The sequence below is a fragment of the Neofelis nebulosa genome, chromosome 13 (assembly GCF_028018385.1).
Source record: "Neofelis nebulosa isolate mNeoNeb1 chromosome 13, mNeoNeb1.pri, whole genome shotgun sequence".
In the NCBI taxonomy this organism is placed as follows: Eukaryota; Metazoa; Chordata; class Mammalia; order Carnivora; family Felidae; genus Neofelis; species Neofelis nebulosa.
The window spans coordinates 78,543,079-78,687,257 of NC_080794.1; the positions used below are offsets into that span (position 1 = coordinate 78,543,079).

The 144,179-nt window shown below is 44.4% G+C and overlaps 2 protein-coding genes across 2 annotated transcripts; one reads left to right on the top strand and one right to left on the bottom strand.

The window, feature by feature from the left end:
- The first annotated feature begins 496 nt into the window (after window positions 1–496).
- On the top strand, window positions 497–39,849 carry SLC18A2 (solute carrier family 18 member A2). The gene is made up of 16 exons (XM_058697901.1): window positions 497–618; window positions 1,047–1,182; window positions 2,831–3,182; window positions 12,225–12,283; window positions 12,563–12,646; window positions 12,978–13,070; window positions 13,879–13,968; window positions 14,086–14,129; window positions 14,202–14,262; window positions 16,862–16,957; window positions 27,772–27,850; window positions 28,082–28,133; window positions 29,034–29,097; window positions 31,050–31,169; window positions 31,312–31,445; window positions 37,566–39,849. The coding sequence occupies exons 2-16, from the start codon at window positions 1,062–1,064 to the stop codon at window positions 37,668–37,670; spliced, it is 1,554 nt and encodes a 517-aa protein (XP_058553884.1). The 5' UTR covers window positions 497–618; window positions 1,047–1,061; the 3' UTR covers window positions 37,671–39,849.
- Window positions 39,850–41,695: 1,846 nt separating this feature from the next.
- Window positions 41,696–114,150, bottom strand: PDZD8 (PDZ domain containing 8). The gene is made up of 5 exons (XM_058697902.1): window positions 113,028–114,150; window positions 88,868–88,993; window positions 74,221–74,323; window positions 48,834–48,996; window positions 41,696–44,993 (listed from the first exon to the last, which is right to left on the bottom strand). The coding sequence occupies exons 1-5, from the start codon at window positions 113,894–113,896 to the stop codon at window positions 42,793–42,795; spliced, it is 3,462 nt and encodes a 1,153-aa protein (XP_058553885.1). The 5' UTR covers window positions 113,897–114,150; the 3' UTR covers window positions 41,696–42,792.
- Between the last annotated feature and the right edge of the window lie 30,029 nt (window positions 114,151–144,179).

Below are 144,179 nucleotides of genomic sequence, written 5' to 3' on the forward strand. Positions count from 1 at the left end.
CTTCAGGGTACCCAAAGACTCACAGTGACACCCTGCATCCTGCTCCAGGGGTGGGCGAGCGCGGGAGCCGCGGGGTGCTGAGTGGCCTCCCTCCCAAAGAGATCTGTCCCTGGCTCCCAACACCCTCTGACCCCCTTCCCTGGCACTCTCATCCATCAGCCTTCAGGTCCTCACGGCCAAGCTCAGGGGCACGAGGCTCAAAGAGCAGCTGCAGCCAGCCCCTACCTGGGACCAGGTGAAAGCACTCATCCCGACTCCTCATCTTGGCCCCTGACCTTAACCCCAGGACTCTTGACGTCCCGCTGTGGGGGCCCTGACTTCTTCCCTTGGCGCCCCCCCTTCCCCCCCCCCCCCCACCGGCGGCTCCGGATGGGGCGCCGTCGGTGGAGCCGGATGGGGCGCCGTCGTCGGGGGCGGAGAGCCGGGTAGGCCAGCGCTGGTCCGGGCGGGGGGCTGAGGCCGGGGCTGGAAGGTGACGCCCTCCCGCCCCCGTCGGCCGTGACGTCAGAGCCGGACCGGCTAAAGCGAGCGGCGGCGGCGCGGGGCGCTGGGGTGGAGACCGCTATCCGGAGCCGCGCGGACGGACGGAGCCCACGGCGCAGGGCAGGCGACCCCGAGGTAACGCGGGACCCGGCGCGGGGACAGCGGGGCCCGGCGGAGGGCGGGGAAGAACCCCAGGGGCGGGAGGGTCTCCGTCTCCGGGGCGGCGGGGGGGGGGGGGGCGCCGGGGCGCAGGACGCACGGGGCGCGGGGGCCCGCGGCGCCTTCCGAGCGCTCGGTGGCAGGAGTGGGACCTCGAGGGCGGCGGAGAGCGGGACCGCCCCCCGCCGGCCCCGGGTTGGGGGGGCCCCGACGCCGCTCGCGGGCGGCAAGGATCCGGAGCGCAGGTGCCCCGGAGAACGCGCCCGCCGCAGGTGAACCGAGGCTGGGACGCCCGTGCGCGCGGCCCCGGGACCGTTCCTTCCGCCCCGGTGAGGTCGGGGCGTTGCGGGCGCCGGGAGCCCCCGGCACCCGCCGCGGTCCCTCACCGCGCGCCGCGCCCGCAGCCCGGCCTCGGAGCCATGGCCCTGAGCGAGCTGGCGCTGCTCCGCCGGCTGCTGGAGAGCCGCCACTCACGGAAGCTCATCCTGTTCATCGTGTTCCTCGCGCTGCTGCTGGACAACATGCTGCTCACGGTCGTGGGTACGTTCGCACCGGCCGGCCCCGCTCCCCGGGTGCCCCTTCCCTGGGGGCTCCACCTACCCGAGCGCGCCCCCCGCGAAAGTTGCAGAACACGCTTTGCAAAAAAAAAAAAAAAAAAAAAATGCACCCCCTTCCACCCCCGAGTCTGCCGCGCTGGGCGACTCGCAGCCGCGTTTTGTGGCTTCGTTTTCTTGGTGGTCAGGTCAAAAAATGTGACATCTGTTAAGACCCAGAACTTGTGTTTCCTCCTGATAATTTCCTCCTTCCCGCCCCCCCGCCTGCTTTGACCGCGATGAAAAAGATTTCTACTACGAACTGGCAATTCCCAGGGTTCCAGATCACGTTACAACAGTTACTATGCTAACCAGCAAGGTGGGCTAACTGACAGTTTGGCTTAACATTTAAAGGAGCAAGTCACCCTCTCTCCCCGGAAAAAAGGAAGTGACATTTAAATATATTGTATCGGTGCATGGCTCGGGATGGAAACATTGTAGGACCTTTTCCAGAACAGTTTGAAGGGTGTTGGTTTAGTCTTTTTCCTGTAATGGATTTTTGAAAGGCGAATTAAAATCCAGGTCTCTTAATTAGCCCTCTTAACAGCAAAGCATTTGGTATGCTTTTCCTTAAAAATGCCCACAGTTTTAGGGGTGCCTGGGTGGCTCAGTCGGTTAAACATCTGACTTCAGCTCAGGTCATGATCTTATGGTTTATGAGTTCAAGCCCCCACATCAGGCTCTGTGCTGACAGCTCGAGCCTGGAGCCTGCTTGGGATTCTGTGTCTCCCTCTCTCTCTGCCCCTACCCTGCTTGTGCTCCCTGTCTCTCATAAATGAATAAATGTTAAAAAAATTAAATGCCCGCAGTTTTAATGAGTAATTCTTTTTTTAGTTTGTATTCTCCGGGTGGGTTATTTCCCTTCTCTCCTTTCATGGATTCCCACCTGCGGGATTATCGGGATTATCAGAATGATAGGGCTCATCTGACTTCAGAACAGCCTTGCTTCTCCTTTGTGTTGAGTGCTCTGTCAGCAGGTGCCCACAGGTGCTTTTACATCTGTTTTTCTTTTCCTGGGTGGAAGTCTCCGGAATTTCTACATCTTCCGGGTTGGCCGAAAAATCGCAGACTCCCACTCAGGTAACAGAAAGATGAAGTGGGCCTGTCGCAGAATCTCCAAATCGTTCCTTCTCCTGTGGGTTTATTTTTCCCTAAGACACATAATGAAATTTAGGTTTCTGTTTCCTCGATTCATTCGTTTGAAGGTCTGAGTCCCTCCCTGAGGAGCTCTCGTTGATCCCAGGTCGGCCCTGAGCAGAATTCAGACCACATTTTCCTTTCCTAAAATATTCCTGTAAGGGAGCCCTGTAATGAGAAACCCCACAAAGGACAAGAATCCGGGGCAGGTCACTTCTGCACAGTCACCGGCCCTGAGGGCAGACGCGGCGCTCCCAGCCTCCCCGGGACTCTGCTCTCTCTGGCCAGAGCTCAGCTCTGTGAGATTATCCCGGGGTCCAGGCAGGGGTGGCGTCGCAGGGGCAGACCTCTCTGGGCCTCGTTTGGCATTTGATGCGACTGTAGTTTTGCTGTCGTTTGTCCTGATGACAGGTGGTTTCCGTGCAGCTGTGACCTTCTTGTTCTGCTTTTGTTCCCAGTCCCTATCATCCCGAGTTACTTGTACAGCATTAATCACGAGAAAAATGCCTCGGAAGTCCAGACCGCCAAGCCAGTGCTCACGGCGTCTACCTCAGGCCGCTTCCAGAGCATCTTCTCTTATTACGACAACACCACCATGGTCACCGGGAATAGCACTGAAGAGCTACAGCGGGGGCCACCGCCTGCGGCCAGCACCCAGCACACGGTGACGAACACGTCCGCCGCGCCTCCTGACTGTCCCAGCGAAAACAAAGACCTCCTGAATGAAAACGTTCAAGTTGGCCTGCTGTTTGCCTCTAAAGCCACCATCCAGCTCCTCACCAACCCCTTCATAGGACTGTTGACCAACAGGTAGGTTCCGTTATTTTGGCCAAGGTGGCTTCTATTTATGTCCTTCCCAGGTCGTTGCTCTTTGGGATTCTGTTTCTCCTTCATTTATCAGAGTGCGGAAAACCAGTGGTGGGTGAGCTGGGGAAACCCGATCTCCTTCTTTGGGGTTTCTTTCCTTCATCGTGATTTCCCACGTGTTCAGCCTTTTTTGTTGCCCCCTCCCTTGCTTAGAAAGTAAGGAAGTACTAAAACAGAATAAAGAGGCCCTCCCCAGGTGGGAGCACGTTGATTCCGTCCAAATGCTGTGTCGCGTTAGTATATTTGTCAGACTTGCCCTTGGGCGGCAGGAGCTGACTCTGCAGCCACCGTGGCATCATCGTTGGCTCCGTGTGTCACCCGCCTTTGTGTTTTCTTCTTCCTCTGGCCGTCCGCTTCCTTCTAGAAAGCCAAGGTGGTTTGCTTTAGTGCTGGTGTGGTGAAGGGTCAAGACGGCCAGGGAGAGAGTGGGGAAGACCAGTAATCCTGCTGCAAAGACGGACCCCTTAGCTCACGCCGAGGCCACGGCATGTAATGAGCCCCCTTGCCGGTTACTCAGCTGTGTCCACACGCACAAAGAGGAACGTATTGAGCCTGTCTTCTGGATCAGTCAAACCAGCCGCTAATGCCCCCAGATAACGCCCAAACTAGCTTTATTTTAATCTGGATGCTCTGGATGTTTTGGGGGGGACCCGCCTCCTCTTGAATAATTGTTCCCGTCTCCACCGTCGGTGGCCGTCCGGCAAGTATCCTTCCGCAGCCCAGCTGGCCTAGCTCTGCCTCGTACGGCAGGGGCTGGAAAGCACAGGGCAGGGCACTTGCAGAGAAAGGGAAAGGGGATTGCCTGAAGGTGTCAGCTGCGAAGAGCTGGTACTATATGAGTGGTGGGGGCGGACTGCCATATAAACGTTGTAGCCTGAAAGGCAGAAATGCAAACAAACCAAAACACAGTGGAGAGGGGAGTGCCTGGAATCCTGCTTGTGAACCAGGCTCAGACGCATGAGCGGAGACCAAGATTACAGCCGGAAAAGAGAACGTAGAAGGGTGGGCTGAATAAGGAAGGCAGGGCAAGTGGGGATGGGGCAGGGCAAGGCTATAAGAGGCCCTGAGTGCCAGGCAGAGAGAGGAGGGGGTTTTGTTGGTGTGTGTGGGGGGTGGGGGTACACTTGAGAGCCACTAGAGGTTCCAAAGCCACGTTGGAGTCCGTGAACCAAGCACAGTTTTCAGTAGGTCAACCTGTGCAAGCTGGGATCAGGGCCATCCTTACGTTTCTTTGGCCTGGATTAGGGGGTGCGGGCCCAGCTCTGCAATCTGCGGGGCTCTTTGTTCAGATATAAAGCGTTTCGAGATTGTAACAACAGAGCATTAAAGCAAGCACGGGGCCCTTGGGAGAGCAGGGGCCAGCTCTGGGGCGGGGCAGAGGAGGTCAGCGGTGGTGCAGAGGCTTAGACGGCTCTGACCTCCCCCGCTCCCACCTGCCGCCCCCCGGCACAGGCCGCCCTCGGACACACACACAGGGTGCTGGTCACATACCCACGGCCATTTGGAGGGAAGCACGTTTTAAGCTTCCGCAGTTTGTTTCTCTGGACTGGGTAGTGCCATTGAATAAATTTGAACAGTCCCAAGCAGAATCTGTCCAGCCCTCCTGTGTCCAGCAATAGTATGAATTTGCCACATAAAATACGCTAGGCAAATCGCCTCGCAAGGACAGGTGCTCTGCGAGCCCACCCAGAAACACTGTTTGCAAGGTGCCGTTTCCCTCTGTTCTTCGGCAGGAAAACCAAACAGACCTCGGTAGTCGTGGGGTTGTTTTTCTTTCTTTCTCAGCCCTTAAGAGTGCTTCTTTAACCTGCATCTGGTGTAATTACAGAAAATGTCTCCGGGTTTTGTATTCCGAGAGAGCAAACAGCTCAAATCCTATATGAGGAAAATTGAGGACACGACTGTCATAATGTCTTGCCAATCACTTGGGCATGAATATTCTTAGCTGTACGGTGTAATGCAGTACTTAGAAACTCAGCTGAAATGGTGTGTTCCAGTCTTCCAAATGCAAATGTGAAAAGCTTTTTTAAAAACCCTATTCTTGTTCTTAATGCTTTGCTTATGCCATGGGGAAGAAGCTTGTTTAAAGCCGGTGAGACTGTTTGCTTATTAAATATTCCAAATGCTTTGATGTTGCAGCTACCCAAGACTCCTGTTTCGGGCTTAAAAAAAAAAAAAAAAAAAAAAAAAAGAATTCCAAGAGAAACCTAATTTTGTTTTGTGATCTGTGAAATTCAGTCTATTCTTGTTTTTTATTTTATTTTATTTTTTTAATCTTTTAAAAAATTTTTTTTACATTTATTTATTTTTGAGAAACAGCGAGACAAAGTGTGAGCGGGGGAGGGGCAGAGGGAGCAGGAGACACAGAATCAGAAGCAGGCTCCAGGCTCCGAGCTGTCAGCACAGAGCCCGACGCCGGGCTCGAACCCAGGAATCGTGAGATCATGACCCAAGCCGAAGTTGGACGCTCAACCGACTTAGCCACCCAGTTGCCCCATATTTTATTTTAGAGAGCAGGGGGGAGAGAGAATGTGCATGTTGTGAGCAGGGGAGGGCAGATGGAGAGACAGAATCTGAAGCAGGCTCCAGACCCAGTGTGGAGCCCGATGTGGAGCTTGATCACACGACTGTGAGATCCCGACCTGAGAGGAAAGCCAGAGTTGGACACTCAACTGACTGAGCCTCCCAGGTGCCCCAGAGCATGAGATGGGGAGAGGAGCAGAGGGAGACGGAGAGAGAGAGAGAAATTTAAGCAGGTTCCACGCTCAGTGCGGAGCCCAAGTGTGGGGCTCTATCTCATGACCCTGGGATCATGACCCGAGCCAAAATCAGGAGTCAGACCGTCAACTGACTGAGCCACCCAGGCGCCCCAGTTCTATTCTTATGATGGGTAATCCACTTTGCAATTGAGCTAGAGCAAAATTTTAATCTCTACCTGGTTCCCCGCCGCTACCCGGCAGATTTAAAATCCCTCCTGTAGCACTGCCTTGTAGTGTGGAAATGCAGACGGATTGTCACATTGGTGTTGTAGCATGAACTCTGTTGTTCCTCCACAACGGTCACGATTTGTGTATTTTCCAAGCCCAGTAGAGTTGGATTTAGGGGACTTGCAGCAGTCTGGGCTCTCGGCAGCTCTGCTCAAGGGAGCGATACATCCCACTTTCCTTTACAGAACTTGCCTTTACGAGCCGCCGCAAATAGTCTTTTGATGTAATTTGTGCCAATCGCATCTTCAATGGCGAACAAGATGTGTGTGACTCACATTTTCGGCGTTGCAAACGAGTGTTTTCAAAACAGCACTCTACAGTTGGTTGATGTGTTTCTGATTAAAGAAGGAGGAGTTAAAAAGACGGGGCATCAGAGCCTGAAGAGGAGGCTGAGTGAGGGCTTTGGGGCCAGTCCTGCCACCTTCTAGGCGGAGGAGTTTGCCGCATGGGAAGAGAAAGGGACTGCCCCTGGCGACAGACAGCAGGACTAAAGCCAGTGTCCAGACTCTCTCTGTCTGGGTGACTTCCTTCCTTCCTATTCTTTCCACCTACTTAAGTGTTGTAGTTTTGACATGGAGCTACTCAGAATCAACAGTGCAAGTCAAAAATCTGTTCTTGTATCCGTTTGGGCTCTCTCTGATTGTACCAGGCTGAGCTAGTGAAAGCCCAAATAGTTGTTGATTGCTACTTTGAATCAGCAGGCAGGGAGTTTAGAAACAGACCAGCCTGGTTTTTTGGACATGGACCCTCCCTCATGTCTCCAGCCCCAGAAAAATATCTTTTTCCAGCCCCTGGTATGATCTGGCCCAGCTTGCCACCCTCTGCAGCGCTTCTGACAGAGGGGAAAAGACATCCCCAAAGACTGGGGGAGCTACCGAGAGGCTCGGCTGAAGGCCCCTCCTCTCTAGAGCCTCGTGCTGCAAGCGGGACCCCCTCATCACATGCGTCCCAGCCCGGACCCTCCTATTCGTGGTCAAGAGGCTGTTGCATGAGTGGCTTTTATGGGTGGGTGATGCGAGAAGCAAGCTGCCAGTCTGTTGTTTTACATACTGCGTAAGAGCTCTCGTTCCAAACCCTGCAAGTAAGAAAATGACAATTCGTGAGAAATGTTTTGAGTGTTCATTGGGCTGCCCATATGGACACAGGCAATTCTTGATTTCACTTGGTCTCAGGTACCGTGGTTTTACTCTAAAACACGTGACCAGAGAGGGAGCCAACTTGATTTTGGCAAGTGGATGGCGATCCCATATCCAACAACACACTTTGCAAAGCCTGCAGGTGCCTTGGTTGACTTGATTTTTATTTAATGAATTAATTTATTTAGAGGCTCGTGTGACTTATTTTATAATTCCGGTCTACTCATTTCACGATTGCCGCTGTGTGTAAGAGATCTCTTACCGTCTGCCCCGCGAGTGGATTTCAGGGGTATGCAGACCTAGGCGGGGATTCAGGCAGCTAAACGATATTAAAAGCACCTTTACGTATCTCTCCATAAACCTGCCTAAGAATGTGGCCCTGTGGTCTTCACTTGTTTAACATGGGGCTTCTACAGTAGTTGCATTTTGAGAACCAAAAGCTATTCCGGACGCACTGGCCCCAGGGCTGGGGAAAGAGTTAACCGCGGGTGCTGGGGGACAGCTCCCTCGGCTTCCTCCTTAGCCTGTCATTGTCCCAGTGGTCTGCTTTTTATCAAGCCAGCATCAGTGGCTTAATTTATTTCCATAGTTACCTAGTATATTTGAGAGCCCGTTATTTCTCGTCACAAATCTTAGCTAACATCTGAATGACAAGAAGGAAGCCACAGGGCATGAAGTCTCTACAGAACGTTCGGTATAATGGTTTGTTTTTTTTTTTTTTTTCTTTAGCCTCAGCCAGTTGGTCTGAAGTGAGCTTTGTGGGAATGAGCAGTGACCTTTTCAGTTTCTCCGTGGACGGGGAAACCAGCCCTTCTGGAAAAGGCTCTCCCATCCTAGATGTTGTTAGGATGGTGTTGTTAGGATATCTTGGCTTCTCCAGCTCAGAGAAGCTGCCAGTGGAATCAGGTGTTTCTAACGGGAGCAGAGCCGCCCCCCCCCCCCAACTTGTTCCCTGTGCAGGGAACAGGGGTCCTACCCACGAAAGTAAGAAGTCCGTGGCGCACGTAACTCCCTGCCTGCATCTAATAGCTGAAAAAGACAGACCTAAGGACTAAACCTAAGAATGTTGTTTTACTTATGAACGACAGTCAGCTTCCTGGTACGTCTTAGCACGTGAATCATTCCATGTACTAACGTTCACCTGCTGTACCGCCTTTTAGAAGGTAATCAAGAAGGGAGATGCCTCCTCTCGTCCCTTCTGGATCCCCCACTTTGTGTCCTTGCTGTTGTCCTTTCCCAGGGCAGAGGGAGCCTGGGTTTTAACAGGCCTGAGAATGGAGCTTTGCAGTAGGCTCTATGGCAAAGATAAACTAATTATTAGAGACAAAAGTATTGATTTTCAGTGACGATTTAGGGAATATGGAGTTTCTCCACTGGTGTGTAGGTATATATAATGATCATAACTTTTATCGCTTGGCACTTTTGTCTAGGGATTCGATACCTGACTTTCTGTCTTATTCCAATTAGATTAACTGCTCCCTGATGCTCTATAGAGCATGACCGTGGGCTGGGATGACGCATAAGGGGATAGTAACGGGATATTTCGTTAAAGGTTTGCTGCCTCAGATCTAGCTCTGCTTAGCACGGGGACGAGAGGCTGACTCAGATGTTTATGACTAATGTCAGCTGAGTCTCTGTCCATTTAGGAGACATCGTGGGAAAGAGAAAGGGCGCTGGTGATCTGCCCATCTCTCAGGGACCCTGGGGCATTAGACAATTTTCCTTCAGAGGTGGGTGTTCAGGGAGCCAGAAGAATTTGAGGGTGGGGGAGTCCGGGATCTGCACGTTGCACCCTTTTGCCTTGAGGCTGAGCCCCGGGGAAAGGTGCTTCCGGCGGTATGCACAGCGGTCAGCTTGCGCTGCGACCGTGGCTGAACCACTGGATCTCTGAACCTCTGCTTTCTCATCCAGCATGAGGGTTTGGACTGGCCAGCCTTTGAGTTTGCCATTTGGTTATTCCATACATGCTTTATTAAACCCCCCCACCCCCTGCCACAACAGTAGCTGCGATGTTTTTATTTATTTATTTTTATTTTCATTTTATTAAAAAAATTTTTTTTAACGTTTATTTTTGAGACAGAGACAAAGCATGAGCAGGGGAGGGTCAGAGAGAGAGGGAGACACAGAATCGGAAACAGGCTCCAGGCTCTGAGCGGTCAGCACAGAGCCTGACGTGGGGCTTGAACTCCTGAACCACGAGATCATGACCTGAGCCGAAGTCGGACGCTTCACCGACTGAGCCACCCAGGCGCCCCAGCTGCGGTGTTTTTAAAGAAAACACAGCACCTAGGCTTGGTAGAAAGAATCCAACATAAGCACATGTCTCTGTGGGTACAGAGCCAGCTGGTGTTAAATGAAACGTGGACCATCCATTCTCACTGGGTGGGGAGCCTGTGCTCCTGTAACGGGCATCCCCCGGAAGCTGTGCTCCTGTAACGGGCATCCCCACCAAAGCGTGTGCTGGCAGGAGCCGGCACACCCTAGGCACTCAAGATATGCCCATTACCCTGAATTGGGGGCACGTTACATAAGTTTCCTAGCCCTCGTTGTAGCCATCCAAAAAATGGGGATAATGCCACGACCTCACGGAGCTGCGGTGGGAATCACAAGTGACCCGCTCGCTAGCCCCCTACTTACGGTCTTGGGGAATGCCAGAGTCTCCTGGTAAGAGGAAGCTACTCCAGATGTGTCCTGCCAGGTGACCTTGGCCAGTTGATCAGGCTGCAGACTGAGCATAGTTTCACTGGTATTCCCATGGCTTTGACAAAATACTGTTTTCCAAGTAGTATGTTGAAAGGGGGTGAGAAGGCTTTTATTCCAGAGCCGCTACAAATATTGCCATATTCCAGTCCCCCACCCGCACCCCCAAGATGTGCAGGAGCTGTGGAGAAGAATGAACTGCTCGTGGGTTCTCCTCGCTGAGTTGCCTGGAAGTTTCTTTGTTCAGCCTGTGGTAGTGCTGTGGAGAACGTGGTGTTGTGAATGGGGTTCTTTTGCCCGACTGAATAAAGAGCACCGACCAGTCCGCTGCAGGTTAGTCCAGATTAGAGAAGCTATGTTTGAAGGAGATCTGAACTGCAGTTCAACCCTGGTATCTTTCCTGGTTTGCCTGATGGGCTCTGAGCCCCGACTGGTGAATTACAAGTTCACCTCAGGTCATTGTGGGGGAATTTATGCATGGGATTGTGAAGGGAGAGCTGTCTGGGAATCTGGCATGATTTCCATTTGCTACTTGTATTTTTGCTACTTAGTTTCTGAAGTGCAAGAAGCAGTTTAAAAAAGGGGTGGGGAGTAGGACTAGGATCTTTTAGAAAGGTTCTATTTAAAGCCGTATTTGTCCTTCTGGGGAGGGGTGGTGAAGTGTGTAGGAAAGAGCCCTGGACTGTACAGGATGACCGCAAGTGAAATTAGCCCTAGGACATTTGACAAATCACTTTTTTGTGCCTCAGTTTTCTCATCTGTAAAGTGGGGAGGTGGTCATCTGCCCTTACCAAAATCCTTGAGCCTGAAGGGTGTAAGTACTTGGAAAATTGAATGTAACTTTATTTTTTGAAAAACATTTTTAAAGTTTATTTTATGAGAGAGAGCCTGTGAGCGCCTGAGCAGGGGAAGGGAAGAGAGAGAATCCCAAGCAGGCTCCATGCTGTCAGTGTAGAGCCTGATGTGGGGCTTGATCTCACGAACCTTGAGATCACGACCTGAGCTGAAACCAAGAGTCAGACGCTTAACCAACTGAGCTGCCCGGGCGCCCCCAGTGTGATTTTAAAAGAAGGGATTGTCTCCGTGATTTTTCAGCTGAGCCTGGAATACAAGAGCCCTTCCAGGCTGTGAGTGACTGGGACTCAAGACTTCCTTGGTCCTCGTTTGGTTCCTTCCGTGACCCACAGGGTCTAGGGCTGGAGGAAAACGAAGCCTGGAGAGGCTCTGGGCTGCTCTGGGTTGACACGCCAGCCCCCTCCCTCCCAGGGTCCTAGGGGCCAGGAGGCTGCCTTCACTCTCCTGTCCCATCTGTACGTCAGGAGCCAAGCAGCCCGCTTATTGTGTGGGAACAGAGAGGAAAGAAGGAAGAGCAGAGGGAAGGGAGGAAACAGGTTCTGAAGCACCTTCTGTGTCCCAGGTGCCTGGTAGCAGTTTATCATCCACATCTCCTTGTTCCCTCACTCCGGTGCTGGGAGGTGGCCAGTGGTCTCTCCATGGGGCTGAGGGAGGCTTGCTTGGCTTATGTGTCCGGCCCAGGGGTATGACGCCCAGAAGGCCAGGGTCTCCCCACCAACCCCGCCCACCTGATGGCAGAGCCCTGTACGCACAGTGGTCCTTTCAGAGCGGTTGCGACGTTGAATTTTTGCGCTGGCCACAAGGCCCCTTTTTCTAGGCTGGCCTCGTTGGGGTCAGAGTGAAGACAGACTTGAAGACTTCCTTGCACCCGGATGCTCTCCGACAGTGTCATCATCTCTGCTGCCATTTGAATCATTTGATGACCTTTTACTAGAATCATTTGATTGCCTTCGTCCCTTTGGAGAAGCGCTAGCAAAGACCGTAATGAAAGATTTTAAAAAAAGAAAAAATGATGGAAACGGGGACTGTGTATTTTAGACGTGTTCTGGATTACTTGCCAATACTGTGTTAACATTTATCCCAGAGAAACCTCTGTGCAGGGTGGCAGTGCTTGAATGGATTCACGTTGCTCCAAGACAGTCAAACACAAAAAGGTCACACAGGAAGCGCCGAGTCCATGAATTTTTAGAAAAGTCTACCAAACCCTTATCCGCCTGACCCCAAAGGGTAGGCAGGAGAGGCTCCGCCTAAAGCCTTAAAAAAATACAAAGCCGTCACCAAATGCCCCCCGTGGTTCTCTTTTGCAGAATTGGCTACCCAATTCCAATGTTTGCGGGATTCTGCATCATGTTCGTGTCCACCATTAGTAAGTGTCTGATGTTTGCCTTCGGCCTGGGGGTCATGGGATGGGCTCTGAGGACCACACACGGGGAATTGAGGACACAGCCCCGGGGTGGGGGGGTTTGTGCGTTGGTAACGGTTGCAGAAGGGGGGGGGCGATAGAGCTGTTGGTGGTACCGAAGCACAGTGTGGTTAGCGTGGAGATGCCCGTCGGGGTAAGGGATGGCTTCCAAGGGCCCATGTGAGCAGGGCGGCCACGGCACCAGGCTGGCACTGATGCGTGGCCGGGCCCCTCCCTCGGCAGTGTTCGCCTTCTCCAGCAGCTACGCCTTCCTGCTGATCGCCAGGTCGCTGCAGGGCATCGGGTCCTCCTGCTCGTCTGTAGCTGGTAGGTGTGCAAATACCTGAGGCAGCCGTTCCCTGGGGGGGGGGTGTCAGTCCATTGAGGAGGCCGCCAACCTTGCCCTGGCTGGCCAGCCCCTTGTAGAATTAGCTGGAATAATGTGGGGAATCGAGGTGTCAGTCGTGGTGCCTGGGGAGGGGTTCTTAGGAAGGGCACTGCTTTTTTCCTTTGGGTTCTGCTTGGTCTTACCTTTCTGTGAATCTGACGGGTTTGGGAGATCACAAGTCTGGGCCAGAGAGGGCAGGCGAGTCACAGGTTATTCTTTTTTTGTGCTCCCTTGAGGGCTTCGCTATTGAACGTTTCTTTTCCTGTTTAGGGATGGGCATGCTGGCCAGCGTGTACACGGATGACGAAGAGAGAGGCAATGCCATGGGCATCGCCCTGGGAGGCCTGGCCATGGGGGTCCTAGGTGGGCAGGGGGCACCTGGAGGCAGCCTGTGGGGAGGGGCTGGCGGGCATGGGAGGGCGACAGTGATCCCTGAGTCCACTCTGGGTCTGCTCGTGCTGACAGACTCCCCCCGCTGTCCCCTTTTTCATTCCCTACTTTCATGGAGCCTTGGAAAACTGGTGGGACCTTCCTGACCCAGGAGGACGTGGGCTTCCCTGCCTCTGCATCTGCCTCTCAACCTGCCGGGGTGACCCTGGGTCCAGATGTAAAACGAAGGAATGGGATGGTCTGCCAAGATCCTTCCTCTCTCACATCCTCTGAGTTACCATCCCACCTGAGGACTTCCCACCTTCCAAGTCTGCTTTCCTCACCTGCCCTGGCTGACTCCCCCCGGCCAGGGGACACCTATCCTCCCTGAGAGGAGCTTTGGGTCCTCTCCCTTCTCGGTCACATTTCTGGCCTTCATTTGGGAGCCCAAAGTTCCGCTCTGCTGGTTTATAAGGAGCCAAGTCCCCGCGGACCCATGTTCCTGTGCTCCGTAAGCAGCACAGCCGTGTGTGGCCTGGGTCTGGCTTCTCTCTGGTCTTTACTTTGGGGTGACCCTTCTACACTCTTGCCCGTGTCTTGGGTGTAAACCAGCTTGGAGGAAGTGCCCAGGACAACTTGAAACTACTGAAAAGAATGTAGGGCAGTCACCCCAAGTAGGTGTTGGAACAAAGTACAAACTCGAGAAACAAACGGATGGTTACGGTGGAGTGGGGGGGGGGGGCGTGGAGGGGGGACATTAGTCGCGGGGCTTGGCACCAGCCCCTCTTTCTCTTCCTTGCAGTGGGCCCCCCCTTCGGGAGCGTGCTCTACGAGTTTGTGGGGAAGACGGCTCCGTTCCTGGTGCTGGCCGCCTTGGTGCTCTTGGATGGAGGTGAGTCCATGCGGGCACCTCTGCCGTGATCTCGCTGGTCGTGACCCGTGTCGGGTGACCCATGTCAGTAGGTGCTTGGAGCCTCACGTTTTTATCCTTTTTCTCCCTCTGTCGTAGCTATTCAGCTTTTTGTGCTCCAGCCATCCCGGGTGCAGCCAGAGGTAAGCCCCCCGGGGAAGGAGGGCGCTGCGATGGTCACATCAACTTCGTTAACCCCTGATTTTTGTTCACAGAGCCAGAAGGGGACGCCGCTGACCACCCTGCTGAAGGACCCCTACATCCTCATTGCCGCAGGTGGGGCTCCCCCCCCAGTCTCCCTGGTTCTTCTCAGCCAAAGGGTGGTGGGGAGGGGTGGATGGCGAGAACCAGGGTTCACTTGGCTGCTGGAAACGTCGTGACGTGAAACGTGAAGGGCAAAGAGGTTACATCCACGTCACAAGGAATAGCTTTCTTCCATCGTTAATTTCTGACCCTCAGCCAAGTTCCTTTGCTGGTTTTCATTTGGGGCAAAGATGTCTGGGTCACGGAGATGCCCCGTCACAGAGGTTTGTTTGTATCAGCGGCCATCACTGTTTGGCCTTGAACCTCCGGAAGGAGACTCTGGCCTCACTGTGGGCATTGTCGGTGGGCAGTCTGATTCACCAAGTGGGTATGAATAGAGGCTGACAGCGGAGCCCCCAGAGGGCCCAGGGGACAAGTCCCTTCTTGCGGAGAGGGCACACTGTGCAGCAGGGAAGCCAGTCGGGAAACCCCCTTTGGCTACAGAAGTTCCCGTGTTTGGGTTCTTGGCCTCGATGGGCTCAAAGGAAGCCCTGGGGTCCTGTGACTGGTCGGGAGGATAGTGGGCCTCATTGATGCAAGAGACTGTTCACCCAGGACCGTCTGTCTCAGGGGCACAGGCCTTGGGCTGCCTCACAGGGGACCAACCTTACATTGCCTGGGCCCGGACAGTGGTCAGCAGAGGCCCCTGGGGACAGGCCAGGAGACGGCAGCCCTGAAGTGTGGCATCAGACCCAGTTAGGGTTTATTTGTCTAAGCGGTGGTCATGGACACTGGTAGGGCTGGGGGAGTCTGGGTGAACAGGATGAATGCCCTATCTAAGAGCATTCCAGGTTAGCCTTTTTCAACACCAGGCTGGCTTTGTTTAAACCTTCTGCTGCTGGATTGGGGTGGGGGGGTGCCTGTATAACCCTGGTCTAGACCCCCATCATCATGCCTGCTGGCCAAAGGGTGGTTAACCTCGTGGCTCTGCACCCCTCCTAATGCAGGGCACCTCTCTGTGCCCCCATCAAGATGCAGGGATGGTTCCAGAGCCCAGATGCCCATGGAGCCCGGGCTGTCCGGGGCGGGGTGAGGAGGTGTGTGGGGAGAGCGGGGCTCTCTGCCGCCCACCGCCCCCTGCCTCAGGCTTTCTTTGACCCTCACTGTCTCACCCCGACTCAGGGAGGAAAGATACCCAGCATTGAATGACAGGCTACCACACTTCCAGCAGCCTCTACTCGGGGAGCCGGGGGCCGGGCACCGGGCGGTGTCTTATTTGTTCTGGCAGGATTTTAACCTATGAGGATGACTGAGTGGTGACAGAGGTCTGGGATGTTGAAAGAAGATTACGTTCTCCTGAGGAAAGGAGGCATACCGTGCCAATCAGGGCCATGTAGGGAAGCGCCAGGTTTTGTGGGGGGTGTGGGGGAGAAAAGGGCCAGGGGAAGGCCTAGGCCAGAGCCTTTAGTGGGGTTTGCATGGGAAAGTGAAGGGCAGGGCTGGGGAAACAGCTTAGGGTCGGTGGGCTTTGAAGCCTGGAGGCTGTCCCTGCTTGCTGGGATTTAGAGCAGGGGTATCAGTTTGCTGTGTGAGAGGTAGACAAGGAGGGGTTCAGAGTTATGGGCCCTGGGTTGTAGGGGAGACAGAACGACCACGCCAATTTGGCCCTAATTAATAGATGGGAAAGAGAGAAACAGCGAATCCAGGAAAACAGCGGGAGGGTGAGGGGACCATTTCAGTATCCTCTCTCTGTTCCACCTGTCACGTCCCAAAGCATGGAAAAAAAACCTTTCTGCATTATGTGAGCACCTTAATTACACTACACGGTGTTCTTTGAATCAGGATTCTAGCAAATTAGAGGTTCATGGGGACACAGCACAGGAAGCTCCCAGCACGGTGGGGAACGGCTCTGTGCATCTTTTCCCCCATGGTTCTACATCTACAAAGGGTTCTGGTTAACAGATAGTGGGTATCTGCAAAGATAGCATATGTGTATAGTTGATTAAAAAAATCCCTCAACGGCACATCTGTGCCGAACGCACCAGATTTGGGGGCATCCCAGGGCATCTTTAGAAATGTCTGTATTCCTCGCATGGTAAAACTTAGGTGCAGAAACCTCCAGTTGCTGGAGTCTGTGTGTGGTCTGGAAGTGGCCCACGTGGCTGGGTGGCCTCAAGCAAGTTCCTTCGTTAATAAATTAGAAGTCCTTCTTCATTAATAAGTTGGGATGGTTAACCTAATGACCTCCGAGTCTCCCTCCAATTCCTTTATGACTCCGGGGTGCTATTTTGAAAAGAAAAATTAATACTTTGTTTAAACTTAATGTTTAATTTTAATTAGTATTTAATCTATTTAATGTTCTTTCATAATAAAAATAACGATGATGACAGTAGTAATGAATTAGTAATGAATCCAACCTCTTTACTCTTCCTTTTTTTTTTTTATCTTTTCCTTATTTATCTTTTATTTATTTTTAATTATTTATCTTTTCCTTACAGAAGTAGATGTTCTGGGTATCTCAGTGGATTGTTCTGGCTGTGGGCATGTGGCGTTTAACTGTGTTTGGAAATAGTAGGTAGGGGACACTCAAGACCCAAAACAGAAGCCCACTAACCCTCTTCCTCCCTTAAAGGGTCCATCTGCTTTGCAAACATGGGGATTGCCATGCTGGAGCCAGCCCTGCCCATCTGGATGATGGAGACCATGTGTTCCCGCAAGTGGCAGCTGGGTGAGGACTGGTGTGGGTGCTTCTGATTCTAGAACTCTTGTCCTCGGGGTGGGTCCTGTCACTGTAGCCCTGACAGGCTGCAGGTGCCAGGATGATAAAGTGATTGTTTCTGTTTGATACTTAATGGGGTCCGTGCTTAGGGTAGCAGTGAGCTTTGGGGCCTTTTTCAGCTCCAGGTTTTTAAATCAGAATTAGCAAAGAGGCATGAGACCTGGGCAGAAACAAGACGCAAAATACATTCAGTGTCTGCCCGTGTTTCTGAACTAGACGTTAGTAGTTATATTAAACGTACGTGGGTAGCAGTAAGATTTATGTGAAACAGGCTGACAACAAACAGTACGTAAGAGGATTACTCTTTTAAAAATATTTTTGACTTAGAAAGCAATACATACTTGATTATTTAAAAAAAAAAAAGTACACAGATCAAAGAAGTAAATTTTAAAATCTCATGTTCATCTTTTTCCTTCCAGGCCAGTCCCTCATAATAGTCATTGTTAACAGTTTTGTGTCTCTTTCCAGATGGTTCTGCATTTATCACCATGTGTGCGATGCTTAAAAACCCAACCCGAATGGAACATTGCCGTTTATATCATTGTGTGAACTCTTGTTGGGCCATGTTTCCATGTCAGAATGGGTAGATTTGATTTTCAAAATTAATTAGATTTTTTCAGAGTTAAACATGTACTTAATGTTTAAGTTAAATAGCATTATTAGAATTATAATGAAAAAGCCAGAAGTCTTTGCCCCATGCCTCCCCATCTCTAACCCCCTTTCTCAGATTTAATCACTTCAACTCTTTTAGTTGTTTCTTCTGCTAATTTATGTCTCTAAATAATATGTGTAACTCCTGTTTTTTAAATTCCCCCATTTCTGATACTACCAGCTCCCTAACGTAGTAGATGAAGATTTAATGCTGTTATTACACCTGAAAATATCAAACAACCAACTTATCCGTTTTCTCAATTTCTGTTTTTCTAGAACAGTTTTATTTGTTGGTCAGTTTGGCACTCAGTGTTGGCTTTATTGTGACTGTGTAAAAATTGTTCAAAGATGAACTATATAGGGCTGTATGATTATTTCTTCTTACAAACTTTTGTTTTTCCTGGAGTTAATCATTGCCATCTCTTTCCATTTTCTTAGCTTTCCATGTAGCATTTCTGAATGTATTCTCAAACTCTCTGGCAAAAGTCAGAGGCCCTGTAAATACGGCCAAGTACATCAGCAAACCTAACCTATTTGTGTTTTTGCTTGTTTATGGGTATTTGTCCTACATTACTCTGTCTTGCTCTAGTCTAGATTTGTTCACTAGGTCATCCTAGGACTTTCCTCTTCCAATATCTGGGCGTCTTTGCTTCTCTACTGTTTCTTGTATCCTTCCCTTCTATATTCCTTTCTCTTAGTTTACTCTATCATTATGATGGAACACATCCTCTAGCTTCTTTCTGAGAGTTGATGCATGGCAGATAAAGTTCTCTGAGATCCTACATATCTGCAGACATCTTTATTCTCATGTTTGGTTGACTTAGTCTACTTGGGTATGTAATTCTTGGTCGGAAATTATTTTCCTTCAGTTTTTGTGCTTATTTTAGAGAGAGCATGAGTGGGGGAGGAGCAGAGAGAGGGAGACACAGAATCCGAAGCAGGCTCCACGCTCCAAGCTGTCAGCACAGAGGACAGTGTGGGGCTCGAACCCATGAACCCTGAACCAAAGTTGGACACTTAACTGACTGGGCCACCTAGGTGCCCCTTTTCTTCAGTTTTGAGACAACTGTCCCATTGTGCTCTAGCCTCCAGGGTTGCTATTGAGGAGGCCAGTGTCCTTCTCATTCCCCGTCCTCTGTAGGAGCTAGAAGGATCTCTTCCTCTCTGGTTATGAGTGTCCGTGACGTTTTTTGCAGTGGGGTCTGTTTTCTTCTGTACTGGGAACTTTCTTGGTTAGTCTGTTCATCTGGGAAGCTGTTTCTTTTAGTTCTGGGAAACCATTTTGTATTATTTCTTTTATTAATCCTCTCCCCTACTCCATTTTATCTCTTTTGCTGTTACTTTTATTGGTTCAGTATTGGACCCTTGGTGTTTCATGCTTGTAATTTCTTACTTTGCCTTTTCTTATTCCCATTGATTTCTTCATCTTCATTGTCTAAACTGTCTATTGGATTGTTATAATCGGTGTCATCATATTTTAAATTTCAAGAGCCCTTTCATATTCACTCTGAGCGGTTTTGTGTGTGTGTGGAAAGGTTGTTGAAATTACAACCTCTTGCCACTTAGTAGGAAGACTTCCACTCACTCCCCATTTCATCGTCTTATGTAATCCCTGATCTCCATGTTGCCTGGGGTTCCTGGGCCATTTTCGTCTTCTTTCTCTAAAGAAACTGTTTCCTGAGAGGGTGAGTGTGTGAGAGAGAGGGCTGGGGGTCCAACTGGTCTTTTTTTTTTTTTTTTTTTTTTTTTTAATGTTTATTTATTTTTGAAAGAGCACAAGCAGGCGAGGGGCAGAGAGAGGCGGGGGCAGAGGATCTGAAGTTGGCTCTGCACTGACAGCAGAGAACCTGATGTGGGACTCGAATTCACAAACTGTGAGATGTCAGGAACCTTGAGATCGAGGCCTGAGCCGATGACGCTTAACCGACTGAGCTACCCAGGTGCCCTGGGGGGGTGGGGGGTCGGTCCAACTGCTCTAGAAACAACCTTTCAACCCTCTTTCCAGTTGACTGCCTCAGCCTTACATTCACTGTACCCGGAGCCTTCAGTCCCGGAGTGTCCTGTGTTTTGAGGCACAAAAGGTGTTGCTTCTTTTTGGCTGCTCCGTGTGCAGATGGAAGATTCCAGTGTTCTCTGTCGTGTCCATCACTGCTGTCCCTCTGCTGCTGCTTCCCTCTCTGACTGCATTTTCTCCTATCTCATTTTGTCTGGCCTTGGGCATAGAGGAGAGAGCATGGGGCTTCCTTTACTAAAATTTGAACGGACTTTGGGATGGGAACGGCAAATGGGATAGAAGATGGGACAAGAAAACCTATCGATTTACTCTGCCCTGTTAACTGGAAGCCCATTGTTCATTTTAATGGTTGGATTTTTCTATTGTAAAGTTAGGCCATAAGTTTTCAACCGGATCCTTTGGTTGGGCATTTGGGTTAGTTCCAGTTTTTGCCAATTAGAAACCATAGTGCAGCAGAGTATTCTTACCTGTATTCCTGTTCATGTTCGGAAATGTATCTGTAGGGAAAATTCCTGAAAGTCCAGTGGGTGTTTGATGTTTGGTAACCTTGCCCTAATATCAGTATTCTCAGTCTTTCCCCAGCTGCATATGTGAGAAAGGGGTGGGCGGGGGACTCTCATTTTGATGTATTTTTACAAGTTTTTTGAACGCAATTGAGTATCTTTTCATATATTAGCCATGTCTATTTCCTTTACTGTGGATTTCTTATGAAGTCAATGAATAACATACTTTGCCCATTTTTTATGTGGAGATGTTTGTCTTCTAATTGATTTTAATTATTCTTTGTATATTGACATTATTCCTTTATCAGATGTTTCACAAACATTGCCTTTGTTGTATTGTCTTTTGACTGTTATAGGTGGACTTTTGTTTTTCTTTTCTTTCTCTTTTTCTCTTCTTTCTTTCTTTTTCTTTCTTTTTCTTTCTTTTTCTTTCTCTTTCTCTTTCCTTCCTTCCTTCCTTTCTTCCTTCTTCTCTTCTCTTCTCTTCTCTTTTTTCTCTTTTCTCTTTTCTCTTTTCTCTTCTCTCTTTTCTCCTCTCTCCTCTCCCCTCTCCCCTCTCCCCTCTCCCCTCTCCCCTCTCCCCTCTCCCCTCTCCCCTCTCCCCTCCTCCCCTCCTCCCCTCCTCCCCTCCTCCCCTCCTCCCCTCCTCCCCTCTCCCCTCTCCCCTCTCCCCTCTCCCCTCTCCCCTCCCCCCTCCCCTCTCCCCCTCTCTTCTCTTCGCCACTCAGATCATTTAAGATGCCACTAGTCTAGCCCCTTGACCCTTCATGTCCTTGTCATTTCATCTGAAGCTCAGATGAGACCTTTCCCATGCTATTATTTTTTCATGCATGTTTTCCCCTAACTTATGATTTGTTTTTCACATGAAACTTGGATTTACACAGACTTAGTTTAGGTATACGGTGTGTGATACAGGTCTGGTGTTACTGTTTGCCGTATGACCGGCCAGTTGCCCCTAGGAGTCCGCCTGAATTTTCCCACCTTTGTCATACTTGAAACAGCTGTGTGTTCTTGAGTCTGTTTCTGGATTCTTCCTTCTGTTCCACTTGTCGGCACGAATTCCCGCGCCGATACGCTCCTATTTGATCACTGGAGCTTTAGAACATTTTTAATATCTGCAAGGCTAGTCCCTGCACGCACACCTCTTAAAGAAAGAGTTTATTGATTCTCCTTCCTGGGGATTTATTTTCTTTGCAGAGTTCTTTCAGCTTACAAATTGCCACTTTGGGTGGAGACTCTCCCTTCTGAATGAAGCTGCCATTTTTAGTGCCTAAAACCTTCCCTTAGGCAACCTTCTCTTCCCTCTGCAGCGGGGGTCCTGTCACCTGCTGCTTCCTGGTTCAGACTTGTCCCTACCCCAGTCCTTATGGGCTCTGCGCGCATTCGCCACTGATCCGTGTTCTTTCATCAAATGATCCTTCAGTAAAAAGTCCCAAATTGCTTGGGGCGGGGCAGGATGGGGAGAGACTAATAATGGGTGTGGGGTTTCCTCTCTGGGGTGAAGAAAGTGTTTTGGAATCCGATAATGCCCACGGTTATACCACCCTGGGACTCTAGTATAAGCCACTGAACTGTGTGCTTCAAAAGGGGGGGACGTTATGGTACATAAATGACGTCACCAAACCAAAACCAAGCCCCAAGCAACAAGAGTCCTTCGGTGAAGGAGGAAAAAGCGTGGGCGCAAAACTGAAAGGCTAGTCGTTAAGCAGAAACTCGGCTCTGAACCTCCTGGCAGTGGAGACAATGCAAGGACTCCAAACTCCCCGAGCGGGCACCCCACTTCGCAGAGCGAAGGCCCTCTCCCGACCCCGAGTTAATCGCAGTTTTGCAAAAGATGGGGAGACGCTCCTCAGGTCTTGCTGCTGCTGTTAGCATCATGATGCCTTCCTCTGCGGTGCTTTGGGCCTCCCGTGTGTCTTCGGGAGGCGCCCGTGGCCCTGGGGCACCGAGTCCGTGGGGCTCCCGCGTCCCTTTACAAGTGCTCTTTCCCGCCCGACTGACTTATCTTCCCGACTGAATGCGTCCTTGGCCGTGTGCAGGGCACCTCCGCTCACCTGCCCCTCCCTCTCCAGACACAGCCTGAGGCTTTCTTTATAAAGTCCTGAAAGGCCCTCAGCAGCCTGGGCCTTCCGGGTTAGATAGCAGGCTGCGGGCCTTCTAGATTTCGTCAGCATCCTCTGTGCGGCTTATCTCCCAGGCCAGATGGTCACCAGCCCCTCGGCTCGCTGCACCTGTCCACCGTGAGGTCATTTCCTTCCGGTCTCAGAGATGGGCTCGTGTCTCGTCAAGAGAGTCCCGTATCTGTACCTGCTTTGCCGTATCGCCCCCAGTGTGAGGGGAGCACAGCACGTGTGAAGGGAGCACCGCTCCCGTATGAGCTCTGCAGCTTGGGGCCCACCTCCCCGGAGCCCCGCAGGCCCCCCTGAGCCTCGTGAGGAGGGCGCCGTGGGCGACGGGGTGCGAGGACCAAGGGTGGAAGTGAGGACCCAGCGCCAGGACGGGGCACGGCCGTCCTCCGGAGGAGGCCCCGGGGCAGCTCGGGCCCCTGCTGTGCTGCAGGGTCCTGTGTGGGCTCCCTCCTGCCCTTCTGCTTCCCTCGTCATTTCTGGAGAAAGACCGTAAGATTTGAAGCCAAGGCAAAACAGTCTTAAGCAGCCGCGTGGGTGGCCCATGATTGCTCTTGTTGAACGCTGCGTGAATGGCCGTGATTGTTAGAGGAGGTAGATGGGAGCCCACCCGTGTTCCAGAGGGTGGCCGTGTGAGCCCATCCCCCCGGCCCCTTGTGCTGCCATTTGGGGGTGGCCCTGAGTTTGGGTCGGTGGAAAGAGAATCATTTCGTGGCGTCTCCCTTTATGTCAAGTCTGGGTCAAATGACACCCCCCGCACCCTGCCCCAGCACCCGGAGGCTTAGTGACCCTGTTCCTGGTGAGGCCTACTGACCTCAAGGGGAAACTTAAGCACTAAGGAATGGGCCCCAGAGAAGAGTGGAGCCAAACTCTTTCTTCTGGCTCTTTAAGGAGACGTGGTGGTGCAGTGTGGGATGGAGGCTAGGATACTCTCGTGCTCGGCCGGGGACCCGCTCTGCTCCCAGGCAGCCATGACCTTGGGGCACGTCCTGTGCCAGCCTGGCTGGGTACTCAAGGACAGGATGATTGCCAGCATGCTGTGGCTCCAGGATGTGAGGACTTCAGCCTCCTGAGCCTCCCTGGGCATAGGGCAAACTGGGACTATTGCCCCATCCTGGTTCCAGACTGAGCCCTTGGGGACATCGGGAAGGGCTCGGGAGAAGTCCAAGGACTCCTTCCTACAGTCACTTCTGGGGCTGCAGGTCCAGCATTGGCTCCTTGTAGGCTCCGTTGTGGTTTGAGCCTCTCCCTCCCGAGCCCGTCGAGCCCGTGGTCAAAGCCAGGCTTAGCATGAAAGCCCGGGGGTGCGCAGACGATCCCCGTGGGTGAGCTTTGTGGTACGTGCAGAGGTGACTGAGGGGGGTGCAGGCACCCCGCAGGGAGAGCAGCGGCCCAGCAGAAGGACAGGCTCACTCACACGTGTGGCCCCAAGCACTGTGTGCGGGCCGGCCCGTCCACACTTCTCTCTTTGAGTCAGGAAAGGGCCGACACAGACTTCTTGTTGCCTTTGCAGGTGATACAGGCTTTGGAGGGACAAAGTTGCCCAGTTGATGACAGTTCAAAAAGATCCCCCCACAGGTACCAACGAAGTTCTGAAGGGACATGAAGGAATCCCTCCGGTGAGAATGTGGGGTCGGGCCGTAGGGTTGAAGACGCCCGTGGAGACGAGGCAGGGCCCTGGTGGGGGCGCAGGTCGGTGCACTACGAGCCCTGTGAGGGCTGTGTGAGCTGGGGCTCTCGGGGTGCAGAGCAGGGGCCGGCCCCGTGATGCACTCGGTCCCTCTTCCCTTCCTGGAGCCGCGAGTGCTCAGGTGCTGTGCACCGGCACGGAGCTGGGCCGGGGCGATTCTGCGCACCGTGTTTCAAGGTGGAGAAGCGGCTTGAACTTGGACGGAGGAGTGGCAGGAGATGGCCAGTCCCTGGGAGCCACCGGAGCCCCGGTGGGGTTTCACTGGGGAAGCCAAGGAGTGGGTCGGCTGCATTTTCTTGCTGTGGTGGCCGGCCAGGGGCGGAGGTCGAAGGCAGTTTCTCTTGGCTCCAGGATGCACCCCAGGACCAGTGGGTGGAAGTGATGGGAAGCTCAGGGCCTGGCGTTAGGATACCCGCCTCTAGTTGGAGTCATCTTTAAAGAGCTGTCTGGGAGGGCACTGGGCTCCCAGCCCTGGTCCCTGAGCACAGCTAGACGGTCTCCTGTTGAGTCGCCAGGCGGGGTGCCGTGAGGGGCGCACGGAGGGCCGAGTTCCCAGAGCTGCTTCTGTGGGTTGTGTGATGCAGCGGGGGGCCCCGGCAGCGCGGGGGATGCTGAAGCCGTGTCGCAACGGCAATCGGGGGCTTAGAGCTGGAGGTCCAAAGAGCACGTGGCCCTGCCCCCAGTTTGGAAGCTCCAGAAAGCAGGACTCCAGCTCCAGACCGCAGTGCAGGCTTTTACCCCCAGGAGGCCGGCGGCTGGACACACGGTGCCTGCCTTCAAGGGATGGCAGCCTCCCTCGAGACTGTCGGTCGTGGGAAGCGAATGTCCTCGCACGGGACCCTCTCCTCTAAGCGGTCGGCCGTGTTCTGAGCGCCTCCCCTGGGCCGCCACGGAGCTGGGCTATGGAAACAGATGAAGGGGTCCCTGCCCACCAGGAGCTCACCGATGTGGGGAAGGCCGGCCGGCCAGGGTCAGGTACAAGGAAGGTGGAGCTCGTGCGGAGGACAGGGCCGAGGGATCGGACAGGGAGGGCCATTTGCCGTCTGCTCCTCAGAGCCTTCCTGTGAGATGCGCTGCCTTTTGGGCCCCGTGAGGTCACGGGGACCCCCTGGAGCCTCAGCCGGTGTGTTTCGAGCTGAAACGAACCTCTTGTTTCATGGCTTACCCCCAGTGCTTTTTGCCTGAGGATCTTGAAACTGGAGTTTGCGGCCTGAGGCTGTTTTGCCATCTATGGAAAACGGGGGTGGGGGGTGCACCCACTCCCAGGTCTCACGCGTGAGCTCAGCAACCCCCCTTGTGGGTCAGGAAGATGGAGCTCATCTGTGGCTTCCCCCCCCCCCCCCCCCCGAGCATGTTGGCGACCCTGCTTTGAAGCTGTGCCTTCAGAGATGCATCATCCCGTGCCTTGCTCCCGGCGTCAGGATTTACCCGAAATGGGGTCCCTGGCTGGGTTGTTCACAGTCCACTTCCTTGGGCCCCGGTTTACAGCAGGTGGCCCTCAGTCTGTGGACTGACTGAGTTCCGCGCGTAGGTAGGTTTTGGTTTATGCGAGCGCTTTATGTTCGTAAAAATTAGTTGCCAGCATTTGAAAAGCTCAAGAGACTTCCTGTAAGAATCTAGAGTTCAATCTCTCCTGGAAAAATTGGATCTTCCAGTCTGGGACCTCAATCTTCCAGAGCAGCAGTCGCCTCTTTAGATGGGGTCTGGGCCCTCCCCCGCCACTTCCCTTCTGTTTCCCCGACACGGAGGCCCGATGTTGGTGTCTCTTCATCATGGTGCCCGTGCTGTTATTTACCTTTTCCTTTGCTTTCTTCGTTCGTTTACCCGTCCCTGAACCCCATACATACTCATCCTGACACGACGGCCCTCGTGGCTTCTTAACGTCTCCACACTAAGCCTACTACGTGGCGTGCAAGGTTAGGCTTAATCGCCAGCTGCTTTGGGGAGCTTCTGGGTCCCCAGAACACGGCATATGTACTTTTGTTCCGTCCCCGGCGTAGCCGCGTTCCAGCTCAGACATCGTCTGGCTCCTTCCTTTGAAGCTCTCGTGGTGGCCAGAGCCACACTGTGGTCACTGTCTTCGCCCTGAGCCAGACCCACGCTATCAGTGACGTTCGCTGAATCCAATTACATCCCGCGATTATTTGGCTGCCGATATTGCCAAGCGTGACAGAAATGGTTTCCTGGAACATGAAATGAGATTGCTCTTTGTTACTGTTTCCCAGATCACCAAGCCTGGAGTGGCTTGGTTTTGGATTTAGCTCCTGGACCTAATCATTTTGAAGTCGCTACTGTGCTGGAAGGCTCAGCCTCTCTGGAGAGTTTGGTGGCTTGCGTTAGTGCGTATGGAGGTGCAGGGAAGGGCCAATGCATCCCTGAAGAGGCAAGGTCACGCGTGTGCGTGCGTGCGTGCACGTGTGCGTGCTGCTGAGCCGTGGGGCCGAGAAAGGCCCTGGGCCCCGTGCATTTTCAGCACAGTGCATCCCAGCTGGCGCGTTTAACCTTCCGTGCACGTCTAGCTCGTGTGTGGCTGTGTGACTGAGAACGAAGCGGCGTTCGCCATTTGTGGGCGAGGCTTAGAATCAAATCTGGTGTAACTGAGTTCAGGAAAAACGCCATCTTTGGGAGGAGACCATCCCATTGTCCTGATAACAGATGGGGACCACACGGAGCTGGTATGGACAGATCCCTAGCGGCCAGGCTGGTCTGACTCGCGTCGGGCTTTCTGTTCAACACAGAGACTACTTCCAAAGCAACCACTGCCACCAGCAGCCGGATATTGGCACAGGCTTGGCCGGGGCCGCCAAGTCCCTGGGAGAGCATTGAACCTTAGACATGAAAACGTCAGTCGCGTGACTTGGCCGCACACAAAAAATGACCGCGTAGACGTTCATTTTTTTTTTTTTTAGGCCTGGCAAGATGTTCATAAAGCTAATTGAAAGAAGCAGGATGGAGGGGCGCCTGGGTAGCTCGATCGGTTAAGCATCCGACTCTTGGTTTCTGTTCAGGTCACGATCTCTTAGGTTTGTGAGTTCGAGCCCCACCTTGGGCTCTGTGCTGACAGTGCAGAGCCTGCTACGGATTCTTTCTCTCTGCCCCTCCTCTGCTCGTGCTCGCGCTCTCTCAAAATGCATAAATAAACATTAAAAAAAATTAAAATAAAAAGGATGTAGCTGCAGCACAAGAGTATAATCCCACGTCTTGTTTTGTTCTTAAAAAACCCAAATCCTGCACGCACCCGTGTATCTGTGTGCATGTAAACTCGTGTGTGTAAGACTACAGAGCGGGAATCACCGTGCTCAGTACCTGAGCGATGGACTTTGGGGTGACTTTAACTTTTTCTTTGTCCTTCTCTTCACGTTCCCTGGTCTTTCTCAATGCCCGTGTCTCCTGTGGCAAAGTGACGAAGGGGTGAGGACGGGGGCGGTGCCACCGCCGCTCACCGCACGTGTGGCAGCACAGTGGCCGGGCTCCCGCGGCGGAAGCTGCCCGTGTGCGTCCGTGGGTGAGGCCGCCACCAGGCAGACACGGAGGCAAGATGAAGCCGTTGATAGAGGGACGCATCTCGTTTCTGGAGCGTCTGGCAGCTTTGTGGGGACGGGGGAGCCGCGTGGGGTCCCGTCTGGCTCCGTCAGCCGCCGGATATTAGCTGCCTGGGTGCAGGCCTCAGGCCTCCTTTCATCCGCTCTGATCGCCATTGTGATGTCTGACAGTTATTACTTTTTCCAACACTTGACTGATATCAGTGCTGATAAGGTGTCCTTTCCATAAATTTACAGGCATTGCTTTCTTGCCGGCTAGTGTCTCTTATCTCCTTGGAACCAATATTTTTGGGATGCTCGCACACAAAATGGGGAGGTAAGACGAGTACCGCTTGCTCTCACTCTGTCGGAATAATGTCGTTCTGTTAAGCCAGTTCTGGGTGTTGCGACCTGAGTTTTCATAAGTATAATGTCGTTCTGTTAAGCCAATTCTGGCTGTTTCTATCCGAGTTTTCATAAGTAATTGTCCTGATTTCTGTTGAAAATTTGGCAGGGGTGGGAATGGGAGCGGTCGTTTATGGAAGGTGCTTTTTTGTTCTTTTGGTAGGTGGCTTTGTGCTCTTCTGGGAATGATAATTGTCGGAATCAGCATTTTATGTGTGAGTAAAAGACCTTCCTTGACAAGTGGTCTCGAAAGAAAACTTTCGCTTTGGGCAAGAATCACCAGGAAGCATTTCAGAGCAGAGTGAAGTTTGTTGTCTGTTTATTTTTATTTTTATTTTTATGTTTTCGATGTTTTTTGTTTTGAGAGAGAAAGTGCACCTAAGCAGGGGGAGGGGTGGAGAGAGAGAGAGAGAGGAAGAGAGAGAGAGAGAATCCCAAGCAGGCTCCACACTGCCAGCGCAGAGCCTGACGTGGAGCTCGAACCCCCGGGGAGATCATGACCTGAGCCGAAATGCAGAGCCGGACGCGTAACTGACTGAGCCACCCGGGCGCCCCGATATTTGGTTTTATTACATTTTCAATTTTCCTCCAATTTTTTATCCTCTTAAACATATTGGACAAGGTTCTCCAAGGGATACATTTACATTCTAGGTCAGCTGCAGGTTATTTAGGACGGTTGGTTGCATAGTTATATTTCACTTCCCCAACCCCCCCCCATCGTCAATATTACAGTGTCTTTAAACACTTTGAGCCGACTAGCCTGAAACAGTAGCAAGATTTTTTTTTTCTAGAACAACACATCTTTTACCAACAGCCAGTATCTACCCCCAAGTGAGGCCTTCAGGCCCTTGTCAGAAATGGAGCGTGGTCCGGGCTGGTGTTAACTACAGCAGTTGACGAGGCTGTTCTTGGTGGTCACAAAACCCATTTCAGGTTCAACTTCTGAGATCTTGGAGGACCCAGTTCTCCTCAGACCCCATCCTCCTCCTTCCCCCTAGTTCCCACTTGAGAAGGGAACACGCAAACCAGGCCAGAGAAGACCCATCTTTAGGCTTTTCCCAGAAGCTTTACATTGGATGTCATGATTTTAGTATGACAGGTATTTCCTCTTACAGATTCCTTTCGCAAAAAACATTTACGGGCTCATAGCTCCTAACTTTGGAGTCGGTTTTGCAATTGGTAAGTCACCTGTAGAGCTTTCTTTTCCCCATTAGTCAGAAAGATTTCCTCTTATTGGCGCAGACTATCTATCGTTCCTCAACCTAAAATTTCTTTTTTTTTTTTTTAAACGTTTATTTATTTTTGAGACAGAGAGAGACAGAGCATGAACGGGGGAGGGTCAGAGAGAGAGGGAGACACAGAATCTGAAACAGGCTCCAGGCTCTGAGCTGTCAGCACAGAGCCCGACACGGGGCTTGAACTCACGAACTGCGAGATCATGACCTGAGCTGAAGTCGGATGCTCAACCGACTGAGCCACCCAGGCGCCCCATCAACCTAAAATTTCTAGAGCTCGGGAGGAGGCTGTGGGCTGCCAAACTCAAGTACCGCCTGTCAGTTGTCTACAGATAGATACCTGCTTTCACATACTAGTCATTTATTTTCCGAAAGCCAGTATTTGTAGAAACCCTGCTATTTACAGAAGCAAACAGATACTCTGTTGCTGCCCTTGGGCAAACAAGAGAACCCCCTCACTCAGAGCACCTTTGTTTGGGCTCAGATCTGTGCACAGAAGAGAACCCGGGAGACAGAGACTTCACGTGTATTTTTTATAAGGTCTGGTACAGAAAAGGTGGCCTGGTGTATCGACGGCCACCCGTGCTGCGGGAATTTTCACCGGCAAAGGGGACGGGGTCTTTGGATGTGAAGAACCATGTATGCTGGAAACAATCTTGTTAATGTTTTGCATGAATAGGATACCTTTGTTTCTCATTTATAATATACAGATTGGTCGTCATAAAAGTAAGGGCTAAATCTGTCACAGTTGCTAAAGGCAAGAACTGAAGCTTTGAGTGGTGCAGTGGAAAAGACAGAAGGGAGCCTTTGGGGGCTCCCCGGGTGGGTTAGGTTTGCCCTCCCACAGCACCTCATGGCTTCAGTGACAACTGGAATTCATTTTTGAGCTCTCGGGGGCCCGTCCACCTCTTCTGTCCAGTTTGTTCACCCCGTCCCCGTCCCCAGCACGCGGCACATATTCGGTGATCAACAAATACCGATTGAATGAAGGAACGTCCCTCCTCTTCCAGCCTCTAGTAGTAGGTGGAGGTGAGGGAATGGACGTTTGACTGGTCTGCTGGTGGTGTCCACAGATGGGGTCTCATTTTAGCTGATTGTTATCAGCCCCATTTTATGGACGGGGAAACCAGTGTTCAGCTAGATGAGGAATGGCCGTGCCCATCCCGCCAGGGACGTGAGCCCAGGACTCTGAACACACATGCTTTTCCTTTGCTCTTTGTTTATTCTGCCTGTCCCTGACTGTTCACGAGCCAGGAGATTCTGATCCCGGCCTTAGTGGTGGTGATTGATTGTTTAAGCCCCCGGGGTTGGCAGACCTCTTTCAGTCTGTTCTCTGAGCAGGGCACGGTGACCCCTCAGACGCCCTCGTGTTCTGATTCCTTCCCATCTTCCCTGATACTTTCCAACTTATTCTCATAGTCCGAGTGTGAGGCTGAGGTGTAGATGGGGAGGGGAGTGTGTGAGGCTTGTAGGTGTGCCCCCTGGGGGAACGTGAGGGCCTGCAGAACCCGGAGAGAGTTAATCTGGAAAGCACCGGCTGGAGGAAGGCGAGGGGCCACACAGCCAATAGCCAGCACCCCACTGGATGTGAAGCCTGGTCTGTGAGTCACCAGAGGACGGGGTGCCCTCTGCTGGAAGGTGGGGCCCTTCAGACGGTGGGGGCCAGGCGGGGCCAGCGGGAGAACGGGCACAGGTGGCCTGGGTTCCAGTCCCAGCCCCAGCGGCCTGCAGCCTGTCTTCAGTGAAGGGTGTGCCTTGGGGAGCCTGCCTTGAGACTCACAGGGGGCGATGACAGAAGGGGAGCCGCTGGCGGGGTGGGGGGTCGGGACACTGACGCTCGCCGCGTTTTCGGGCTGCGTCGGTTTTCTATAGACCGTGTTCCCTGCCCGTCCACAGGAATGGTGGACTCCTCAATGATGCCCATCATGGGCTACCTGGTAGACCTGCGGCACGTGTCTGTCTACGGGAGCGTCTATGCCATTGCGGACGTGGCCTTCTGTATGGGATATGCTATAGGTAAGGAAGGACACTGACCTTTCAAAACAAGCTTTCATCTTGATGCATGATAATGCCGACCGGAAACTGTTTAAACTTTGGTGTCTTTCTGTCTGTGAGGCATTTGGAGAGAGCTTTATCTTCCTTCTCTGTTTCCTGAAAGGTCCCTCGGCTGGTGGGGCTATCGCAAAGGCGATCGGATTTCCGTGGCTCATGACGATTATTGGAATAATTGATATTCTTTTTGCTCCTCTCTGCTTTTTCCTTCGAAGTCCACCTGCCAAGGAAGAAAAAATGGTAAGAGAATTTTAGGACGCAACTCTAGTGTTTCTTGATCGTGTTGGCATGGTCTTCTGGATGGTTCCTTCATGGCTCAGTTAGAAAGTATATTTCTGCTCCTTTGGGGCAGAACTCCCCAAACATAAAGGGTCAGAGTTCCTTTGGCGTTTATACCGTATAGGCCATGCTTCTTTTACTGTATCAAACATTATGTTTATAAATGTGAAGAGTGAGGTGATGTTTTGGTACATAGATTAGCAGTCTGTATAGCTCTTTTGTCAACCAGACATGGAGTAGTTAAATGTAATTGCCTTTAGTTCTCGAAAATCTTGAATATAACTTTTTTTGCTTCCTGCACCGAGTCCTGAGATGAGCCATTTTGGGTGCCGTTTGCTTTTCTCCTAAGCCTTACGGCTTTCAGTAATAGTGTTTTCGTTCTTACTGCGTAGGATTCTGGAGATGGTTTTGGTGTAGATAACAGAGCATTTTGGGAAACTATCGTATAGGTACCTTTGGGCACACGTGAGCATGTGCAACCTTTAAATTCACAGCTTCATAACCAGAATCATCACTAAATGATACGGTATCGAGGATAAAGTGTTTAGAACTTACTGCTTCTAAACTTGGATTTCAGAATGCATTAGTCGTTTTAACCTGATGAGCGTTCATCCCTGGTGACGGCGTTGCTGGGTTTTAAAACCTCCCGTGGTGGCAGACCCTCGTCTAGCAGGATAAGAGTGGAGGCTTAAGTTAAGAATGAAGGAGATAACGGAGGCGAGGGGAGATGGTGTTTTTGTGATGAGGAGTGGATATGAGGTTCACTTGTGATGCTCTCTTGGGGGCACATCAGAAGTTCTTTCTGACGGGTGAACGGAAATGGGTCTGACGCTTTGGCATTTCTTGAACTTCCCTGGTTACGATTTTCCCCAAAGAGTGGGTCTAAAAACAGACACAGACTCTGAAGTTAGGTTACGTGCAGCCTTTATTTGTCTGGGGTGTTCTTTGTATTCATTAATTCGTCCAATATATTTTGAAAATATTTTCAGAAAAAGAGTATATTCAGCACTGATCACTCTATCGTGTGCCCTTTATCATATAGGATTTAACTGGATAATTTGGTATCACTCATGACCCGTTTGAAAGAAGAGGAGGGGAAGGTGTGGAAATATTCCAACGGAAATCACCTCTTCTTTCCTTCCTCTTGCTTACATGGCCCCACTTCTGAGCAACCGTAGCACTTTACTGTTCATCCTACCCGTCTCCTCGCCTGAGCCCCGCATGGTAGCTTGCCCAAATCGGGGTCGGAAAAGGGGGTTACTCCCAACCCTTTTTGGACCAAAAAACACAAAGACAAAATCGCCTACAAGTTCTTTCACCCAGGAGACTGTTTAATAAGATTCTTGGGAAGTAATGAAGGGCTAGTGGTGGCCTTGGAGCCACATTGTCATGTGGGGACAGGATAGCATCTCCCTTACTGGGTTGTTGTAAGGATTCAGCCAAGAATCCCAGAGTGCTTAGCCCTGTGCTTAGTACAGTGGATGCTCGATAAGTGTGTTACTATTTCCAGCACTACCTCATGCTGCTTTCCTGCTTCTACCTAACGCCCTGATTTACTGTCAGTCCAGAGGCCCCCTGGTGTCCTCCCTTTCTCCCTCCTGTGAGGCGAGAGCTTCCTTTTGGTCCTGAGACCTCCGAACTGCTGAATGGGCTTCCTTAGGCAAGCAGCAGACGTTAGTGGCCGCTGTGCCGTGTGTCGGCGTCAGCGTGGTGGCTTACCTGAGGTGTTGGAAGAAATAAGTGAGGTCAGGGGATGGGGGGTACAGGGGGACAACCCCCCGGGCCAGCTGCTGCCCTGGAGTCCACGTGATGACTGGCAGAAGGCCGACCTCTGCACCCCTTCTCTTCCCTCGTGTTAAATCGGCACTTTTGTTCATTTAAAAAGCGAAATGCCGAAGGGAGCGGAAGAGACAATCTTGAAAGGCAAGGCAGCAAAAATTGTAGGCTTCCCGAAAGGCACTTTCGCTGCAAAATGTCAAAAGTCCGTAATAAGTGCCTAGCAAGATGAATCATTAAAAACCTGAGAAAATGTGCATCTCGCTGCCCGTCACTGATGCCCATAATTGAAGGCATCACATTGGATTCCATTTGACTCGCGTAATGGTAACATTTGAGGGTGGCCAACAGCAGCTGCCTATTCCCTGAGCAAGCGGGGCAGGAGGACACCTAATGATAAGGGGGAGTGAGGCCGGGACAGCAGTGTGCCAGGGAGGAGACAGAATTGATTACTGCCCACTTGAGAGAATCCAATACCGACAAGTGCGGGCGTTCAGGATCAGCAGTTACCAAAGGCAGGCGGGCAGCCAGAATAAGGCATGTAAGCCTGAGCAAATCATTCTTTCATTAGGCGGCCTTCTGAATAGCCTTCGGCTATTTTATATTGAAAGATCTAAAGCTGTTTTCATGGGTCCCAAATCACACAATCATGAACTAGCGTGAGAGCGCTTGAGTTTTTTTTCTGTTTGGTATCCTCGACCTCTGGCTTTTTTTGTTTTGTTTTTTGTTTGTTGTTGTTTCTCTGCAAGCGTAAGAAATTCCACTCTGCCATCTGAGGACAACTGTGTTCTACGACAGTGACGTGCAGCCCGTGATTCTCAGAATACCCAGTTGAGGATGGCTGTGTGCTGGAATGGATATTTTTTCCAGGTTAAAGAATTATTTAAAAAAAAATTTTTTTTTTTTGAAACGTTTATTTATTTTTGAGACAGAGACAGAGCATGAACGGGGGAGGGGCAGAGGGACAGAGAAACGCAGACTCGGAAGCAGGCTCCAGGCTCTGAGTTGTCAGCACAGAGCCCGACGCGGGGCTCGAACTCACGGACCGCGAGATCGTGACCTGAGCCGAAGTCGGACGCTCAACCGACTGAGCCACCCAGGCGCCCCAAGAATTATTTTTAAAGATAGGGCACATTTCTTACAACTTACTCTTGAAGTTTCTAGTGGTGGCCCAGACAGGAAAGTAGGGGTTTGGGATTCCAGCTTGCTTTTCCTGGGTGGCTCCGGCCTTTCTCCTCATTGTTCCAGGGTCCTTCCAGCCACCCTGTTTTCTGAATGCAGGGGCCAGGCAAGGACCTGAATATTATCATCTATTTATAGAGATGGGTCCCTCTGTGGGGCATTCATGTAGTTGATGTGCAAAACCCTCACCATTTTTTTTTTTTTTTTTAAGATACAGTAAATAAAACTTTCTAGCATTCAGGCCTGGTAGCTCTCAAAATCTCGAAGCCTGGAGGGTTTACTGTTCAGTTTTTATTGTCTCAATGTTCCAGCTGTGTATTTGCTGCATTTGGTCCAACGAGGCTTTTACTGCTTTGGAGATCCTCACTCTGTGTCTGATAAGAAACCAGGCATCTGGCAGGGGCTGGGGTTCAGCTCTCAGTGACTGGGCTCTGCTCTGAGTTCAAAGAACTTCCTCCTTTCTCTTTTCAGTCCGGAGGCAGACACGCCTCTGTTGCCCCGCAGTGGTGCGGAGAGCCGGCTTAAGTTACCTGGCGGCCCTCGTGGCCCCCCATACACTTCATTTACCAGCTGCATCCTGTTCACGCCTCTCTCTTCCTGGCCCTTTGGGAATACTACGTATGCTGCCTGGCTTCTTTGGTCCCGTAGACGTTACTATAAAAATAGAACTGCCATACAGTCGTGCCCAGCGTTAGGTTTCGGGGGTCCTTAAGTCTGCATATATGCAGAGTCAGGCCTAATGATGGTTGAACCAAGAGAGAGAAGGTGGTTATGAAGAGGGTCGAACGATGGCCATCCGTCCCAAGGCTGTCTTACTGCCTGTGGGCCAGAGGTCAAGGTCCCTTGCCTGGCATTCAAGGCCCTGCAGTCTGGTGCCGGGTGGGCTTTCTAATTACCATCTCGCTGTGTGTACCTCATCATCAGACCCCTGTGGTGGCCAGGCCGGCTTACTTAGTGTCCCTGTTTTACATAGTGTCTCATTTAGTAGATGATCTATGCCGTGCTCACGTCCAGCTCCTTCGCTGTGCACACCCTTTCCGCCCTTCGAGGTTCAGCTGGTATCCCGTCTCTTGTACAGCTTTCCCTGAGCACTTCATCCACAGCAAGCGTTTCCCCTGTGAGCGCTGTGGGACTTGCCCTTCCTATGCAGTAAGGTCACTGACCTGCTGGTATAGGACCTTGGGGGCATGCAAGCAGGTGCCCAGCGAGCTGTCGTCAGCCGTAGGGCCCTCTGTAGTTCTAGATGATGCCTCATCGCTGAGACGGTGCTTCTTCTAGCGTGTGGACACCATTGTCATGAAGGGTTAGGGAGCCGACTGGAATTTCATGTTTAACTCTCCCTTCCCCTCGCCCCCTGGTGATTCGCGAGATTTCTTTGAGGATCACTAACCTGGGGAGATGAGATGTGCTCTTTGGGGGTTAAACGCTGGGAGAATGGTCCTGGGGTACCATGTCTGTTGCCTCAGTTACTTAGTTTTAGACATCGAGCTCCTTATTAAGTGCACGTATCGATTCACTTGGCAAAAAGTATAAAAACAGTGTTAAATTTTGTAGCTGACAGTTGGAGCTGGCGGCCTGACTTACAGGGTCACGGAAGTCCTTTATCTTAACGTGTCACCCAGGCAGATCACTGTAGATTCTCTCAGGAAATGATACGTGGGTTAGCACTGAGGGGAGTTACAGAAGGTCTCAAATGTGTAGAGCGGGACCTGGGGGAGGGGGGGTGGTGGGGAGTAGTGGACAAACACAAAGATAGGTTTCAGTGGGCTCGTATCAACAGAAATGTTTCCATGTAGATTTTCACACCTCACAACAAGGTCTTGGGGGAATTATTTACTTGGAAGAAAAGTCCAGAAAACACACCTGATGGGAGCATCTCCTTCAGTTGCACGCAGCGTCCCCTTGCCGTGCTCTGGCCCTTTTCTGCCTCCGCCCCGGAGCCCTGTGAGAGTAGACCTCGGCAGAAGGCTGCCTGGCACGCATCTGTCCCCTCCCAGCGGTGCATCCCTGGTCACGTTCTTTGATCTCTGTGCCCGCACAGGGTTACCCGCCTACCGGGTGGGGCTCTCGTGAAGCTGCGGTGTTGTGGCAGGAATGCTCAGCATGGTCCCGGTCCGATAAGGGACGGCTGTCTTCTCAGACTACATGCTTGGTCTGCACACTTTCAAGAGAATAATGACTGCATGGGTTTATCGATTGAGGATCAATGGGCTGTTTTTACATTTTTAGTGACAGTGAGAAGGCATAGCATTTTTATGGGCATCAGAGGAATTTTTTTTTTTTTTTAAATCCTACATTTATTTGGACAAGAGGAAGACCTCTAGGATTTGGAGGAGAGGTGCTCTGGAAATGCCATTTATGAAAACGTACGGGCCCTGTGATGTCTAGTGCAGGGAAATCTAAGGGACCGTGGCTGTGGTCTGAAAATACCGGAAGGGCAGCCTGCAAAGATGGCTGCGATCAGAACCAGATCCACATACATACACAGTGGAGGTACATTTCCAGCATGGGAGTTTGCCTCGTTAGGGACAGAGCGTGCCGATTAAGGGTGTTGCCACAGTGAACAGTTGGCGCCGTGTGACTCCAGCATCCCCCCAATTCCGAGATTCCAAACAGAATTCCTAAAGGGGGCGCCCGGGTGGCTCCGTCGGTTAAGCGTAGAGCTTCGGCTCAGGTCATGATCTTGCGGTCTAGGAGTTCGAGCCCCGCCTCGGGCTCTGTGCTGACAGCTGAGGGCCTGGAACCTGCTTTGGATTCCGTGTCTCCCTCTCTCTCAGCCCCTCCCCCACTCATGCTGTCTCTTTCTCTGAAAAAGAAACAAACAAACAAAAAAAAGAACTCTTCCTAAACGTAACCCGCATAAGCCCTTGCTGCATGGCTTTAGGGTGCCCGTGGCCCAGGCAGAAACCACTTCTGCAGTCTCTCCTGTTGCCTGGGATCCTCCTGGAGCGTCCAACCCCGCAGCTTCCGGGCCAGGCAACCTGGCAGTTGCCCCTAAGGACTGGTTCCCACGGGGTGGTGCCATCTACAGCCTTCAAACTAGTGATGGTCAAAAATGGTAGGTTAAAACCGTCTTATCTTTGTGAAACAAGATCACCGTATGTGCACTCTGCTGTCTTTCAGGCTATTCTCATGGATCACAACTGCCCCATTAAGACAAAGATGTACACCCAGAATAACATCCAGTCGTATCCGATAGGTGAGGATGAAGAATCCGAAAGTGACTGAGATCCTTAAAGTCGTCAAAGTATTTATTTGTACAAAACAGTGTTACCAGTGAAATGACTCCTCCAGAACTTAGTCGCACCATCGCCCCTGGCGAAAGCCAAACAACCAAAGGTTATTCATTCTTCTCCGTGGTTGTGATCAATTGCCAACAGCCTTATAAAGAAAAAGCAGCTTTTCTAGGGGTTTGTATAAATAGTGTTGAAAACTTTATTTTATGTATTTGATTTTATTCAATATTATACAATATATTTTGACGAAATATAGTGTAAATCTATAAATATTTGAATCCAAATCAAATATAATTTTTAAAAAACTTACATTCATAAACCCTTGGGCAAAAGAATCGTATATTTTTTCTGAATATTGGTAATGGGTGTTTAAAATTAAAGCACACATCATCTCCGAGACACTTCCAACACTGAGAAACCAGAAGGAAGTCTGAAAAACAGAATCAAATAAGACAGCATATTACGTAGTGACGCTGCGTGTGGTTAACTTGTAATTACTATCAACATATTTATGAGTTAAAAGCTAGTTATCTCAAATGCAGAGGACAGGAACTTGAGTCCGTCATTTTATGGACTTACCCATAAATCGTAGCTGGCGTTAGTTTTCTGTGTAACCATCTACCTGGAAACAGATGGTTTCAAATTACATGTTTACAAGTCACGTGGCTGGCAGCAGGCACTAGAGCCAGGGGGAGAAAACTAGAAAATAGTCCAAAAGCAGAGAAAAGCACCCAAAGTATAGTTGTAGAACTAGCTTTCCCTTTAAGATACATACTGGATTGTCTTACTGGATGAAAGAAGAGTGAGGGTAGAGATCCCTTATACAGACAAGATTAAGCAGGATAGCTATATTAACGTCTCGCTCAAGTTTTAGACATTTAAGAGGCTAATCGCTGCTATGATGTGAAAAAATCAGACCATGTACCTTTGACCTGCTAAGAGGCCATCCAAGTGTTTTCTAGGTATCTGTTAAATTTTCAACTGCAACTATTATTTCTTAGACTTCTGAAAGTTGTTCAAATCGACAAATTTTAAAGGAAGATGGAGGAAAGAAATCTTGAATCACATTAGGGAAAACAGGTTAAAAAAAAAAAAAAAAGTGGTCAGGACACATCCCCTTTCAAAGACAGAAAAACCCCAAACATCTAGAAAGGCGTATGTATTCTCGTATCTAGTGTTGTGCAACGTGGTTTTTCTAAGCATGACAACATTGATGTGCCTTTTCAACAGCAAATACTGTGTTAATAGTATCGTCAGTTGACATCAGGTTTTGTAGATGTGATTGGAGTGCACGGATAGTGTAGAATGTCGCAAATACTTGTGAACTCTGTAGCTCTGTAACCAGAAATTACCTAATGTCTGTTCTTTGTTAAGCTAATACTGTGTTTCTGTTAACTTGGACAAGGAGCCAAGAACTTGAGAACGAGGACTCCTCGACCTCAACCTTGTAATTCTCTAGAAGTAGCTAATCCGGTTTCCATTTGCTTTAAGAAGCTTTTCTGTGGGGTTTTGAATGATTTGAAATCTGGTTTTCAAGGGCAGCGATGGAAGCAAATGAACTTCACATACTTGCCTTGGGCAACTTAAAACAAATCTGTGACTCTGTAAAGATGGATGGGGAAGCGCTCTCCTACGGCTAACCTAAAACCGCAGGATTGTTTTCTCCCACAGGGGAGACCCCCTTGGGGAACGTGCTACGGGTTGATTCTCTTAGAGGGTTTGTGGCTCTCCCTGACCACAATGCTTTATTCCAATTTTATTCTTGCCTCTAAGGCTTCAGTCTCTTCAAGAATGACTGGCAGAGGCATGCCCACTGTTGATCTCCGGAGAGAAGACAAAAGATACGGGAGTTTTTCAAAACCGTTTTAGCAGCAAAGGTATCCATTATATCTGAGGGGGTAAAATTGCAAGGTCTTTTATAGGCCTGATATCCTGGGGTTAGCAAGACTATGAAGTGACGCTTTTTTTTTTCTTCTTTTAATGTGTGTATCAGAACAAAGAACATACAGCTCCCTGAACGTTTTATTTTTTTGAGCAGAGGTGGGTTATGTTTGTACCTGGCAAACAGATACAAAACCACTAATGAGGTAGCAAAGAATACTCAGTTCTTTCGACTGCTAAGTGTATGTGCCTGTTTTAGCTCGTTTCCTTAATAAATCTTCTGAACACTACTGTGCCTGTGTGTATTTCTTTATAAACCAGACATTATCGCTGGAATAAAATACATTTTAAGGTATTGTCTTGACTGTGAATACCTAATTAAGAACTATTCTTCTCTGCTTACAGGCATCAGGTAAAATTCATTCCAGGTTAGTCTGAAACCCTACTTTTTGGCTTTGGAAACAAAATTTGCTTTCAACTGAAATCTGTAACCAGTCACATAATATCATTGTGGAAAAGCCCAGTAAGTTATCCCTGCATTTCTAAGGTTAGATTGTTTTCCTGACTGCTGTGAACAAGTACATCTGATGAAAGTAACTATATCACGCAGCTCTTTTGCATAGTGATAATTCACAGCATAATTCTGATTCCCAAATAATGCTAACACATTGTTCAGCTTGTCTAACCTAATCCTCCATCTAAATATGTCTAATTCCTAATAGGGTTAAGAAAAAAAAAAAAAAAAACACCACCGGAATTTAATGCTTTTAGGCTGATTTCAAACTAGCAATTTTGTTCAGCAAGAGAGGACTTTGTGAAGACCTTGTTTGCGTGGCCGAATTCTACCCGGCGATGATTCCAGAGATGTAGCCAATCCCCTCGTTCAGAGGTTAGCAAATGAAGATATTCTTGTTTTCTGTGGTAGTTCTTTTTATTATTTTTTAGCTATTGATAACATAGCATGGCAGCAAGATTACATCAGGAATGTAATAGAATACAATTATTTCAGAAGCCTTACCCCTCACTACCCCTAGGCTGCTTGTAGTGACCCCCCCTCCCCTGCACTCAAGTACAGCCGTGATGCCACTACCTCAGTAGATATAAAAATATTGCACTACATTAAAGGTAGATTTTACAAATATAATCAGCAGCATTACCGAGCTTTTCGTAATTGTGGTTCTACAGAGTTAAATACTTTTGAAACAGGAGATTTTTAGGAAACCAAGATTTTGCGTTATTCCTGCAGCTCTTTTCAAACGCACCCGCTTCAGCAGCATGCCTGGCTGTCACTAAAGCTTCTGTGGTGTCATCTGTCCATCAACACCAGCCACTTACAGACACTGACCTTCCAGGTTATCACCGGTAAGTTATTTCTTTATAAAAGTTGGTTATTACGTTGGGCACACTGTTTCAAGCATATGTTACAGAACCATTTTTAGCTTTCAGAGAAGTTGGTGTATAAAGACTTCTACAGCAGCGTTCATTTAAAATGCAAGCATGCTTAACTAAACAAAACGGGATACACAGACTTTTGTTCTATAAACTTGGCCAATAAATGTATTTCCTAATATTTCACTTCATAAAAAACAGCAAGAATGAGAACTGGCCATTGATTCTAAAAGTGGAATAATTTTCTACCCTCAAACATGTTTCTGTGCTCCGTAAGAGTCGTACTCTATACTGTCCGGAGCACTTTTGCCGTTCTGTTCTCCTCACGATGATCCTGTGAGGTAAAGTATCGTCTGTTCCTACTTCGGAGCGGGGGAGACTGGCACAGAATACTCTTGTGCTTAGTTCACTCGTGGCCAGTGGAAGAGTTTGAACTTAAACTTTCATCTGGAGTCCTAGGCTGGAGACCTGGACCAGAACCCTTACTAATTTACTATGCCATCAAAACTGTCCCATCTGGATTCAAAATTATCATGTCAGTTTCTACTATGGATCAATTATCAGAGCGGTTCCCTACGGAAGGAAAACAGACCTATAAAAGGCCAGAACTTCTATGGTATAACCAATAATGGCCACGCGTTAGTGGGGTCTACACGACGGACCGAGTATCCAAATAGATCCTTGTCATCAGAGAACTGACCCCAAGTCCTATGTACTGTACTGTTAATTGTTTTCATTTTTTAAACGAATGAAGATAGCACTGCAGAAGCACCTGGAGGAATCACTACTCCTTTAACCTGCAGCAGGTGAGAGAAGCGATAAATAAATCTATCTTGCGTGATTCCTCTCCTTCACAACATCCTCCCGCACGAAAAGGTTTCTAAAACAAAACAGCCAAAGTCCGTTATCAACACGGTCATTTTAAGAACAGGCCTCTGAAACTTCATCCTTGACATGCTTTATTTCCCATGGGAGAACTAAAGATGGAAAAAAAAATCATAAATGTTCAGAACTTCCATTTAAAAGATTAGACTTCAAAATCCTACCAGTTACTGTTTTTTAGTGATCTTGTCTAAAAAATTCTTGCCCAACTGCATTCTTTATTCCCTATTACGTTTTGTTTTGCAATGCAACCTCTTCAAATTAATAACTATACTCTCACTAAAACTGCACAAAAACTAGAAAAAAATTCACAGAATAGAAAGCAAGCAATATATGTAATTTTTTTTTCTTTTTTTAATACTAAATCAGTGTAACTGACTAAAGCCACAGCATCGGCTTTTGTTACATTTGGCAAAAACAACCCCCCGCCCCCCAAGCCCCAAAACAACAAAAATCTCGAGCAAGTGGAGATGATAAGCTTCCTAACACAAAGATTCAAAACCTGTTCCCTCAGTGATTGCCGTTGTCAATCTGGGCAGCAAACTCGTTAGAACCGTGATGGAAATGAAAACAGTTCAAGAATTTGGACAGTATCCTACATAACACTAATTCAGAAACTAAGATGAAGAAAAATAACACGAGACATCACACATACATAAACATGAAAAGTTAGCTTACATAATTACATAATTAGAAAAAGTTAAAAATAAATTAGTAAAAATAAATTCCCAGTATAAACCCAAAAAAGCATAGCTATAAATGCAATCCGAAACAACCATTTTAGTGAGCTGGTCATGTTTTCGCTGGAAAACCACCTTTTTCACTCTTGTTCCTACGCAAGCAAATGACTGTGGAGCAGTGGGCCGAAGTGCTTTGTAAGAGGGTTTAAAACGTGGTTTATCTGTGGTACTTTAGATGCGACTTTTCCCCAATCGTTTGAGAGTATTTAAGCAGGCTGTCTGTTAAACAGACTCGGATGGGCCAAACAAGCCCTCTGAAATGCTGAATGGCTGGGAGTCGATCAGCTGGGTTATTTCATTATCAAGATCTTCTTCTGTATCATCTGTGTACTTGCTTATTTTTTTGGAGGGCTGGTCTAAAGACAGACTTTCTAAAGATTCCAGATCTTCAATGCCTGCTCTGTAGTGGATCATGAGAAGTGTCAGGGCTTGTAGTCTTTCACCTGATTTCGCCAGAGCGGCAGAAAGAAGTGATTTTTTCCTTGTATCGGTTGTTTCCTTTTCTTCTCTAACAAGGGAATTATTGTGTTCCAGCTCCTGGTCAATTTCATTCTGCAGTTTATCCAGCATGAACTCAAGTTTCTGGATCCTCTCCTCCGTAGGCAAACCCCTGTACAGATCGCGGCCGATTTCTTTAACTGCAATGAAAACGCTGTCGTCCAGACCACCCTCCTTTCTCACCAACTTTATTCCTGTGTTGTTTCCCCGTTTAGAAGGACTGTTCGGACCACACACCTCTGTGTCGCTGCCTTCGTTGTCTGAGGTGTTGGGTGTGTGTTTTGGTGAAGGCTCCACCAGCTCAGTTCCCGGTTCGGAAAGGCGAGTTTTAGAGACCTGGCGCAGATTTAGCAAACGGGAGCTCGTGTTGATAATATGTCTTGTCAAACCTGTTGTTTTGTTGACTGACTTGCTAGCTTCAGCATCGACACGAGGAGGCAGGCCTAAGAAGCTTTCCTGTCCTTCCAGCCTGAGGTTTTTCAGGGTCCGGTCTATCCGCCTATCAGCTGCTCCGCAGAGAGGAGTCTCGGCTAGACACTTTTCCTGACATTTTTTATGGCAGACGTAAGCACAGAACATACACTGGGAGGCAGCTTTAGTCCACACTTTTTTCTTACAGTAATCACACCAAGTTGGGTTCTGGAACTGAGTATCCTGGAAACTATGTTTGTTTTCTGTCAAGCCCATCTGTCCAACGAGATGCTCCTCTTTGGGTAGGGCAGGAACCTCTTCGATCAAATGGAGGTCTTTCTCTTTCTCTAAGTTAGGGACTACAGGGTGGTCTGGCTCGCCTTCTTTCAAGTATTTGAAGTGAATAGTAACGTCACCAAAGCAAAACTTGTCATTGAATCCCTTCTGCACACTCAGACTGCGCAGGGCGGTTCTCGTGACCATCGCCTTAGGTGAGGGGGCTTCCAGTCGGAACTTTGAAAAGTATTCCATGTTTGATGTCGCCAGGCATCCTAGAGCCACGTCTTCGAGTTTCAAGCTAACGTGCCCCAGACAGATAAGACCCCCTAACTTGAAGGGATCCCTGCACCACAGGGCAACGTTCAAGTACCTGTGGCAGGCTTCTATGTCAAAGAGACAGGTTGCTCTGCTTCTGGTCCATTTTCCTAGCTTATTTCGGTAAGGGATTTCTGACGATTCCCATGTCCGGGGGTCATCTGAACTGTCCTTGGGAGGGCAGGAACTTTCTGACGGAAAATCTCTCACCACGTCCTGCTTTGCTAAAAACTGCTTCGATGCAGCCGTGTCTTCCGTGTGATCTGTAGTTTTTGCTTGCTTCTCAGCAGGTTTATCTGCAGGAGGAGAAGGCAGCACCTTTTCTGGCTTTTCAGCGGGCACATCTGGTTCTGTCTGACTCGGGGCGTCGGCAGAAGGCAAAGGGACTTTCACCTGTGGTCGTGGTGGGACGGGTGGTTTGAAAGTGGATCCTTGGGTGGGTTTTGACACTTGCGTCGGGTCTGTTACCTCAGAAGCTTTTAGGGCTGAGGGTTTATTTCCTTCTTTGCATGGAGGTTTTGGTGGGGGTGGGTGACTTCCTACAGCTAGTTTACGGTTTAAAACCGGTGATATCGTTCCAAGGGGTTTAACAGAAAGTGTTGTTGGAGTACGTTTGGGACTGTGACTTAATGACGGTGCCTCATCTTTGAGCTCAGTTTGTGCTCTGACATCACCTGCCAGGTCTTCAAATTCAGAGTCCAAATCTCTGTTCTCAGCATCCGCTGCCAAGGCAGGTGTCTCCTCCTCATAGTTCGGTGGGCATGAGGCCGACAGGAAGTGTTCCTCCAGCTGTCCGAAATGATCCTGCAGGGCCGCGCCCTGGCCGCTCTGGCCGACGGGCCTTTCGTAATACACCAGGACCCGGTCGCCGGCCTGCTTGATCAGCTTCAACACTTGCAGGGTAGAGGTGATTTTCACACCTGTTGAAAGATTTTAAAAGGGAAAATATGTAAATCACTGCAAGGAAAATCACCTAACTCTGCTGAAGCGAACTGCCATCAGTTCAGGATTCTGGAAAAGCAATACGTAATTGTGCCACACGATCAAATTCTGAGACCAATGCTTGAAGTAAATTTAGCAAAAATACTTTATCATGAACAGCGGGCCCTTTCACATATTTTTATTAACCCTACCCATCAAACTAAGCTTTTTGTCAGGACCAGAAAGAACAGGGAAGGCACAAATGGCTTTAAAGTTAAACAAGCTGGTTACTATCTGCATCAATAGTATCAGCTTAAATTTTCCTTTTATTGTGTTCTAATAGGTGCCGCATTAACAGTTTGGAATTCAAAAGGTACAGAAAGACTTAGAGTGAAAAATCTCCCTTTTGCCTCGATTTTGCAACCATACTGTCCCATCCCTGAGACCATCAAAGCTAGTAGCTTCTCTAGTCTTCTCATCTAGGTTATCTTTAAGGCTCTCTGTTTCCCGCCCTCTTCCCACCCTGCCCCAAACGGTACTTACCCAAGCTACCCCTTTCTGTAGGACTTAGAAAAGGGGAGAAGGGGTCCTTGCTTTCCAAAGGTCTTAGGCCCACCCTAAATACATCAGAGTAACATCACCCCATCTAACAACCTGACCACAGAGTTCTTCAACCTAGATCCTCTCCTACATCAGCTGCCCAGGCAAGACCATGCTTTAGACCTGGTTATCGCTTGGCATTTTCCACACAGCCATCTTTCACTTGCAGTTAATCCCTACCCACAATCTCCTCTTTCCCACCTCTTACAATCCTGTCTGCTAACTGAATGTTCTGAGGTGCTTTCCAGGCCCAGTCATTTCTCCTTTGCTCTCCTGATTCAGCTGGTCTCCTGACACCAGGAGACCAGCTTTTCTCGCCGGTACTAGTCTCAAGAGTTCACTGAGGTTCACATCAAGATTTCGGATTCTTTGGCCCTGCCCCTCTCCTCTTCTGTCACCTGGTGTTCTGAGCCAGCTTGCCAGCTCCATCTCCCTAGCACCAGCCAGCCCCTCAGAACCCCCCGCCAAGATCTTTTATTTGGTAGGTGACCTCTCCTTATTTCCTGAAGAGATCAACAAGCAGCCACGTTTTCTCGCTCCCACTTTTACTAAGAACCCATCTTTGAGGATGGATCAGACTTGCACTCTGGACCCTACTCCCCATCTCCTTCAGAACTTTGCTCCAGCAGCTATCCTGGCTCATAGTTTTCTTTTCCTTTTCCTTTAAAACTTTTTTTGGGGCGCCTGGGTGGCTCAGGTCACGATCTCACGGCTCGTGGGTTCGAGCCCCGCATCGGGCTCTGTGCTGACAGCTCGGAGCCCGGAGCCTGCTTCGGGTTCTGTGTCTCCCTCCCTCTCTGCTCCTCCCCCAACTCGTGTTCTGTCTCTCCCTCAAAAATAAACGTTAAAAAAATAAAACCTTTTTCTTGGTTTTCCCAATCCAGTTCTGACCATCTCTGCTTTCTTTTTCTCCACCTGTATCTGCTCCTTGTACGCAAACGTCCTCATGGCTTCGTCTGACACAGTTCCCTTCCTTCTTGCTGTCTTCCTGGATCACGTTCACCTCAGTGGTTTCTCGGGTTGCTCTCCCCTCTTCTTCACTCTAGTCCTACGTCCCTCACTACTTCTGGAGATCAGCCCCTGGATGTTGATTGACATGACAACTGCAGCATAGTTAAAAGCCCTCTATGACCTTCTCATTCTCCTGTCTTATGGGAATCGACCTGCCACCCTCCCCATTAACCCAATTTGCACCCCACAGACCTTCCCTGTCTTAATCACCAAACACAGTGCTCCCCAGTTTTCCTAAAGCTTTGGCTCAAAAATCTTTAGCATATGAACTCATCCACTGAAACCCAAAGCTTTCTAATGTGGCTCTTCATGATTCATCCAGGCTGCTCTTTCCCTCTAACCACACTAAGTTCCAGCAAAATTGTAGTCGGAAATGAAATACAGGTCCACCTGGTGAACTGCAGTAGGGAAAACTTCAATCTAAACTTGTTCTTTGTGACCTAACACCTGCCCTCATCTCTGCCCCAACCACCGGGACCTTTGTGGAGACAACCACTGTTCCTCCAGGACTAATTGGCCAACTCTGGATTCCTTTTCTTTTGCTATGTTTCAAATATACACAAAAGCAGAGAAAAAAGAAAAACAGAGAAACAAGAAAAATGAACTCCATTATCATACTTCAAATATAATAAGCATCTTGCCAATCTTATTTCAACTACGCCAATCCCATTACTAAATATTTAAAAAAATTATATACCCATATAAGCAAAGTATCACTATAAACCATAAATGTGTGTTATACCTGCCCCTTACCTCAGTAAATATTTTGTTTTTACAAATGTTAGCTATAAAGACTGACCTCTATTTTTCACTCTGTATACATTTATATTGCTTGGATCTATTTATTTTTGATAATATTTACTACGTATGTAACTGAAAACCTTTCATAAAAGGACATAGAGGAAAAAAATATATATCCTGTAGGTAAAACCAGAACAAGTATGTGTGGATATAAAAAAATTCTACTGAATTATAGTTTTTAGCTGAGGGAGAATAAGCTGCTATGTTTCTGTTAAACAACTATTTAACAGAGGAGGCCTGTTTTATGGCTTTGCTATCCTAAGTGCCGATGACCCAGCAGTGGCATCTGGGGACTTGTTAGAAATGCAGAATCTTGGGGCCCCCTCCAGGTCCACTGAAGCAGAATCCGTATTTTAAAACCATGTCTGGGTGACTGGAATACACAAGAAGGTTGAGAAGTGCTGTTTATGACATGATCAGAGGATCTCCATGTGAAAACACTGACTTAGTTGGGCTTCTAGGTGTGCAACTAAATGATTTTCATTATTTTACTGTCATGATGGATTTGAATCAAAGGCAGAGTTTCGTTGACATGTAACTAAGAAAAACTTGCTTTAGGAACTGATCTACCTTGTTTATTATCTTAGCTGTCAGAGAAAGATACCACATTGTCTTTAGAAGCTCAGCTGTGACCAACCACGTGTTTAAGAAATCTCTTGACAAGCCTAGAATGGGGCGGCGGTAGGGGAGAGGTACTACAAAGGTCGGAAAAGGTTTGGACTTTTTCCCCGTTGGTCTGTACAGTGAATCCTACTACTTATTCATAAATGTGTATTATGTATGTATTATATAAATAGCCAAATAATCTGCCTATCAACAGTTTATGCAGTGACCAGTCCAACTGACAGGAAGGCATGCAGGTGACACATTCTTCCCCCAGCAATAGTGATTCAGGCTGTACTCTAATGCAGCACATTAACAAATGGCTGGCCATGGCTGGCCCATCAGGGACAAAACAGAGCCATCAATATGGGGCCATAGGATAGTTCAAGTGTGCCCTCTTGGACAAGGAATATTAGTCTCTCTCCTGTTCATTATCTAGTCCTAATGATGAGGGTTATAGTGCTAATACTGTCAGTCTTAGCCCTACAGTAGTTAAGGTGGAAATGCTACAGAAGTAATTGTTGACCTGCCCTTTCTTTCATATTCAATAAACGTTAGAGGGGTAGAAGGTGGGAAAGAAAGGAAAATTAGAGAAGTTTACAGATGAGTGGTCTAAAGATGAAGTCTTTTAAAGATTTATACACTAGGACTAAAATGTATAATTAGGACTAAAATGTCATATGTGCTCCCTTCAGATTTTTATGAATAAAGTCCTTCTCTTTCCAATATAAAAGTAACAGGCTCATAGAATGAAGATAGGGAAACCTCCCACATTTGCTAATTTCTCTATGAATGTAAAGTGTGTTGCATATCAGCACAGTTACCTCCAATAGCAATGAGTCGGTCTCCCCGTTGAAGGTCTGCAAGTGCAGCAGGTGAGTTTGGGGCCACAGTCTCAATTATGACATGCCCAGCATACCCGTCAGTTGACTGGACAAGACGAAGCGTAAGTCCGACACTCTGTAAATTCCCCTTTATTAATTCAACCTTTGATAAAGAGAAAAAAATGAAAACAGTCAATGAGCTCATGGAAGGGGAGTGAGAAAACATTAACCCATGCCTAACGATACCATCCAGAACTGCTACCTATGTTGTACTTAATCTTAATAAAAAATTGAGATCCCGTTGTGAATGTAACTCTAAATCTTGTGTTTTAAAAAATTTTTTTAAAGTAGGCTCCATACCCAATGTGGGGCTCGAACTGATGACCCTGAGATCAAGAGTCATATGCTCCACCAACTGAGCCAGCCAGGCGCCTCTAAATCTTGTTGTGAAACATAATGGGAAATATCTTCTATGTCATTAGATGTTTTTATGATGTATTGTTAAATTATCTTTGGGAGGGCAAAAGAAAAGAGTTTACATTTGTTTTATTAAGAGGTATCTTATTAATGAGATATCCTTTTCTAACTCATCCAGATCATTTTGTTTTCTAAACAAAGGTCACCCAATTTCTCAGCGTGTCCCAGATTCACATTATCTGTGAACTAAAAAGACAGCACCACATGTTATCTATCCTCATTCAAATTACTGATTAAAAAAAAAAAATTGAACGCCGCATCCTTTCAAGATGACAAGAATTCAATCTGTGTTTATTAAATTACAAATCAGTCTAATTGTATTGTCATTTAGCCTGTGTTTCTCAGTTCTGGTCTTCAAGATATCTCATGAGGGTCTTTGCCAAATAACCTGCTGATATCCAAATATAACACTGTCTGTATTGCTTTAATAAATAAATTCCACTTAAAAGCTAGAAATTTAATTCTCCTACCTAATGGTGTTGGCCAATAAGAGAGACCTTACTGGAACTGTTTGGGTTTTTTGGTTTGTTTGTTTATTTTTGAGAGAGTGAGTGCAAGCAGAGGAGGATAGAGGATCCGGGGCAGGCTCTGTGCTAACAGTGGACAGCCCTCTGCACGGCTTGAACTCCTGAAACTCATGAACCGCGAGATCCTGACCTGAGCCGAAGCTGGACGCTTAACCAAGTGAGCCACCCAGGCGTCCCTGGAAATGGTTTTTTAATATGGATGTTAACAGATTTTGCAGAGTTGCTTTTAGATTAAGGAGAATCTTAATCACATTATCCTCAAGAACTGGGAAATGAAGTCAAGTTTTTGATTATCTAAAGGTTTACAAAAAACAACCCTTCCAAAAAACGTATGTATTAGAATCTCCAAAAAACATTTGTCCAACCAATTTTTGCCTTATGATATAGTAAATAATTACCTTATAATGTTAATAGTGTTTTTTCACTTAAGCCCTTAAGAATGCATTCTTTCAAATCCACAAACATAAATATATTAATATACAGAGTGCCAAAACTAAAACTTACAATGTAATTTTTTTTCTAATATCAGAAAGTTAACAGTACCAAATGGGCAAGAAACTAAATTGTATGAGTCTGAGAACTGTAAATTTTAAAAACTATCACTTGGAATGTTTTTTTTTTTTTTTTTTTTTTTGTGATTTACTCTTTGTTCTTAACATGGAACTTAAGGTTGATTTAAACAGCCAGGAATCAACCAATATAATTTAACATATTAAGAAAACAAAGGAGAAAACCATATAAATAATTCAACAGGATTATTTATAAATAATAAAACAAACAAACAAACAAAACCAAAAAAAAAAACCCAAAAAACCCCAACATCCACTCTTGATAAAAGTCTTGAACTAGAAAAGCAAGGGAACTCTTAAATCTGATTGTGGGCACCTACAAAAAAATCTGCAAGTAATGTAATACTGAAGGTTTTCTACCTAAGATCAGGAACAAAGAAGGATTTCTGCTCGTATTATACCAGAGGATACAGGCAAGGTGATAACATAAGGAAAGTCATAAAGATTGGAAAGAAGAAAGAAATGGTCTTTATTTGCAGATAACATGATCTTATACATGAGTAATCCCAAGAAATCTACAAACAACTATTAGAACTAATAAGTGAAATTAGGTCACAGACTACAATGTCAATATAGAAAAGACAAATGAGTGTCTATTAGTAACAAACAATTAGAAAATAAAAAAAATAGGCCAAATTTGTTTACAATAGCATAAAAAATATTTAGGGTTAAATTTAATGAAAGGTTGGTGCAGGACTTGTATACTAAAAACTATAAAACATTGCAAAGGAAAATGAAAAAAGACCAAAATAAATGGAGAAAGATACCACATTAACCACTTAACACTCATTAGTGTTAAGATGCCAATTCTTCCCAAATTTATCTACAGATTCAAATGGAAATCTCTACAGGCCTTTGGAAAGGCAAAGTCAAAGAGAGGTAAAGGACCTAAATTAACCAAACCCATCCTTAAATAGAACAAGGATGTAGGTTGTACACTCTCTGATTTCAAGGCTTACTACATACAGCACACATGACATAGATAAATCTCAAAGATGTGGAGTGAAAGGAGTCAAACCCCCAAAAACCATATGCTCTTATGATTCAATTTGTATGAAATTCTAGGGAAGGCAAAAGTATAGTGACAGAAAGCAGATTAGTACTTGTCAAGGACTGGGGACTGGAGACTGAAGGCCTACAGTAGCACAAATAAAATTTTCAAGGTAATGGGGATATTCTACATCTTGATTAGGGTGGAGGTTATATGACTGCATACAATGACCAAAATTCACCAACTGTATACCTGGTGAATTTACTGCATTTAAAGTACACCTTAATAAAGCTGTTAAAAATAAAGCAGAAACGAATAAAACCAATATACCATTTTTGTCTTAAGATACTTATATGTCTTTTTAAATATATTATTAGATTTCTGATAATTCATTCGGATAGCCCTTAGTTTTCCAATTTACTTAATTTAATAAGAACAACTTGGGATGAATATAGATGGTCCTAAAGTCAATCAGGAAGGAGAGCAACATTTAGATAGTTTTTCCATTTAACTTACGTCAATCAAATGAATACTGACTCTTAAGTACAGATAGCTGGAAATACTACATTCTAGATACAAGATTAAACCAGACATAAATGTAAGAAGCAAGAACAAAATGTGTCTGGAAAAAAAAACACTTAAAAATGTAACTCGGGGCGCCTGGGTGGCTCAGTTGGTTAAGCGTCCAACTTCGGCTCAGGTCATGGTGAGTTCAAGCCCTGAGTCAGGTTCTGTGCTGACAGCTCAGAGCCTGGAGCCTGCTTCAGATTCTGTGTCTCCCTCTCTCTCTCTGCCCCTTCCCCACTCATGGTCGGTCTCTCTCTCTCTCTCTCTCTCTCTCTCAAAAATAAACATTAAAAAAAAAAAGTAACCCAAATTTTAGTTTTATGTACTGTTATATCAAAAAAGAATATGAATAAACTTTTAATTTTTATCAAATACATGCATATGGTTAAAAAAATCAAATACACAAAATAACTTCTACCAAAATGCAACAGTCCTCTTTCCAAGCCCCTCACTCCCACACCACAGCAACCACCTTCCAACTCTTTTAGTTGTTTAGGGATTACTTTTTGTTCTCTAGATAATACATCATTATTTCCTAATGTATCAAATTTTAGGCAATCTGCTGACTTCTTCCTGTAACAGACAAGGATGCAGCCCCATATTCCTTTCCCCAGATTATAGTAGTGTTATATCATTTTTAGTTCTATGTAACCTCTTTATAATTTTAATCAATATACTTCTATTTATTTCATCTTTCTGACATTAAGACTTCTATCTTTCTCCTCACCTCTCCTCTTTACACCTTCTACCTTCTAAAACTCTACCATCAACATTGAATAGCTATTATATTAATTTTCAAACTATGATTAAGCTATCAAGTTTGATTGTAAAAGCTAAAAATTAGTGGTATTTACAATTATTATCACAATATAAATATTGTTTATTGTAATGCTGAGCATTATCCCATTTTCTGTCTTGTATAGACTTTTTACGTGGGTTTTTTTTTTCTTTCAACAACACCGCTTTCACTTTAAATGTAGAATTTATGTTAAGTATGGCTTCTATGATTCGCTGTTAGATTCATCTATCCGTTTGTTTACAAATTATTTAATGCTCAGTTGAAGGGAAGTTTTTCTTTTTTTAAGATTTTTTAATGTTTATTTATTTTGGGGGGGGGAGGGAGAGGGAGAGAGGGAGGGAGGGAGGGAGGGAGGAAGGGAGGGAGGGAGGGAGGGAGGGAGAGGGAGAGAGAAGTGTGACAGTGGTTTAATTCCTGGTTCCGATTTGTCTCTAAGGCAGAACTGCTCTCCTGCTAAAATCTAAGCAGGGCTTAACCCACAAAACCACGAACAGTGGCCCTCACACCTGCCTGTGGCACCCATGCAACACCACGGTATCCCCAGACCGAGCACCTCTTTTTTGCTTCAGCTAGTTGTAGTAGGCATCGGTTCCAAACCAGTTCTAGCTTACCAGGCACTGTGTTAGAGACAATCATAGACAATATCTCATTAAACTCAAAGTGCTGTATCTGTTAACCTGGAAAGCTACAAATACATCATAAAAGTAGGAAATAGTGTTTTCTCTGTGGCTTAGCCTGTGTCAATCGGCCTGAATTTTGTTAAAACCAAAAAAGTAGATTTCATCTGGAGTAGAGATATTGTTTCTCATATTTTTTGAATTATATACAAAAATAAGTGTATCAACTGTCAAGAACTGCCGATGCATACTAACCAAAGAGCAATTACATGAGCTGAATCACAAGTCAATACACACGAGATTGCAGAGAGCCTTCATTTAACTTTACCAATAATGTCAAGACACAGGTTAAAAAATGCTAGCTGTGTGTGCATCTATCTTGTGGAGAGCAATTTAGTAAAAACACCAAGATCGCCTTGAAGAGCTCTCATACTCTGACATCCTTCTAGCCTTCCTTGGACCCAACTGGGATGCTGTATTTTCACCTGAGGGGAAAACAACATATTGATTTTTTAATCCCTTCCTAACATGCACATAATTTCATACAATAGCTAAGAAGAAGATATATTTTAATAACATATCAATATAGCTCGTTTACAAACTGTTCTCTCCTACACAAGCTTTCAACATTGAGCAAAAAAACCCCCCCAAAAACAAAACAAAACAAAACAAAAAACCCCCCCAAAAACAGAAGCACAAGAAAGAGGATCTCTAAGTGAAAGACCCTAATTTACTGTGACCAGGTATACTTTTGAGTATTCTTTCAGCAAATAAATTTCCGAAAAAGACATCGTAGGAACTATTTCCCAGCTTTTTTAGTAGAGTAGCAAGCGGGGCAGGGGTGGGAGAAATGACACAACAATGTGCACACATACGGACACAATGCCAGTACGTAATGAAACTTCTGTCAGCAGGCTTTTAAATGCAAATGACCATTCTCAGCCTTCCTGGTCCATAATGTAACCGATACCTTTCCTATCAGAATTCTTCTCATATTACAATTTTAAAAGATGCTAATGGTCTTCACATTGGTGTATTCTGTAACTCCTCTTTGCGAGATGAAATGCAAGTAACATTTCCAGAAAAATCGATGTTGACCTAAAAAAACCCCACATTTAACAAAACCTAAAGCAAAGCTACTGAGAAAGAAAGGTAATGGGAAGAAACGTACCAACTGATTCACGTACTCATTCAAATGCTTAGGCACCTGGCCTAGACGTACAGCCCTGAACAACACAGATGAGCTTCCCTGGCCTCAAGGAGACAGAATAGGTAGGTATGAACAAATAATTACCATAATACATGTGTGATTTAACAGGAAGCACTTAACTAACATTCAGAGAGCAAGGAAGGCACTCCTAAAAAATTTAACTTGACACTTGCAGGATTAGTAGTTGATCAGGCCGGGTCAGGACTGGAGGCAATGAATGTATGTAACAAGGAGAGCGGCGGGTCTGAAGGGAGGAGGTGCAAGCCAGCAAGCATATTTGAAGAAACGAAAGTTTACTATCCCAATTCTTTGACAGGTTCAGTCTATGTAAAGAGGGAAGGAATCTTGGTTCATTCAACTGAAAGACCTTTCAAAAGAAAGAGGCATAATATCAATTCGACCACCAATTTTATGCCCAAGATACTCAAAGTCAACAAACGGAAACTATGGTTTAAGGAGCATTTGGATGAACTACTTAATACTATAATGTGACTGCAGTCTTGAATATGAATAATATTTAATCCACACTGATCCACTCAAACCCCTTAAAAAAACACCCAGTTTCACGAATACCAGCCCAAAGAGGAAGGTTTTTTCCTGTAAAAAAAAAAAAAAAAAAAAAAAATCTAAAAAGTCAAATGTTTAAAAATGTTTCAAATTGCTTCAACGTTTATTTGCTGTAAAACAGACCATTCACAAAAAAAGTTTCATAAAGATCATATATTTGTAAACCATTCAGTAAGTGCTCTGCCTTTTTACAGGTCACTGATGTAGATGATCCAAATTTCCAAAGCTCAAGTACTCTAAACCTAAAACCCAAGGCCATAAAATGGCCGACAGAGTCTGAAGGAGTCCGAAAATAGAATTCTCCCAAGGATACGTTTCATTTACCTAACCAAAACGTGAATGCGGAGAAAGATGCACTTCGTAAGTTGCTAAACGAAGACTGAGGCTCTAAAAATAAAATCATACGGCTCTTGCTTTTCTCAGAGAAATCTGCCGTGGAGGTGAGCGACTGGCGCCATGACGGGTGGCCGTGAAAGAGGATGCCTACGTATGACGGACAACGTGGTGGGAAGGACAGAAACAGGTCTGAGGCGGGCGACACGAGTGTTAGCCGCGAGTCTCCAGGCCGGCTCAGCCTCGCGGTGCCGCTCGCCCGGCTGCAGGGCCACGACCCGGCGGGAAAGCTCCGTGGACTACTTCCGCCCCACCTATCCGGGCAGACTGAAACTTACTGCCCGTGTCTCCCTTCCTTCCCCTTCCCGTGCAGTGGGTAAGGTCCACCGAGGACCCAGGACCACAGGGTCTAACAAAGAAGGGACACTCGACTCAATACGGCTCGGTTCAGGCGGCCAGAGCAGCAGTGGCCCGCTTCGGGCGGTGATGGTCTGAAACAACAGAAGAGCTTCCTGCAGGAGCCTTCTTTTTTGAGAGGCATGGCGATGGGAGACAGCTAGGGGACAAAGGGCATCTGACTCTACAAGAGGAAGCCTTTGAAGAAGGAGCCGTCTACACGGTGCAGTTCCCATCATGAAACGCTCTTTGGAACGGCATTTTCTCCTCACTGCCGCACTCCACTGCTGCTGCGTTGATCTGCAGTGGTTTTGCTGCCCACAGTTTTTTAAAAATGGAAAACATACACTCTTTCGACTGTGAGTTTCTGCAGACTGGCCCAGGGCCTCCACAGCACAGCTTACGTGGGATACTCCACATTTCTGTCAACACCCCTACCCTGTCTTCCTCTGTCTACACCTTTTCTGCACCAGGCCGGCTCTCTGGCTTCCCCCGCTTCCTCACAGGTTACGGAGATTTGACCTGCTTTCTCCTGCCACCGCGTACGGTTTGGCCTGGCTTCCTCATTCCTATTACCCCAGAAAGCGCACGATTCTTCTTGAAGGGCCCTCGTGTACCCTCTTGGGTACACATCCCAAGCAGGGACAGAATTAGAATAACAAGTACAGAGATGCTAAAAACAATTAGCTTATACACTGAAGTTTTTGAAATTACATGCCTGAAAGTAGAATTATTTGTTTACGCCAACTGAATACCCTGGATATTCCGGGATTATTTAAATTTTAAAAAATTGTCGTCAGAAACTCTTCTACTAATGCAGCAATAAATTCTGTCAGAAAGCCACTGGAGTTTACAAAATTTAAAGTCACCGTGTTTGAGACTATACTACAGATGCTTTGGTCAGAGTAGCCCCAGCTCTCCATGCTAAGATTCTCAGAGGGTGACTAAAAATCCCCATTTTTGACGGGCCACTGTATAGATTACTTTTACGTGGCTTGCTCTGGGGGCTTGGCAATTGAATTCTGCGTTTCAGGGACCCAGACGGTTAGGATTATTGAAGACTTATCCCTAAACTCTGAATTACAATCGAAAGGTCAAGATTTTTAAAACCAGAACAACTTTTATATTAAGTCACTGAGCTGTTTGCGAGGGCAACTTCTGTACAACATGCTCAGCACAGAATGTGGCAGAGGTGTGACAGTCTGGTGGGTTCCCTGAACACCAGAGGTCAGGTTGGTTCGCTCACGGTTACAGGGCACGAATGACTTACACGGCTGGGGACCAACAGCTCACCCATCTGTCTCAACCGGAAGCAGCAACAACGCTATTGAAGATCGAGGGCCGGATTTTATATTTTCACCATCCATCACTTTAAAACACCGCCGACATAGCTGACGATCCTATCACATGGAGAAGCATCTGCTCACGTCACAGGCATTCTCCCTCCTCCTCCACCTCTCTTCCTTTCCCTCTCTTCCCTCATCACACAAACACACCTGAGCGTAAAGTAACACAAGTAACATCTGGCTCAATTCTGAAGTGACTGAGTTAGAGCTAGAGTACTATTACTCAATTTCTATTTATTAAGCACATTTCCGTAAGTTAGAATTCTGAGAAGTTAATAAAACAACTTCCAGATTCTAGAATGAAAACGGAAACATGGGGAAAAGAGGAGACAATACTGACTCTCTGAAGGGTCATTCTGTATCAATCCAACGTACTTTTTTTTTAATTTATTTTTTTTTAATGTTTATTTTTGAATGAGAGAATTTATTTTTTTTTAATGTTTATTTTTGAATGAGAGAGAGACAGAACATGAGCGGGGGTGGGGCAGAGAGAGGGAGACACAGAATCTGAAACAGGCTCCAGGCTCTGAGCTGTCAACACAGAGCCTGATGCGGAGCTCGAACCCACGGACCGCGAGATCGTGACCTGAGCCGAAGTCGGCCGCTTAACCGACTGATCCACCCAGGTGCCCCAACCCAACCTACTTTTAAGGACAGGCAGTTTTGACAACACAGAAGATGCAAACTGAAATATTCCAGGGGACCCTCAACTACTGGATAACTGTGTGTGATGCTTCCAAAGACCCAACTAAATTCTCAGTCACCTTCTTTTCGGGTCTGCCACCATCTAACAGAAACGAGGAGATACCATATTTACCAGCTGTCTTTTCTGAAACTGTCTTGTCTGAGCAAAGAGGATTCACAATTTGTACATAATCGTACTGTCTTTTTCACAGGAGGTGTAAGAAGGAGACAGAAATATGGCAAATACCTTGCTTTTTATCTCTTGGCATTAAAATTACAATCCTCCCCCACAGAACTTTACCAAGACCTGTTGTTAAAGTCTAACTACTTCATAAATGTTTAAATTAGAACAGTTTTTAAACTCATCAGCCAGATAAATGAACAAGAATCTGTCAGGTAAAGAGAAGTACTGGTGCAGAAGTAAGTTTTCATGCTCCCTGTCCCAGATGATGACAACGATTATTTTTTTAAAAAGTTCTTAAAGGGGCGTATTTGAATAGTACGGCAAATAAATCCTAAATTCTCTCGCTTGGATTTTTACATGTAAACAGTCGATCAGTAGAATGCCTCAACTCTCAGTAACCAGCCCGTAATGGTAGTTAACAAAACAAAACAAAACAAAACAAAACAAAACAAAACAAAACAAAACAGCATTGGAGTCAGCGCCTCCCCAGCGCTGGGACAGAGGCGAAATTCTTCCTCGAAGAAAAGCTGCAGTGTCTGGATGGCTTGTATTCAGCACTGGGTTTGAACTCGGGCTCTAACGTTTACTAGTTCTGTGAGCTCAGACAACTGATTTAGCCTCCGTGGGTCTTAAGTGCATAAAGGGGATACCAGTATCTACCACACCGGCTGTGGTCAAAATTAAATGAAACTACAGGAATAAAGGACTAGCACAATCCAGGCACTTCCATGATCTCTCCTCAGGTGGAAGAGGAAGACTCTTTTCTGGAGCAAAACTGTAAGTGAGGCCCCTCAATCTTCAAAACAGAAAGCCAGCTTGGCCACCTCTCTGATAACCTGGTCTCTAAAGCAACGAGATGATAAATCAGGACGGCATCCTTTGGTCATCTCATCTAAAAGACAACAAAGATCTAGAAATACGCTGAAAAAGTAAAGTCCATCATACAAATACAACTGACCAAAGAGATCTAAGGAACAAAAATTAAAAATGATCTTCTGCCTATGTTCAAAGGCTGTTAGGAAAGTAATAACATCCAAATGACTACCTTGCAAAACACTTAGGTTTCTTTTCTCTTTTAAATCTGACTGAAGTCTCCATTAATGAATATTTTGATTCAAAACTAATTTAAATTTTATACAACCACTCCAGCAAAATAAAAACCTCTGAAAAGTCTGAGGTTATTATGGAAGCAACAGAATGGAACACTGTTGCCCTTTTAACTTTCTTTGCCAAATAGCTCTGATTCTGAATCACCAAGTCAAACCTCAGCTTCATAAGCTATCACTGTACTTCTGCAAGGGGGGTGGGGGTGGGGGGTGGAATTTACATCTTACTAAGGGAGTATTAAGAGTCTCAGAGACATTTTTTTTTTTTTACCCTTTTATCTTGAAATTTCAAACTTATGGTAAAGATGCAAAAATAGGACAAAGGGTTTCCACTTTATCCTGAATCCAGACTTCCCAACTGTTAACATTTTGCCACATTTGGTTCTCCCTCTCTCTGCATATTTTTTTTGAACCATCTGAAAGTAAGTTGCACACATAGTGCCTCCTTTACTCCCTACTCTCTAAATGTGTGTATTTTCTAATAAGCACATTTTATTAAAACCACAGCATGATTACCAAAGTCAGAAAATTAACATTGATAAAATACTATTATCTAATCTAAGGACTTTATTCTAGCTGGAATGCAATTTTTGAAATATGTGCCACTAGCCTTTTATTTTTGCAGTCTCTGACCAAAGAATTATTTAGATTAGGGTTCAGCAAACTGCAACCTGTGGACTTTTTTTTTTTTTTTTTTTAATATATGAAATTTATTGTCAAATTGGTTTCCATACAACACCCAGTGCTCATCCCAAAAGGTGCCCCCCTCAATACCCATCACCCACCCTCCCCTCCCTCCCACTCCCCATCAACCCTCAGTTTGTTCTCAGTTTTTAAGAGTCTCTTATGCTTTGGCTCTCTCCCACTCTAACCTCTTTTTTTTTTTTTTTTCCTTCCCCTCCCCCATAGGTTTCTGTTCAGTTTCTCAGGATCCACCTAAGAGTGAAAACATACGGTATCTGTCTTTCTCTGTATGGCTTATTTCACTTAGCATCACACTCTCCAGTTCTGTGGACTGTTTTTAAAGAGGTTTTACTGGAGGGGTGCTGGGTGGCTCAGTTGGCTAAGGGTCTAACTCTTGATCTCGGCTCAGGTCATGATCTCAGGGTTTGAGCTGGAGCCCCATGTTGGGCTCTGTGCTGATAGCATGGAGCCTACTCGGGATTCTGTCTCTCTCTCTCCCTGCCCCCTTCCGGCCTGCACTCTCTCTCTCTCTCTCTCAAAAATAAATAAACTTAAAAGAATGGGTGTGTGTGAATATACTTGCAGAGACATTATAGATTTCTTTACAACATAAAAAAACTGGAAAAGTCTACATGTTCATCAATAAGCAATTGGTTAAATAAATTTGGGCACACAGTGCAGTATCATGCAGAAATAAAAACAGTAACACACATATATGGAAATAAAAATTGGCTCAGTATACTGTTAAGTAGAAAAGAAGGCAGGTTATAAAACACATGATCTCCTTTTATTCTTAAAAAAGAAAAACCACAGACATAACCTGTGAATACAGTGTGTGTTTGTGTTTATAAAGGTTTTTTTTTTTCCTTAATGTTTACTTATTTTTGAGAGACAGAGCTAGAGGGAGGGGCAGAGAGGGGGACAGAGGATGTGGAAGCGGGCTCTGCGCTGACAGCGGTGAGCCCCATGTGGGGCTCAAACTCACGAAATGGGAGATCATGACCTGAGCCAAAACTGGCCATTCAACCGGCTGAGCCACCCATGCGCCTCGATAAAGTTCTCCTAAAAAGTTAACAGCAGTCTCCCTAGGTAGTGGGATTATGGTTGATTTTTGCAGTTTTCTTTATAGCTTTCTGAATGTTTTCTTATAGGGGCAAAAATATATAGCTCCTACCAATTTCCAAACATACCACTTTTATCTTATGGAAACTGCTGACTTTATTGTTAAATATGCATTTCCTCAAATTTCACAAATGAGTGTATCACACAGAAATTAAAATTCTACTTCATGACACCTACACTTCCTTATGCTCCACAGTTTCCCACTTAGGCTTATGTGACATTCTCAGTGTTGATCAGTTTATACTATATATGAATGAAAGATCATTCACACATCATTCATTTAGAAAATGAGCCATCTGTCCATATGCTACGAGTCACTTGATAACCTTTAGAGAAATATAATGAATTACCCAGAAGTAGTCTTATTTACAATGATTAATAAAACATTCTTATCTCTTCTAGTATAGAGCATACTGTTTATATATAAGCAACTTTCAAATATAACCACCTATTTGTCTAGTATGATTCAATATCAGTGTAAATTAACATGCTCACAAATGAGAAACACAGCTGTCCCAAAGCCACTTTGAACCAGTCATGTTCAGTATTTATGCGGAGAAATACACAGCACCTTACGGAAATATTAAAAAGACTGACTTCATAGAACATAGGAGTTAAGTGTGGTCATTGCTGTCCTTTCCCCTGGGCCCGTGTAAGATAAAAACTTCAACCTAGTTTTACTTTCAGCCTATACATTTTTAAAGTATCTTCAATTAGTAAATGACAGAACTTCACATTTATAGTAAAATACAAAAGCGAGTGCTAGAGATCTCAGTTTAGTCCCCTACACTACTACTCCTTAAATGTTCTAAAACTATATTATTAATTACAGACTATCGAGGCTTTTTTCTATGCTATGACATTCACACTCTTTAGTCCTAAGAAGTTTTTTTCTTTTTTTTTTAAATATTTTTATTAAAAAATGTTTTTAATTTTTTTTACATTTATTTTTGATAGAGACAGAGCACAGTGGGGGAGGGGCAGAGAGAGAGGGAGACACAGAATCCAAAGCAGGCTCCAGGCTCTGAGCTGTCAGCACAGAGACCGGCACAGGGCTCAAACTCACAAACTGTGAGATCATGACCTGAGCCGAAGTCAGATGCTTAACCGACTGAGCCACCCAGACGCCCCCTTAAAAAACTTTTTTTTTTTTTTAACATTTATTTATTTTTGAGAGAGAGAGAGAGAGAGAGAGAGAGAGAGAACGAGTGGGGAAGGGGCAGAGAGAGAGGGAGACAGAATCCGAAGCAGGCTCTAGGCTCTGAGCTGTCGGCAGAGCCTGATACGGGGCTCAAACCCACAAACTGCAAGATCATGACCTGAGTTGAAGTTGGATGCTTAACCGACTGAGCCACCCAGGTGCCCCTGATGTTTGTTTATTTTTGAGAGACAGAGAGAGACAGAACACAAGCAGTGGAGGGCAAGAGAGAGGGAGAGAGAATCCCAAGCAGGCTCTGTGCCGTCAGCCAGAGCCCAATATGGGGCTCAAACTCACACACCTCGAGATCAAGACCCGAGCTGAAATCAAGAATCAGAAGCTTAACCAACTGAGCCACGCTGTCGGCCTCAACTGGCTGATATTCTTAAAAAATCACTACTGGGCCCTTAAGTCTTAAACAAACAGACGCTACGCCATGACTGAAGAAGCTATTCCCTCATCCCTCATGAGCTATGTCCTCATCTTATTACATGAAGGATTTAAAAGGATATAGAAAATATCAGCACTAAAATTATAGCAGCAAAGCAGGTGGCATTTAGGTCAAATTCAATAACAGTTGCTATTATAGTTATTATGTGCCAAGTGTTTTACAGGTATTTTACCCTTATACTGTTACTATTACCTCTTTTAGAGATGAATGAACTTGTTCCACAGGCACAGAACTAGAGTGAAAAGAACTCCGATCCGCACCTGCCACTGGCGGGGATGACACAGTAATTAAGAGCAGCAGTTCTGGGGTCACAGTGCCTGGGTCTGCACACTATCTTTACCACTTGCAAACTGGGGGATCTCAGTAAGCTACTTTCTCTGTGTTTCCTCATATATGAAATGGAGATATAATGGTGCCTATTCTCATGGAGTGGCTATGAGAATTAAACGGTTCTGCATATAGGGTCTTAAAATGACTGACACAAGAAATGGCTCAGCTCTTGCTACTGCTCTTAACTACCACCACACTGAACGTGTGTGGGCAGGGAAATGTATACTATGCAGGATCTCTGGTAACACCCAACACTTTCTTAATTGTTTATTTCTTTGTTCTGCATCCCGTATCTGGGTATATGAGTCAGGAAATGAGCTAGTTGGCTAAGTGGGTTTCTATGGGGAGGTGCTACTGTGCCTTGAACAGGATGCTTTAGTTCATGACAAGGTATGGACTGAATCAATCAGTTTTATTTGGATCACAGTAAACTGGAGGGTCCCTAGGAATAGACTTCAAAAACAATGTTTCAGTTTTATTATTTTCTTAACTTGTTCTCAAAAGCTATTCCAAAAAATATTTAGATTCATACTATTTTTTGTGTGAAATGATTCTGGTTCTCTTTATCCTATCTGAAAAAGAGATCCAGGGGCGCCTGGGTGGTTTAGTCCGTTAAGGGTCCAATTCTCGATTTCAGCTCAGGTCAAGATCTTATAGTTGTGAGATCAAGCCCTGCGTCGGGCTCTGTGCTGGCCATGAAGCCTGCTTAAGACTCTCTCTCTCCCTCTCCCTTTGCCCCTCCCCTGCTCACACTCACTCTCTCAAAAAAAAAAAAACCAAAAAAAACCCACAAAAAAACACAAAAAACAAACAAACAAAAAAAAAAAACAAAGAAAAGAAAGGGAAAGAAAAAGAGAGACCTCTAAAAACAATTCCAAATAAAGTGTTCAACTTACTAGATGTTAAAACCTTAAGTGACAGCACTGAAAATATAAAAAGAACAAACAGTAGATCAAAGTGGCACATGACAAAAATTCCATCTCTAGACTGACCTTTGATAAACCCTGGACTTCAATGAGATCTTCTCTCTCCTCCTCAAGGCTCCAGTCTTTATGGCTTCCTCCCTCCCTCTCCAAAAACCCCTTGCTTCCGGTGGTCTCCAAGCCACACTGATTCTCTTTTCCATTTTTATTGCCACTATTCTGGACGGACTTTCATTACCCCTCATCTCTACTATTTCTCATCTTTCTTTGTCAGATCATCCTGGACTTACCCATTTGCTGCCAGATTTAGTAAAGCAATTATTTATACTATATGCCAGATACTAAACTAGACATCTTACTACAGAGAATTTCCTTTACCCCTCCTACAACCGTGTGAAGCACTGTCAGTCCCTTTTATAGAGGAAAAAAGTACTTGTGGATGAGAAGGGTTTCGGGACTTTGACTAAGATCATGCTGCCAATAAGTGACCCAACTAAGACTCAAATTCAGAGCCAAGACTGCCTTAAAGCAGGATTCCGATGAGACCACTTTCGTTCTAAAAGCTTCCATAACTCCTACTGTCTTACACAGTAAGGACCAAACTTCTTAGTCTGGTATTTAAACCACTTCTGTAATACGGTCCAACCCTTTTACTGTCTTGTATCATCCACCTACACTACCATATTCTTTAGTCAACCTGGGCAACACGTATTCTCTGTCTGGGTCTACCCCATGTCCTCCGCCTTGAAACGCCCTTCCTACCGTCTTAAGATACTACATATACCTGGGACGCTTGGCTCAAATGTCACCTCCAATTCTTTCTTGGTTTTCCTAGAAGAACGCTATCTCCCCTCCAGTGGAGCCTCCTAGTATTTTGCTCTGAAACGCCCTCAGAGCACTCAAATGCTAATAGTAATACTCATGCTCACCAAACGTTGTCTCATTTCCTCACTGCTTATCTTCCTTGAAGGAAAAGACCATACTCTCACTGCTTACACCTCATCTTCAGCTTCTTTTTCATATTCACACAGTGCCTTGCATTCATTTGGAGAGTCGATATTTCTATATTTCAACCCAATTCCTACTCTTTTCACACCATTTCACAATCATATTAAACACACTAAGAAAATATGAGACAGGGAACCACATCCCTCATTTTTAACCGAGATGAACTTTAAGAGTGGAAATGCCACATAGGATTTACTACTAAAGCTTAAAAGGCTGGTAGTTTACTTAAGAAGCCAAATTATAGAACATTACATATGGTTAAAATTCCACGGAGTCCCTACTGTATTCATAAATGCTATCAAACTGAACTAAACCAGAGTTTTCATAAAAACTGGCATTTTCGAAAAAGCTTTATTTGCTTTAATCTTTTTCTTCCTTTTGATAAGATTAAGATTGTAAATGGCAAATGGTTAAATAGGAACACCAAATTGCTATCTGCAAGGCATCTGGCCTTAAGCAAACACACCAAAATGCCAACTCTGAAGCTTCTAGCCTAATGTGTTTACAAATTTGTCTGTCTCAGATATTCTTACTTGAAATCACTTCTTTACGGAACTCATTTTTTACTTTTTCTCTATATATTCAACGAATTGTGGATAGATCTGGATAGCTATCATTCAGCAAGACTTCTGAAGCTCTCCAAAACCAAAAGGGAAGTAAGGCAAGTAAAATTTTAGATCACACAGTCATTTTATCTATGCTACACTGAACTGTATACACAGAGTAAGAGGTTCTTTTAATGTTTTAAATAATACCGTTATACCATTATGTACCATATTTGTAAACTAAAACGCTCACTGTAAAAACCAGGCTTTTCCCAGAAGGAATGTTGAGCAGTAAACCTCATTTGTGACTAAGTCATGCTGAAACCTAGAATCTAGAAGAGAAAGGGTTGAGGGTAAATGGAGGCTGCCATGGCTAGTCAGTCATCTTCAGTATTCACAGAAAGATTTACTGAATACCCCACTGAATGCCAATGCTGTAAGCAAAAACAATCATGCTGTCTGCTGTAAAGATCCTGGCAGAGATAACACCAATCAAATTATCATACAATATAAGTATCAGTTCCCAACTATGAGAAATATTCCCAAGGACTTTCAGGCTCATTAGGCTACGTTTCTTTCCTGAGGAATGACGACTGACTGATAGATCAGTCAGGGTCTGATAAGGAAACAGAAAACACCTAAGTATTCGAAACAGAGGGACTTCACAACAGGGCAATGGCTACTCAGTGACAGAACCAAAAGCCAAACAGGAGACAGTCAAGGGACTCCGATACTAGCAAAAGTCACAAGTCACTACCAACCGTTGGCTGGAAGGACAGAGGGAGGAAGTGGTATTAGTAGACGCCAGCAGCTAGGACCCCCCACATAAGCAGGAAACATAACGGCGCCGTCCTAGGAGGAGCACGGAGCCCTGGAGGAGAGACAGCAGCTTGCCAAACATGTCTGTTGTCCAAGGCAGACGGGAAGAGGAGGAATACCGTGGCTTCCCCAGTCTACCCCCATCTCCCATCAGAGCTTCCCATTGGTCAAACCCAGCTGAGAGTCAATGGACACTAAGGCCTTCGAAATACTGCCAGCAGCGGTCAGCCCCGTCACGACGCGGTGTAGGGAAAGGCCCCAATAAGCTAAGGGCTGCCACAGAGATCTGAAGAATGGGGACAGGCACAGGAGTACACGTGGAAAAGGTGTTGGCAGAAGCGCGCACATGTTCCAAGGCTGTGCGGTAGACGGAGAACGGCACGTGTGAAGGAGTGAAAGGCGGGCAGCACGGCTAGAGCTGGATGGAGAGGAGAAGGGAAGACTGGAGATAGAGGCCAGACCAGAGAGTATTTTGGGGGGCACATCGAGGAGGCAACTGAAGGATCAGATGTGTATTTCAGAACGGTCACTCACCCTACCCTCGCCCTCCTAGGACACTGAACAACTGGAACATACCAGGGATTCTCCTACGTGCAGTACACACAGCATAAAAAGAATACAGCATCTGTGCGTCCCTGTGAAGTCTACCAGCAAGTGTGGTGCGCAGAACTGTCAAAGACCTTTTAAGTATCTTTCTTTTAGCATTTGTATCACCTGATCATCATCAGGGACACAGATTCATCTTCACTGCCCCACAGACCTAGTTCCTTACTCAGTATATCTGTCAATCATCCTACTGCTTACTGTTTGTATTTACATGCTTCTATGAATTGTTTACCCACCTTTGTATTTTCAGCTGAAGAACACTTTTTCCCATTCATTTATCTGTGGCTCTGCCGTATTAATTTTGCTTCTTTCGCCCCACATTATCTAGCTCTCATAGATTTCTTATATTATAGAAACCAGAAATGTGCAAATAATTAATTCTATGAGAATTTCATGGTTTTTAAATAAGTGTCCTGATTTCGTGACACCCAGTCTTATGAAAGGCTGAATTTGTTTTGGAGGCACAAAGACATACGTATTTCTTTAAGGATCCTAGATCTCATATATTTTAGGCATAGTTTGGAATTCTTTCTTATGTAATTGTCCTAAGAGCTTTTTCTTCACTTTGTACCTCTTGCTTGGAGCATCTTAGAAAAGTCTAGTGCCCATGCTCTGTCTCTCTCTGTCTCAAAAATAAACGTTAAAAAAAAAAAAAAATTAAAAAAAAAAAAAAAAGAAAAGAAAAGTCTAGTGCCATACGCAAATCTCAGTATTACATCGTACGTCCTTCTTCTTGGTCTGTGCTGTCCCATGTGGTAGACGCTAGCTATCCGTGGCTACTGGGCACCTGAAGTGTGGTTAGGCTGAATTGTGATGTGCTGTAATTATAAAATATGCACCAGATTTCAAATACTTTTAAATTAAAACAGAAAACCCCTCATTTTTTTTTATGTTGATCATATGTTGAAATAATATTTTGGGGACATGGGATCAAATAAAACATTACTAAAATTAAGTTCACGTTTATTTATTTATTTAGAGAGAAAGCATGCATGCAAATGGGGGAGGGGCAGAGAGAGACGGGGGGGGAGAGAGGGAGAGAGGGAGAGAGGGAGAGAGGGAGAGAGGGAGAGAGGGAGAGAGAGAGAGAGAGAGAGAGAGAGAGAGAATATATCCCAAGTAGGCTCTGCACTGTCAGCATAGGGCCCAATGCAGGGCTTGAACTCACAAACCATGAAATCATGACCTGAGTTGAAGTTGGACACTTAACCAACTGAGCCACCCAGGTGCCCCTATATTTACTTTTTAAAATGTGGCTATAAGAAAATTTAAAATCACCTAAATGGCGTACATTTCTCTTGGATAGCGCGGTTTCAGATCATTTGTGAAAACTGACCAAAGTTCTGGACTCAACCATTCAGGGTATTACACCTGGTCATCCCTACTCATAAGGCAGCTCTGTGACAAAATATTCTCCTACTAATAAAATTATATGGGAACCTTCTGTATGGCTCTTCATCAAAAAAATTCTGAAGGGTCCCCTGGGTGGCTCAGTTGGTTGGTTACACGTCCGACTCTTGGTTTTGGCTCAGGTCAGGATCTCACAGTTCCTGTGTTCAAGCCCTACATCGGGCTCTGCACTGGCAGCATGGAGCCTGCTTGGGATTCTCTCTCTCCTCCTCTTCTTCCTCCTCCTTCTTCTTCTTCTCTCTCTCTCTCCGCCCCTCCCTCACTTGTGCTGTCTCTCTCAACATAAATAAATAAATAAATAAATAAATAAATAAATAAATAAATAAATTCTGAAAGTTGAAATGCATTTACTGTTTCCATTTCTTCTATATGCTTGTTTAGCATTGTAATATTAGACTCTAATCTAATCCCTATCTCTAGGGAATGAGTTCCTTATATATTATCACACTTTCTTCCGACTGATTACCTGCCTTCCACCATGTGTTTCCTGTATTCAGTTGCCCTAACCTTTACTCTGGAAGTATAAGGAGACTCACTGGGCTCTAAAAGAGATTGCCTCTGAGTCAGGTTCAGTTCTTAGGCAGCAACTAAGCATGGCTGATCTTATCAGGAAAGTCCTTTCATTCAAATCCCATCTCCCTACAGTTTCAGAGCTCTCCTTCTCTGTTCTAAACTGATTCCACTACCGCCACTCCCAAACTGTCTTCTAGTTATTAGACTACCACTCGGTTCAGTTCTTGTTCGGGGCAGTGGGATTTAACGCAACAAGTATAGATCCTACAGGCAAAACGCTTTGGCTCTTTGTGTATGAGAAAAGTATTTCATAGACTCATGTTACATATTTGGTTCCTATGCCTCCTTTCTTTTTTTTTAAAAATTTTTTTTTTTCAACGTTTTTTATTTATTTTTGGGACAGAGAGAGACAGAGCATGAACGGGGGAGGGGCAGAGAGAGAGGGAGACAGAATTGGAAACAGGCTCCAGGCTCCGAGCCATCAGCCCAGAGCCTGACGCGGGGCTCGAACTCACGGACCGCGAGATCGTGACCTGGCTGAAGTCGGACGCTTAACCGACTGCGCCACCCAGGCGCCCCCCTATGCCTCCTTTCTTACACTGACAGTTTTTTGAAAGCAGGAATCATTTCCTCAAATGTCTCTTTAATTATAAGGGTGTGTTTAAAAAGAAAAGTGAGGGGACCTGACATAACCGATCTTTCAAAATCAGATCTTTTAAAAAAATGAGGTTTTGGGGCGCCTGGGTGGCGCAGTCGGTTAAGCGTCCGACTTCAGCCAGGTCACGATCTCGCGGTCCGTGAGTTCGAGCCCCGCGTCAGGCTCTGGGCTGATGGCTCGGAGCCTGGAGCCTGTTTCCGATTCTGTGTCTCCCTCTCTCTCTGCCCCTCCTCCGTTCATGCTCTGTCTCTCTCTGTCCCAAAAATAAATAAAAAATGTTGACAAAAAAAAAAAAAAAATTTAAAAAAATGAGGTTTTGATTGGGAGGTAGCAGTGGAGAGGAGGAAAGGTACCACCCAAGTCAAACGGAGAGATAAAGCCTAGAATCTAGGAGGCGAAATCCTCTTTCATAACCTGGGGTGTGGCTGACCCGATCTAAGGCCTTCCTCACAGCAGCCACCGAATACAAGCTGCCCGTTGACACCACATTGCTCCGAAGGGAACATACTCATTGTGATTAAGAGTTCCAAATGATCATTTACGGATTCTCCCCAACTGTTAGCTGAATGCTCTTTAGGGACTTATTACTTCTTATTTTTCAGGCAGATCTAAAATAGCATGACATCTCCTAATGCCTTCAACCACAGTTCCCTGTTACCTGCATATTGCGCCATGTAAGACATGAAGTGCTTCTATTTATGCTGAACACGTGACCATTCCAGTATCTCTCTTCTGTCCATCCTATTGTACCTTCAGGGACCCAGAAGATTCTTTTCTAACTCCCTGCCCCTATCAAAACAGGAAGAAACCCATATTCTTTTTAATTATGCACTTCTATCCCAATATAAGAAAAAGTCCCTTAAAAAAAAAGTCCTCAGACAGATGTGAACGTTTTTTTATGGTCAGACTATGGACTGGGCACATAAAATACATTCATAACCCTTTACCCTGGACTTCTACTTCTAAAAGGCTAAAAAACAATGATTGGCCATACTTCCCTGCTGCTGGGGACAACACGTGACTCAGTTCTAGCAATGAGATTTAAGTGGAAGTCCTTGGGAGGAGCTTCCAGGAAAGCATTTAAAAAGGACAAAACGTGGCTGATATGTACCTTCGGCAGGCTTCAGGCCTCACCCTTTTCCTTGAAGGGTGGATCCCTAGGGTGCACTAGACATCTTACAGCCATGAGGACAAAAATCCCACGCTAAGCCTGATGGGGGAGGAAGCCAGGTAAGAGCTGGGCTCTGTTCTTACAGCCTGGCACACGAGGCAAGTCTTGTTCTTGCTTAAGCCACTATTCGTCTGCTTTCGCGAATACTTGCAGCTAATACATTAAGACTGTTCATCTGTACCTCCCAACACTTGTGCAAACCCTACAAATCTAAAGAATTCGTGTAGCATTATTATTAATGATCTGCCACTATCAGCAACATGATAAGGTACATATAATGCTTTAAAGACTCACAGACACGTTTAAAATATGGAAAGAATTAGTTTTTCTTTCTTTCTACATTTTCACTCAAACTAGTGGATCACTTCACTGAACCCATTTCAACATTTAAAAAACGAATTTAGGGGTACGTGGGTGGCTCAGCTGGTTAAGCGTCTGACTTCGGCTCAGGTCATGACCTCACGGTTCTTTGAGTTCAAGCTCCGCGTCAGGCTCTGTGCTGACGGCTCGGAGCCCGGAGCCTGCTTGGGATTTTGTGTCTCCCTCTCTCTCCGTCCTTCCCTTGCTCTCGTTGTCTCTGTCTCTCAAAAATAATGAATAAATGTTAAAAAAAAATGTTTTTTAACTAATTTAAACCTGAAAACTGTATTTATACAAAAATAGCTTCCAAACTCATCAAATACTTTCACATACTTATTTTTTACTGATATTCTTTTTTCTATCCCAATTTGCAATATATTGCCAATTATCTAATCCTATTCTGCAATGTTTTATGAAGAACACAATAAATTCTCCTCCCCAGAGTTATTAAATTCAGACATATGTAATTTAATGCCTGGAGACACTTAACTGCTGCTGACGCTTTCAACACCAGATGTAATTAGAACCTGGAATTCTTTCTCCAAAACTACCTATGACATATATAAAGCCCTAAAATTATAACTCAAGATTAAAGTCTCACTAACCTTTGCTGTAAAATATTAAAGATGTCTAATCTCGTATCTTTGCAAATATAATAAAGGAAACTGAAAATGCCAACAGCAATGGCAAATTATGACCATTTCATACCTGTATAAAACAATAATGCTTTTCCATGTATTCATGTAATTCAGAACTGGTTATTTTATTCCTCTGAGGAGTTGCTTCACATTGTTTGAGATGTAACTTAGAAGAAAAGCTAGGGTATGAACAACCATCAAAGAAATGGGAGACTTTCTTCAAAACCACTATTTTGACCATGTAATTCCCAGGCTCAGAATCTTCAATAGCTCCCTACCACTTTCATAAATTCACACTCTGTGGCCCATCCTCCTCTTCCCGATTTACTCCTCCCTATTTTCCCACCCTGACCAAAATCACTCTAGTTATTCCAAAAGGATTTCATACTACTCAATTTTTATGTAAGGACATTCACGACAGTTATTACAGAAAGAAATGAGAAACAATTTAAGGTCAAAAGAACGTCCAAAGAATATCACATTACCACTAAAAGTCACATTCTTCAAGAGCATGAAAATATGCTTATAGATCTATTTAAAAAATTGAGAACTGTGACTATTTTTTAAAATGCTACAAAGAATAACATTATTCTAGGAAAACCAAAACCCATTACTACTATTATAAAAGTTAGGTAGCATAGTTCAAAAGTATTTCTTCACCATAATGAAGACGTAGTAGAGAAATAGTTTTCCCAAATACTGGCTACAAAAAATAATCACAGGATTGTCTATATTGCCACCAAGAGTTAAATTTAATAGAAACAACTAAATACATAAGCACACCTTGAAAGAACAGAACTATAATTTATTCCTGCAAAAAACTATTGATGTGCTAAATGGATCTTGGCTTTCAAAACACTAAAAGTAATTCCAGAGAGGTTTGGGGTTTCAAGCAGCACTCTTGGAATTTTATTATTACCAAGCCCATAATATTTCAATATATGCTTAGTAAATTAAATAAACTGCTTAAAAAAAAAAATAAATAAATAAAGGCTGTGGTTCCCTTAGGGAAGAGACTCGCCCGCCCCAACAACCCTGCCCCGATTATAGCCATAACATTCTGGAATTCTGTTTCCATTGTGTAACTTCAGGGGCTTAATAAAGAAATTCCGTAGACAACATTTTGATAAATGCTCTAAATCTTTAATAGACTAGATTTATGCAAATTGCAAGCAGCACATAATAATTGCTATTAAAACTGCTATTCAGAATATCAGAAAATACCAACTCATTTTAGAAACAAATTAACCAATAACTAGTGACAATTTTTATTCATTTAAGAACCCAAAGAATCTAACACGTCCAATTAAAACATGTTGAGAGTAAAGCACTATTTTTGTTTATCTTTAATTCTAACATTTAAAATATTTTAAAAGCCTTTTCAGTCTTGCAACTTAGGTAACTTTTTTTTTTTAATAAAAAAAGAAACCAGAACTCTAAGTCCTTCATACACCAAAAGTCTATCAAATCCATTCTCTTCTATCTCCTCAGCTACCACCTGGTTAAAGTAAACATCACTTCCCTAAACACCTCCTAACGGATCTCTCTTTAGGTGCACTCTTATCCTCCTCCAATCCTTGGTCTACACAAGCGGAACATTTTGTACAAAATGTACACAAGATCACGTGACTTGTCATCTGAAAACTCTCCCACCACAAATAATGAAATTCAAACTCCTTACAAGATGACGCATGACTCTACCTCACGTACCACGCTCCAGAGACACTGGCTTCTGTCCTCACACACACCAAGCGTGTGCCACCTGCCTTCACACACTGGCTGTTCCCTTTGCTGGAAATGCCTTCCACTCCCTCAACCCCCAAACTCCACGTGGCTTGCTCCTCTTCATGATTCGGGCCCCATCTCCAGTGTCGGGTTGTCAGATTTAGCATATAAAAACCGGGGGAATACTTTTAACAACAACAAAAAATTATTCACTGCTTATCTGAAATTCTGTCTGAATGGATGAACATCCTGTGTCAGTGTCATCTTTTTAGAGGTTTTCCCTGAAGAATCTCCTTTGTCACAACCCCATTTTCTTCATAGTATCTGTCCATCTCTGGAAATTACCTTGCTCATGTCTTCGGTCTACCCATTTATTGTCATTTCTACCTCCATCCTAAACACGTAGTTCACCTCTCCCCTCTTCTAACCATCCTGCCAAACCTCTACCCCATATTAGCACCACAAAACGGGGTCTTTTCTTAATTGGAACTGTTTCCTCAGCACACAGTGCCTAGTACAAAGTAAGCATTCATAGAGCATCTATTGAATGAAAGAATGCTCCAAATTTACTGCTAAGAGGCTTAGAATTATTCTAATTCCACCCCTGTGAAACAGTTTGAAAGTTCTAGAAGTAAAATGAGCCTAGGTTTCTTATGCGAGCAAGTGATCTGAGTACGACAGTTCTATGTGATTCATTTTATCACCGATGTGTACTGCAACAAGACAAATACGAGCTGCTCATACTTATTTGCACATAACCAAAAATAAGTCTAGGGACAGAGAAACATTATTAAAAGCATACTTAGAAAACACAAACTTTATGAAGATGTAAAACTATGCAAATCCACTTTACCGTCTTAATAGAACTCCTCTGTTTTTCTTCCCAGACACCACTGCTCAACTCAAGCGTACAGTGAATATTTGCCTCTCTGTCATAGGATCCAAAAATGAGTAACCTGCAGGATAAAAATAAAACAAGGAGACTATTGCACCAGTTCTATGAGATAAAAGTTTCTTTCTGATTATAACAAGAAGTAGCAAGTTACTCCATTACTACTTATAATTTTGGTAACAGAAAAAAAAATTAAGTCAAACACTTAGCACACCCTCTAGTGGAAAAGGGAAGCAAAGCTAAAACTAGGTGAAATTCAGGACAAGCTTTTCTCAGCAGCTAGATCAGACAGAAAAATCACAGATATTCACGAGGTGAACAAACTGACCAGACATCTATACTTAGTAGCAGAAGCTACAGACCTTCAAATCTGACCGTTGAATTTAAAAAACAAGTTAGGGAGTGACTCACACAGTATGATACCACCTCTGTAAAAATCACACACACATAAAATAGTCCAACATAGTTGCTTATGAACAGACCCACACACTTCTCCGTCTACTAACATGACTTTAGGCAAATTATTTACCTTCTCAAAACCCGTCGCTTTCTCTGAAAAATTCAGGGCAAAAATAATACCACTTAGAGCTGTCGTGAGAACAGAAGAAGACAACGCGTGCCAAAGCATTCAGTACAGCACCTAGCAAACAGTAAGTGTTCGATGAAGTGTTTGCTATTTCTATTAACTTGAAAATAATTGTCAAGGAATAAGTGAATCGCCTAATTTTACTGTTTAATATTCAGATCTAAAAAGGAAATCTCAGGTCCAATCTTGAGATGACATAAAGCAGTTTTACCACTAAAGGAAAAAAATATTACCCAGATGTCTAGCTTCCATATTACCTATCTTCTAAGGCAGAACATAAGTCTGCCATTGTGTTTCAGGAGTAAGCTTCAGAACAGCTTTAGAATTAATCAACATTTGACTGCTACTCTGTTACTTTATGTCTACACAAAGATCATGGGGGTAGAAATGAGATAATCATTTTTAAAAGTAGATAAAACACATTAGATGGGCACTCGGTTGGTTGAGTGTCTGACTCTTGATTTCGGCTCAGGTCATGATCTCACGGTCGTGAGATCGAGCCCTGCACTGGGCTCTGAGCTGGCAGTGCGGAGCCTGCTTGGGATTCATTCTCTCTCCCTCCCTCTCTATCTTTCTATCTCTCTCCCCCACTCCCCACCTCCACCCCTGCCCCGCTTATGCGTGCATGTGCATGCACGTGCTCGCTCTTACAATAAACTTTAAAAAGGGGCACCTGGGTGGCTCAGTGAGTTAAGCGTCCGACTTCAGCTCAGGTCATGATCTCACAGCTCGTGAGTTCGAGCCCCGTGTTGGGCTCTGTGCTGACAACTCAGAGCCTGGAGCCTGATTCGGATTCTGTGTGTGTGTGTGTGTGTGTGTGTGTGTGTGTGTGTGTGTGAAAAATAAGATTAAAAAAATTTTTTTCAATTAACTTACAAAAAACTCACATTAGAGTAATAGGAGAAAATTGTGTCCTAAGGCTGGAGACTTTGAGCAAATCATGTCCATACCTCACAAACCGGCTTCATAAACTAAAAAGTCCGAATACACTCGTGGGAAAAGAAATCTCTACACTTGAATAGTTTTTAACCTTAAATGGATATTTAATGGTGCTTGACAACCTACTGCCAAAAACATCACGAAGATTCATAATTATAAAACACGGAGTTTACAAAAAGCAGCTCTGCTGCCACCATCTGTTCAAAAGAGCAAACTACCTACGGGCCTTTCTGGTCACGCAGAGAAGGCTTATGCACCAGCCAATGCTCCCAAATTCCCAAAAGATACTAGTCTTCAGGATTCGGGAAAAATAAAGCAATTCTCAGAATCCATCCCTGAAAGCACGGAACTTTTTTCCTATTTTTGTATTTTTCATAACACCTTTATAACATTAAAAAAAAAAAAAACACAAAACGTATTAATTCAAAATGAGTTACGGACTTAAATGTAAGAGAAGAAAACATAAAAACAAATCTTTGTGACCTTGATTTGGACAATGGTTTCTTAAGATGGGACAGCAAAAGCACAAGTACCAAAAAAAAAAAAAAAAAAGATAAATAGGACTTCAATGAAATTAAAATTTTTGTACTTCAAAGGACATGACCAAGTAAGTGAGAAGACAGTTCACAGAATGGGAGAAAATATCTGCAAACTGTATGTCTCATATGGGTCTAGTATAACCCAATTTAAAATTGACATTTCTCCAAATAAGATATGCAAAGAGCCAATAAGCACATGAAAATAGGCTCGACAGCATTAGCCACCAGGGAAATGCAAATCACAGCCACGGAGAAATGCCACTTCGCACTCACTAGATGGCTAGTAAAAAAAGGAGACAACGAGTACTGGTGAGGATGTAGAGAAATGAATCTTTATACTTTGCTGGAGGGAATGTAAAATGGTGCAGCCACTTTGAAAAACAGTTCGTCAGCTCCTTAAAAAGTTAACATATGACCCAATAATTCCACTCCTGGGAAATGAAATCAGACATTCACACAAAAACTTAACATGTATGTTCACAGCAGCATCATTCATAATAATCAAACCATGAAAACAACCCTTCAGGCCCATCAACTAAGGAGAGGTAAATAAAACGTGGCATATACACACAATGAAATATTATTTGGCAATAAGAGGAAATTAAGTAATGATACATGCTCCGATACGCATGAACCTTGAAAAGATGCTACGTGAACGAAGCCAGTCACAAAAGACCATATACTGTATGATTCCACATTTATATGGAATGTTTGGAGTAGGCAAATGAAGAGACAAAGTAAATTAGTGGTTACTTGGGGCTGGGGGAGGAGGACTAGTGGGGAACGGGGACTGGCTCCTACCGTGTATGGGGTTTCTGTAGGAGGGACAAAAATATTCTAAAATCGGATCATGGATTATGATGACGGTTGCACAACCCTGTGAATGTACTAGAACACAACAAATCGTACACCCTGCATGGATGGATCGTATGGTATGTGAATTATGTCTTAATAAAACTGATTAAAGAAAAAAAGAATAACGTGTGATCATAATGATAGCAAATCGGTAGGGTTACACTAAAAGTTTTACACATTTGTTTCAAAAAGATGTAATAAATACTTGGTTTATCATTACTATGCGTCAATATGTTGTGACAAGATTACGTATTTCAATAAAATGTAAGCATGATTTTTACCTGATATTCAAGAACAGAAAATATTAAAAGGGTACCTTGAAACAAAATATATTCCAAATGAAAATCGTTCCAAATACTGAGATACCACAAATATTTAACATTTAATAGTTTTTCTTAACAATGACATTTGAAGGTACACAAAGCATTAACTGCCCTGACAATGTTTTCTTTTTTAAGGTATTCATTCATTCATGCATTCATTCATTCACTTATTTTGAGGGAGAGAGAAGGAAAGAGAAAGCAGGAGGCAGGCTCCAGCCATGCTGTCAGCGCAGAGCCTGCTGTGAGGCTCGAACTCACAAACTGCCAGATCACACCCTGAGCTGAGATCAAGAACTGGATGCTTAACTGACTGAGCCACTCAGGCACCCAAAATCGCCCTGATAACCTTGATCTTTGTTTTGTGACAAATATTCCAGGCACAGAAAACTTTGATTTTGCATTGCTGTCAACTGGTCCAACTGTTAAAAGTACTTCCAAAAACACTTGCAGGTTGGATGTTAGGGTACATTTTGCTTCAGATAACTTTCTCTTTTTAATAATGGAAATATTTTGATTGCCCAGAATCTGGTTTTGCCATTGAAATGGATACGGCTTTTATTAATCCTGATTTTAGATCAATTTCTGATTCTGTGTCAGAACATCCTACATTCACGTCTTATTCCATTAAAGCACTTTACAAAGAACTGTAGCCTATGGTCAATACTCAAATATTGGAAAAAGCCAGCAAACATAAGTACTCTAACAAAGTAACTTTAGTTTCTCCCAGAAAAGTTAACAGAACACATGTCATACTGTCAATTTAAGGATCTATTTTGTTTAGAAAACTTGTTATTTCTTGCAACAAAAAAGATATTGTTTCTTACAGTTTGTATAAAGTATAGTATGTACACAAATTTATTAATATTTGTTTGCAAGAACACTCCCAGTTACAAGACAAGGCAAAAGCTACACCCAAGACTGCCTGCTTAGACCATGATGTTTCCTCCCTAAAGCTCCGTATCTGGTCCCCAGGACACAGTTCCTACGTCAGTGTTGCCTGTGCCTGCTTGTGATGTGTAATCTGGATTCCTTCAATCTGTAATGACTCTATGTTGAATGTTAAGCTTAACGTTTTCCCCCATTTTCCTGATTTCTTGACTGGTATCTCTTGAGATTTGGAAAAACTTGTAAATTTCTGGAGCAATGCCAGGAAGGATTTCCTAGAAATCCTGGAAATTTTCCTGGAAATTACTGGAAACACAAGTACCAGCCAAGTTAGGTGAATGTAGAAAGCATTTGCTTTCGTTTAAGCAGAACATTTAAAAAACACTAAAACAATTTTCATTCTACATCCCTATGCATACACAATTCAATCTTGAGTTAAACAAAGGCTTTCCATTCAAATTATATAATCACCAGAAACAAGTAGTAACAGTCACTGGCTAATACATATTTTGAGTCAAATGAACACTCAATAGATGCTGAATAAGGAATAAACGGTACAAAAACTTTTTACTATACTACTTGGAAAGGGGGAAGGAAGAGTCCATATTGCTGAACAAAATGGCAAAGGAAACTGCCTTTAGACCCCTCTGTCCCCTGAAAGAACTATTATTAGCTCTATGAAAGCTCTTTCCAAGTTCAAAATGTTTATTTTTTTTTAAAGGCAAAGGTATACTGCAACCTCATGTTAAATATAAACACATGGGGCGCCTGGGTGGCTCAGTCGGTTAAGCGTCGACTTCACCTCAGGTCACGATCTCGCGGTCCGTGAGTTCGAGCCCCGCGTCGGGCTCTGGGCTGATGGCTCAGAACCTGGAGCCTGTTTCAGATTCTGTGTCTCCCTCTCTCTGACCCTCCCCCGTTCATGCTCTGTCCCTCTCTGTCTCAAAAATAAATAAACGTTAAAAAAAAAATTTTTAAATATAAACACAAACACCACCTATCAAAAAAGAGAATTTACAGCACTCAAGACCAAAAGAAAAGTAATTCCTGATGTGCCCTTCTATAAGAACCTCATTTTTACAGCAAAAGTGAAAAACGAAAATTTTTTTTTAATTTTTTTTTTTTTTTTTTTTTTTTTTACCATTTATTCAGTTTTGAGAGAGAGAGAGAGAGAGAGAGAGAGAGAGAGAGACAGACAGAGCGTGAGCGGGGGAGGGGCAGAGAGCGAGGGAGACACAGGATCTGCAGCAGGCTCCAGGCTCTGAGCTGTCAGCACAGAGCCTGATGTGGGGCTCGAACTCATAAACCATGAGATCATGACCTGAGCTGAAGTCAGACGCTTAACTGACTGAGCTACCCAGGCACCCTCTCCCACCCAATTTTTTTTTTAAATGATTAAGCTTAATTTGAAAAGAGTCTTGCACTGATAGGGAGTCAAATATCAACTCACAGATTGCGAAAAGAATCAAACTTAGCTGACCTCCTCCTATATGTGCTTACCTGCCTTTACTACCTCCTCACTTCCCCACAAAACCATCCTACTTAGAACTCAACTCTCCTGTCTGTGACAAAGACTTCCAAATCTAATGTCTAGTCCTTGTTCTTCTCCTGTTTTGCTTCTACAACCCCAAGTTTACAGGACACTTTTCTACAGGGAAATCTAACCATGCCCTACTGCTAAAGGTCTATAAAGTCGCATTCATTACCCTCTGAAACAAACACATCGATTACTCCCACTTGTCCTGAAAGGCAGAAGCTATGTCTTGTTGTTCATAACCTCCGATGTCCAAAAAATAATCAATACTTGATGACCAAATCAAAGTCAATGATACCATAATCCTAACAGTCCTTTGCCTCCCCCGCCCGAATCCACATATTCGGCCACTCAAGAAACCCTGTCCTAGTTATTCTATTCGTGCTTTTCTTTCTGTCCCTACAGATACAGACCTTTCAAGTGTGTACCTCATCACCTTTGACCTAGAACACTACGTAGTCTCTGGGGCTTCAACCTCCCTCTTTCTCTCTGCAATCTGCCTCATAAACAGCAATCTTCTTAACACAGCACTTCTTAATGTCACTTTCAGACACCTTCCGTAGCTGCCCTCTGATTAAAGGATAACTACCTTGGACTTACTTTGCTAGCGAATCTGGCTCTGATTTTTCACGTAAACATCTGTATTTCACCCAGACAGGTCCTGAAAGTACTTTACAAATTCTCACTTTTGTCTTATTGGCTCTTTTTCTAACTGCCTACATTATCATACTGGCTGTTACTCAAATCTACCACCGGTCTGTCTGCCCATCTTGGAAGACACACCTCTTATCACGAAGTTTTCCATAGCACTTTCAGCTCCAAAATACTTCTCCTTGCACTAAGTTTCTATAGTACTTATTCGCTAAGCCTCCTTTCAAGTAAGACAGCCTTGTGCAGTTGGCTTGTTTATGTATTTGTCTGTTAGCCCCACCTGCATTTCAAGTTTCAAGAGTTCGGGCACTGGACTTCCCACTTTTCTGTATTCACCGCAGTGTGGACACAAAGTGAAGGCAGCAGCGACAGAAGAACTGGGAGCAGTGGTGGCAGCTCACGATTACTGTAGGGCAGGGCTAAAAGCTTCTACGTTTATTATTTCACTCAGTTTTCACAATTACTCTATGAAACAGGCACTATTATTACCCTAATTTACAGATTAAAAAACTGAGGCACAGAGAAGTTGGGTAATTTACCCGAGATCACACAGCGAGTGAATGAAAGTCTGGGCCACATAAATGTGAGATTAATGAATTCAAGAAATTTTGACAGAAAAAAGGGGGGAAAATATTTTTCTATAAATAAAAAAACACTAGAAGCAGTGATTGACAGTTATGGCATAATGGTACAAAGAGAGGGAAAATTCAATCAAATTCATGATCTTCTTTTGAATTCTATTTTCTGACCACAGTTCATTTTACAGTTCACTTCAGTTTTGTTGACGGTATCATATATGAGTAAAGAGCGTACCCAACATCACATTTAAAACATTCTGGAGTTTGGCCTTTTAAACCAGAGTTTTGGTTTTAGGTCAGCTAGTTCCTATTTAATTTTCTTAAATTCCTTTATAATTCAGACATCAGAGGAAATAAAATAGCTATGTTTGCTGTATGAAACAGCAGCAAATATATACAGTTACAAAAGAAACAGTACTATTTTCTGACACAATAACCTTAGGGAAGAGGAGGTGGGGGAAGAAAAGAAACACAGGAATTTATCTCAAAGATAAATTCCAAATCTGGAATCTTCTGGAAAGTCTGCTTCTAGTTAAAAGCAACCTAATTATAGGGAGGATTATTTAACTCTACCCTAGAGAAGTGTACAGAAACTAAGAAAAGATTTTTTTTCTTTTCCCCCCAGAGGAACTTTAGCAGCTAATAAATACAGGGATAGTCTCAAGATCTCTGTAGGAATCGGATTCATTTGGTGGGGTTATGTCAAATTCACAGACCTTTATAGTTATAGACATATACAGCTTTAAAGACCTCTAGGAATCATATTCAGCGACAGTTCCAAGAAATTCTTTCCATTTTTCAACAGCCACTTACACAAATTTAAATTCTCATATTTGAGCTAATTTCTTCTGATCTCTCCTCCCATGAAGGAAAAGATTTCAGCCTTCATCTAAATGATACTTCATTATTAGTACACAATTCTGTCCCAACATCTTCTTGAAAAGGTAACATTTAAAAAATAATGACTTGCCCTCAAATCCAAACTTTGTATACTTCTAACATAACATGAAGAATTTCAGAACCAGTTTTCCTTGGTAAGATTTTTTTTTTTTTTTTTAAGTTACAAAGAAAATAGAAAGAATGAGGGATTTTGGAGTCAGACAAACTTAGATTCCAATTCTAGCCAGGATGTGATGGGCAAGTAACCTATAGATCTTAATCATCTAGAAAGTAGATAGAATACTAGTAATCCTGTAAAGATATCCGAGGGTTGGAAATAATGAATGCAAAGTGCCTACTATATATTATATATTACACATAATAAATACTATTAATAATATAAGTATTTGCAGAGTCATGTTCCAAAAAGTATCTTCAAATTTAGCTACACATTTTCCCTTTTTAAAAGAGATAAAATGTCAAACAAGTAAATGCAGATAATATAACAACACCCATTTATCAACTACTCAGGAAATAAAAAGTTAATACTTAGCCTTACTTGTTTCAGAAAGATTTTTTAAGAGACAATCTTTGGGGCGCCTGGGTGGCGCAGTCGGTTAAGCGTCCGACTTCAGCCAGGTCACGATCTCGCGGTCCGTGAGTTCGAGCCCCGCGTCAGGCTCTGGGCTGATGGCTCGGAGCCTGGAGCCTGTTTCCGATTCTGTGTCTCCCTCTCTCTCTGCCCCTCCCCCGTTCATGCTCTGTCTCTCTCTGTCCCAAAAATAAATTAAAAACGTTGAAAAAAAAAAAATTTAAAAAAAAAAAAAAAAAAGAGACAATCTTTATTTTGAGAGAGAGAAAGAGAGAGCATGAGCGGGGCAGAGAGAGAGAGAGAGAGAGAGAGAGAGAGAGAGAATCCAAAGCAGGCTCCAGACTCTGAGCTGTTAGCACAGAGCCTGACACGAGCCTCGAATCCACAAACCATGAGATCATGACCTGAGCCAAAGTCGGAAGCTTAACTGACTAAGCCACCCAGCCACCCTAGAAAGATTTTAAAAAAACAAAAAACAAAAAAACAGTTTTAACACTTGGCGTACCTGGGTGGCTCAGGTCATGATCTCACTGCTCATGAGTTTGAGCCCCACATCAGGCTCTGTGCTGACAGCTGGCAGTTCAGACCCTGGAGCCTACTTCAGATTTTGTCTCTGTCTCTCTGCCCCTTCCCCACTCACATGCTCTTTCTCTCTCAAATATAAATAAATATTAAAAGATTAAAACAAACAAAAACCAGTTAACGCTAGAGTGAAAAATAACCAAGTGAACAGAATCAAACAATACTAACCTAAATGAAAAGATTGACAACCAATGCAAGCTAGAAATACTTTGTGGTTGTAACTTCTCAAACAGACTGAATTTCAAATTCCATAATGTTAACAGCCTTCTCTACAGAAGAACTAAACATTTTACTATACAACATGGACATCAAAATGTCACCTTGAAGCTGCCTCCCCTAATACAAGCATATCTCCTTTCATAATAATGCTTCACTTTATTGTGCTTTCTATAGATACTGTGTTTTTTGACAATTGAAGGTCTGCGTCAAGTCTAAATTCTAAAAATATGTGATTCACAAAACAGGAAAAATAGAAAGAAGGGGCAGAGGAGCAAAAAAAAGCCAAAAAACAAAAAGCCAAAAGAAACAAACCAAACCAACAGATGAGAGAAAAACTAAAGGACAAAATGACAGACCGAAATACAACTTAATAATTACATTAAGCATAAATGAACTAAATACTCCAAAGAAAAGGCAGAGATGGTCAGACTACACATAAAAGAACCGTTTGTAATATATAGTTAAAGACACAGAAAGACTTAAAGTAAAAGGTTATAGAAAAAAACATAGAAACCATGCAAACAATAAACATAAGAAAACTGTAGCAGCTTTATCAATATCAAACAAAGTAAGTATCAAGACAAGAAATACTGTGAGACAAAAAGGGGCCCTTCACAATGGTAAAAGGGTCCATATATCAAGAGGACATATGCATGTAATAATGAAACTACAAAAAAGAGAGAAATTCATAGTCATGGTTGAAAATTTAAATACACTTTTCACTCAGTAATTGATAGAACTAGACCAAAAAAATCAGGAAAGATACAGAAGATCTGAATGACTATACACACAGGCAGTCCTTACTTTGAGTTACTGCATGTGAGAACAGTGTCCCCACTTTCCACTGTTCTGATACGCAAGGTTTTGGTTAACACAGTTCCATGCTGAGTAAGGACTATCTGTATATGTTTCTGTATGGTTTTGAATTTTGGAAGCATGTGAATGCTATACATATTAAAATAAGAATCAATAAGGATGGAAAGGCAGCGGTGTGAGGGAGGGAGACTGAAACCAAAGCAAACAACAACAACAAACTAAGCCCAACCATATTTCAAATGAATAACATAACACATTGAAGGGGGAAAACGAACCTAATTTATGAATACAGTACTTGACCAGATGCCCTTAATCTTGGGTAAAGTAGGGGAGAACTGCAAATAAATGCTGAATTCTTTTTCGTAAGTATGTTTTCTCTATTTGTATGGACAAAGCAATTCTGAAACTATCTGAGATGTATTAAAGAATTAAGCAAATGAGTAAATTGTTGATGTTATTGGGAGCCAGGGCTCAAGGGACAAAAATACGAAAGGGGTAAGAACTAATACAAGGAAAGCCCTGTGAGAATGAACCGGAATTGGAAGTACTAGAATTGGGTGAATTCATGATTTCTAAATTATGTATGTGTTGTATGTATTATATACGTGTAAGTGTCTGCACACATATGTATTTCCTAACTGTCTGCTAAACGGGCTTCTGGTTATATATGAGTAGCAATGAATACATCCAACACCCAGATCTTGATTTTTTAGTTATCATTTTCTACTAAAAGAAACTAGGGCTCTTTGGAAAAACAGCTGATTCCAGGCCTGTGACAGAGAAGAAACAAAATGAACCTAGAGGAGCTGTTATACCACAAAGTGATAAAGGCCTTAAAAAAAAAGAAGAGGAAAAAGAAAAAAGACAGGATTATGTCACAGGCAGCATACAGCAGTCAGTCTGAGGGGCTCCTAGAGGCCACAGAGGACAACTTAAGCACCAAAATAATGAAGGACAGTAAAGAAAGAAATAGGAATCCATGAATCCATGCTGGTAATAGTTAATTGGGAAATAAGGGAAGACTCTTGGTATAGAGCAGAATGTCAACTGCTGTGGTTTTCTGTCTTTGTGTTAACACTTGAAAAAACGTTAAAAGATGTATTTTTGGAAGCCAGTAAACCAAAACGACACTTTAGAAGCTGCTGACAAAACACAGACTTTAGAACAGTGTGACTCAGGGAAGAACTGACCTTAATTAGAATCTCCTTCGATCTATAATTAGGGACAGGTTATCCTAAATATACTACTTTGGAGTACAGAGCTCTCACACAACAAAACTTCATAGTTTTGCCTTCACCAACTATAATCTTAGTTTGTTTAAAATGTGACTAACTGGGTGATAAAACCAGCCAAACAAAAGAAAATGTATCCATTACATCATTGTCTTAACACAAAGATGTATATGACAAATCCCTCTAGACTGGAGTGCCAGAATTTCTTTTCCCCCGAAAAGCACGCACAGTATACCACGAAATAAGAGCTAAGTAGTCCATCAAGTTTCCTTTGCTGCCGGAAAACCCGAGCTTTTCTTCTCTATACGGTTGTTTTAGATATAATTTATCTTCTACTTAAATGCACATGGGCCTATATTTTGTTTGCAAAATATCTCAAATCCTTTAAGATGGAATTTATAAAATAAATTATAAACCTAAAAAAAATCGTAATATGACTGCAACACTAAGTGGAAATAATTTAGTCTTCTAATAGTGCTACGAATACAGCAATTTAGTTCATCTGTGGTTTGAAAGTCAGCGTTAGTGCAAAAAAAATTCAGAATGACTGTTTTTTTAAACTCTGACAAGAAGTGTTAGAACCGATTTTTAAAAAGTTGTGTTTCTGCCCCCAACGTTTTACCTGGGAAATTCAAAACTGTATTTCAGATAATCTGAAAAGAACTTCCCTTTACAGTGTGAGACCTAAAACTTTTAAAGTGATAAAATTCAGGGGTGCCGGGGTGGCTCAGTCAGTTAAGCATCAGGCTGCTGATTTCAGCTCAGGTCTTAATCTCCTGGTTTGTGAGTTCGAATCCCGTGTCAGGGATTCTCTCTCTCCGTTTCTTTCTGCCCACCCCCCCGCATGCAGGCACGTGCCCTCTCTCTCTCTCTCAACAATAAAAACATTAAAAAAGAGAATTTACAGGACTCTGTCTGCCCCTCCTTGGTTTGCACTGTCTCTCTCAAAACAAATAAACTTTAAAAATAAATATAACATAAAAATTCCTAGCACAGTATCTCTTTATTACACCTCCTCTACATCATATTAAACAAATGTATGTTGAATAAATGAGCAATAAATCTTCTTCAAGGCTATCTTTGCAGGTCTAGGGATGGGTAGATGAGTAGGTACGTACAGGAGAAGCACGAAATTTTGTCCAAAACTGCTCTTCAAATGTTTGAAAGTTGCTATGATTATTTTGGAAAAAGTAATCCAATGTTCTGATTCTGAATCTATAAGAAATGTAAATGTACAAGAAAATTCACTGAAAGAAAACAAGGAACATCAGGCCAAAACTTCCGTAGACACAGACCACTTGAAAAATGTCCTTCCAGACGTTAGTAGAAGTAGCCCAGATCTTAATTAGGTATTAATATTCACGCTTACTATACCATATTAGTTTAGCCACTTAAAACTCAGACTTGTGCAGAGCTGTGTTTTTATGTACGTGTCATTTTACCACACGATGCAGTCCCTTTTATAAAATCTACAGCATATTTAGTCCTTCTGTGATTAAAAAAAATCCTCGGCAACCAGACTTTCTGACATAATGACACGCAATACTGAATCACTCCAAGGTAAAACGAAACAAAGTTTAGCATATTACCAGTATATTAAAAATTAACCTATCAGCAAGGACACAAATACACTGGGTACAAAACAGAACTGTGTACTCAGGCACTTGTTTTTATTATGGGCTGGAAATACAAACAGAAGTGATAGGTACCCAATAAGTGGTACAAACAAGTGTCACAGAAATGCAGCAAGGAAGACTGGTTTCCGGGAGCAAAACATGGGGTAAGGCCATCGGCCTGGAATAGAGTGGGCTGTGAACACAAGAAGCTTGGTTCTTTAAAGTATCTATGGCAGGGAATGGTGAACTATGATCCACGGGCCAAATCCAGCCCGCTGCTTGTTTTCATGTTGCCTATAAACTACCAAAGGGTTTTACATTTTTTTTTTTTTCAACGTTTTTTTATTTATTTTTGGGACAGAGAGAGACAGAGCATGAACGGGGGAGGGGCAGAGAGAGAGGGAGACACAGAATCGGAAACAGGCTCCAGGCTCCGAGCCATCGGCCCAGAGCCTGACGCGGGGCTCGAACTCACGGGCCGCGAGATCGTGACCTGGCTGAAGTCGGACGCTTAACCGACTGCGCCACCCAGGCGCCCCTGGGTTTTACATTTTTAAATGACTGGAAAAAGAAATCAAAAGAGGAGTAGGTCGTGATACACGAAAATTATGAAATTCCTCCGTAGACCTTTATGGAGACACAGCCATACCACGTCCATCCGATTACCTGTTATCTAGGATTGCTTTCATATTACAAGGCCGAGCTGAGCAGATGCCACACAGACCACGTGAATCATAAAGCCTGAACTATTTACTATGTGGCCCTTGAGAGAAAACGCTTGCCAAACTCTTTCCTGAGAAAGTCCTGTGTGGCTGAGGCACTAGGAGTGAGGGGCTGGGAGGAAAAAGAAGCTAGAGAGGCAAGAGGGGCACGGGGGCCATAGCGAGGATTTGCGTCTATATTCTAAGAGTAACAGGGAAGCCCTTAAAGAAGTTTAAGTAGAAAAGTGACAGGAAGATTTGCATTTTAAAAAGCTCATTCTAGGGGTGCCTGGGTGGCTCAGTCGGTTAAGCGTCCGACTTCGGCTCAGGTCACGATCTCGCGGTCCGTGAGTTCGAGCCCCGCGTCGGGCTCTGGGCTGATGGCTCGGAGACTGGAGCCTGCTTCCGATTCTGTGTCTCCCTCTCTCTCTCTGCCCCTCCCCTGTTCATGCTCTGTCTCTCTCTGTCTCAAAAATAAATAAACGTTTAAAAAAAAAAAATTAAAAAAAAAAAAAAAAAAAGCTCATTCTGGTGGTGACACAGGTAACCGGCATGAGGAAAAAAGTAAGGATGTTAGCGCAGTAAGTAGTTTAAGCAGGATATGAACATAGCTAAGACTTACGGGGCTGGGAAAGTAAAAATAGGAAGCTGGGCAAGATTATTTCTGAGATGCCTTTCAGCTCTAAAATTTTAAGAATCACAGGGGTTTCTAAGTCTGGCTTTGCAACTTTTCAGGGTATTTCTAATGATCACAAACAAATCTCAGAAATGTTATACTATGTAACATTTACTATATATGTGATACATATAACAACTCTCCAATAGGAAGTTAGAAATATGCCAACACAGCATCAAGCATCTAAAGTTTACTGAAGAATAAATGATCCTCTCCATTAGAATACTTTCTAAAATATGGTTTAAATTTTTTGCAAGCTGGAAAGGACTAGTTTTATGAAATTCATGGTCAAAGAATTACAGTTCATACACAAATGAACACAATGGGGGAACAAACACAAATGTGCTCGCATAAATTTTCACCACACTTTCCCACAATGTAGCAATGAGGGAACAAAGAACATACCTGCTACATTCTAACAATGTAACTTTGAGACGGCCTTCGGTAAGTGCCCACTGTTGTATATGGATATGTTCTTCTTCATCTTCTTCAAATCCTTGCAAGGTTTGGAATGGAAAAAACGGCTTAAACCTGAGAAAAGTAAAGATAAGTCTAAATTTTTGAACAAGAAACACCACAGCTTACCGCATAATAACAAAACCTATCTGTAGGAAAACAACACAAAACAAAAACCTAAACTGCACGTGCCCCATAAACCCAAAGCTTATCACACTCAACTGGCAGCAGATGATACCGTCTCTGTGGCACCCAGACCCCCCTGGGTCTTTGGCATGCTCTCGGTGACAAGGCAGGACACTTAGAAAAAAGAACAAGAAAATCTGAAGATCCCCATTAGGCCCTGAAACTTGGGTGGGGCAGGAGAGCGATTCTTTCTGGACTAGATGGAAGAGTGTCCCTACAGTACAAGATCAAAATTCAGAATGCATTTTTCATGGAAAGAATACAATTGATATAGTAATTAGCACATGATAACGATTACTCATCACAACGACATCAACAACAATCAGTGACTGCAAGGATAGCATCAGAATCGTTTACTATTTGCCAGACAGCGTGCTAAAGCTTTCCAAGCTCACAATACTGAGAGGGCTGATAGACTAGCTTCCCTCCCCAGATGAGAACAGCGAGCCTCACAGGTTAAAGGATTTGTTCAATGTCACATGGTGGGTGGCAGTACCAGGATTCAAGCTAGTATGATTCCATCAAAGCCCAAATTACATAACACTTCGGTTACCTATGAATAATTCAGGCTTGTCCTATGTGCTTATTGTTTAACACTTTGGTTTTCACGGAGAAGCTTGTGCTGAGTTATGAACTGTAGCCTTTAAAATCTTTAATTTGAAACACAATTCATACTCCTCCATTAAAGCAAAGGACAAAGAAAATGAGAGAAAATTGGGCTCGGGAGCGTATAGTTTTCAATTCCCCTTATATACTGTTACTGGACCCAGCATTTGTCTGCTTCAAACTTCAGTGCTTCTCACTAACCCCACACAAAAAAGACAGTCAAAAGTCCTTGGTTTCTCATATTCAGGGTCCACCACAATTTATTTTCCCAGTGGCATTTTTCACTATTAGAAACCTTCCTTTCTAGGAAGTGTAGTCACCTCAAGTACCCAGAAGATACCATGCATATTCCAGCTCTCAGGTCTTTCGAACCAACTGGATGTTTTCCATACTTCTGCAAGCCTAGACAAATCCTAAACACTTTCCATAATCGGCTTTAGGTCCTAGATCGCAGCAGAGCACACACACTGCTTTCACTCTTTATTTCGCAGTCACTTCAATTGCTGTGCATTTATGCTTTGAAATCTCAAATGTGACACGCTCACGACTGTTTGTACCCTTCACGCACACCATCAGGACTCAAGTATGTGTTGAGCTTATTTATAAAAATCCAAGGCTAAAAATGAAATGAACATTCAGAAAATAATAGCCTACTATAGTTCATACGGGAAGATATTGACATAGGGGGAGAAACACTGTTTTATGGTTTCCCCGTGAACAGGATTAAAGGAAAATCTTTTTAGGGACAGATAGATACACAAACAACGTCCTGCGCTTTTCTCCTGCTTCTGAACTAGATGGGAAACAGAAAGTCCTCTTCAGCTCCTTAATCTGCATTTGAAGTCATTTGGTTCAAACTCGCACCAAATTTTTGAAAGGAAAAAAAAATTAGGAACTAAATTCATCATGCTAATACAATGTAGCTGAGTGCTTTTAACACACAAGCCTCATGGCTCCTGTAGAACATGTGACTGTCGCTCTGTGAAACATTACAAAGATCACTACGCTATATACGCAACCAACTTTGAATATGATAATGCAGCTAAATCAAAGCTGCTCTATGAATCAACTTTTCTTGTCGTGTATAAACTTACAATTCAGCAAGAATATTTTCCCACAGGTGTGTGACTTCAATGTTCTATGGAATAAAACCTAATTTGGTTTATTAATGCTTCTAGCAGCATTTGCTAAAAGTGTTTATGCACAAAAAGACACTAAAGTCAGAAAAAATGTATTCCATTTAAAAATAATACGCTAAACACTGGGATAAAGCTATGTGTTCACCAAGCTAATAAACAGAATGCACACATTGGCATTCTCTAAGGACACTGTTTTCAAACATTTGAAGTCTGAGCCTTTAAGTATCTCAGACCAATAAAGAAACCCAAACAGCAAAGCAGGCTACTTCTACCCCTTAGTTTTATCTTCCCATCCGACCGCACTATCCTTCCCAGGATTCAGTAGCCTTTCTTGTGTTAGCCTATCAAACATGTCACTGTTTTCGCACTCAAGTTCCCTGAACAAGCTACCTGTACTTCCTCCTGTAGAAGCCTTAAAAAACAAACCCAGAAAGATCAACTTCTAAAATGACAGCACGGGGGGCTGGGGCGGGGGGCGGTGGGGGGGGGGTGCCTGGGTGGCTCAGTCGGTTAAGCACTGGCCTCTTGGTTTCCGGTCAGGTGGTGATCTCACTCAGCGTCAGTCATGAGATCAAGCCCACCCCCCACCCCCGCCCCTACCAGAGCCTGCTTAAGATTCTCTCTCCCTCTCCTTCCGCCCCTTCCCTGCTTGTGTGCACACACACACTCTCTCTCAAACATTACATTAAATTAAATTTAAAAAATAAAATGATAGCAAAAGAGATCCACTGACCCACTCTGCAATAAAACTGATGCAAGTCATTAACATAAACACAGAAACAAAACACTTCAAGCCTCGGAAATGGCCCTAATGGTAAACAGCAAAGGGAAGAACTTCTATTCATCAATTTTCTTGACTAGAAAATTTGGTTAAGAAAAGTGAGAGTGTGTGGTGTCTAAACCAAGATGGGCCCCCCACCCCCACCCCAGCAGGCTGAGCAAGGAAGAGATTCATGTCCAGACCTCCAGACCGCTTGCAGCCGGGCACATGGCAGTCTCACCTCCACTCCTGAGGCCTTTCTCCCGGGGGTGGGGGGGGGGTGGGGAGAGGGAGAGGGATAGAGAGAGAGAGAGAGAGAGAGAGAGAGAGAGACAGAGGAGGGCGGCAGTGTTTCTCATCCAGCCCCCCGCTGCCCAGCACTGAGGCTAAGCGCCAGGCCAGTCGAGAGATGGGAGCTCCCTTCCTTGAAAGGCCCCGATCTGTGGGCCGGAGACTTCACCCTGGGCACGGAGCGCACCGGAGCCCTCATCGTCCTCGCTCTGCCCCAGGACCCAACGGTTCTGTGCCCAGAGGGGCCAGGCTGCTGCCACCCCTGAGCCCCCTCGCACCCAGCTTCTGGAGTGGGAGTGGCACTCACTCACGGAGAAGCCGGCCGTTGTCCCCAGCCCCAGCGCCCTGGCTCAAAAGATTTTGCTAAGGGGTAGGAAAGGGAAAGGCGGGCTTTAAAAAAAGCTCGTAACCTCTTCCCGAGGCGCTAACTTCATACACCAAAGAATATGGAGAAGCTCAAACCCTACGTGTGCTCTCAAGAACGAGGGAGGTGGTGACGAAAGGCAGCCGGGAGATTCATGGATTTAACGAAGATGCAGCCTAAATAAAGGCTGCCCTGGTCACAGGAAATAAGACGGGGGGAGGATCTCTCCTGAGGTCAGAACAAGTACCAAACGCTGACCTCAAAAATTATTCCTTGAGAGAAGCCACAATTTGACTGGATTCGTTGGTGGAACAATATACGCCCCCGGGGCCCTGTTGAAAACGATAGGGTGAGGGGTAGTAGATGGCTCTAAAAGAACCCAGGCAATCACTAAAAAACAAGTAAATAATAAGCCCTGGGAGAGGGGGACCGGTGCTCAAAGCTGCTACAAGAGATTATCTAAATATCTGATTTCCAACCAAAATTGTGAAGCTTGCAAAGAATCGAGAAAGCATGACCCCTGAAGCAGAACAGGCAACACAAACCGCCAGGAAGAATGACCAGGTGCTGGACTGAACAGAAAAAGACTTCAAAAGAGCCATGAGAAGTATGTTCACAAAACATTTTTAACAGCATGATTAAAGCAGTAAAGGGAGGTATTATGACAATGTCACATCAAATAGAGACTATCAATAAAAAATACAGGAGTTACATTAAAAAAAGAACCAAGTGGGAATTCTGGGGTTGAAAACTAAAAATGGAAATAAAACATTTCAGGGCACCTGAAATGTAACTGCAGAGCCTGGTCTGTAGTCCCTGAGGTTGATTTGATTACCACCCAGTTTTCTGCGGGAATAATGCACTAAACCCGGGTGGCCTAGTTGGTCGAGCATCTGACTCTTGATTTTGGCTCTGGTCATGATCCCAACCAAGGGCTGTGGGATGGAACCCTACAGCATGGAGCCTGCTTGAGATTCTTGCTCTCTCACTAAAAGAAAAAAAAGAAAAAAAGAAAAAAAAAAAAAGGAAAAGAAAGAAAAGAAAGAAAAAGAAAAAGAGAGCACACCACCAAAAGGGTTCTCAACCATAAATATGAACTGACAGAAGAAAAGACTTAATGAATTTGAAGATAGAGCAACAGAAGTTACACAAGCCAAAGAACAGCCAGGAAAAATAACAACAAACAATGAACTGAGTCTTAGAGAAATCTAGGAGACCATTAAGCACACCAACACACATAATGGGAGTGCCAAAGGAAGGGAAAGAGAGAAGAGAGGAGGAAAGAAAGAAGGGAATGGAAAAACCAACGAAAGAACAGAGGCAGCCAGTAAGCCCCAAAGCCACAAATTATATGATTCCATTCATATAAAAATCCAGAATAGGCAAATCTATAGAGGCAGAAAGTACATTCATATTTAGGGTTGGGGTGGTAGGGGGGTTAGGAGAAGGACAGCTGAAGGGTACGGGGTTTTCTTTTTTGTGGTGATAAAACTTCTAAAATGGACTGGTGATGGTCGTACATATCTGTGAATATACTAAAAGTCACTGGAATGTAAGCTTTAAAAACGTAAGTTTATGGAATATGAATTATATCTGAATAAAGCTGTTCAGAAAAATCCCAACCCAGGAGGCGCCTGGGTGGCTCAGTCGGTTGAATGTCCGACTTCGGCTCAGGTCATGATCTCGTGGTTTGAGTTCGAGCCCCGTGTCGGGCTCTGTGCTGACAGCTCGGAGCCTGGAGCCTGCTTCAGATTCTGTGTCCCCCTCTCTCTCCGCCCCACCCCTGCTTGTGCTCTGTCTCTGTCTTTCAAAACTGAACAAACATAAAACAAAAAATTGAAAAAAGAAAAAAGAAAAAGAAAAATCCCAACCCAGTTTACCCAGAAATAATTTCTTTTGTCATTGCTTTGATATGTAAATGTTTGGTGTTTAAATAAGAAATAAAACCATAAACGACACACCTCTGTTAAAAAACCTTACAGCCACTTTTAAGGCTTATGAAAAACAAAGATTTATTAAATAGTTACTATATCAGGTACTGACTCAAAGCATTTATTGGCTCACCTAATACTTACAACAGCCCCCAAACAAGGCATTAGCACACTGTACATGAAGCAACAGTCGTAGAGGCCTCATAAATCCTACACACTGAAGGCAAAACCGGCATTAGCCTGCTAGGGCTGCCAAAACAGAATACCACACACTGGGTGGCTTAAAAACAGAAATGTATTTTCTCCTAGTTCTGGAGGCTGAAGTCCACCACTAAGGCGACAGGAGGTTTGGTTTCTAGTGAGCCTCTCTCCTTGGCTTGCAGACAGGCACCTTCTTGCTGTAATCTCTCATGGCTTTTCTCTCTGCACGCCCACTCCTGATGTTCATTCCTTTTCTTATAAAGACACGGGTCCTACTGGATTAGAGTTCCATCCTTATGACCTCACTTAAGGACCTTAATTACCTCCTTAAGGGCCCCACCTCAAATACCGTTGCGCTGAGTAGGTTAGGGCTTCCACATACCAATTCTGGGGGAAACAATTCAGTCCACAACAGAATGCAAATGTTAACTCCAGAGCCTGGTCTGTAGTCCCTGAGGTTGATCTGATTCCACCCAGTTTTCTGCTGGAATAACACACTAAACCTGGCCTGAAGGTACCCGGCAAGGACGCTCACGGTTTCCCGTATATTACTGTGCTTGATCCACAAAGTAACACGGGGAAGCACAGTCTGCAAATCACTTCTGCATTTCACACAGATCAGGAAACAGGTACAGAAGAAAACAAAGAGACTGCTGGAGACTGCCTCCTTTATTAAAAAGTTACATGAAAATAAATGCCAGCAAAATGAGGGCATAAACCAAGAAAGAAGCGATCCAGAAAAGAGTCGATCCCAGTCCAGAAAGCAATGATCTCCTAAACCCAGATGACAGGTGTGTGGCAAGCCAAGAGACAAGCCTGGTTTGAAATGGGCGATGAAGGCTCCGAGGAGATCTCTAGGAAATGAGGGGAATGAATAAGATAGGCAGAAGGAACGAGAAGGGAGAGGTTAATTTTTCAGTTAAAAAAATTCAAACTTGACTGTGGGGACACATTGTTTTGAATGTGGCACCAAGAGTTTGAAACCGGAACACAGAGAAGGAAACATAAAGCTGCATATTAGGTAGCTCTGCGATAAAGGAAAATTATGCAGACGTAGTAACAACGTAAATACATAGACCGGTCAAGGGAGGGAACTCTGAACAGAACATAAATGTTATTGATTATGTACAAAGAAGGATGCAGTTCAATGCATGAACTGCAAACAGTGACAGAGCTAGATCAGGAAAAGGCAGGAGGGTAGATGCAAGAGGCCGTCACCTAGCTAAATCCTCACCTACCTCAGAAGGACGTCAATCAACAGACAGTGTCTGACGTTGTTAAATCAAGAACAGCAACGGGACATTGCTGAGCAATAAAGAGGTAACACCATGATTAATTAGCATAGCTAACGTTACCAAGTACTTACTGTATAACAAGCATTACAATGATTAATTCTTAATAATTCTATGAGATGTAATGAATTCTCATTTTGTAGATGAGGAAACGGAGACACAGAAGTTATACAGCTAGTAAGCAGTAAGAATCAAGACAAGAATCAAAGCAGTCAGGCTCCCAAATCTGTGTTCTTAATCAGCACCTCTTAAAAGCTGCTAAAGAAACAGTTACAAATGGTTGATTCTGAAGAGTATGACTTCTGTTAGGAAAGTAGAGGATTTAGGGAAGTGACTGCTGACTTTCATACTAAGTCCTGTCATATGTGATTTTTTAATTTGATTTTTAAATTATGTACATAAACTTGGGGCGCCTGGGTGGCTCTGTCGGTTAAGCGTCCGACTTCGGCTCAGGTCATGATCTCCTGGTTTGTGGGCTCAAGCCCCGCGTCGGGCTCTGTGCTGACAGCTCGGAGCCCGGAGCCTGCTTCGGATTCTGTGTCTCCCTCTCTCTCTGCCTCTCCCCTGCTTATGTTCTGTCTCTCTCTGTCTCAAAAATAAATAAAAAATTAAAAAAAATTGTTTTAATAAACTATGTACTTTAACTAAAATGAAAAGACAATACCAAATGTTGAAGATGTGAAACTGCTAGTGTAGACTATCGTAACTACTTTGAAAACTCTGTGGCAATATTTACTAAACCCGAACAGATGCATAACCCACGACCCGGCAAACCTACTCTGAGATACATCCAATAGAAATGTGCACAAACGGTCACCACAAGACATGTATAAGAATATTCATAACAGGGCCAATCCAATGGTGCATCACGAGTAGAAGGGATAAACTGAGTAGAATCACACAGTGGAATACTCCACGGCAAATATAATGAACAAACTACATCCGTGCACGGTAACATGGATTAATTTCACAAACATACTGTTGAGCTAAATAAAGAAGCTAGAAAAACGATGAGTGCACCCAGCATGGCTCAATTTATATAAAGTTCAAAAACAGATTTAAAAAGAAAGAAAGAAAACCAACCCAAAAGCAACGGTGACAGAAGTCAAGAGAGCTACGCTGAGAGAGGGGAGGGTAGTGACTGGGTGGCAGTCAAGGGACTTCCTGGTTGCTGGTAATATTCTATCACTTGTTCTGAATGCTGTTCTGTTCCCTTTGTAAAAATGCATTGAAATGAATTTTATAATAGTGCACATTTTAAGTGGTGAGTTGTATTTTAGTAAAAGTTAAAAAAAACATGTTTAATTTAAAAATGTACATTACTTTGGTAACATTTTAAAAATATACACTATTTAAATTTTACACCTACAAAAGAAGCCAAGCCTTCTTCTCATATGTGGATCCGAATCTTTTTTAATGTCTAAAATATGCTTTTTCTCTAAGATGTTTCTTCAAGAATGCTCTATAAGCACCCTGAATGCCAGCTGGTGACATCTCTGTCACATGGCAGCAATAAAACTGTTTGCAAACACTGTGATCTTTAGAGAAAAAGGGTTTACTACAAACCCAATATAAAAATAGTCTGAGGTCTAAATCTACTCTTGACTTCAGCATGGGCTCTGTGTCTTTGCCAAAGTAATAAATCTGCTCAAGTCTTCAACTCAATAAAAGGGAAAACTTCCTAATAATTAGAGCTAGTAAAAAAAAAAAAAAAAAAAAAAAGGCACAGCTATCTCAATGCACTGCATACCTTCTATCTCTAGAAATACTCAGGTAGAGGTTGGACGAGGCTTTCTCAAAGAGGGAAGGTGTCATGAAAAGAAACACAAAAGTAAGAATCATGCAAGGCCAACTCCAAGAGATTTTTTTCAAAATAATCAGGGGAGAGCAGTGATGCCCCAAAGTGGCCATAAGTTAATGACTGTCTGCTACAAACTATGGGGGTTTACTGAACTACTCTCTTAACTTCTGAATAAGTTTTAAATCTTCCCTAATGAAGAATTAGAAGAGGTCTGTTCAGTATACTAAAACATTTTCAGTTCTCTCTTCTTTCTCCTTTCTCTTCTACACTTTCTTTAGCAACATCATTTGTTCTCACTGCTTCTACAAGTTCTATATATTGATGCCTAAAGTAAACTAGACACCTTTTCTTGAAACTGGCTCCTTCTCTCCTGTTTTCTCTTACTGGCACCACCGACTTCATAGACACTTGGAAACCTGAAGTTACCTTTTACTCTTTCCCTTCTCACAACCCATCCGTTCCACCTCCATTCCCTTCTACGTACTGGTGAGATGTCTCTTCCACTCTTGTTCGGTGTTCCCCATTGGCCTGGTTCGGGTTTTCACTAGTGACTTACCAGGCTAGGATTTCTGAAGTCAGGTTTCCTCTTCTTTAAAAAAGTATTTTTAAATCCAAAACAAAAGCCTTCTGCTTCTTTAAGTAAAAAGCTACTTCATAGGACAACTACAAAGACTTAGAGAGTTCACACGTGAAATAGTGGGGCTCCCAACACGTAATAGGCACACAAAGCCTGGTTTTCTCCTTCTCCATGCTCAAGTCTCATCAAACTGGCTTCCTCAGGGAATCCTTAAAGATACCATCCAATGTCCTGATTCAGTTCCTTCTGCTATTTCTTCCACCAAACCATACCTCCATCCCATCACCCCGTGGCTAAAGATAAACTATCCTTTACTGGTCAGCCCAAACGTCATCTCATCCCTTTCCACCAATGTGCTTACAGACTCAAAAGACCAGTCTTGTTTCAGGCTTGGGAATATAAACAACACTACATCCTGCCTAAGGAAGAGAGTAGAACGAGCAGTTCTCAAGAGGCAACTGGGAATTGTGTGATTTTTGCCTTTCAGTCTGACAGTCTTGGCTCTCTCGCATTAGGAACTAGAAAACCTAAGTGTGCTTTAAATTCTCCTAAACCAAATATATAAACTAGATAAAGCAGGGGTGATCATCTTCAAAACGTTTCTCTACTTACCCTTCTTCAGAGGTAGCACAGCATTCCTTTAAAAAATGACTATTTAAGTATCACAAAACCTCAGCTGCCCGTAACTTCCCTGGTGCGCATTATTGTGCAAACTATGGCACACTAACACAAAACTCCATGTAAGCTAGAGGGAAAACAAAGCACGTGTGGCTCAAAATACTCTTACTTTTCTATACCTACATTTCAAAGTTCCAATTTTACTTGGACAATTCAATCGATACTACATCAAAGGCCACTCGCACACCGAGCTCCCCCAAGCTTACCGAGGTCAGGACTGCCACGTCATTTCTCCCGAGAGACTGCCTGCTAAGCACTGTGATTCCCGAGGTAGTCCTGCGTGGTGAGCCCCTTTCCACCACTCACCTCCTCTCTGTAAAGGGCAGGCTCCACCTGCTGTTGCTTCCTCGCCTGTGTTCCAAAAGCACTTTCTACAGGCTTCTATTATGCCCCTAATCACCCTGTTTACATGTCTGTTTCTCTCTGGTTCTCCCTCACACCACCCCCTCCTCCCAACTAAATCGCCAGCTGCCTGAAGGAAAGAAACAGACGCGACAGCTATTGGAGAACAGGGTCAGGAGCAGGCTCTGGAGCTTGAACAGCTTGGCTTGGGATTCTGTTCTGCCACTTCCCAGTAATATAACCTTGAGCACAGTGTGACTTTAAGCCTCAGTTTCCTCATATGAAAAAGGATAATAATTATACCTACCTCAGAGCTGTTACAAGGACTACGTGAAATAATAAAAAGCATCGTTCGTCCCTCACTCCTCAGCTTCTTTTTGACGAGGCAGTTTAAAGCAGTGTTAGGCACACAGGTTTTAGAGCCGGTGCTTGGTTTTGAATTTTGGTTCTTACATTTACTAGCTTTAAGACCTTGGACAAGCTACTTGAACTCTCAAAGCCTCAGTTTCTTCATCTGTAAAAGTAAGATAATAATTATTACCTATCTTAATAAGGTTATTTTAAGGATGAGATGAGAAAGTTCACATAAAGCAGTAGGCACAGTGAGGGGCTCTAGAAATACTTCCTATCAAGTTTTCTATTTATCTATTTTAAGGCTGATCTCCTAGAGACTTAACACAGGGCCAACTCCTTCCCTTCCACAAAGAACCATTTCGGGAGTCTGCGTCCACCAAGTCGGATGTTCAAAGTCACAGCTGTTTGTCTTCCTTGGATTCTAGATTCCACATGGCCATGACTTCAGTCGTGATACCAGTTGGTTTTTTAAAAATTGTGCTCTTTGGGAGGGTATCAACTTGCAAGTGCAGGGAAACAAATTAACAATAGCCAGTAGGGCCTCCCTACCCTAGGTGTTCCCTTTCTACCTCTGCATCATTAAGCTTCATAACTTACATAACTAAAGCATATATGAAAACTTAATATAGTCAGACACCGACTTAAGGAAACCTATGGAGAATTGTTCCATTTATGGAATTCCTGCATGGGCACCACGCTGACAAACCTACACTTTGGAAAAGGATTTCAATTCCTGTACTCCCAAGGAGAAAAAAGTAGTGGTGAACAGTTATGAAACTAACAAGGACAACAAACCCAGTTATCAAAACTTCCCCCCGATGATCTATATACCCTCAACTTCATACAAACTCCTAATTCTGCATAGAAGAATCGAGATCTAAAATGCTTCACAACTCTCTGATGTAGTTTTACACATACACCGAACAAAGAGAGTGGTAACAGAGGCCACAGGTCCCTCACAAGAGAACTCAATAGGTGGTGACTCAAAGGTGAGTCAGTGTTAACCGATATCCTATGCACCAGAGAGACAAAGTATCAAATGAGAGGAGTCGCTCAGCGAACCAAAGTAATCCTCTTGACCACGTCTGATAAATCTCGTATGTTTTTGTGTTCATCACAACTCACAAAGTGAGGGTCCCTTACCACAGGCTGTGATGAGTAAAATTGAAATCCTCAGCTTTCACAAAGCTGGGGGGAAAAAAAAAAAAAAGGCAGAACCATGAGAAGAACTGTCCTCAAATTCAAATCCCCACTCCTCTCTGCCAGCTCCCCCAACACACACTTTAGAGTAAGAAAATATAAAAATTACTATTTTGTTGGTTTCTAGCATGCCTATAAATTATATAATGCCTTCACATACATCTGTGATTCTCATGATTCATAACAACATACGGCATTGTAAGTCTTAGTTTATAGATGAAGAAATTAAGGATGAGGAAGTTCAAGTGGGTTTCTGTGATCGGTCGGTGATCACAATGGTACAATCATAACTGCAACAGATCCACTCAAATCTGTGCTCCTTACGACACCAAGATGTAAATACTATAGATCAAATGAAAATGTATGTTTGAAATGTTCATTAAAGCTGGCTCAGGAGGCGAGGCAACAGAGGTTCCTCCTTTATAAACGGTAAAAATAAACACATTTGAGATTGTATCAGCAGTTCTCAAATACCTGGTTCACAGGACCCCTACACATTTTAAAAATTATTAAGGACTCCAAAGACCCATCGTTTATGTGGGTTATACAGACATCTACAACGTTAGAAATCAAAAATAACACTTTTAAACATAAGCATACACAAGCTCACGTTCCACCAACTGTGTGGCTGATGATGTCCTCACACATCGTATGACTCTTGGAAAACACCACTGTACCTTGTAAGAGACCGGCACTGAAAAAGGCAAACGGCATTTCTGTATTACCGCGAGAATCGTTTTGACAGGAGACCCCTTCTGTGAGGGTCGTGGAGGTCCAACGCGGTCCTCCAACCACACTTTGAAAACCACTCACTGAGTGGGGCGCCCGGGTGGCTCAGTCAGTTATGAGTCCGACTCTTGGTTTCAGCTCAGCTCATGATCTCACGGTCCGTGAGCTCAAACCCATGCCGGGCTCCTTCACTGTCAGCTCAGAGCTTGCTTGGGATTCACTCTCTCTCCCTTTCTTTCTGCCCCTCACCAGCTCATGCTCTCATCTCTCTCTCAAATAAAGAAATGCACTTAAGTGGGGCGCCTGGGTGGCGCAGTCGGTTAAGCGTCCGACTTCAGCCAGGTCACGATCTCGCGGTCCGTGAGTTCGAGCCCCGCGTCAGGCTCTGGGCTGATGGCTCGGAGCCTGGAGCCTGTTTCCGATTCTGTGTCTCCCTCTCTCTCTGTCCCTCCCCCGTTCATGCTCTGTCTCTCTCTGTCCCAAAAATAAATTAAAAAAAAAAAAAAACGTTGAAAAAAAAAAAGAAATGCACTTAAGAAAAGAAAAGAAAAAAGAAAACTACAGAGTTAAAAAGTTAACAGAAAAAGTTAACAGCTATCATGGCAATTCTTCTTCAATTCTAAGTTCTAACCTGTTATCTTACTTTAAGTACACTGTTTCTCACTGCTGGATTAAAAAAAAATTTAAGGAAGGAGTGTTTTATTTATTCCCTCCTACCACTAATTCTCTTTGCAATGTATAGTGCCCTGGACCGAGATGGCACCAAACATTTATGGGGTAAATTGAACCTCTTCTAAACTCCAGTGGATAGAGGAAGAGAAAACATCTTAAAGCAAAATTATCACCTCCCTACTATGATAAAGACATGAAAAATGAAGTATATAATACAGAGGTCAGATCTTCTTAAGCCAGTTAGATGCATCAAACAGACAAAAACTCCATTCAAGACATGGAGGAAAAGATCTAAACGAGAAACGAGGAGAAAGTTAATGCTTTAAGGTTATAACTGTCCACCTTTCTCCTAAGTTGTCTCTATCCAAATAAAAGTAGCAAAGCATATTCTGAAGTATAAATGGTTTTAATATTATCTGTATCTCTGCTTCTCTTACCTGAGGTTGGAACTTATTAAATATTTCTTTAACTTAGTAAATATTTTTAAGAAGATTTGTACCTGTATATTTGAGAGAAATCCAAACATGAGACCTCTGCAGAAATAACAGATAAGTGAATAATAATGCCACCTCATAATTACATAATTTTTTCTAAAAATTTTAAAAACTTTAATTTTCATTCAGTCTTAAAAACCACAAGTTGCAAGACTTACCCAAGGATACACTAAATCAACAAATCAACAGTAATCTCAGAAATACAAAAGTAATTCCCAGTCATCTAATCCTACTGTTTCAGGGCAAAGAGGCTAAGCTACTTTCCAGAGAAACCGTAAGAGCACAGAGTATCCCCAAGACACTCCAACAGTTAACAGCACAGACTCTGGTCTAATAAATGCTGTTGACTAGCATGATTCTCAGAATAATGGAGTCCAAATCCTAAATTGATAGCATTAAGAATTCCAAACATTTAGAATAACTTACTCAAATATTTTAAATAAACAGTTTACTAAAAAATGGCTTAAAATTTAGATAAATTGTATTCATGGGCTTTATTACAGACTAACACTGTCAGGAATTTTCTCCTTATATCTCACTAATTTCAAAATACCTGAACTAAATTCAATCTGTACTATCTGCCACTCCAGTATTAGTAAATGAAGGACACATAGTTTGCTACAAACATTTCAATTCTTCCTATGTCAAAAGTTTGCAATTGAGTCCTGACTAAAACCCAAAGTTAAATACTGAGAACTAATAACCTTTCCAAATATTAGACTAGACCAAACATCACCTGTCCTAAATCTTACAGATAATACTTAATGGTAAGAACAAAATAAGGCTTTTAGTGCATTATAAAAATGATTAGCATACAGCGAAACTGGCTATAATAGAATGGCTCTTACTTCAGCCACAGCAAGTTTCACGGAACTAAAAGCTCTGAATTATTTACTTGCTTGACCAAATAACTAAGGTAGCAGAGACTGTGTAGCCAGCAACCACAATCATCCTTAGTGATGAGTATGAGCATAATCCAGTACTCATGAAAGACTACTGCGTGAAAAGGAGAGTAAGCACATAACACAAACACCAGAGGCACTATTTAGTAGATATTGATGCCTAAATGAAATAGCCATATCTAAGAACAGAGCACAGTTATTTTTCAAATATAGATTCTTATAGCCAGCTACTAAATAAAAGTATGTCATTATCACTATTTAAGATTTTACAGCAAAAATCGCTTACAATTGCAGATTATACAGGAAGGATGTGGGAGCTGATCCTATGAGAAATGGCTTCTAAACATCTGAGGTCACAAATACCTGTTTCACTGGCATGTACCTTTGCCAGTGAACCAAGTACGCATATAGGTACTTAATACAAAGGAAAACACCCAATCAAAACATTTTTATTGTGCTAATCATAGTATTCTTGTTTTTTTAAGTGCATGCCAACAAGAACTAATTATGCTGGGCAGTGGGCCATTTTCTAGCTCTTTTCTCAAAGATATGCAAACCAAAGCACAGACATCTCAATACTCTACTCACCATATCTTCACCTCCATTCTCCAGACAATACACGAAGAATTCATGGGCATAAATACCCAATGTACTGATTAAAGAAGAAAGAAATACATGTTCTAAAGCAGTCTGCTGGTTTCATGAAAAAATTATGCACCAGACCAGCGAAAATCAGTTGTTTTTCTTTATCAGTCCAAGGAAAGGATCATCTACAGTTTATCTATACTGACCTTTCCTAAGAATACGAAATTGAAAGCCACAGCTTCTGGAGGGTCAGAGAAGGTTGCAAACACATGCAGGTTTTGTTTTTGTTTGCGTGTGGAAATAGAGCTGATGCCCATAAGGTGCCCAACAGACCTTAACTCAGAACTGTGAACTGTTGGAGATTTTCATCAGCATTATTTGTGTGTATGTGTTGTGTGATGTAGTATGGTGTGTGTGTGTGTGTGTGTGTGTGTGTGTGTGTGTGCGCGCGCGCGCAAAGGGAGGAGGTGCTCCTCTTTGATACTGACTTTACAATCAGAATTTAGGTTACAAACTAGCAGCCTAACTGTGTTTATAATGACAACCTTACACCATTTTTTAAAAAAAGGTTAAAATGTTTTGTACATCTGTTTATGAAATTCAAAGGATACAGAATTCTTTAGACTGAACTCAAAATTCCAGCACTTCAGTTACATAGCTGAGGTCACTTTGTGAAAATCTATCAAGCATACTCTCAGGATCTGGGCAATTTCTATCTACACACACACACACACACACACGTCAGTAAGTTCGTACACACACAAAAAAGTTCTGCATTTAAAGGGCTAACGTGCTTTTTTCTATAGGATGGTGAAAAGACGATATTTAGGCAGGGACAAGAAAAATGATGTTGTGAGCTCTTCGGCTGTCTGTGGGAAAAACATTCCTGAAGAAAAACCAGGAAGGCCCTTGTGATGGGCGCATGCTTGGAGTGTGAGCACAGCCAGGAGGCCAGAACAGACTAAGTGAAAGAAGAGTTATAGAAGATAAGGTCAGAGCTGGAGACATGGCCAGGAGTGAAGTAAAGCGGTGAATGAGTTAGACCCACACATACCTTTGAAAGGGGAAACTTGTTTAATGTGTCACCTAGCAAATATCTGACATATCTCTAGTAAAATGTCTGACAGATATAGGATAATCAATAAACGTGTATTCACTTAGTTACTAAACCAAAGATACGGAAGTTTATTCAGTAGGTGTCCTATATGTGACATTTAATATCTCCAATTAGATAGATACTATTTGTTTCCATTTTACAGATATGAAAACTGAAACCAGGGAAGAGAAAGCCCTTTGTTCAAGGGTTCTTGCTTGGGAGAGTGAAGTCAGGTACATATTATCCCCAAAGCTCTATGGACTGAAACAGACAACTAAGTACTTCTCTATGGCCTCAACCCAAAAGAATAAAATAATTCCATAGTAGTGGCAGTCTCTACTTAGCACCTGCATTTCTACTCATCTGAAGGTAAGTAATTAACACCTATACCTCCTTCTTCCCTACTACAACTACAATAAGTATGTGGTTTTATCCGAGTCTTAGCAGTTTGGCAAGAAAACATTTTCAAACTAAACTTCTGTAAAACTTCTACTAATAACTAGGTAGTTGCTTTATGACTCTCCAGTGAAGTATGATGTGCTCTGATGCCATGCCAAAAGTGCTGGTAGGTCCTAGGACTCCAGAAACAGAACAAAGGGATTTAACTGCACTTGTTTCCTGGTGACATTGTTCTGAGAAAATGGAGACTACGATAGGAAGAAATGTAAGGGCAATATTTAACTTCTAAACATGGTATTGAGTGGTAGAAACTCTAACTTGAAATGTCAGATATTCTTACTGAACAACTGATTCAAAAAGGCTCAGCCTGCTGTATGGAATTTTACTAAGAGGAGAAAAAAAAAAAAAAAAGAGACTGGTTACACTTTCTTGAATAGAGGTTTTTTAGGAATGTCTGAGCCATATGAATCCTGTATACCTTCTAAGAAGGCCAACAAAATTATTAAAGTGCTTAATATTTAAGCACATTAGTTTCAGTTATACTTACAGCAACAAAGTTGTACCTGTCTGTCTGTACTCACTACTCAACCTGGAGTCTAAGGCCTCCAGGCAGGTTTGGAGGGGACTATAAATTTCATGAAATTAAACAAAAATCTGTGTATACATTTTTCTGCAGAGACCCACAGTTCTTATTAGCTTTCCAAAAAGATAAAACCCTCAAAAAAAGGCTTAAAAGTACTTTTCAACATATATGTACATCTGCTCCTTTTCTGTAGACATTTAAAGCATAGCTTTTGTCCTGTTTTTTAGTTTCTTTTTTTTTTAAGAGTTTAGAGCAAACTTTTTTTTATAAAGAGCCAGATAGTTTATATTCTAGAATCTGTGGGTGCATATGGTCTGTTTCACGTTGTTCTCTGAACAACTTTAAATGTAAAGTTTAGAATGTAAAAACCATTCTTAACTCATGGGCCTAATACCAGCTTGTTTTAGAGATCTCTGCCGAAACAACACAGCACGGGCTTTGGGAGTCCAGACTTTTTTTTCTTTTTTCTTCTCTTTCCTGAGGATTTCAAGAAAGTCACTAACCCCTCTTAAGTCTCAAGTTTCCACATCTTTAAAAATGAGACACTCAACTCTCCCGTAAAGTAGTTTTAAATATTAAGTGAGGCAGCAAGTATGTTGAACCGCCCACACAATGCCTGGCATATAGTTTAGGAAACTGATTTTATGATTCTTGCCCCTGCCTCATATGATAATCATTAGTAGTACTTGTAAGTCAATATGAAGTGCTGATCAGCAGGCATGCTCCTCCCATACAATCTACTTTATAATGATCTGTTTTGGCTATTTCCAGGAACAAACTGGAGTTTTCCTGGACAACCAGCAAACCTGCACGTTACTGATGAGAATCGAACAGTCTCCTCGTCACTACTCTTCTCCCTTCAATGTGTGAATCAAATTTCTAGAGCAAAGATTTCTCAATACATTATTTTCCATCTAAATAGCTATAAATGCCCAGATCATAATAATTCAAAGAAGCTTAAGAAAACCCAACTTGCAAGAAGTAAAACCAGCATTAGCTGAAGTGTACTTAGGTGTACCAGGGACCCTAAGGTTACAAAATACTGCACAGCCCAAAGGCATCAGCAGAGATACTGATCTCCTCTTCCTATTCCTCACAAAACTGAAGGTTTCAAATACATCCAAAACGCCATTATGTTGAGCTTCCATTGCTCTTTGTTTTCTCCAGAAAGACTAACCAGCTAACTATGTTATAACCATTTTTATCCTTCACCATACCTATCACAACACTAGCTAGGTATGACAGTCTTCAGGAAACAGTTATTGAAAATAAGCATTTTAATTTTTTTAATGTTTATAGAGTTAAAAAAAATTTTTTTAATGTTTATTCATTTTTGAGAGAGCACAAGTGGGGGTGGGGCAGAGAGAGAGGGAGACAGAATCCAGAGCAGGCTCCAAGCTGTCAGCACAGAGCCTGACGCGGGGCTTGAACCCACGAACCATGAGATCATGACCTGAGCCAAAGTCGGATGCTTAACCAACTGAGCCACCCGGGCGCCCCAGTGTTTATTTATTTTTTCGGAGGGGGGAGAGAGGGAGGGGCATAGAAGGAGGGAGACACAGAATCCAAAGCTGACTCCAGACTCTGAGCTGTCAGGACAGAGCACCACGCAGGGCTCGAACTCATGGACCACGAGATCATGACCTGAGCTGAAGTCACACACTTAACCGACTGAGCAACCTACTGAGCAGGCATCCCTGAAAATAAGTATTTTAGAAATGATTTTATTTATCTAAGACAATAGTCCTTCAATTCTATTTATATAAAAATATTCATCTGAGCAGCAATAAAAGAAAAAGCACAACAATTATAAAATTAGCTACTACATCATTATTCCAGAACAGCTAGAGTGATACAATAATGTCCTTGTACTTTCCCCAAGAATCAAAGGCTGTATTCCTGCTAATTGTTATTAAGTAAAACTATGATTCCTATAATCACTAAGGATTTTAGAGGCTATTTTCAAGTATTTTCTAGCCTAAGACACCTTTTAAAAGTTGTCCATATATAGAAAGAGTATGAAAGAGAAAGTGAATAAATATAGGACATTACACCTTACAGATGATTTTGACAGCTTTCAGTGAATTTACTTTGAAAAATTTTAAGACATAACTGAAAGCCATGTTTACTTCAAATAATCAGTAAAATGAAAATGCTATAATTAACAATCACAGTAAATGTTTTTCTTCATCATCTCAGAAGACAAAAGAGAAAGGAATTCAATTACAAACCACATTACAGAGTATGAGGCTTTTCAGACCAAGCCTAATTTAGTCCTCTGAAATTAATGGTATATTTAGAGAAGATATAGGTAAATATCAACATGCTAAAAAGCTCTACCTAACTAAACACACCCGGTCTTTTGGTCTCTAGTCTATAGGAATATTTGAAAAATTTCCACAAATACAGAGCAGAATGCTTTTCAGGAGTAAAAGAACAGAACAGTTAGGACAAAAACAGTCAGGTACAGAAGATATTCTATGAACTTGAAGAGGGAAGTTTTCTCCCAAATAACTGTTCCATACGCATTCGTTGAATTCAAATCTCATTAAGTAGATATCCCCTTATTTGTCAATCAGAGAAGTATATGCTTACGTAGTTAACGACTTATTTCACACTAAAGCAAAAAGCCACCAAACTTAAGTGAAAAGCAGCCACTATGTACTTACTATCACTGTACTGCAGAAACGGAAAATGTTTCATGAAATTTTTTAAAAATTTCTGGTAGAATGATTTAATTCAACATATCAATACTTTTTGTAAAATAAAATTGCTTAATGCAAGGCCCTTGAAAGATAATAATGCTTAAAGAAGGGTAAAAATCATCACCTTTTACTATCGAGCTATTAACTCTGCCCATTTTCACTGATTATGAACAGCACTGCTCCCTTTAGGGACGGTCTCAAATGCATACAATGCCAGGGCCAGACAAGTACCATTAGCAAGTAGGCGGGGACTAAAACCTAAGCCGAAGAACTTCCTGCAGCTGCTACTAGACCTCCCTCTCCATCCTGTTATTGCTAGAAGGAATGCAGGCCATTCCTTCCAACGTTTCCTAAGAGAAGCCAGAATTCCATTTTTATTTTGATTTTGATTCAATGTTTATTTATTTTTGAGAGCGGGGAGGGACAGAGAGAGGGAGAGAGAGGGAGTCAGAGGATCCGAAGCTGGCTGTGCTGGCAGCAGAGAGCCCAACATGGGGCTCGAACTCATGGCTTGGGCCAAAGTTGGAAGCTTAACCAACGGAGCCACCCAGGTGCCCCCAAGATCTCCCGTTTTTAGATACTGGCAATTAAGAAACAAAAAAATACAGCGAGGTCGAATAAAAAGTACCTGCAAACTGAATCTGGCCTTTCTACATGCAACCAGTGCTAAGACACAGCAATAATACTCTAGGAACAAAAACATCGTGAAGAATCTCAAGCATGTGACTCCCAAATTCTAAACTCCCCCAGACTATTACTCAGATTGCACACTGAAGGTGGATTTTCCATGTAGTCAAAAATATTAGTGGTAATCTTTCTCTCCTGAAGACTAATTTTTGGACTAATTTTTTAAAAAGTACTACTTTAATTTACTATTTTAAAGTGTACATTTTAGGAAAAAACGAACATTTGAGGGAAGTGAATTTAGAATTGTATCAGTAAAACTAGAATTATATAATATGTAGAAACTGTATACATGTTACAACTCATTTCTTAAAAAGCGTTATGATGTTTTACAAACTGTGTTAGTTGGGTAAAATGAAGTGTTAATCACAGCAATCCTTAGAAAGCAACCATTTGAACTCTGAATCTCTAGATTGAGACGTCAGGAACTGGCATCCCTGATGGGCCACCTTCACTTCAGCAACATGAAATGGAAAAACAAATAAAGGAGGGGAGAAGTGACTATAATGTTAATCGTCAAGGATGAATATTATATAACTGCCAAAGGATCCTAAGACCCATACAATTTTCTTTACCGCTTTAGCTCTAAGTAGATTAGACGGCTCTAAAGGATAAAATAGACCTTCTATTTGGAAACAAAATAGATTAAACATTTAAATGGATTAAAATAGAAATATTATGTATGCTAGCACCCAAAGATTTAACCTTTCAAGGATCTGCTCTCAAATGTCCAATTTAAGAGGGGTGCCTGGGTGGCTCAGTCAGCGTCTGACTCTTGATTTCGGCCCAGGTCATGATCACCAGGAGCCTGCTTGGGATTCTCACTGTCCCTCTTTGTTTGCCCCACCAGCACGTGCACGCGTTGTCTCTCTCTCTCTCTCTCTCTCTCTCTCTCAAAAGTAAACTTAAAAAAAAAAAAATTCCAATTTAAGAAAAAAACTCTGTAGTTACACTCTTCTCAGAGTTCTCAGTTAATTTGTAAATGTACTTCCACATGTCATATTGATAGCACACTTAAAAAAACACAAAACACAAAACCTTGAGAACAAGATGACAGAGTTGAAGGCAAAAAGGCAGCTCTGGCTTTATCAGGGCTGGATTTCCCCACAGGACAGCGGTGTGACCGTAAGCAAGTTTAACTACTTTGAGCACCACCCCCTCATCCATATAAAAGGGTAAACACTAGCTACTTTAATTCTCGCTATGAAAATTGTGATACATCTTAAATGTGTTTTAATTCATTCTCTTAACTGAAATTTGAATCCGTTCCACAACCTCAGTAGTTTAAAATACTTCTGGCAGAAGAGCTACACAGACAAGAGAACTTAACACTTTCTGAAGCAGCCCTTTTCATCCTCACACTTCTATTATTTTCTTTTACTAAACTAAAATCAGCTGCCTTGTTACTTCAAACCCCAGCCCCCACCGATCACATTCTAGTTAAGTCATAGTAAGTATGGCTAATTCAGTTCTCATTAAACTTTAAGCTCCACCAGGGTTGAGGCTGCTCAGTATCGAAGCCCTGACACTAAACAATAATAAGCACATAGTAGGTGTACGACGAATATTTGCAGTGCGAGATCTGTTCTGTGCAGTATTTACTGATTGACCACTGCGGTGCCTTCTGATATAAAGGGCACAAACGTGTACATTTCTAGAGGTGATCATTTAGTGTGTAAGGTTTAAAACTGGAACTGTCATATATAACCAAACACATGCTATGTTTTTAAAAAATCCCGTAAGATACAGTAAATGAAAGCAATTTTGCTGTACCTTAGATGGTGATTCTATTCAATGATACAGATGATAAAGTGTCTTCTAAAGCAATAACCCTACTAATGTCTCCATAATGGTATTCATAATTTCCCTGAGATTTAACTGCATTCCAAGTCTACATTAAAAAACAAAACACACAAAAAAAAAATCAAAACCTCAAAATGATATCCAACCTTATTGCCACTGGCTAATCTGCACACAACCCCAAATTATAACTGAGCCAAATTTTATTATCGGAAAGTTACCCCAAAACCATCAGAGTTGAAGTTGAGACAGAATACCAAAATCTGTGACTTTTTCTGAAGACTTTCTTAGCAACACACTGCTATAAATAAACATCTCACTGGCTAAACACTAGAACTCATTGATAATTTAGTCACTTACATTCCAGAGTTAAAGAGTCGGTTTCATAAAGTATGTTCTACTTCACAGAATAGGAAATCAAACACAGTGAACATCCAGTTCGCCACCCTCTGCAAATCTATGGAAATATTTCCATTACAAAGTAAATTTCTCCTGCCAGTCAACAGTTTTAAGCTGTCACTCTGTGCTACGAGCCTAAACAAAACATAATTAGTGAGGTGTATCTGCCACATACACAAGTCAATAATCCGTATCAAACTGAAACATAAAATATCTCTGGATTCCCTGGGTCGCTGTTACTTGACATCGTGGAAGAAAATCAGTGAACCAGAAATATGCAACTTCCACTAAAAGGCCCTAGGTAAGGCAAGTACCAGATGGACATAGTTTTATAAGGACAAAATCCAAGAGTCAAACATTTTAATGAACAGAAAAGCAGAGGACAGAAAGTGAGATAAAAAAATTCAGCTGATTCAGAATTGCCATGGATGGCCCTTTCCGCTCCAACAAACTAGACCCAAGTAGATGAATCCCCTGTCCCTACAAAACGCCTTGGCCATTTAATCAGAACAGGATACTACGTACAATTAAGCCACCAGATGCAGGAGAGTTTCAAAAAGTTAAAATCACTATCACTAAAATTCCTTTTGCAGGGTGATCTGGGTACTGTTTGAGAAACTTGCACCCGGAATTGCCGTAAGAGGCGCAGGGTCTAGGTGTGCGTTAGGGAACCCACCGCAAAGGGGCAGAAGGCATTAACACCACATCTGCGGCGAATCACGCTACGTACTGGGTCCCAACTGGCTTTCGAGTCGCTGCGGGAAAGGTAATCCTTTACAGCAGATACCACACCTCTGCCCTGAAAGTTGCCAAAGCGCCATTGCAAAAGTGGCCTGCAGTTGCCAAATGTGACAGCCTCCGGCTATCGGCACGCTTCTCTTGCCTGTACTTTGTGTCCAGGAACAGTTTCTCAACGTGGCCAAGGTGATGCTGCAAAACTGCCTCGATGCAGCAGCCACAAAAGGAACAGCTTCTCCACAGTCCCAAAGCCGCCTCCTGGGGATCAGGGGGACTGCCCTTCCACTCTCAATACGCTGCTTCTGCCCACGCCGTCAGCACCCTGAGTGCCCACGGACACGCGGAAAGGGTTCTGGCTCACATTCCTGCACTCTGGGAGCAAGCGAGGCGCACCCTACTCGCCTTCCTCTAGGGTCCCGTCCTGCCAGGCTCGGGGAGCTCCCCGGAAAAGCAGGAGCTGGGGATGAGCCCTTGCCCTTGCCCTTCCCACGCAGGCGGCAGCCTCCCGCCCAGGCCCGGATTCCCGGCAGCCAGGCATCCCCCCCTACCCCCCCCCCCCACGTGCCTGCGGGGCGTCCTTCCCCCACCCCCTCCCTCTCACCTGATCTTGTAACTCGGCAGGGTGTGCTTGCGCTTGATGATCTTCTTGAGCTGGTTGACGATGATGGAGGTGAGCTGGGGCATGGGCCGCCCTTCAAACTGGGAGCGCACCTCGAAGTCGATCAGCGGGTCCTCCACGAAGGAGAAGAACCAGTGGGTGAAGGGCACGCGAGTGAAGACGAAGCGCAGCCTCCCCACCACTCGGGACAGCTTGACGAACAGGTAGGCCGACTTGCCGAAGACCAAGTCCACGTCGATGGCCAGGTGGAAGCCGCCGTTGTACTCCACCTCCGCCTCGAAGGCCAGCTCCTCCGGGGAGGTGGCGGGCAGCGCCTCCCCCTCGGGGCCGTCCGGCTCTCCGCCGGCCGAGGGCACCACCGGCCGGAGGAGCCGGATGGTCTTGATGAAGGGCACGGTCTCGCCCAGGAACACGTCCCGCAGGCTCAGCCCCTCCAGCAGGCGCCCGGCCGTCTTGGTCTGCAGCAGCTCCTCGAACTCCACCTTGATCTTCTTGGTGACCCAGCGGCGGGCCAGCGCGGTGTCCCGCAGCTCCCGGAACAGGAACAGGATGGTGGCGTTGAGGAAGTAGCAGGTCTCCCGCGTCGGCGGGGCGGGGGTCTCGGGGGCCGGGGTCGCGCCGCCCTCGGGGGGCCCGCCGGAGGGCTCCTCGGCCCCGCCGCCGCCGCCATAAAGGTACTCCCTCAGGGACAGGCCCGGCACCGGCTTGATGTAGCGGAAGCCGTCGCCCGCGCGGGCCGCCTCGTCCGGCGGCGGCTCGGGCTGCTTGCGGTACAGCAGCAAGAACTGGGTGAGGAGCGTGAGGAAGGAGCCCAGCACGGCCGACGCCAGAATCATGAGCAGCAGCCCCATCCCGGCACCGCCTCCGCCCGGGCCGCCCGGGCCCCCGCTCCCGCGCCCACAGCGCCGCTCTCTTCACGTCGCCGCCCCCGCTGCCTCCATCTTGAGGACATCGGGCGGCGGGGTCGGCGCGAGCGGCTCCCCGGGCCTCGTCCGGCGGCTCCGGTCGGCGCGGTGCGGCGCCCGAGCCTGCGGCGGCCCGCAACTCCTCAAACGCTCCCGGAGGCAGCTGCTGTGGCGGCGGCGGCGGCCGCGGCGGCGGCGGGACGGAGGGGGCGGCGCGGCACTCCCTCCGGCCCGCGCTCATTGGCCGAACGGCGCGCGTCGTCAGGAGCGTGCTCGCTCCCGGCGGTGTCGCCTGGCAGCCGGCGCCCGGGCGCGCGTGCTCGGGTCCCTCTTCACCTCCCGGGCGCCCTTCCAGCCCCGCCCCCCACGCCAACATTCCATTCCTCCTCGAGCCACGTGGCTGTCACTTCTGGAGCCGCGGACGGGATCCGGGGGGGATGCCTGGGGCCACCCGTTGAAGGATAAGGAGGCCGGGCGTAGGTGGCGTGGCGTGTTCTTGATCTCCGTCCTCCCGATGAGCCCCTCCCCCGCTCTTTGGCCGCGGTCCCTGCCTGTTACCTCTGCTGCAGTGTGGTTCTTCCACTCGCGCCCCTGAGAGATGGGCTGGCGGCGGCTTTCCCTGCAGGGCAGCGCCGCAGAGGATCTGAGCTGGCCGTCCGGAGACCTCCCAAGCCGAGCAGAAGACTGAACTGCTTCAGAGCCCGCCGTCGCTGACCGTCAATGCGACCAGCGGACGCTCTGCGTCTGCGAAGGGTGGGCCTGGGAAGGAGGGACGGAGAAAAAACGGCGTAAGATGCAAACTAACTTTACCGGCAAGGTGGATGTTCGAGATTCAAATGAGAACGAAGTAAAAGAGCCGGGACGAGCAGGGATGATGAATGAGTTTGCCGGATGATCGGAAGACGAGTAGTGGCTCACTGTCAAACTCTTGCAGTGTGTTAAGCCCTAGTGCGTTTTACCGCATTTAGCCCTTCCAAGAGGAAGTTATTGTTAGCCCCCATCCATTTTACAGACGCCAACACTGGCACAGAGAGGCAAAGAAAGTTGCCTAGGGTCACGCAGTAGAGGCTGTTTGCCTAAAATTAATTCCTAACCCCCCGGGTCACCGTGACCACCAAATTGCTACTAGAGTTGTAAGGGGGTTTGCTGGTTCCCTGGTGCACAGAAAGGGGGAGGTGGGGAGGAGGGGCAGGAAAGACTTGGAATTTTGCACAAGGTAGCACCTTGACCAAAGCCATAGAGTTAATGAAGCCAGGTTACCCGGAACAGTATCACTCCCTATGTCCTCTGGCTGCTTGGTCCTTACATCGTAAATGCTTCTGTGGCTCCAGCCACATGGATACCACAACAGTTCTACCCCCTAGTCCTACAGGGGTCAGATATGCCATACCTGAAAGTCAGGAAGACTCTGGGTGGCCCTAAGGGCCAGAGCACAGCCTCTCTCTAGCCCTGGAAGATCTCCAGCCTAGTGACTGTCTTGGATCTGGGTGATTCTAGAACAAAACCAGAGTTCCACCCCATCTTGACCCAGCTAGAGCAGCTACCGAACTCCAGGCCTAGCTTACTTAGTCATGCCCAGGTGTGAGACCAGCAGGGCTCTTTTACTGGGAGAATGGAAGACAGGTGCTGCTGGTTGAAGCCAGGCTTAAACCCCATATTCCACATCCTATGGAAGTCCGAAGCCCTGCCAGGATTTCTGGGAACTCGGGCGACTTTTTTTCTCGTGGTCACCTTTGACTCCTGGCCTCTGCTTCTGCACTGCCGTCTCAGTTCTGCATGGTTTCAACTCAAATGGCAAGTGTGGGCCCTTCCTCAGTTTCAACTAAAAACCTTATTCAGAACCCATGCCCTGTTGTAAGAACGTCACAGAAGCTGGCGGTGGGGTTGGAGCAAAGGAGTAGCTCATATACGTTAACTGAGATCCAGAATCCTCCAACTGTGTCGTGACCCATTCTGCATCTTAAAGTATTCCTTGGCCGCCTCCACCAAGAAGAGTTGGTGATCCTTCTAGGAGTGAGTGAGTCTACAGTGTCGCACTCCATCGCACCGGCTCCTCCCTCTTCTCCCCTCCTCCTACCTCCTCCTCGCTCCTTAGATTACCTCTGGGAATCCTGAACCTTCTCAATCCATTACAGAGTCACTGGGTTCCCCAGCAAAACTTGTCCCCTGAGGGGTACGCTCCAAACCCACGAAGGAGTGAGCTCAGCACACCTTTTGGGGAGATAAGCTTCTCCCCTTTAAAAATGGCTAACATTTGGGGCGCCTGGGTGGCTCGGTGGGTGAAGCATCTGACTTCGGCTCAGGTCATGATCTCATGGTTTATGAGTTGGAGCCCCACGTAGGGTGAGTTTGAACCGCTTCAGGCTCCACACTCTCCCTGCCTCCTGTGGGATTTTCTCTCTCTCCTTTTCTCTGGCCCTTGTGCTCTCTCTCTCTCTCTCAAGAATAAACAAACAAATAAATATGGCTAACATTTATTGAACACTTATAATAATTTTTCATCATTATCATAAATAATAATATTTTTAGACAACTGACTGTGCCAGGCACAGTGTTAAACATCTTATGTGCCTTATTCCATTTACAAATCAAAATGTCTGGGCATTGAGGAGGACACCTGTTGGGATGAGCACTGGGTGTTGTATGGAAACCAATTTGACAATAAATTATATTTAATATAAAAAAATAATAAAAATGTCCGGGGCACCTGGGTGACTCAGTCGGTTGAGCATCTGACTTTTGATTTTGACTTAGGTCATGATCCCAGGGTGGTGGGATCAAGCCCCGGGTAGAGCTCCACACTGAGCATGGAACCTGCTTGAGATTCTCTCTCCCTCCCTTTGCCCCTCTCCCACACCCGCACTCTCTTTCTCTCTAAAACAGTGTGTTAATTAAAAAAAATCAAACTGTCTGTAAGTGTAGGCTCTGTCCCTCCATCCCATCCAGGCCTGTGGGGTAATGTGTCCAACCCCTGACTGGCGGACCCCGTTACAACCCACCTGGCCACCCCACTCCACATTGCAACCTGCAAATGTTCACCAACTTGGGACCCTTGTTTCTTTTGCCTTTCACTAAGTCATTCAGCCAACACAAGGTTTCTTAACCTCTGCACTATTGCCATTTGAAGCTAGAAGGTTCTTTGTTGAGGTACCTGCTTTGCAGGAGGTGATGTTGCGTTAATAGAAGCTTATTATTTGTAATGGCCTTCCTTAGAAGAATGTAAATGCAGCAACCTTAAAAAAAAAAAATCAATCCTAGTTCATAGAAACTCAAAAAGTCTAAGAACCTTTGGCCCCAGCTCTGAAAACCTATGATTTTCAAAGGAAGAAGTTGCATTCAGCCTGCCTGCTGACCTTTTAATGAGTTTCAAATGACATCATTGAAATTAAACTGCCCCAACAGCCTTTAAGGGAAGTATCCATTTCGTGGGTAAAGGCAGTGGATTGCGGCAAGGTGGGGTGCTGATAAGACCAGCGTTCTCCCCAACTAGAGAGAGGCATGGGCCACTTTTGCTGTTAAAGTCTGAATCCTTTCTGGTGGCCACTAAATAGGATGAGAAAAGCAAAGCATGCGAATATGGAGAGTTGTGAGTGGCATGAAAACCAGTTTGATAAAAATGGTCTAAAATAACACAAGGATCGGGGCGCCTGGGTGGCGCAGTCGGTTAAGCGTCCGACTTCAGCCAGGTCACGATCTCGCGGTCCGTGAGTTCGAGCCCCGCGTCAGGCTCTGGGCTGATGGCTCGGAGCCTGGAGCCTGTTTCCGATTCTGTGTCTCCCTCTCTCTCTGCCCCTCCCCCGTTCATGCTCTGTCTCTCTCTGTCCCAAAAATAAATTAAAAACGTTGAAAAAAAATTAAAAAAAAAAATAACACAAGGATCAAAAAGGGGGGAAAGCATGAAGGAATTTAGAATGATCGTCCAGCAGATAATACATCACAGGATTTTGTGAACTGTCAGAATTCAAGTTCAATGACTTGTTCAGCATCCAGTGTGTTGCAGGCAGGAATAGGACAGAGTTCCTGCCCTCAGGGCTGCCAGGCCCGGGCGAGGCAGACACACACCTACATAACTGATGTTACAAGATAGTACCCGACCGTACTATGGGAAGAGAGCTTTACTGGTTCAGGGATAGGGACAGTAGATCGCAAGGAACAGAAACTGCTTCAAGCTAACTGAACCGAAATTAGATTCATGTTAAAGATACTGGGTCATCTCCAGGGACTCAGCTGCAAGACGTTCAGCTGAGGCCATGGGCAGCTTTGGAAGGCACCAACTCTGCACACAAGTCCAGAGGGTCCTATGTTCCTGATGCCTAATGTGACCCACGGTTTCAATTTCAATTGCCGGGAGAGAAACCCAGGATGGGCTCGACTAACCTAATCATTTATGCCCAAGGAGCTTGCTTCTTCTGGTTGCTGATGTATGGAGCAACTTGGCCAAGGATGGGGGAAAGGGTTGAGAATGAGCATAGATGGATGATTCTAATCCAATAGGGGACGAAAACTTAATGTTGGCTGAGGAAGGTGAGGGACTTCTTGGGGAAAATGGAATTTTTGTTGGATTTTGATGATTAGAAGGGCATTCAATTAGAAGGAGGCCAAAGCTCAGAAGTCGGAAATCCAACCATTTAGGGAAGTCGAGACCAGGATGGCTGGAGGGTGATATAAATAGCTTCGGCTCTAGGAGGCCGGAGGAGAAATGGAGATAAGGTGGTAAAGTGGGCTTGAGCTGAATTAGGGAGGGTTTGAATGTCAAGGCAAGTTTAGATTCTGTTTTGCAGTGTGTAAAGTCTCCAAAGGTTTTTAAGCCAAGACCACTTCCCCTTTCCTTCCATTATCTCTACCTGCAAAACCCAAGCCAGTTCAGCCATCTACTTCCTCCCCTCCGCGTCTATAAATTCATGGTCTTTGTTCTCGTTTGGGCCCTCAAAGCAACTGGGCATTTTTCTCCATCACCCTCGCCAGTATCTACTTGTTACCAATGCTCATTCTTAGTCGATTCAGAACTCAGGTAGGGAAGAGGGGTGTTACTGGTTGACCTCTAAAAATCTCTACATTATGTTGGACCCCAAGTAACTCAACAGTACTAAAATGACTTCTTGTGCGTCCCTTTCTCTGTTTCTGTTTGTCCGGCTTTGGTTTTTATGGCTCCTCCTCTCGCCCATGCAATTCTGAGTGATTCCACAATTCTCTAGTTGGCCCTCTTCTTTTTTTATTCCACATCCTTTACTTGGATGATGACCTGGATCCAAAGCCTTCAACTCACACCTCTCTAGCTACACTTCTCTCCTGCCTATTCTCAAGACATCTTCAACTAAACTTGACCCAAACTGAACGTCCCCCTTCTGGTAGACACTGCTGGTGGCCTGCCTGCTGTCCATTCTCCCCTTCTTCCTCAACAAAAGAACTCCCATTTTATCACAAATGGCAATACACCTATAAAAGACTCTTATCTCCCTTGAATTAGATGCGTCCGCATGACTGGTTTCTGATCTGTATGAACGATTGTGTAGGACCTTCCCAAAGTCTCTCAAAGGGAATTGATTCAGCTGTAAGCTACACCATTTTGGTCTCCCCTCTTGTTCCTTCTTCCAGCTGTCAAGATTTTTTGGAGCTCCAGCAGTTATTTTGGACCTTGAGGTAACCTTGATGATGGAAGCCATATGCTAAAGATGACAAGCAGCTAGATGCCTGGATCCTTGATGGCTTCTTGGAGCTACCACAGCAGCCTGGATTTTCTGTTATATTTAGTTGAGTCTGATCCTAATTGTTTCACCTTACAACCAGTCTTCTCAAGCCAGCTCTTCCTTTGTGTTCCCCACCCACCTATCCAAACTTTGCTCGCCCCCCTCACTCCCCCACATTCTTTGTACTCCTTACTGTATCTCGAATGTGTCCCCACTTCTCTCTCCCTGTCGCCAGAGTCTATTTCAGACCCTCTTCCACTTGCAATGACTTGACTTCTTCAGTTACCTCCTCCCTAGTCACTTTGCCTGTCTTGCCTCCTATATCCATTCTTCACACTGTTGCTAGAGTGATCTTTTCCAGTGCACATCTGATCCTGTCACTTCATTGCTAAAATTTCTTCAATGGCTCCCCACGGCCATGTTTATACTAATGTCTCTCATACATCAAGAGCATTGTAAATGGGAAGCCTTGGGCTAAACACTTTAGAAGCATTTACATTCTCTCAATTGTCCTTTGGGGTAGGTACTGGCATCTCCAGTTTAAGGGTGAGAAAACAGACACTTAATTGCAGATAAACAACGTGCCAAAGGTCGCTAACTTCGTAAGTGGAGGAGCAGAGATTTGGACAAGCTGTCTAACCCAGCACCTTGCGTTTTAGGGCCGCGTTCCTTTAGGAGATCCTCCAAACTCATTACGAAGGCAAACCACGGTCGTTGTGATCTGGCCTTTGCTTACACTTCAGCTTTTTCCTCACTACTCCAGAAGTAGATTTCAAAGATATTATTGATAAATTTGGTGCCATTAAATCCCAGGAAGTAACATTTTGATAAACTCTGTTTGGGGTACGAAATATTTGGACGTCATGTGAACTTTAACGTACCTACTTTCCAAACTTTCAACCTATCTTCAACTACTAAGTGTTCTAGGATAAATTAGCCATTCGACATACATACAGATGTACATATAGGGATTCACATTTTTCCTTTTGTCTTAGGCTCCGATATTTCTTGGGGTGGCGCGGTCAGAACCTGTCTTTATTTAAAATCTTGATATTTTGCTTATTGTAGATTTTGTGTTAATTTTTACCTTTTAGATGTTGTATTAAATGTTATTTATCTCCATGATTGGGTTTTTTGGCACCTTCTTATATTTTGTGTCCCAGGGGAGTGCCTTGCTCATCTCACCCTAATTGTGGCCCCGCTCATTAGCCACATGAAATCCCATTTGTGGGCTCCTTTATTTTTGTCATTCTTGCCTCGCACATAGTAGTTACTCAGTAAATATTTGTGGATATGTAAGTGAATGCTTTTCCTTCTGACCTTGACACCCTTTGGTCCACCTGCCCATTGCCTGAATAACTCTTACTTGGACTCTTTTTAGACTGGAGTGTCACCTCTACCAGGAACCTTTCCCTGGCTGTTCATACCCCTTCCCTCCTGACCTTGTCTAAATCTGGTTAGGAGCTCCTCCATTGCCCTCAGTGCACTTGGAGGTCACCATGGAAACAGCATTTCTCACCACGTTCTGAGATTCCCTGTTATTTGCTCCGAATTGAAGTCGACTTGTGAGCTTCTCAAGGGCAAAGACCATAGCTTTTTTGTTTCTGTATCCCCGGCCCCCAAAGCACCTATGAGGGAGTATGTTCATAGGATGGATGGAGGGAGGGAGGGAGGGGTGGATGGAGGGATGGATGGAGGGAGGGATGCATGGAGGGATGGAGGGATAGAATAATGGATGAGTGAATATGGTCCTTTTTAAGACATAACTGCTAAGAGACTGCAAGAGGGTTTGTATTGAAGGAGAGCAAGACTTATGAGGACCTTTGGTCTGAATCCAAGCAAGAGTTGATCAGGGACTAGACTAAGGCAATCATAGTAGGTTGGTTTTTTTTTTTTGTTTTTTTTTAATTTATTTTTGGGACAGAGAGAGACAGAGCATGAACGGGGGAGGGGCAGAGAGAGAAGGGAGAGACAGAATCGGAAACAGGCTCCAGGCTCCGAGCCATCAGCCCAGAGCCTGACGCGGGGCTCGAACTCATGGACCGCGAGATCGTGACCTGGCTGAAGTCGGACGCTCAACCGACTGCGCCATCCAGGCGCCCCAATAGTAGGTTGGTTTTAAGAGACATTTTAGAGGAAGAGTAAATGGAATTTGGTTGGAAATTATGTAAATGGGGAAGTACTCAAAAACAACTGAGGTGGGCGCCTGGGTGGCGCAGTCGGTTAAGCGTCCGACTTCAGCCAGGTCACGATCTCGCGGTCCGTGAGTTCGAGCCCCGCGTCAGGCTCTGGGCTGATGGCTCGGAGCCTGGAGCCTGTTTCCGATTCTGTGTGTCCCTCTCTCTCTGCCCCTCCCCCATTCATGCTCTGTCTCTCTCTGTCCCAAAAATAAATAAAAAGCGTTGAAAAAAAAAATTTAAAAAAAAAAACAAAAAAACAAAAAAACAACTGAGGTTATACAGTTGAGTGAGTGGAATATGGGGGGGTTCCATGAATAGACAGGAAATACAGGAGGAGCAAACTATAGGCTACTCAAGCTCATTGACCCAGAGAATGCAGAGATCACTTATAATCAGATTCTTATGAGATAAATGAGGCCTTAATCAGCATTTGTATCCCCCATGAATTGTTCTCTAAGCCATTCCACTTCTCTCTATCACCTGATGCTTCTCCACTCTGGACCCCTGTCATCTCTCACCTAAATTCCTGCCACTGCCTCCTAATTGGTCTACCCACCTTCAACTTTCCTCTCATTTCATTCACCACTCTGCAGCCAAGCCAAGTTAAGCTCCTCCCTCCTTAAAATTTTTCCAACAGCTCTCCATAGGCTTCTGGATAAAGTGCTAAATTCCCGAGTGCAGTCCCTCTAGACTGTCTCGATTTAGTCCTTGCTTTGAGATTCCACTCCATCCCTAACAGTCTCCCTGCTCATGGCTGTGTGCCAGGCTTTCTGCACTTCTTGTGATTCCTCCTTGAGCCTTACTACGACTCTTGTCTCCCGGCCTTTGCACATGCCATTTCTTCCACCTGAAGCTCTCTCCCTCTTCTCTTTGCAGACCACCACTGCCTCTCAAGTCTAGACTTAAACATGCCTCCGAGGAGAGTTTCTCTGCCTCTTTCTAGCCTAGATTTGGCCCCCTGCTGTCTGCTCACATAACACCCCGTTCTTGCCTTATGCTGATCCTTGGAACAGACACTGCTAGCTGCCCCTCTAATATCCATTCATTCCTCCTTTCATTTCAAAGAAGAATTTGAGGGGCACCTGGCTGGCTAAGTCAGAGCATTTCTTCTTCTTTTTTTTTTTAGAGAGAGAGAGAGGGGGGGGGCTGAGGGAGAACAAGAGAGGGAATCTCAAGCAGGCTCCACACCCAGCATACAGCCTGGCATGGGGCTTGATCTCACAATCCTGAGATCATGACCTGAGCCGAAATCAAGAGTTGGATGCTCAACCGACTGGGCCGCCCATGCACCCCAAGCATGCAACTCTTGATCTCAGGGTCATGAGTTTGAACCCCATGCTGGGTGTAGAGATTACTTAAATAAATACCAAGAAGCAAAATGAAGAGTCTGAGAGCAGCAAGTTGTTCAGCTTAAAAACATGACATTTCCCAACCAGCCTTGCAAATGAGAGCTGCTGACCTTGCTTCTCTGGCAAAACAGGAAAAGGTAACCATGGGAGAAAATACACAGGTTGCAGCCGCAAGAGGTTCAAAGATGGTAAGACCTTGAGATCTGCCAGTAGATCCAGATTCAGTGTTTGGAGACTGTTGTGACTGCTGGGGCCCCAGGGCACCCTCCCCTCTTCCCTTCTGTTTACATTCATCCCTTAGGTGATTTCATGAGCCCCACAGCTTTAAATATTATCCATATGCTCATGCCTTCAGATGTATTGATTCAATCTGGACCTCCTCATCAAACTCCTTTAGGAAACCCACATATCCGACAGCTTAGCAGAGATCTCCACTCGGGTGTGGAACGACTCACTGTCTATAAAACTGAGCCGATGTCCACTCCACACTGGTTCCTTGGACGGTCCTCCCCGTCTTCCCTAATGGCACCTCTGTTCCTCCAGTGGCTCAGGCCAAAAGCCCTATGTCATCCTCAACACCTTTCCTTCTCTTGCATATACATGTGCTCTGTTAACAAAATCCGTTCGTTCTGCTTTCAAAATATATCTGGAATTTAGCCACTTCTTACCACATTTGCGATCCTGGTTCAAGCACCATCTGGGGCCTGGATTATTGGAGTGATCTCTGTTTTATTTATTTATTTATTTATTTATTTATTTATTTTACTGTTCATTTTTTATTTTTGAGACAGAGACAGAGCATGAATAGGGGAGGGGTAGAGAGAGAGAGAGAGGGAGACACAGAATCTGAAACAGGCTCCAGGCTCTGAGCTGTCAGCACCGAGTCCGACGCGAGGCTCGAACCCACGAACTGTGAGATCAGGACCTGAGCCGAAGTCGGACGCTTAACCAACGGAGCCACCCAGGTGCCCCTGGAGTGATCTCTTAACTGTCCTGTCTGCTTCTGCCCTTGCCAACCCACTGTCTCTGCAAACAACGACGCCAAAGTGACTGTGGTAAAGCCCAAGCCTGATCATATAACTCATCTGCTCAAAACCACGAGTGGTTCCAGTGGTGGCAGAATAACGCCCCCCGCCCGAGACGTCCATGTCCTAATCCCCAGAACCTGTGAGTATGTTGCGTTACGTAGCAAAGAGGCAGTCATGTTGCAGCTGAAATTAAGATCGCTGAGCAGCTGACCTTCAAATAGGGCGATTATTCTGGATTATCCAGTTGTGCCCAGCGTAATCGCAAGAGTTTTTCAAAGGGGAAGAGGGAAGCAGAAGGGAAATTGAAGGCATGTGATATGAGAAAGACCCCACCACCATTACTGGCTTGGAAGGCGGAGGGGGAATAAGAGCAAGGAATGTGGACAGCCTCTAGAAGTTGGAAAAGCCAAAAAAAAAAAAAAAAAAGGTTCTCCCCTAGAGTTTCCAGAAAGAAGCACAGCCCTGCCAACAGCTTAATTTCAGGCCAATGAGATCATCTGGAAGTCAGGTTTTGACCTCCAGAACTCAGAAATGTGTGCTGTTTTGATACATAAATCCATGGAAATTTGTTATAGCAGCCATAAGAAACTAATACAGTTCCCTCCCTTGTGCGAGGTAAAAGCCAAAGTCCAAGGTTCCAAATGACCTGTTACCTGCCAGCCCTCATCTTCTACTTTCTACCTGACTCACTCTTCAGCCACACTTCCCCCTGGCTCCAGTCACACAGCTTTGTAGAATGAATGAATGATTTTGAAATTTTTCACTTTCCAGAAGGAAGTGGAGAGGAGCTTGGACACGGCACCCCAGCAGGGACTTGAACCCAGACGCCTGCCCGACTACCAGCAGGCGTGTGAGCTTTCACTTTGGCTTCCTCTCCCCCCAAGAAAGTCTTGTGGTTAAACCTCCCCTGGCCACCTACCAAAGTGTTTAAAATTCCCTTCCAACGAGGGAAGCTTTATGTTGGCCATATTGTTCCTTGCCAGAAGAGTGGCTCATTTTTCGCTGTGTGAAATTCAGTGACAGAAAAATTTCCCTTTAAAAGGCGGAGGAAGAAAGGTCCGGGCCATCAGATCGTACTGATCTATGCGGGCAAATTTCTTAGGACAGAAAGACAGGCCTGGCTTTCCTCCAGCCAACTCGGTTCACTGTGTGGAGTCCTGTTTATACCCAGGGATGTAGGATGAGCTAGATGGAAACCTGGACGAATTGTTAAGTGTTATTGGCAATCTCAGTCTGAGTGCAAAACGGCCCTCTTTTTTTGCATGTGTATTTCTAAGCGAGAAAGTTTGACTGTTTCGCGTTGCAGCCACCGAGTGAAGGGCCCCCACTGGCCAGCTGTGCTGAGTCACCTCAGAGCTGATAAGGTTCCCTATGTGCAGGCTGCTGTGGGACTGATGTCTGGTCTAGGCAGCTCTGACCGCGAGAGCGATGCAGCTTCCCCTACAAAGCTTGTGGGCACCACCCAGGCAGATATAACAGGCCAATTATGTTGTTTGGGGTTTTGTTTTTGTCTGCCCAGCACTCCTGTCTTTGGGGAACTCCCACTTTTAGTTTCTTTTCCTGGAGTTCTCACTTCCTAACCTCTGGCCTCGAGAACAGGCCCATGACCCACGCCTGGCCAATTAGTAGCATCCAATCCCTTTGACAACAGTGATTGTTCTAGAAAGGGTGGACATGAATTTAAGCAGGGCCCATAGAGCCCAATTCCAAAGAATATACAGACTGTAGAAAGTAGATTCTTTTTTCCTGTTGGGGTGGCTAACCTTGGAGGAAGGTGAATGTGGGGTTGGCCGGTAGAGAAGAGTTGTTCGTATAACCAAGCACAGGTGAGAAGGAAACGGAGAGGTGGTGCTTGGGATGATGAGTCCTGAATTCGAGTGCTGCCGGAGCTTAAAATATTGGGGGTCGGGGCTAGAGCACAAATGGTCTACGTGTTTAAAGATTATAAATCGTGCTGTCAAATAGAATTTCTCTTCTTTCTCTTGCTGGAGAAATAGAGCCTCATAATGGCAATTTGTTTTTAAATTGGAAAACTATAGGAAAAAATGGAAAACTTTTGTATGACTAAAAGTTGGCAAAATATCAAGATAACTGAATTTTATTATATTGTTCAGGTGCTATTTGAAGGCCCAGAAACATCTGGATGTGTGATAAAATAAAGCCCTATTTTATGGATTATCGTATATTCCGTAAAACCTATTTTTGTGTTTTCATGACAGAAAGAAATCACTAGTTACATAAATAATTGTATCAAAATATACACATAATTCATATGCCATTGACAATAATAATCTAAAGGATTAAAAAGAACACGTCATTATTTGCCAAGAGTATCAAACTTGAATATATTTCCATTAAAAATGTAAATGAAAATAAGTGTAAAAATAAGAATTGAATCATTTTTTATTTAAAAAATTTTTTACCGTTTATTTATTTAAAAAAAATTTTTTTTTTCAACGTTTTTTATTTATTTTTGGACAGAGAGAGACAGAGCATGAACAGGGGAGGGGCAGAGAGAGAGGGAGACACAGAATCGGAAACAGGCTCCAGGCTCCGAGCCATCAGCCCAGAGCCTGACGCGGGGCTCGAACTCACGGACCGCGAGATCGTGACCTGGCTGAAGTCGGACACTTAACCGACTGCGCCACCCAGGCGCCCCTACCGTTTATTTATTTTTGAGAGAGAGAGAGAGAGAGAAACGCACAGCACAAGTGGGGGAGGGGCAGAGAGAGAGGGAGACACAGAATCAAAAGCAGGCTCCACACGGAGTCGTCAGTACAGAGCACGACGTGGGGCTCAAACTCACAAACTGCACGTGATCATGACCCGGGCCAAAGTCAGACGCTTAACTGACCGAGCCTCCCAGGCACCCCAGAATTGCATACTTTAAAAGAAAATTTCTTTCTTTCTTTTTTTTTTTTGAAGTTTGTTTGTTTATTTATTTTGAGAGGGAGACAGAGTACGTGAGGGAGGGGCAGAGAGAGAGAGGGCGAGAGAGAATCCCAAGCAGGCTCCACGCTGTCAGCTGAGAGCTTGACGTGGGGCTCAAACTCACCAACCGTGAGATCATGACCTGTGCTGAAACCGAGAGTTGGACACTTCACGGACTGAGCCACCCAGGTGCCCCAAGAAAATTTATTTCTTAAAACACAAAAATAATAACATTAAAAGGCAAAGTAGAAATTATAATAACAAAGAATTATAAATAAAATTGTTTAAATAAAGTTGCAGTTTTTATTTGAAATTTCAAAAATGGAATAAAATCTTAATAAATATTTTTACAAAAATAAAACTATTCACAATTCTAATATTTATTCTCCTAATTTAGTTGCTGATGTAAGTAATCATTATCACACTTCTTTCATGTTATGCCTAGACTTAGAAATATATTTAAGACTAATATAAATTAGGGGCGCCTGGGTGGCTCAGTCAGTTAAGCGTCCGATTTTGGCTCAGGTCATGATCTCACGGTTTGTGGGTTCAAGCCCTGCATCAGCTTCTGTGCTGACAGCTCAGAGCCTGGAGCCTGCTTTGGATTCTGTGTCTCCCTCTCTTGCCTCTTCCCTGGTCGTGCTCTGTCTCTCGGTCTCTCTCAAAAATAAACATTAAAAAAAAATTAGGAGTCATATAAATTAATATTATAGTATGTTTCTCAGCTGCCCATGTGTGCTTTTGTTGTGATTATGCTAATTCATGAGTAGTTTAGGGATAGCAAACAAGAAACAAACAAAAGAAAAAAAGATGCCCACCATTAAGAGGAATGACACTGTGCTATATAAAAATCTACTTAATTCATGCTGAGAGGAAGAAATTGACAAATTCATTAATTTGCCTTTTCTATTACTGAAGGCTCATACCATTTTAATCCTGTCCACATGCTGAAGCGGTGTCCATTTCTAAAGCCGGCAGCAGCCACTTACAGACCTTTGTGGCATTCAGACCCAGTAGCTTTTGTTTTGAGGACAAAGGAAAAAAATGTAAAAAATTTTTCCCTGGGACCTGAGCAGTGTTTGTCCCAAGAGTAGATATTTAGAATTAGAGGTAGTGATAGGCTTGTGTTGAGCACCAGATTCCAAGTGATAGAGGCACACGTATGCTCTTTGTGTGTGTGTGTGTGTGTGTGTGTGTGTGTGTGTGTGTATGATAATGTGGGGTCTTCTAGGTCGGGGACCTTTCTTCTCCTGTCCAGATCTAAGAGCAGTATGGAAAGGAATTCCCTGGATGGTTGACTGATAGGTCATTTGGGGGGTATTTGCATTGTAACAAAGACTTTGCTTAACCACCAAAGAATCCCTGGGATGAATGGTGCCTTAGAAGGCAATTTTGAGCCAAGGACAGGTATAGCACCTCTTGCCTACACTGACCCTTTACTACCTGCCACACGTGAGAAGAATGGGGTTCTTAGGCATGAGTCTGACTCTGCACTCTATATGCTCTTGCTAAGTAGTAGTGCAGCCTTAACAGTTGAGTAACAAAATGCTTAGAAATCAAATGGTTTAGTTCTTTATTTCCTGATTGATAGTTGAGTTTCAGGCAAATGCTTTTACAAGTAACTAGAGGAGTCAAGGGCAGACTGACGCAAAATGTGCCACTTTGGCATGCTGACTGTTTTAAATAAAAATTAAGAGGCAGTCTGTGCAAGAAAGACTCTCGGACCCACATCTGTCCCTCTGAAAGTGGGAAATAAATCTCTCATGTGAAAGTTACCCTCCCCGTACAAGGTGATATGGGATAGGGAATAGGGAATAGGGACTAGGGAACAGGGATAGGGAATAGGGAATAGGGACTAGGGAACAGGGATAGGGAATAGGGAATAGTGATAGGGAATTTAGAGCTGAGAAGGCTGTAGAAACAAACCTTGTTACTTTTTACTAATTTACTACCTCAGCCCAAATTCTGCTTAAAGTTCCTTACTAACTGAAGCTCCCAAAGTTAAGTGTTTTTTTTTTTGCCCTGTCAATTTCTCACAGATATATTATCTCTTTGTCTAAAAAACAGAAAAACTGCCTGTCTTAGTCATTTCTTTATGTTTCAATTTCATTATTGGACTTCTGTGCACTTGTAATAAAACTGTTTTTTTTCTCCTGTTAATGTTTCATGTAAATTTAATTCTCAGTTCAGCAAGAAGACCTTGAAGGGTAGAGGAAGAATTTTTTCTTGCCTACATAATAATAAACACATCAGAATAAAACAGAACTAATGAATGGATAAGATGCTGATCTACAAAAAAAATGACACTTTTTTTTTTATTATTCAGGAAAAAATTGCCAAGAAGTATTGCTCATAAGTGCCTCCTAAGAGCTTTTTAAAATAAAGGTACTAAGGGATGCCTGGGTGGCTCAGTTTGTTAAGCATTCAACTCTTGGTTTCAGCTCAGGTCATGATCTCATGGTTCCCGGGGATCAAACCCCACATCAGGCTCTGTGCTGATAGCGTGGAACCTGCTTGGCATTCTCTCTCTCTCTCTCTCTCTCTCTCTCTCTCTCCCCCCCCACCCCCCCACCCCCCGTCTGCGCCTTCTATGCTTGTGCACATCCTCTCTCTCTCTCTCTCTCTCTCTCTCTCTCTCTCTCTCAGAAATTAAACTTAAAGGGGTGCCTGGATGCCTCTGACGGTTGAGTGTCTGACTGTGGCTTAGGTCATGATCTCACAGCTTGTGAGTTTGAACCCTGCATTGGGCTCTGTGCTGACAGCTCAGAGCCTGGAGCCTGCTTCCGATTCTGTCTGTCTCTATTTCTCTCACTCTCTGCCCCTGCCCCACTCATACTCTGTCTCTTGAGAATAAATAAACATTAAGAAAATAAACTTAAAAATAAATAAATAAAATGAATACAATACAATACAATACAATAAAATAATGGTACTGTTACTGGGTACCTTACAATAGGATAAGCCTTCAAATAAAAACAGAGGTAAATATAGAACTCCCATTTTACAAGGGAGGCAATGGAGGCACAGAGAGGCTAAGCGTCTTGCATAAGGTCGCACAGCTACTAAGTGGCAGGGACGGTATTCCAAGCCAGGTTCATCTATGTCCAGATTCTGATCTGGTGACCACCATGGCATATTGGCTCTCTGCTCCCTTTCACCTCACATCCAGAAGAATCAAATAATCAACCTTAGCAGAAGAAACTTGAGTAGGACCCCTGGCTAAACATCTGCTTACTCTTCAGTTTCCCCACAAAGACAAGTCTTGTTATGACGATGCAGTTAAGCACGTGTTAAAGTGTTAGGTTGTTAAGATGTGAACCTTGCTGACCTACCCTCTCCTATTAGGTAAAACCTGACCACTGAACTCTGGAGTACGTCTTCCCTCAGATTACAGAATGTTGACTTATTTTATCTCACTGTTGAAGACCAGTGAAATGTACAAGATCACTGCAAGTTGAAAAGGTACTAACAGAGCCTTGAGTAGTGAGATGGGGAAACATGTTGTAGTGCTGTGAAGATATTTACAGTATGTTTATGTTTTGTCAATATCTTTAATGGGATTTTAATGGCTTTATTGCGATGTTTTTCACATACTCTAAGATTCACCTGTTGAAAGTGTACGGCTGATGAGTTTTTAATGTATTCAGAGTTGTGTTACCATAGCAATAATATAATTTTGGGACATTTCAATATCCTGAAAAGAAACCCCATACCCACTAGCAATCACTCTCCATTTCCTCCCACCTTTGCCCCAGGCAACCACTCAGCCCTTCCTGTCTCTGTTTGGTTACTCTGAGCATTTCATGTAAAATGTGTGTGTGTTGTTTTTTTTTGTTGTTGTTACTGGCTTCCTGCATTTGGCATAATGTCTTCAAGGTTCATCTAAGTTATAGCATGTATCAGTATTTCATTCTTTTTTATGGCCAAATAACATTCCATTGTATGGATATACAGTTTGTTTAATGCATTGTTCAGCTGTTAGACGTTTAGATCATTTCCACTTTTGGGTATGATGAATAATGCTGCTATGAACATTTGTGTGAACATATGTTTTCATTTCTCTTAGATATATGCCTATGAGTCCAATAGCTGGGTCATATGGTAGCTCTATGTTTAACCTTCTGAGGAAGTGCTAGACTCTTTGAAGGAAGTTGTTCCATTTTTACATTCCCAACAGCAGTGTATGAGGGTTCCAATTTCTCTACCTGTTCACTATTACTTGTCTTGATTTCAGCTGTTTTAATGGGTATAACGTAGTATCTCATTATGGTTTTTATGTGCATTTCCTTAATGTATAATGATGATCTTCTTTGGAGAAATGTCAATACAATTTTTTTTGCCTATTTTTAAGTTGGGCTACTTGTCTTTTTTTTTTATTGTTATAGGAGTTCTATATATATATATATATATTCTGGATACCAGTCTTTCCCCAGATATATGATTTGCAAATATTTTCTCTCATTCCATGAGTATTCTTTTCACTTAAAATTTTTTTTCTTTAATGTTTATTTACTTTTGAGAGGGAGCACAGGCGGGAGAGGGGCAGAGAGAGAGGGAAACTCCGAATCTGAAGCAGGTTCCAGGCTCTGAGCTGTCACCACAGAGCCCAACATAGGGCTTGAACTCACGAACTGTGAGATCATGACCTGAGTCGAAGTTAGACACTCAACCGACTGAGCCACCTAGGCACCCGTCTTTTTACTTTCTTGATGGTGTCCTTTGAAGCACAGAAGTTTTAAATTCTGATGAAGTCGTATTTATCCATGTTTTCTTTGCTGCTTGTGCTTTTGGTGTCATATCGAAAAAAATCACTGCCTAACCCACGGTTATGAAGATTTACTCCTATGTTTTCTTCTAGGAATTTTATAGTTTTAGCTCTTATATTTAGGTCTATAATCCATCTTGAATTGATTTTTGCATAAGGTGTGAGTTGCATAAGGTGCAACTTCATTCTTTTGCATGCAGATATCCAGTTGTCCCAGACTATTTTTTGAAAAGACTGTTCTTTGCCCACTGAATTGTCTCATATTCTTTTTAAAAAAGTCAGTTGACCATAAATGTGGGAGTTTATTTCTGGACACTCAGTTCTATTCCATTGATCTATATGTCTATCCTTATGCAAGTACCACACTGTCTTGATTGTAGTTTTCCTGATTTTGAAATCAGAAGATATGAGTTCTCCAACTGATCTCTTTCAAGATCATTTTGGCCATTCCACGTCCCTTGCATTTTCATATGAATGTTAGGATCAACTTGTCAATTTTCTGCCCAAAAGCAACTGGGATTTTGGTAGGGATTGCATTGAGTTTGTAGATCAATTTTGGGAGAATTGCCACCTTAAAAATGTTAAAACTATTGTTCCATGGAGATGGGCTGTCTTCCTATTTATTTATTTATTTATTTATTTTTAATATGAAATTTATTGTCAGATTGGTTTCCATACAACACCCAGTGTTTATCCCAACAGGTGCCCTCCTCAGTGCCCATCACCCACCCTCCCCTCCCTCCCATCCCCCATCAACCCTCAGTTTATTCTGTTTTTAAGAGTCTCTTATGGCTTGTCTTCCCATTTATTTGGATTTTCTTTGATTTCTTTCAATAAAGCTTTGTAGTTTGCAGTGTTGCTGTCTTGTACTTTTTTGTTCAGTTTATCCCTAAGTATCTTATTCTTTTGGTGTTGTTATAAACGAGATTGTTTTCTTTACCTCGTTTTTAAGTCATTCATTGCTAGCATATAGAGATACAACTAAGTTCTGTATATTGATCTTATATCCAAGTTGCTGAACTTGTTCATTAATTCAAATGTTTTTTTTTTTTAGTGGATTCCTTATTTTCTATGTACACAATCATGTCATCTGTAGACACAGTTTTACTTTTTACTTTCCAATCTCAATTTCTTTTATTTCTTTTTGTTACCTAATGGGCTAGGCTGAAATATCTAGGACAGTGTTGAATAGGCCTGGCAAGAGCAGACACCTTTTTCTTCTTCCTGACTGTAGGGGGAAAGCATTTAGTCTTTCCTCATTAAGTATGATATTAGTTGTGGGTCTTTGGTAGACATCCTTTATCAGACTAATGAAGTTCTTTTCTATTCTTAGCGTGTTGATACTTTTAATATTTACTCCCATCTCTCTAAGAATGTGGTTGCACTGCTGCTACTTTATGTGTTTTTTTGTTTGTTTGTTTTTTTCAGTTTTAGGCACTATCTGTTAGGGTCTTCATGTAGAAGAAGAAGATTTCACTCTTCTTTTCTCCCACAGTCCTATTCACACATTAAAATTACAATCCACTTTGGTTAGGTCAATATTCAGCTTTAATATTATTATGATCATCTACAATTGTTTGTAGTTGACTCATGTAGTAATATAAGTATTTTTCCTTTTTCGTGTAACTTAAAAAAATTTTTTAATGTTTATCTTTATTTTTGAGACAGAGAAAGACAGAGCATGAGTGGGGGAGGGGCAGAGAGAGAGAGGGAGACACAGAATCAGAAGCAGGCTCCACATTCTGAGCTGTCAGCACAAAGCCCGACGCGGGGCTCGAACTCGTCAACTGCGAGATCGTGACCTGAGCTGAAGTCGGACGTTCAACCGACTGTGCCACCCGGGCACTTCTTGTGTAACTTTTTATATTCATTGGAGGCAACTGTTTTTACCATATCCTTAGTCTTCTAAGCGTGATACTAATTCAACCGTTATCTCTCTGCCAGTTCTCTCCACTGCCTCTCCGTACTTTCATTCACATCATCTTGAAAGTATCCCCCCCCCCGAGCCTTCTGATGGGCTCTGATCTGAACGCATCCTCTACACGCAGTCATGTCACCCAGGATCTTCCCTTGATCCCCTTCTTGGACTCCCTCCACCTCTCTCTCTCCTACTTTGGATCTTCTTTTTCTCATCTTTCATGTCTTTCTCTTTCCTCCCTCATTTTGATGAAATGCATTCTCTAGGCCCTTCCATGGTAACTGTGTGGGAGATAAAATTTTGAGAACTTCCACATATGAAAATGTCTCTATTTTGTCCTTATACTTGATTACTATTTTGACTGGGTAGATAAATAATTTTTTTCTTCAGAATTTGGAAGACTGTTCCCCTGCCTTATGGTGTTGTGAAGTCTGAGGCTATCTTTATTCTGTTTCTTTGCATGGGACCTGTTTTTGCCCCCTGAGAGCCCATAGGATCTTCTCTTTGTTCCTGGAGTTCTCAAATGTTACACTGATGTGTCTCAGTAAGAGTGTATTTCACCTTTGTGCTCAGTACTCATAGGCTTTCAACCAAAAGCATATCCTTCAGATGATGGCTTCCTTCCTTTAAGTTTCTTGGTTGTCTCTTCCTGGAACCCGAGTTATTCAGAGATGGGAGCTCCTTGTTTGGTCTACTAATTTTCTCCCCCTTTCTCTGTAACTTTTCAATTCTTTTCACTTCTTCTCCCTAGGAATGTCTCTCAACTTTATCTTCCATCCTTTTGCTGAGTTTTAAATTTCTGACTCGATGCTTTTGATTTCTCAGAGATTTTTTTCCAGTGTCCTCTGAATGCTTCCCCTCCTCCATTTTAACAGAATCCAGCTTTTGTATCACGGATGCAATATCTTCTCACTCTCTGAGTTAGGGTCATTTTTGAAGTTGTCTTCTGTCTTCATAGTTTCCTCTAGGTTGTGTTTTTACAGTTGGTTTTAGGCTCTAGTTTTATGTTGAAGCTTTTTCTCAGCAGTCAGGTAATCCTTGGTTGTTGGCACATGTTTAAGAGAAGTGGGCAAAAAAGCTGATGGGACCTTTCAGTATGTTGGTGGGCTTCTAGAATTTGAACTTTGCTGTAGGGTGATCTGAGTCAACCATTCTTAGGGCAATTGCTTATGTTGTTTCTTTCGACATTTCCTTTTGGACACGTCAAATTCCTCAGAGAATGCCCTTTGATTCTCTTGCCTTGAAGGTAAGACCAGAATGTCAGGGTTCTGGGAGCTGAATGAGGGTAGAAATCAGGAGGAATCTCATAAACCAGTATGTATACATTTGTTGATGTTTCATGTTTTTACTCCAGCACTCCTACCCTCTGTTGTTTTCCACTCTTTCCAAGGACGATACCTCCAGTCTCTCTCTCTCTCTCTCTCTCTCTCTCTCTCTCCCTCTCTCTCCCTCTCTCTCTGCCTCCCTCTCTCTGTCTCTCTCTCCTCCCCCTCCCTGTCTCCCTCTCTTTCAAAATAAACAAATAAGCTTTAAAAATACCAAGTGAAAAGTGAATAAATGTAGTGGAACATTATCATCTCTTAATACTCCTTTTTCTCCTTGGGTTTCATTTCAGTTGCCTCCCAACTTATGTCTTAAATCTTTATTCTTGGCTTTCTTTGCAGCCCCCTCTTCCTCTCTCTGTCCTCTAAATTATAGGAACCTCCAGATTTGGCCCTCAGTACTCACTTCTGTGAGTACTTTTCATCCTTTAAATCTTTAAAAGCATTGTCTCTAAATGGTCTTCCAAGAAAGACCATGCTTTCCAAGCTGCAAAGACCCTGACCCCATCACTCTGTCTGATCTCCCTGATTGTTTCCTTCATAAACACTCATCACTTTCTGAGGTGGTTTATTAACTTATCTATTCTCTGTGTTTTCCACTAGAATGCAAGAATTATCTCTGTCTCGTTCACTGTTGTAACAAACAGTATCTACCAGATACATAATAGGTACTCAGTAATATTATCTGAATCAATGAGTGAATGATCTGAGCACTCCCTGTATTTCTTCACCTTCATGTTCTTTATCTTCCCTCTCTGTTCCTATACTCATCATGTCTAACCATTGGCAGTTCCCTGAATACTAAGACTTTATACCTCAGGGCCTTTGCATAAGCCATTCTCTCATAATGGAATGCCCTTGCCTTCCTGCCAGACTCCCCCCTTATTCTTGAAGACTCTCTATCCCCTCCCCAGGCATTCTGACACCCCTTCCTTTGGGCCTCACTGTTTTTAGTACATACTTCTGTTCTTGGCTCTGTCATTCCACAGAGTCCTTTAATTTGCTGATACACTGGTCATTCCAACTAGTCTGTACTTCTTGAGGGCAGGGACTCTATCTTATCTGTCTTTATGACTCCAGACACAGGAATTCAAAGTGTGTTGAATGAATGATTTGCATACATTTAGCATATGTGAACTCTTGTGGGTAAAAGGGTGGCCTCCAATTTTACAACCATTAATCCTGAAAGGTACATATGTGGGCATGTTTTTCTTATACAAACTAAAGAGGAGCTTTGACAATTATTGGTTTCATTGACAAGTATTGGTTTATTAACAGCCTTGTCAAGTTTATACACGCAAATTTAAAAGAAATCCATTTGAGAGCCTGAATGTATTGATCAAATAAACCAATGGTTGTCAAAACTCCTCTTTTCCTGGAACTCTGTAGGAATTGATCTAGACGCTCATTCAAACCCCAGGAAATTCTGTTCTTATTTGTGCTAAAGCTACTTTCTTCAAACCACACTTGGGTTCATTACATCCTCTAATACCTTCGGATCAATAGGTTGAAGATCTTCATGTGTTTCAGATGTTTTTACCCTTACTGTCTCATTTCCTATCTCAGACCAAAATATCTTTGGACTGAAGACAATTCATGAGCCGGCTGAGAACATCAATCCTGCCCAGTATAGACCACGTGCTTTTTTTATAGTTATTCCCATCAGAGTGAGAGTAATTAAGACTCTAGACTGACGAGTGTCTGGCTCTTCCCACAAAATCGCTTAGCTAGGCAGATCTTTCTTCTCCCATGTTCTTTGGTTATCTCAAAGGTTTATGGGGGTGGGGGCCCAGGGTAGATCCCTTTCTTAAAGAAGAGAAGCCAATTTGTCTTTGACCAAGAACAGTTTCCTGCCACAACATCTCATTCTCCATTCATGTATTCTAATGAACAAAACCAGCACTTATCTCCAAAGTAACATGGAGGTTAGGAATTTTCTACGTTGAAACTGTGCCACGCATCTCTACTTTGCAAAGGACCCTTCCAAGGATTTCATATTTCTTTTAGCCGCAAAGCCACTCCAAATGGCCTTACATTGCCCTCTTTGTTTCCCTGTTCGGAGGTCATACATAGAGCTTGAACAAACTGCACTCAGTTTGTGAAGTTGAGAATTCTCATGCCCGCTGCTTGTGCCATAAACTTTTTAATGAAACATTCCTAACTGCTCATTCTACCATCAAAACCACAAAGTTTCAGAAGAGACTTTAGAGCCACAATCTGATAGAAGCCACAAAAGTGAACAAAAAGGTTCACTTAGGAAAACCCTACTTGGAGAGAGGGGAGAAAGGCCTGAGTTACACTCCCTCCCCCTCCATTCTTTAATCAGAAAGTCACCTCTTTCTCCTCCCAAGGGGGAGAGGCCAGCCGTCTTACTCTGTTGGAGTTTCTTTCACATGGAAATATAAAAAGAGTCACCACTCTTAAAGGGGTTTTTCATCAGATAATTTCGGGAAACAGTAGGCTAACCTCTGATGAGCCAAATCAGTCTGAGTTCCTCACTGCAGATCTGGAAACCTCTAATATGCTCATGTGGACTTGATTCTCAATGGAGAACAAGAAGATTTCTCTAAAGGCATTTGACCATGGAATGCTTTCTTTCCAGATCATCTCTTTTCAAGATTAGTGTTCCATGGGCACACTTAGGGAAATGCCCCCTGACAATTTTTACAAGAGTGTAATTCGGGGTCGGCACATTAATTCAAACTCCTTTGTCCCTGTGCGAGAGAACCCTCTTCTCAAAAAAAAAAAAAAAAAAAAATCACTTCTCAAGAAGGAGAGATGTTTGTGCTGCTCAGGGCATCTGTGGTTTCATTCAGGGAAGTGTTGCCATGCTATTTGGCCCAGAGCTAAGCCATATCCTTCAACGTAGCTTTACTGGTAATAAAGGTGATCGTTTCATTTCCATCTATTGGAATCCTGTACCTGTAAATCTGTTCAAAACCCTGGCAGAATTTCATTTACCGGGCTCACTAAAACTCCACCAAGACCCATCAACCTGGGGTTCCTCCAGACACATTTGGAAAACCATGACTGTGTGTTAATGGGGGACTGTCGCAGAGTCGGAAGCAAAAGAGTGGCAAGATCAAATCAAGAGCTGATGGGAGGCAGGGGGACCTGCCTGAGCCCCGGAAGGAGATGCTGGGGACTTGATCCAGGGCAGTGATGGTTAGGGGAGACAGGAAGTCACGGAGGGTGTAGAAAGGCAGATAGGACTCAGTGGCTGGTGGCTCTGGTGGCTCTCTTCAAGTAGCTGCAGATGACATCATGGTGGCCGCCTTGGGTGACTATGTGGGTGGAACTGATTGAAGAGTAGTAATTGGGGGAAGGTTGGTTGTGATGTTTATCTGAGCTGCGTGTCCTCAACTCTGAGGGGCAGAGAAAGGAAAGAAGCCATGGACAGTAAGGAGGAAGAGGGAAATTAGGAGACTAGGGTGAGGCTTTGGAAGGGAAATCCTTTCCTGGGGTTGGGGTGGGAAATTACAAAGACAAAACATGGGCCAAGAGAAGCCTCGTCTTTGGGTCTTGCCCTTGGAGGGCAAGTTCCCATCCAGGCCCAGGGCCTGGGAAGTGATATTAAGCTGCTTTGCGAGCAAGAAGAGATTCTAATTCAGGAGGTACTTTTTGACCTTATGTTTACACCTGCCCTTCTGGTCATATATCCTGAAGTTATTATGAGTGGGCCTGATCCCCCTTGGCCCCGACAAGTAGGAACATCAGGGAACATCTTGTCCCACTGACTCAGCAGGTTACATCCATGGGAAACTCCGGCCAGTACGAGCGGCCTTCTGCTAATTTCTGCACCACGTCTCTCACGGAGGAGCTAGAAAGATCGAATGAGGTAACAAATGCGAAGCACCAGACATGCTGCTTGGCACAGAGTAGATGTTCATCCTCTCTTTCTGGTGTCTGCAGCCCTCCAATGTGCCAGATCACCAAAAATGTCATCCTAATGGTGAAAAGACATCGACCCGGGGTCAGACCAACTTGGGTATGAGTCCTGGGGATAATAATTCTACCCTCAGAACACTGTTGTTAAGATTCAATGTGATTCCCCCATAAAGAGCCAAGGACCGGGCCTGGTGCCTAACGAGTGCTCAATACGTTATAGTAACCATTTAATTCTATCATCGTTGAGAAAAGTCCAAAAGAGGCTAGAGAAGACAGTGACTTCAGATGTGACGGATGAAGGCTTAATTCCATCCCAGAATATTAGAAACCAAAATGCCATGAAACACTTTTTACACACGCAAAAAGTAAATGGCTTTTCCTTCATGCATCTGTCCTCTGTAATAGTTAATAAACACTCGATAACCCCCTACAAATAGTTTGTGTTGTGGGCCACGCGTCAGCTGGTCACTCACACTCTGCAAGGCTCATCAGGAATGTCTGGTAAACTCACCTTAGGGCTCAGGGGGCTACAAGGTATAGTGAGGTGAATGGTGGCCCTCCTGAAAGATAGGTCCAAGCCCTAACCCCAGGGGCCTACAAATATGGCCACATTTGGGAAAAAGGGTCTTTGCAGATATAATTAGGTTAAGGATCTTGGGATGCGTTCATCCTGGAATAAACAGGTGTGCCCTAAATCCAATGACAACTGTCCTTAAGAGAAACAGAAGAGGAGAAGACACAGGGAGAAAGGGAGAAGGCCATGGGAAGGTGGAGACAGAGGTTGGAGGCCTGCAGCCACAAGCCGAGGAACATCAGGAGGCACCGGAAGCTGGGAGAAGCAAAGAGTCCTCTCTAGACGCTTGGTGAGAACGCTGCCCTGCTGATACCTTGATTTCGGCCTTCTGGCGGCTCCCAGGCCCGTGAGAATAGATTTCTGTTGTGCTAAGCCACCCACTTTGTGGTAATTTGTTGCAGCAGCCACAGAAAACTAACGCACAGAGAACAGAAATGCAGAAATGCATTTGGACTAACTTTGGCAACAGGAAACGTGGAGAGAGGGCATCTTCCAGGACCATACCGGAGCTATCATGGGTTCCAAGGACAGGAAGTTCGGGCTGGCTTCATAAAGAACAAGGACCAGAACCTAGAAAGTTGGGAGTAAGGTGGCTCTCTTGTTTGTGATACTTGGCCTCTCCTCTCCTGTCATTCTTCTTTTCTCTGCCTGAAGGCTGGCTCTCTCTTGTTCTTTGTGCCTGTGGCCAAAACAGGCACCGTTAACCCAACCTGCCTTCACATCATGTTCGAAGTGCCTAACAGACCAACAGGTGGCTTGATTCTAACTAAATTCCAGGGCACAGAATCTCTCAGCCTGGTTCCAATCAACTCTTGTCCAGGGGTGAGATCCTATGTCTGGGGGCCTTCGTCTGAGGGTAAGGGGGCTGCTGGCAGATATCTTTGAAGGTTTTTATTTGAATGCCAAAGATAGTTTGAAGGGCAGACAACCTCCATCTATCCACCAACTTGATAAGTCAGGGCGAATCTGACCTTATTTCCAGATCTTTGTTCCTGCAGTAGACAATGTTCTTAGCCTTCTAACCTTCTCTCTCCTCCAACCCCTCTCTCCGGCCTAACGGCATCATTTTACCGAGAGGGGAACAGGAGGAGAAAAGCTGTCCATTAGATTCTCTTCCTGATCTACCCATGAAGTTAATCTATTGGAACAAAGACATTATTGATTTTCATCTATTATAGCCTTCTCCTGAAACAACAAATGGGTGCTAATATCGATAAGATATTTGGCTTGGTTTCGACTCAGATCTCAATTTTTTAAAATTCCTGTTTATTATTATTATTGTTTTTCTCATGCTGCCTTCAAAGGGCTCCTTTAGGCCGAGTGGCACAGGAGTTAGCTGGACGTTGAAGGACTTTGCCTATAATGCTTTTTTGGATCACCAAAGCAAAGCTTCAAACCAAATGGAAATCCAAGCCAGGCAGGAGGGCGGCCCAACAGGAGAGACGGGTTCTGGGCAGATTCCCGTTCCTGAAACTTCATTCACTGATCAAAGGGAATTGGTTGAGTGCCTACTAAGTGCTGGGCATTGAGCCAGAGCCAGGATCACAGAGGGGAATAAACTGGACATTTTGCTTCTCACGTGGAGCCTACGGCCATGGGAGAGACAGACAGAGATAAAAGAAAATGGTGCAATCAATGCATAATTGCAAACTGTCAAAGGTCACCTGCCACATGAGAGTGAATAACTCTGGCTATTAGCCTGAGGGGTTGGGGAAGGCTTCTCCGGGGGAGGCACATTTCCTGAGATCTGCAGGGCGAGTAGGTGGTTAACGAGATGAAGGTGACGGGCCGGGGAGGCGGGGGATATTCCAGGCAAGCGCGCAGATATTCATTATGCCATCCAGGGAGAAACCCATAAAATGTAAATTAGAGGTCCGTGTACACCCGCAGACCCGCAGCCTTGTGAGGAAGGAGACCATCAGGCGGTTATGCTCTAGTCGTGCATTGGCAGGTGTGAGAGGCTGCGTGAGGTTTCCCACCAGGTCTCTGAGCCCGCGCAGATCTCCCTAGAGGGTCATCAGAGACTCCGGCCTCCCTGGCGACCTTGAGTTCCCTCAGGGCATCATCTAGAGGGTGTCAAGGAGCTCTCAGTCTAAAGGAGCCTAGACAGGTGGAGCACAGGAGATTTTGTAAGAAAGGAAGTTATGAAAAGGGAGCTATTTTGCTTTCTTTGATCTTGTCTCTAGAGAGAGAAGATGGAAATCCCGGGACATGCCTCCCTGGGATTTACCCACCTGACGCCTGCCAGTCTGCCAGAGAAGGCCACCTGGAGGAGGAAGTTTATCACTCCAGGATCAGGAATCATGCGGGGGGGGGGGGGGGGAAGCAGAGGCCATGAGCCGGATGCCCTTGGCTTCGCCCCAGGACACTTTCTTGGCCACTCCTCACGGACCACTCCTTCCTGTGGGTGCCAGGAGCCTGGGGTGCTCTTCTCTCCTGGCCGGCTTTCTGGTGCTTTGCCTACCTGTGTGTCCCCCACTGGCTGCTGGCCTCCTCGAGGGACTGCGTCTTCTCCAGTTTTTATTCTGTGTCTAGCACCTGGCATTTGCACGCTGAGCACTCAGTAAATAGTCAAGTCACGAATACACAGACCGTGTTCGTGTGCACTCCGCTCTAGTCCCCAAACATTTTGAGGCTGAACCATGTTGCTGAGAAGGCGGTTCAGTGAGGGCTGTTGTTCACACTGCCTTGGACTTGGTAGGTGCTCAGGAGCTCAGTGGTGACTCCCCGGACAGGTGGTTGTAAAAATCTCCACGTTACGGCTCTGGTACTTAACACGTAGCATAGTTTCTTTCTTCATGGCGTTGATTTCGTACCACAGCAGCATGTGACGGTGGCACTCACACGTCCCCAAGCTAGCTATTTCAGTGAGGGCAGTGATCATCCAGTGGCCATTCTCTCGTACACAGGGGTATATACTTCTGTCCTTCGATTAAAGGTGGGACGTAGGTTTTTTTGGTCCCGTTCCTAACACTCGTAGGTCAGGACAACTGGTTCCTCTACGTGCGTGAGCGCTCGTGAGTGCGTGTGTGTGTGTGCGTGTTCAGGAAACCAAGGCCACAGGTCGTGCAACAGAGGCAGTTGGGGCTCCTAGATCTCCTCCTTGCATAATAAGCGCTGTCAGTTAAGGCTGCGTAGGGTGGGAGAGGGTGGCAGCTTGCCAGGATGGTCTGTGACATTTGGATAAACAAACATCAATATTTATCAGAGCTGTGCCAGCGTGCTTCCTCAGCTGCCAGAGCAGGGAGCCCTCCCTGTGCTTGTATATCGTTTTCTCCGTATGAGATAAATGTTCGGGGCCATTAAGGGGAAAAAATATTTGTACTCTGCTCCCCCGTTACCTAGGTTAATTTACCACACAAGGAGGCCTTGCAGTTCATTAATAATATACAAATACAAACCAAGGGAAGAAATTGCCTTCTTAATTGACTTCTGAGATGCTAATCTGAGACTCGTCGGCTTTAAACACTACCCAGCAATCGTGCTGGCCTCACACACTTGGACAAAGCAGAAAGCCACCCAGGGCAAATGTCTGAAATTATTGCCTCTGGACTTTATAAACAAGCCACTCACCTCCACTGGTTCTCTTGAGGAATCTGGAGGTAGAGAACACGGAGGAGAGAGACAAAGAGATGGGGGGTAGACTCAGCCACTAGACTCAACGGCCCAGACGTGCCTCCAACGAAGGCCGGGCTCTGCAGAGCCATGCTGGGCCGGGCTGGGGTGTGCAGGGTGATGCTAGGCTCCCTTTCCCAGCCCAGGTTGCTGCCAAGCTTGAATAGAAAAAGTAGTATTAGGCCAGCTGACTGGTCCAATGAACAGTCAAGTACAGCCATCTTAAAAAACGAAATCTCCCCCCACTGACATCCCTAGGCTACACTTCTGTCTCTTGTCCTCTCTGACCATCGCCTACGGAAGAAACATAGAACTTTTGCCGGTAATTCATAGTAGAGTTGAGTGGTGAGCTTTCTCAGGCCAGCCTTGATGGTCAAATGGATCTTGATTTGAACCCTACCCATTCTCTCTCCCACTGCAACCACCAATCACCCACCCCTACAAGTCTGGAGCTGGAACTCCAAGTTCATAAATGTGACCTATTAGCAACCTTGTCAACCCCTTTTGGGACCGCAGGAGCCACCTGGTTGACAAACCTGGCTTCCCCTTGTAGAAGCCACTCACCCATCATGACGCAAGGAGCCATGCCTATTTTCCTGCAGATTCCATAGGGTAGACCAAGGGGAGCCTTTAAATTGCATGCCCCACCACATAGAGCCTTAATCCACCTGCTTTAGTTTTCATTTCTCCCCAAGGTCCTCCTGGATTGCTTTGCCGCATCTGGACTTTTCTTTTCTGACCTTGCCCTTTGGAGCCTTCTAATTCGTCTCATTCTTGCCTTTGTTGATTAAAAGAATAGAACAAAGATAATCCGACCTGGCGTGCGAAGGTCGAGGTTCATTCTTCTGTTCTGTGAAATGGGCATAATAATGATTCCTACCTTATAAGGTGAGAAGGAGAATGAAATGAGAATTAGTGAATGCAGAGCCTAAAGCGATGATTTCCCAGCAAGACCTGGGACATCAGTTTAAC

What these genes read in the sequence shown, in the direction of transcription:
- PDZD8 (XM_058697902.1), bottom strand. Translation starts at nt 113,896, where the DNA reads ATGGGGCTGCTGCTCATGATTCTGGCGTCGGCCGTGCTGGGCTCCTTC. An exon ending in CTGCCGAGTTACAAGATCAG is followed by an intron (nt 88,994 to 113,027) that starts GTGAGAGGGAGG and finishes TACTTTTCTCAG; the next exon opens with GTTTAAGCCGTTTTTTCCAT. An exon ending in ACATTGTTAGAATGTAGCAG is followed by an intron (nt 74,324 to 88,867) that starts GTATGTTCTTTG and finishes TTTATCCTGCAG; the next exon opens with GTTACTCATTTTTGGATCCT.
- SLC18A2 (XM_058697901.1), top strand. Translation starts at nt 1,062, where the DNA reads ATGGCCCTGAGCGAGCTGGCGCTGCTCCGCCGGCTGCTGGAGAGCCGC. An exon ending in CATCCCGGGTGCAGCCAGAG is followed by an intron (nt 14,130 to 14,201) that starts GTAAGCCCCCCG and finishes TTTTGTTCACAG; the next exon opens with AGCCAGAAGGGGACGCCGCT. An exon ending in TTCCCGCAAGTGGCAGCTGG is followed by an intron (nt 16,958 to 27,771) that starts GTGAGGACTGGT and finishes ATAAATTTACAG; the next exon opens with GCATTGCTTTCTTGCCGGCT.